This window comes from Gorilla gorilla, chromosome X (genome assembly GCF_029281585.2).
Source record: "Gorilla gorilla gorilla isolate KB3781 chromosome X, NHGRI_mGorGor1-v2.1_pri, whole genome shotgun sequence".
Taxonomy (NCBI): domain Eukaryota; kingdom Metazoa; phylum Chordata; class Mammalia; order Primates; family Hominidae; genus Gorilla; species Gorilla gorilla.
In genome coordinates this window covers 90,601,754-90,745,932 of record NC_073247.2, presented here as the reverse complement: position 1 = coordinate 90,745,932, position 144,179 = coordinate 90,601,754, and the positions used below count along the sequence as shown (strand labels likewise).

Here is a 144,179-nt window from a genome sequence, read left to right as displayed (position 1 = left end):
AGGAATGAGAGCAAACCTTATTAGATCATTAAAATGGAATAATTTGGAGTTACCAAAAAGACTGTGCTTAACAATGTGTGCCATAGAAAAGCTAAAATTATTTTCAGACACTTTTGGGTTAAGAATTACTTCTTCATATACTTGTATTAGCAAATGCTAATTTCCTCACATTAATTCTTTAATACCATATTGGAAATGTGTTTTGGGGATAACTTGGGCATGGGTAGAAGTAAAATGCCAAAAATGGAAAAAATTGCTCAGAAAGAGTGGTAAAGATTTCAAAGACAAATTTTGGAAGGATCCACTAACAGTCATTTAACAGAATTTTGGCTGAAAACATCATTAAATGCAGCAAAATAAAAGCTTTGAAACCAAAAGGTGAGTGAGATATTTTCAATAGATCTCATTAATTTCTTTCCAAAATGTTAGTTTTACTATTGATGTAGTTATATTTTATTGATCAACAATTTCACATGGCTCTCTGAAATTTTCTTTTGCATTTGTATCTTTTCTTTTTGGATGTAAAAGTTATTTTATGTCTGTATATATAGAAGAAAAAGCAAGTTGATCATAACATTGTTATAAGCCACAATAAAGGCACCAATAAAGGTTTAACTTAGAGGAGTAATGTGAACAAAACCAGTGCTGATGCATTTGTCTGTGCAGTACAAAAGAATGACAATCTGAAATCACATGGAAGCTGAAATCTAAGCTTGTGTAATTTTTAGAACAAACTCATATGAGCATTATTTTTATCCGTGTATTAGGGTTCTCTATGATATATATATATATATAATATATATATATATATATAAAGGGGAGTTTATTAAGTATTAATTCACATGATCACGATGTCCCACAATAGGTCTTCTACAGGCTGAGGAGCAAGGAGAGCCAGTCTGAGTTTCAAAACTGAAGAACTTGAAGTCCAATGTTCAAGAGCAGGAAGCATCCAGCACAGGAGAAAGATGCAGGCTGGAAGGCTAGGCCAGTCTCTCTTTTCACACTTTTCTGCCTGCTTATATTCTAGCCATGCTGGGAGCTGATTAGATTGTGCCCACCCAGATTAAGGGTGCATCTACCTTTCCCATCCCACTGACTCAAATGTTATTCTCCTTTGGCAACACCCTCACAGATGTAGCCATGATCAATACTTTGTATCCTTCAACCCAATCAAGTTGACACTCAGTATTAACCATCACAAGTTTACCCCTTGTCAACTTGAACCCATACATATATCCTGAGATCATACATAATTTTTAAATAAAGACAATAATAAAGTCATAATTGCACCTAACATAATACAACTATACTTGGTGCAACCGGAAACACACAAATCCCCAACCCAAATACTATTACATAAAGTTAATATTTAAATGCTGATATGAAGTCAATAAATCTTATGTCACATGATAAAGGGGAAAAGAAAAAATGAAGATATTTTCTTAGTATAAGTGTATACATGAACAAACATGTTGTTAACAAAAGAAGGAGGAAATACTCATGACAATTACAGTCCTAGTTTCTGCAGCAGGTCAAGTAGTCGTTGCTGGTATTGATGACTACTTTCTTCTACTACCTATTCTGTATTCTCTTTGCCTTCAGGAAGCATCTCAACAGGTCATGGTTTTTACCTTGGGGAGTGACCCAAACCTTCATTCTTGAAGGGTCTGTGTCATTTGTAGTCCTGCCTGGATTGGGCTGTTGTAGTTTCCCATTGACCTTAATTACAGGGCATGGTAATACTAAGAGAAGCCTCAATGGATCTCCTGTATTCCCTACGTACTCTTACTTAGCTCCATTGTGGAGTAGTAGATTTATTTCATCTTGATAGTCTGGGTCAATCACCCCAGCCAGCATTGTGACTCCCTTCTTAGCCTGTTGACTTAAAGGTAGCAAGTGCCCAAAAAGTCCAGGTGGCAATCTTAACTTCTAGTTTAACGGAATCGTTGTTGTGTTTCCTGGTGGCAGTGTTCCTCCCTCTAGAAATAAGATCTCTAGGCCAGCAGAACGTAATGTTGTGGGAACAGGAAGCAAAAGTTTTGCTAGTGGATCACTGGGGGTGATGGTGAGAAGTTCCACTTCCACTTCCACCCCTGGATTCCTGGACCTGTGAATCCTGGCTATGGGAGAAACAGTTCCATATATTGAATGCTGATTCAGAGCATACATGGCCTTCTGGAGAACTTTGCCCCAGGCTTGCAAAGTGTTGTCAAATAATTGGCGTTGTAATTGTGATTTCAAAAGGCCATTGCACCATTCTATCAATCCAGCTGCTTCAGGATGATGGAGAATATGGTAATCAGTGAATTCCATGAGCATGAGCCCACTGCCACACTTCTTCAGCTGTAAGGGGAGGGCCTTGGTCAGAGGCAATGCTGCATGGAATACCATGATGGTAGATAAGGCATTCCGTGAGTCCACAGATGGTAGTCTTGGCAGAAGCATTGTGTGCAGCACAGGCAAACCCATATCCAGAGTTAAGTGTCTATTCCAGTGAGGACAAAACTCTGCCCTTTCCATGATGGAAGAGGTCCAATATAATCAACCTGCCACCAGGTAGCTGGCTGATCACCCTGAGGAATGATGCCATATCGAGGGGTCAGTGTTGGTCTCTGCTGCTGGAAAATTGGGCACTCAGCAGTAGGTATAGCCATGCCAGCCTTGTTGAGTGAAAGTCCATGTTGCTGAGCCAATGCGTAACCTCCTTCCCTGCCACCATGGCCACTTTGTTCATGGGCCCATTGGGTGGTGATGGGGTGGCTGGGGAAAGAGGCTGAGTGGTGTCCACAAAACGGGTCATCCTATCCACTTGAATATTAAAATCCTGCTCTGCTGAGGTCACCTATTGGTGAGCACTCACATGGGACACAAATATTTTCAGTTTTTGACCACTCAGGGAGGTTCATCCACATACCTCTTCCCCAAATTTCTTTGTCACTGATTTTCCAATCATGCTTTTTCTAAGTCCCTAATCATCCAGCCAAATCATTGGTTACAGCCCACGAATCAGTATATAATTGCACATCTGGCCACTTCTCCTTCCATGGGAAGTACACAACCAGGTTTACTGTTCGAAGTTCTGCCCACTGGGAAGGTTTCCCTTCACAGCTCTCCTTCAGGGATGTCCTAGAATGGGGCTGTAGTGCTACAGCTGTCCACTTTTGGGTGGTTTCCGCATATCGTCCAGAACCATCTGTGAGCCAGGCCCCAGTCTTTTGTTCCTCTGTCAACCGATCATAGGGAACTCCCCATGAGGCCATGGGTGCAGGCTGGGGGAGAGAAGGCAGGGTGGCAGGAGTGGAGACCATGCGCATTTGAGCCACTTCCTCATGTAAAGTACTTGTGCCTTCAGGACCTCTTAGAGCCTGATCACATATAAACCACTTCCATTTGATGATGGAATGCTGCTGTGCATGACCCACTTTATGGCTAGATGGGTTGGAAAGCTCTCAGTTCATGATAGACAGTTCAGGTCACATGGTGACTTGATGACCCATGGTCAAACGTTCATTTTCCACCAAAGCCCAGTAACAGGCCAAGAGCTGTCTCTCAAAAGGAGACTAGTTATCTGCATAGATGGCAGGGACTTGCTCTAAAATCCTAGAGGCCTCCGCTGTGATTCACTTATGGGCACCTGCCAAAGGCTCCAAACAGCATTCCTATCTGCCACTGACACCTCAAGCATCATTGGATCTGCTGGGTCATATGGCCCAAATGGCAGAGCAGCTTGCACAGCAGCCTAGACCTGTTGCAGAGCCTTCTCCTGTTCTGGACGACACTCAAAACTGGCAGCCTTTCAGGTCGCTCGATAAATGGGCCAGAGTAACACACCTAAATGAGGAATGTGTTGCCTACAAAATCCAAATCGCCCCACTAGGTGTTATGCCTCTTTCTTGGTTGTAGGAGCGGCCAAATGCAGCAACTTATCCTTCACCTTAGAAGGAATATTTTGACAGGCCCCACACCACTGGACCCCTAGAAATTTTCCTAAGATAGAAGGTCCCTGAATTTTAGTTGGATTTATTTCTCATCCTCTGTCATGCAAATGTCTCTCCAATAAGTCCAGTGTGTTTGCTACTTCTTGCTCACTGGATCCAATCAGCATAATTTCATCTATGTCATGGACTAGTGTGATATCTTGTGGAAGTGAAAAGTGATCAAAGTGTCTCCGAATAAGATTGTGACACAAAGCCAGAGAGTTTATATACCCCTGAGGTAGGACAGTAAAGGTCTATTACTGGCCTTGCCAGCCGAAGGTCAATTGCGTCTAGTGGGCCTTATAAACAGAAATGGAGAAAAAGGCATTTGCCAAGTCAATGGCCACATACCAGGTACCAGGAGATGTGTTAATTTGCTCAAGCAATGCAACCACATCTGGTACAGCAGCTGCAGTTGGTGTCACCACTTGGTTAAGCTTAAAATAATTCATAATTCATTGTCATTCTCCAAGATCCATCTGTCTTTTCAACAAGCCAAATGGGAGAGTTGACTGGGGGTGTGGTAGGAATCACCACCCCTGCGTCTTTCAAGTCCTTGATGATGGCACTAATCTCTGCAATCCCTCCAGGGATGCCATATGGTTTTTTATTTACTATTTTTTTCTATACAGAGGCAGCTCCATTGGCTTTCATTTGGCCTTTCCCACCATAATAATCCTCACCCTACCAGTCAGGCAGCCGATGTGAGGGTTCTGCCAGCTGCTATATATGTCTATGCCAATTATGCATTCTGGCACTGGGGAAATGAGCACAGGTTGAGTCTGGAGACCCACTAGACCCACTGTAAGTCAGACCTGAGTTAAAACTCCATTAATTATCTGATCTCCATATGCCCCTACTTTAACTGGAGGACCACAGTGATGTTTTGGATCCCCTGGAATCAATGTCAGCTAAGAGCCAGTGTCCAGTAGTCCCCGAAATATCTGATTATTTCCCTTTCCCCAGTCCACAATTACCCTGGTAAAAGGCCAGAGGTCTCCTTGGGGAAGGATAGAAGAAATATTCACTGGATAAATTGTCAGTAATGTAGTGGGGTTCTTCCTTAAGGTGACCCTGCCTCCTGTTCATTCAAAGGTTTCTGGGTCTGCAAACTGGCTCAAGTCTGGAAATTGACAAAGGGGCTGTGATTCATCTTTTTTTAATAATTGAAACCAGTCTTTTATTCATTTGACCTATAAGTTTTCTGCTTGTATAAATTAAGTAGAAATGCAGTAGGCTTCCTATCAATATCACTTCTAGGAACACCGTGATTAATTAGCTGATGCCAGAGCTCTACACGAGTCAGACTATTCTGATTGCCACTTTACCTCTGCTGTCCATTATGATAGCTATGCCCACATTGCCTTTGATTGAGTGCTGCCACTTGGCCTCTGCCATTTTGGGATTATTCCTATTTTATTTAAATTTTGTAATTGAGTAACTGCAGTTACCACTGTTAGATCTGACATACAGAGAAGAGCAATTACAGGGCTCTGCAAAATGCAAGTTCTGCTCTCACAAATCTATTTTGCAAAACATTGGACAAAGGTATATCTTCTGTACCCTTCCAGCTGTGATGAGTTTGTCTAAAGTGACTAATCCACTCCACCATCCCAATCTTCCTAAGCCTTTGGATCTTTTCCTTTACATTAAACCAAGAGAGGTAAGGCATTTTCAGCCCACTCACAGTGGGCCACCTTTTAATCCATATTTCAGCTAACCAAGCGAATAAACTATTAGAACCTTTTTTAACTCCCCGTGCTGGAACATTAAATGCAGAGTCCTTACTAAGTGAGCCTAAATCCACAAATTCAGCCTGATCCAACTCTAAGTTTTTTCCACCTTTATCCCACACACTGAATATCCATTCCCATGCCCGATCTCAACATTTCAGTTCCCCTGGCAACTGCCTCAGGGGAAGCCATCACTGCTGCCTGAGGCAGCGCAGGGTTTATCTCCTCAGACAATGGTGGCAAAGCTGATGGCAGCATGGGTTGGGGAGGAGATGTTGCCACTACTGGGGATGGGGAAGCTGTTTCTTCTGACAAAAAAGGTTCATCAGAGTTTACAAGCTCAGTGTCCCCAGCTTCATCAGGGTCCTTCCACACATTCTCAATCCAACTTGCCAGGTCCCATTCCTCTCCAATCAATGTCTTCTCTTTAAAGTTAGACACCTGGAGAGGTTGTGCATGCACCTTTTGTTGCAGGTGAGTCACTCACATGATAAAAGCTTGTTTCTGCCTTTCCACAATTTCAGCTCTTTCTCTACAGGAGATAAGACTCACTCAGGGCAATCTTAGCAGATTTGAGGCTCAGTATCTGCTTCTGAAGCCGGGAGTTAGAATCCCTGAGTTCATCATTTTCTTTCATCACTTTGTCCACTGAACTCAGGAGCAATCAACCTGCTTCATTATGTTCCTTGGTTCTCCACATATGGTGAAAACTACTATGTATAGGGTCACTAAACTCCTTGCCTCTCACAAGTGATGAATCAGGGGGGTGAAATACATTTATTTTGCGTAATTCTCTGAACAGTCTATACCAAGGACTATCAGTATTCTCCATTGTATTAGAAGTAGAGTCCCTAGCATTTTGGGTCTAATCATATTAAAAAGCCAACTCCAGAAACCCAAAAATGAAAGAAAGAACTCCTTCATTAATATTCTCTTCTGCTGGAACCACCCTGGTACCAAAATCTGTATTAGTCAGGGCTCTCTAGAGGGTCAGAATTAATGAAATTTTATATACATATAACATTAATGTATATATTATCTAAATAAAATTAAAGTATATAATATGTATATAAAATTTATATCTATACTATATATAAAATTTATGTATATAATATATATAAAAATTTTATATATATTATATATAAATTATATATATAATATATATAATTTATATATATTATATATAAATTATATATATAATATATATAATTTATATATATTATATATATAATTTCTATATATGATATATATAAAATTAATATATATTATATATAAATTATATATATGATATATATAAAATTTATATGTATAATATATATAAATTTTGTATATATATTATATATTATATACATAATTTATATATGAATTATATAAAAATTTATATATATTATATATAATTTATATATATTATATATAATTTATATATATTATATATAATTTATATATATTATATACAATTTATATATTATATATAAATTATATAGAATATATGAAAATATGTATATAATATATATAAAATTTATATATTATACATATAAATTTTATATATAATATATATAAAATGTATATATATTATATATACATTTTATATATTATATAAAAATTTTATACGTATTACATATAAATTATATATATATTATACATAATTTATATATATTATATATATAAAATTTATATACAATATATATATGAAATTTATGTATATAATATATTTATAATTTATATATAATATATATAGAATTTACATATATATCAATATTTTATATATACTATATATATTCTCTATATTATATATAACATGTAGATAATATATGTAATATATAATATGTAGATAATATATGTAATATACATAAAATATAGATATTATATATGATATATATAAAATATAGATATAATATAAAATATATATAAAATATAGATACTATCTAAAATATATATAAAATATAGATATTATCTATAATATGTATAAAATATAGATATATGTAATATATAAAATACAGATATATATAATATATAAAATACAGATATTATATATAATATATAAAATACAGATATATATAACATCTATAAAATATAGATGTTATATATAATATGTAATATCTATAAAATACAGATATTACACATAAAATATCATATATATAAAATATAGATATTATACATAATATATTATATATAAAATATAGATATTATATACAATATGTAATATATAAAATATAGATATTAAGTATACTATGTAATATCTACAAAATATAGATATTATATATACTATATAATATCTATAAACTATAGATATTATATATACTATATAATATCTACAAAATATAGATATTATATATACTATATAATATCTACAAAATATAGATATTATATATACTATATAATATCTACAAAATATAGATATTATATATACTATATAATATCTATAAAATATAGATATTATATGTAATATATAATATCCATAAAATGTAGATATTATATTATATATAATATCTATATAAAACATAGATATTACATATTATATATGATATCTATATAAAATATAGATATTACATACTATATATAATATCTATATAAAATATAGATAATAGATATTATATATAATATAAAAAATATAATATATAATATATATAAAATATAGATATAATATATAATATCTAATAGCTATATAAAATATAGATATAGTATATAATATACAATGTCTATACAAAATATAGATATTACATATAATACATAATGTCTATATAAAATATAGATATAATATATAATATATAATATAATATATATAAAATATAGATGTACATATTATATATAATATATACAAATATACATATTATATATAATATATACAAATATAGATATTATATGTATAATATATAATATATATAACATATAGATATTATATATAACATATATAATATGTAAAATATAGATATTATATATAACATACACAATAAATAAATTATAGATCTTATATATATTATATATTATATATAGTATACATATTGTATAAAATATATATAAAATATATATAATATATATAATATATAAATATATATTATATATAATAGATAAAATATATATAATATATAATATATATAATACGTAGAATACAGATATTATATATAATATACATAATATATCAATTATATATATTATATATATTATGTATGTAATATATATAAATTACATATATTATATATAATATATATAAATTACATATATTATACATTATATATATAAATTGTAGGTATTATATATTACATATATAAATTATAGATATTATATATTATGTATATCAATTATACATATTCTATAAGTAATGTATATAATATATATAAAATATAGATATTATATACGTAATATATATGATATCTATATAAAATATATAATATATATATAAAATACAGATATTATATATATAAGATACATAAAATATAAATGTATTATATATAATATATCATATACATAAATATATATAAAATATCTATATATAAATATTGTATATATAAAATAAGTATAATTTATACATAAAATAGATACTATATATAAAATATATATAATACATAAAATATATATTATATATATAAAATATATATTATATATATAAAAGGTATATTATATATAAAATACATATAATGTATATATAAATATATCTTAAATATAAAATATATATAATATATATATATTATATATAATATATATAAAATATATATATTATATATAATATATATAAATATATATTTTATATATAATATGTATAATATATAAATATATATTATATATAAAATGTATATAATATATGTAAATATATATTATATATAAAATGTATATAATATATATACTGCATATTATATATAAAATATGTATTATATATACTATATATTATAAATATAAAATATATATTATATATACTATATATAATATATATAAAATATATAGTATATATAATATATATTATATATGTAAAATATATATTATATATACTATATATTATATATATAAAATATAAATTATATATATACTACATATTATATATATAAAATATAAATTATATATATACTACATATTTTATATATAAAATATATATTATATATACTGTATATTATATATATAATATACAGTATGTATTATATATAAAATATATATTATACATAATATATAATATATATTGTACATATAAAACATATATAATATATATAATATATAATGTATATTGTACATATAAAATATATATAATATATATAAAATATATAAAATATATATAAATTATATAATATATAATATATAAAATATATATAAAATATATATAATATATATAATATATATAAAATTTACATAATATATATAATATATATTATAAATATAAAATATATGTAATGTATAATATATATTATAAATACAAAATATATATAATATATGTTATATATATAAAATATATATAAAATATATATAATATATATTGTATATATAAAATATATATAATATATAATATATATTACATATATAAAATATATAATATATAATATATATTACATATATAAAATATATAATATATATATAACATATATTATATATAAAATACATATTAAATATATAATATCTATTATATACATAAAATACATATTACATATATAATATCTATTATATATACAAAATACATATAATATATATAATAGATATTATTTATATAAAATATCTATAATATATATAATAGATATTATATATATAAAATATCTATAATATATATAATAGATATTATATATATAAAATATCTATAATATATATAATAGATGTTATATATATAAAATATATAATATATAATAGATGTTATATATATAAAATATATATAATAGATGTTATATATATAAAATATATATAATAGATGTTATATATATAAAATATATATAATATATATAATAGATATATATATAAAATATAGATAATATATATAATAGATATTATATATATAAAATATAGATAATATATATAACAGATATTATATATATAAAATATATATAATATATATAATAGATATTATATATATAATATATATAATTTATGTAATAGATATTATATATATAAAATATATGTAATAGATATTATATATATAAAATATGTATAATATATATAATAGATATTATATATATAAAATATATATAATATCTATAATAGATACTATATATATAAAAAATATATATCTATAATACATATATATAATATATAATAGATATTATATATAATATATATAATATATAATAGATATTATATATATAAAATGTATATAATATATATAAAATATATATTAAATGTATAAAATATATATTATATAGAAAATATATATTACATATAAAATATATATAATATATAAAATATATATACTATATGTATATAATGTATTTATTATCTATATAAAATATATATAATATGTGTATAATATATTTATTATGTATATCAAATATATATTATTATATATAATATGTAATATATATTATATATTATATATAATAATATATATATTATATATAATAATATATATATTATATATAATAATATATATATTATATATACCTAATATGTATTATATAACTATAATACATATTATATATAATAGATATATAATATATATAATGTATATATAATATATAAAATATATATGTAATAGATACATTATATGTATAATATATATGTAATAGATGTATTATATATAATAGATATATTATATATTTAATATACTTTTTATATATAATAGATATATTATATATTATATATAATATATATGTAATAGATATATTATATATATTTTATGTATTTAATATATATTATATATATGTCATAGATATTTATAATATATATTTTATATATCTTATATATAAACTATATATATATTATATATATAAAACTTGTAATAAATATTATATATAAAATATGTATATTATATATTATATATATCAAAAATATATAATATATAGAATATATATTATATATATCAAAAATATATAATATACATAATGTATATTATATATCAAAAATATATAATATATATTATATATTATATATATCAAAAATATATAATATATATTAAATATATATATAATATGTATATAAAATATACATTGTATATAATATACATTCTACATATAAAATATATAATATATATAATATATATCATATATAAAATATAAAATATATATTATATATAATATATATGATATATATTATAGATTATATATGATAAATATGATATATATTATATAATATATATAGTATATATCATATATATCATATATAATCTATAATATTTATCATATATATTATATATATTATACATGATATATATTATATATAATATATTTTATGTATAATATATTTTATATATTATATATAATATATTATATATAATATATCTAATATGTATTATATATAAAATATATGATATATATTATATATGAAATTAATATATTATATATAAAATATATATATAATATATATGATATATATTATATATAATATATATATAAAATATATGGATAAAAATATAATACATATTATATATAATATATATCATATACATTATATATAATACATATTTAATATATATAATATACATTATATATAATATATGTTTTATATATAATGTATATTATATATAATATCTATTTAATATATATAATGTAGATCATGTATAATGTATATTTAATATATATAATGTATATTATATACAATATATTTTTAATATGTAATGTATATCATATATAATATATACATAAATATATATAATATATATATGATATATACAGTATATATGTATATCATGGGGAGTTTATTAAGTATTAACTCACACAATTACAATATCCCATGTCCCACAATAGGTCGTCTGAAAACTGAGGAGCAAGGAGGGCCAGTCTGAGTTCCTAAACTGAAGAACTTGTTGTCCGATGTTGGAGGGCAGGAAGCATTCAGTAAAGGAGAAAGGTGTAGGCTGGGAGGCTAAACCAGTCTCTCTTTTCACAATTTTCCACCTACTTATATTCTAGCCAAGCTAGCGGTTGAATAGATTGTGCCTACCCAGATTAAAGGTGGTACTGCCTTTTCCTGCCCAGGGACTCAAATATTAATCTCATTTGCAGCACACTCACAGGCACACCTAGGTTGAATACTTTGTATCCTTTGAGCCAATCAAGTTGACACTCAGTATTCCATCACATCTGTATTTTAAAAATGAGGCATCTAGGATTTCAGAACTTTCGTAAATAACATATCCAAGGTACCACAGGTTTAAGTAGCTAGGCCAGGATTGCAAACCATGTTTATCCAAGGCCTCTGTTCATTTCACTAAATTGCACTACCTCTCTCCTTGTAAGGAAACTTTGTTTCCATTTATTCTATGTAATAATCAACATGGAACTCTGCATAGAAAAATAATTTTATGTTGACTAATTTATTAATATCCATCAGCTACATGGAAATATTCACTTTTGCATGTCAAGCCATTTTTGGTTACACAGCTGCACAGCCTCTTTTAGCTTCTTAATGAAAGACTAGGTATTTGCAGGTGGGGAGAAGGTATAAGGAGAAATTTAAGATCTCAGAAACAAAAAACAAAACAGAGGGTAGACTGTCTCAGAGGGCAGTCTCCAGGTTCACTGTAAGCATTCTCAAGCACATTTTTGTAAGAGGCAGCTGAAACATGATCTAATCTATAGATTTATTTTATCCTCTCCTATTTACTCACTTCTAGAACAAATGTTTTCTAAGCCTAAGCACTCAGGTAGGTGCTTGGTATTGGTAGATGAATAAAACATAGGCCCCAACTTCAATGCTTTTGCAATTTAATTAGATTATTAAATGTCTGCTTCACTAAAGTTCTTCTGTGATCTCCCTGATCTGGAGACCTCATTGACAAAACACGAACCTATTTTGAGGAATGACTGAGTTTTGGGAGGGTAATATTAGGGTGTTCCAAACACCTGTCCACAATGCCTAAAATGCCAAAGGTTGACAGTCTAGCTCAACTGGAAACTTTAATTCCAATAAAAATGCCAACCACCTTGCCTGTTATAGCATTTTAAATATTGATCTGTGAGCATCTTGAGAGTAGAAATTATATCTAATTAATATCCGTGTCTCTTGTTAAAACAAACTAAATATAGCCTGAGAAGGACTCCATACTTCTATATGTGTGTTCTTGTGGACAAACTGCAACCTAACTTAATAAGTAGACAAGATTAAAAACCTAACTTAGGAGTATGCGCCTGCAACAAGAGCTGAGTCTTGGCCAATCCTAGCAGCCATATTTCAACCACTCATACACTGCTGAGTGTTTGTACTGTGTCCAAATAAGGCAAACGCCGAGCTGTAACCAATCCAATTGTTTCTGTGCCTCACTTGTGGTTTGTTTACCTCACTTCCATTTTGTTGTTGTTGTTGTTGTTTTTTTTGTCTATAAGTTTGTTCTGACCACGAGGCATCCCTAGAGTCTCTCTGAATCTGCTGTCATTCTGGGGGCTGTCAAATTCATTAATCATTCATTGCTCAATTAAACTCCTTTAAATTTAATTCTGCTGAAGTTTTTTTTTGTTTTTAACACCTTAAAGCCTAGTCCAGTGGATTATACAAAGCTAACAGTAAATAATAAACGAATGAACAAATCACTCATATCACAGCAGAAATAAAAGACAAGTTTTGAATGTGGGAAAAAATAGCATGTGAACACCTTTAGAGAAGAAAGTGGGGAACAATTGAGAAGAGAAAGTCTGATCCTCCATTCCAAGATGGCCAAATAGGAACAGCTCTATTCTACAGCTCCCAGCGTGAGCAACACAGAAGATGGGTGATTTCTGCATTTGCAACTGATTTCTGCATTTCCAACTGAGGTACCGGGTTCATCTCACTGGGACTCGTCAGACAGTGGGTACAGCCCACTGAGAGTGACCCAAAGCAGGGTGAAGCATCACCTCACCTGGGAAGTGCAAGTGGTCAGAGAATTCCCTTTCCTAGCCAAGGGAAGTGGTGACAGATGGCACCTGGAAAATTGGGTCACTCCCACCCTAATACTGTGCTTTTCCAATGGTATTAGCAAATGGCACACAAGGAGATTATATGCTGCACCTGACTCGGAGGGTCCCACGTCCACAGAGCCTCACTCATTGCTAGCACAGCACTCTGAGATAGAACTGAAAGGTGGCAGCGAGGCTGGGGAAGGGGTGCCCACCATTGCTGAGGCTTGAGTAGGTAAAAAAAAGCAGCCAGGAAACTCGAAGTGGGCAGAGCCCACTGCAGCTCAAGGAGGCCTGTGTGCCTCTGTAGGCTCCACCTCTGGGGGCAGGGCATGGCCAAAAGGGCAGCAAAAACCTCTGCAGACTTAAATGTCCCTGTCTGACAGCTTTGAGGAGAGTAGTAGTTCTCCCAGCATGGAGTCTGAGATCTGAGAATGGACAGACTGCCTCCTCAAGTGGGTCCCTGACCCCCGAGTAGCCTATCTGAGAGGCATCCCCTAGTAGGGGCAGACTGACACTTCACATGGCTGGGTACCCCTCTGAGACATAGCTTCCAGAGGAATGATCAGGCAGCAAAACTTGCTGTTCAGCAATATTCATGTTCTGCAGCCTCCGCTGCTAATACCCAGGCAAACAGGGTCTGGAGTGCACCTCCAGCAAACTCCAACAGACCTGCAGCTGAGGGTCCTGACTGTTAGAAGGAAAACTAACAAACAAAAAGGACATCCACACCAAAACTCCATCTGTACGTCACCATAATCAAAGACCAAAGGTAGATAAAACCACAACGATGGGAAAAAAACAGAGCAGAAAGGCTGAAAATTCTAAAAATCAGAGCAGCTCTCTCCCTTGAAAGGAACACAGCTCCTTGCCAGCAACAGAACAAAGCTGGACAGAGAATGACTTTGATGAGTTGAGAGAAGAAGGCTTCAGATGATCAAACTACTCTGAGCTAAAGGAGGAAGTTCAAACCCAACACAAAGAAGCTAAAAACCTTGAAAAAAGATTAGACGAATGGCCAACTAGAATAACCAATGTAGAGAAGTCCTTAAATGACCTGATGGAGCTGAAAACCGTGGCATGAGAACTACATGACGAATGCACAAGCTTCAGTAGCCGATTCGATCAACTAGAAGAAAGGGTATCAGTGATTGAAGATAAAATGAATGAAATGAAGCAAGAAGAGAAGTTTAGAGAAAAAAGAGTAAAAATAAATGAACAAAGCCTCCAAGAAATATTGGACTATTTGAAAAGACCAAATCTACATCTGATTGGTGTACCTGAAATTGACGGGGAGAATGGAACCAAGTTAGAAAACACTCTTCAGGATATTCAGGAGAACTTCCCCAATCTAGCAAGGCAGGCCAACATTCAAATTCGGGAAATACAGAGAATGCCACAAAGATACTCCTTGAGAAGAGCAACTCCAAGACACATAATTGTCAGAATCACCAAAGCTGAAATGAAGGAAAAAATTTAAAGGGCAGCCAGAGAGAAAGGTCAGGTTACCCACAAAGGGAAGCCCATCAGACTAACAGCGGATCTCTTGGCAGAAACTCTACAAGCCAAAAGAGAGTGGAGGCCAATATTCAACATTCTTAAAGAAAAGAAGTTTCAACCCAAAATTTCATATCCAGCCAAACTAAGCTTCATAAGTGAAGGAGAAATAAAATACTTTACAGACAAGCAAATGCTGAGAGATTTTGTCACCACCAGGCCTGCCTTAAAAGAGCTCCTGAAGGAAGCACTAAACATGGAAAGGAACAACCGATACCAGCCACTGCAAAAAGATGACAAATTGTAAAGACCTTCGACGCTAGGAGGAAACAGCATCAACTAATGAGCAAAATAACGAGCTAACATCATAATGACAGGATCAAATTCACACATAACATCAACCTTAAATGTAAATGGGCTAAATGCTCCAATTAAAAGACACAGACTGGCAAATTGGATAAAGAGTAAAGACCTATCAGTGTGCTGTATTCAGGAGACCCATCTCACATCACAGACACACACAGGCTCAAAACAAAGGGATGGAGGAAGATCTACCAAGCAAATGGAAAACAAAAAAAGGCAGGGGTTGCAATCCTAGTTTTTGATAAAGCAGATTTTAACCAACAAAGATCAAAAGAGACAAAGAAGGCCATTACATAATGGTAAAGGGATCAATTCAACAAGAAGAGCTAACTATCTTAAATATATATGCACCCAATACAGGAGTACCCAGATACATAAAGCAAGTCCTTAGAGATCTACAAAGAGACTTAGACTCCCACACAATAATAATGGGAGACTTTAACACCCCACTGTCAATGTTAGACAGATCCACAAGACAGAAAGTTAACAAGGATATCCAGGATTGAACTCAGCTCTGCACCAAGTGGACCTAATAGACATCTATAGAACTCTCCACCCCAAATCAACAGAATATACATTCTTCTCAATGCCATATCACACTTATTCCAAAATTGACTACATAGTTGGAAGTAAAGCACTCCTCAGCAAATGTAAAAGAACAGAAATTGTAACAAACTGTCTCTCAGACCACAGTGTTATCAAACTAGAACTCAGGATTAAGAAATTCACTCAAAACCGCTCAACTACATGGAAACTGAACAATCTGCTCCTGAAAGACTACTGAGTACATAACTAAATGAAGACAGAAATAAAGATGTTCTTTGAAACCAATGAGAACAAAGACACAACATACCAGAATCTCTGGGACACATTCAAAGCAGTGTGTAAAGTGAAATTTATAGCAGTAAATGGCCACAAGAGAAAGCAGGAAAGATCTAAAATTGACAGCCTAACATCACAATTAAAAGAACTAGAGAAGCAAAAGCAAACACATTCAAAAGCTAGCAGAAGGCAAGAAATAACAAAGATCAGAGCAGAACTGAAGGAGATAGAGACAAAAAAAACCCTTCAAAAAATCAATGAATCCAGGAGCTGGTTTTTTGAAAAGATCAACAAAATTTATTGACCACTAGCAAGACTAATAAAGAAGAAAAGAGAGAAGAATCAAATAGGTGCAATAAAAAATGATAAAGGGGATATCACCACTGATCCCACAGAAATACAAACTACCATCAGAGAATACTATAAACACCTCTACACAAATAAACTAGAAAATCTAGAAGAAATGGATAAATTATTTGACACATACACCCTCCCAAGACTAAACCAGGAAGAAGTTGAATCCCTGAATAGACCAATAACAGGCTCTGAAATTGAGGCAATAACTAATAGCCTACCAACCAAAAAAAGCCCAGGACCAGACAGATTCACAGCCGAATTCTACCAGAGGTACAAGGAGGATCTGGTACCATTACTTCAGAAACTATTCCAATCAAAAGAAAAAGAGGGAATCCCCCCTAACTCATTTTATGAGGCCAGCGTCATCCTGATACCAAAGCCTGGAAGAGACACACACAAAAAAGAGAATTTTAGACCAATATCCCTCACGAACATCGATGCAAAAATGCTCAATAAGATACTGGCAAACCGAATCCAGCAGCACATCAAACAGCTTATCCACCATGATCAAGTGGGCTTCATCCCTGGGATGCACGGCTGGTTCAACATACACAAATCAATCAACGTAATCTAGCATATAAACAGACCAAAGACAAAAACCACATGATTATCTCAATAGATACAGAAAAGTCCTTTGACAAAATTCAACAGTCCTTCATGCTAAAAACTCTCAATAAATTAGGTATTGATGAGACGTATCTCAAAATAATAAGAGCTATTTATGACAAACTCACAGCCAATATCATACCGAATGGGCAAAAACTGGAAGCATTCCCTTTGAAAACTGGCACAAGACAGCGATGCCCTCTCTCACCACTCCTATTCAACATAGTGTTAGAAGTTCTGGCCAGGGCAATCAGGCAGGAGAAAGAAATAAAGGGTATTCAATTAGGAAAAGAGGAAGTCAAATTGTCCCTGTTTGCAGATGACATGATTGTATATTTAGAAAACCCCATTATCTCAGCCCAAAATCTCCTTAAGCTGATAAGCAACTTCAGCAAAGTCTCAGGATACAAAATCAATGTGCAAAAATCACAAGCATTCTTATACATCAATAACAGACAAACAGAGAGCCAAATCATGAGTGCACTCCCATTCACAGTTGCTTCAAAGAGAGTAAAATACCTAGGAATCCAACTTACAAAGGATGTGAAGGGCCTCTTCAAGGAGAACTACAAACCACTGGTCAATGAAATAAGAGAGGACAAAAACAAATGGAAGAGCATTCCATGCTCATGGATAGGAAGAATCAGTATTGTGAAAATGGCCATACTTCCCAAGGTAATTTATAGATTCAATGCCATCCCGATCAAGCTACCAATGACTTTCTTCACAGAATTGGAAAAAAACTACTTTAAAGTTTATATGGAACCAAAAAAAAAAGCCCACATTGCCAAGACAACCCTAAGTCAAAAGAACAAAGCTGGAGGCATCATGCTACCTGACTTCAAACTCTACTACAAAGCTACAGTAACCAAAACAGCATGGTACTGGTACCAAAACAGAGATATGGACCAATGGAACAGAACAGAGCCCTCAGAAATAATACCACACATCTACAACCATCTGATCTTTGACAAACCTGACAAAAACAAGAAATGGGGAAAGGATTGCCTATTTAATAAATGGTGCTGAGAAAACTGGCTAGCCAGCTGTAGAAAGCTGAAACTGGATCCCTTCCGTACACCTTATACAAAAATTAATTCAAGATGGATTAAAGACTTACATGTCAAGCCTAAAACCATAAAAACCCTAGAAGAAAACCTAGGCATTACCATTCAAGACATAGGCATGGGCAAGGACTTCATGTCTAAAACACCAAAAGCAATGGCAACAAAAGCCAAAATTGACAAATGGGATCTAATTCAACTAAAGAGCTTCTGCACAGCAAAAGAAACTACCATCAGAGTGAACAGGCAACCTACAGAATGGGAGAAAATTTTTGCAATCTACTCATCTGACAAAGGGCTAATATCCAGAATCTACAAAGAACTCAGACAAATTTACAAGAAAAAAACAAACAACCCCATCAAAAAGTGGGCGAAGGATAAGAACAGACACTTCTCAAAAGAAGACATTTATGCAGCCAAAAAACACATGAAAAAATGCTCATCATCACTGGCCATCAGAGAAATGCAAATCAAAACCACAATGAGATACCATCTCACACCAGTTAGAATGGCAATCATTAAAAAGTCAGGAAACAACAGGTGCTGGAGAGGTTGTGGAGAAATAGGAACACTTTTACACTGTTGGTGGGACTGTAAACTAGTTCAACCATTGTGGAAGACGGTGTGGGGATTCCTCAAGGATCTAGAACTAGAAGTACCATTTGACCCAGCAATCCTATTACTGGGAATATACCCAAAGGATTATAAATCATGCTGCAATTAAGGCACATGCACACATATGTTTATTGTGGCACTATTCACAATAGCAAAGACTTGGAACCAACCCACATGTCCAACAATGATAGATTGGATTAAGAAAATGTGGCACATATACACCATGGAATACTATGCAGCCATAAAAAATGATGAGTTCATGTCCTTTGTAGGGACATGGATGAAGCTGGAAACCATCCTTCTCAGCAAACTATCACAAGAACAAAAAACCAAACACTGCATGTTCTCACTCATTGGTGGGAATGGAACAATGGGAACACTTGGACGTAGGAAGGGGAACATTACACACTGGGGCCTATTGTGGGGTGGTAGGAGTGGGGAGGGAAAGCATTAGGAGATATACCTAATGTAAATGATGAATTGATGGGTGCAGCACAGCTACATGGCACATGTATACATATGAAACGAACCTGCACGTTGTGCACATGTACCCTAGAACTTAAAGTATAATTAAAAAAAAGAGGAAGTTGAGGCAATATTAGCCTCCTTTGCATTTGACAACACTTCAATTCTGATTTGCTAAAATATCTCAAAACTTCTTTATAAAAATGCTTTTTATCTCTTATGTTCAAGGGCACATGAGCAGGTGTGTTATATAGGTAAATTCCATGTCGTAGGGGTTGGGTGTACAGATTAGTCACCCAGGTAATAAGCCTAGTACCCCATAGTCTTTCAATTTTCACCCTCCTCTGACACTCCACCCTCAAGTAAATCCCTGCCTCTGCTGTTCCATTCTTTGTGTCCACATGTACTTGATGTTTAGCGCCCACTTATAAGTGAGAACCTGTGGTATTTGATTTTCTGTTCCTATGTTAGTTTGCTTAGGATAATGGCCTACAGCAGCATCCATGTTACCTTCTTTGAGAAATCACCAAACTGCTTTCCACAGTGGCTGAACTAACTTACATTCCCACCAGAAATATATAAGCATTCCCTTTTCTCTGCATCCTCACCAACATCTATTATTTTTTCACTTTTTAATAATACACTTTTTGGTTGGGGTCAGGTGATGTCTCATTCTGGTTTTGATTTTCATTTCTCTAAGAATTAGTGGTGTTGAGCATTGTTTCATATACTTATTGGCTGTATGTAAGTCTTCTCTTGAAAAGTATCTGCTCATGTTATTTGCCCACTTTTTAACTCAGTTGTTTGTTTTCTGCTTGTAAATTTAAGTTCCTTACGTATTCTGGGTATTAGACCTTTGTTGGATGCATAGTTTGTGAATGTCTTCCCCCATTGTGTAGGTTTTCTATTTATTCCCTTGATAGCTTCTTTTACTGTGCAGAAGATCTTTAATTTAATTAGGTCCGGTTTGTCAATTTTTGTTTTTGTTGCAATGGCTTTTGGCATCTTTTTTGTAAAATCTTTGCCTGTTTATACATCCAGAATGAAACTTTTTAGGTTATTTTCCATGGTTTTTATAGTTTTAGGTTTTATATTTAAGTCTTATATTGATCTTGAGGGTTTTTTAAATAGTGTAAAGGACACGACAAGTTTCAATCTTCTGCATTTGATTAGCCAGTTATTCCAGCACCGTTTATTGAATAGGAAGTCCTTTCCCTATTTCCCGTTTTTGATGATTTTTTTAAAGATCAGATAGGTGTAGGTGTGCAGCATTATTTCTGGACTCTCTCTCATGTTCAGTTGGTCTATGTGTCTGCTTTTGTATCTGTACCATGCTGTTTTGGTTACTGTACACTTTTATTATAGATGGAAATTGAGCAGTGTGATGACTCCAGCTCTGTTTTTCTACTTTTTGCTTCTTTTTGAATGTTTTGATTTTTAATATTTTGGGGTAGGTAGTAGGTATATATGTATTTATGGGGTACATGTTATATTTTGATACAGACATGCAATGTTAAATAATCACATTATGGAGAATAAGGTGTCAGTCATATCAAGCATTTATTCCTTGTGTTGCAAACAATCCAATTACACTTTTTCAGTTATTGAAAAATATACAATTAATTTATTATTATCATTATTATTTTGAAACTGACTCTTTGTTGTCCAGGCTGGAGTGCAGTAGCATGATCTTGGCTCGGTGCTATCTCTGCCTCCTTGGTTCAACCAATTCTCCTGCCTTAGACTATCTAGAAGCTGTGATTACAGGCGCCGCCACCATGCCCAGTTAATTTTTGTATTTTTATTAAAGATGGGGTTTCACTATGTTAGTCAGGCTGGTCTGGAACTCCTGACCTTAGGTGATCCACCAGCCTCAGCCTCTCAAAGTGCTGGGATTACAGATGTGGGACATTGCGCCTGGCCCAATTAATTTATTATTGAGTATAGTCACCCTGTTGTGTGATCAAATAATAGGTCTTATTCATTCTTTCTAAGGACTTTTTGTACCCATTAAAAATCCCCACCTACCTCTCATCCTCCCACTACTTTTCCAAGCCATGGGTAACCATCCTTCTACTCTCTATGTCCATGAGTTTGTTTTGATTTTTAGATCCCACAAATAAGTGATAGCATGCAATGTTTGTCTTTCTGTGCCTGGCCTGTTTTACTTAACGTATTGATCTCCAGTTTTATCCCTGTTGTTGCAAATGACAGGATCTCATTTATTTTTGTGGCTGAATAGTACCCAATTTTGTATATGTACTGCATTTTTTTATCCATTCATTGTTGATAGACATTTAGGTTGCATCCGAATCTTGGCTACTGTGAACAGTGCTAGAAAAAACATGGAAGTGAAGACACGTCTTTGGTATACTGATTTTCTTTCTTATGGGTATGTACCTAGCAGATGCTTTGCTGCATCATATGGTAGTTCAATTTTTGTTTTTGTGAAAAAGCTCCAAACTATTTTTTATACGGGTTGTGCTAATTTACATTCTCAGCAACAGTGTACAAGTGTTCTGTTTTCTCCACATTCTCACCCGCATTTATCATCGTGTCTCATTTTGATATAAGCCATTTTAACTGGGGTGAAATGATATCACACTGTAGATTTGATTTGCATTTCTCTAATATTCAATAGTCTTGAAGACATTTTTATATGACTGTTTGTCATTTGCATGCCTTCTTTTGAGAAATGTCTGTTCAAGTCTTTTGCCCAAGTTTGGATCAGATTATTAGATTTATTTCTACATAGTTGTTTGAGCTTATATATTCTCATTCTTAGTCCCTTCTCAGATAGGTACTTTGCCAATATCTTCTCTCATTCTTTGAGTTGTCTTTTCACTTTGTTGATTGCTTCCTTTGCTTTGCAGTAGGTTTTTAACTTGATTTGATCCCATTTGTCCATTTTTGCTTTGGTTGCCTGTGCTCTTGCGGTAATGCTCCAGAAAATTGTATCCTGCTCCAGAAAGTTGTACTGAGACCAATGACCTGTAAAATTTATCCAAACCTTTTTTAGTAGTTTCATAGTTTGGTTTCTTAGATTTAAATCTTTCATTCAATTTGATTTAATTTTTATATACAGCATAAGATAGAGGTCTAATTTCACTATTCTGCATATGGATATCCAATTTTCCCAGCAATATTCATTGAAGAGCCTGTATTTCCGTAGCGTATGTTTTTGGAAATGTTTTGTCAAAAATAAATTCACTGAAAGTGTGTGGAATTGTTTCTGAGTTCTTTGTTGTGTTCTATTGGTCTATGTGTCTTTTTTTATGCCAGTACTATGATGTTCTGGTTACTATAACTCTGTAATATAATGAAGTAAAATAAGGTAATTTCTCCAGTCTTGTTCATTTTACTTAGAATAGCTTTGACTCTTCTGTTTCTGTTGTGGTTCCATATACATTTTAAAATTATTTTTTTCTATTTCTGTGAAGAATGTCATTTGTATATTTACAGGGATTGATTTTAGTCTGTAGATTGCTTTGTGTAGTATGGGCATTTTAATAATATTGTTTCTTCCAAGACATAAACATAAAATGGTTTTTCCATTTTTTATTCTCTCAATGTCTTTCATTAGTGTTTTATGTATTTTATTATAGAGATATTTCACTTTTTCAGTTAAGTTAATTCCTAGGTATTTAATTTTATTTGTGGCTATTATAAATGGAATTACTTTTTTGTTTTATTTTTTCAGATTGCTCACTGTGGGTGGGCATATAGAGATGCTAGTGATTTTTGTATGTTCATTTTGTATCCTGCTTCTTTATTAAATTTGTTTATCTGTTCTAATAGTTTCTCTGTGGAGTCTTCAGGTTTGATATGCTTTAGATCTGTGTCCCTCCCCAGATTATAATCCCCAATGTTGGAAATGGAACCTAGTGGGAGGTGATTTGATCATAGAGGCAGTTCCTCATGTATGGTTTAGCATCTTTCCTCTTGGTACTGTTGTTAGGATAGTGAGTAAGTTCTCATGAGATTTGATTGTTTAAAAGTTTGTAGCTCCTCCTCCTGCTTTCTTTCGTGCTTCCTCTCTGGCTATGTAAAGTGCTGATTCGTCTTTGATTTCTGCCATAATTGAAAGTTTCCTGAGGCCTCCCCAAAAACTGAGCATGTGTCAACATCATGCTTCCTGTACAGCCTGCAGAACTGTGAGCCCATTAAAATTCTTTTCTTTATGAATTACCCAGTCTTAGGTGTTTCTTTATAGCAGTGCACCAAGGGAGTATTACAATATTTTTCAAAATATAAGGTCATATTATCTGAAAACAAAGCAAATTTTACATCTTCATTCAAATTCAGATGCCCTTTATTTCCTTCTCTTTTCTAATTGCCCCAGCTGGGACTTCCAGTACCATGTTGAATAGCAGTAGAGAAAGTCGAAATTCTTTTTTTTTTTTTTATTATACTTTAAGTTTTAGGGTACATGTGCACATTGTGCAGGTTAGTTACATATGTATACATGTGCCATGCTGGTGCGCTGCACCCACTAACTCGTCATCTAGCATTAGGTATATCTCCCAATGCTATCCCTCCCCCCTGCCCCCACCCCACCACAGTCCCCAGAGTGTGATATTCCCCTTCCTGTGTCCATGTGATCTCATTGTTCAATTCCCACCTATGAGTGAGAATATGTGGTGTTTGGTTTTTTGTTCTTGCAATAGTTTACTGAGAATGATGATTTCCAATTTCATCCATGTCCCTACAAAGGACATGAACTCATCATTTTTTATGGCTGCATAGTATTCCATGGTGTATATGTGCCACATTTTCTTAATCCAGTCTATCATTGTTGGACATCTGGGTTGGTTCCAAGTCTTTGCTATTGTGAATAATGCCGCAATAAACATACGTGTGCATGTGTCTTTATAGCAGCATGATTTATAGTCATTTGGGTATATACCCAGTAATAGGATGGCTGGGTCAAATGGTATTTCTAGTTCTAGATCCCTGAGGAATCGCCACACTGACTTCCACAATGGTTGAACTAGTTTACAGTCCCACCAACAGTGTAAAAGTGTTCCTATTTCTCCACATCCTCTCCAGCACCTGTTGTTTCCTGACTTTTTAATGATTGCCATTCTGACTGGTGTGAGATGGTATCTTATTGTGGTTTTGATTTGCATTTCTCTGATGGCCAGTGACGATGAGCATTTTTGCATGTGTTTTTTGGCTGCATAAATGTCTTCTTTTGAGAAGTGTCTGGAAATTCTTATCATGTCCCAGATCTTGGGAGAAAGGATTTCAGTTATTTCCCATTCAGTATGATGCTGTGGGTCCGTCGGATATGGCATTTATTATTTTGAGATATGTTTCTTCTATACTCAGTTTTTTGAGCATTCTTTTTATTATTTATTTATTTATTTATTTATTTATTTACTATTATACTTTAAGTTTTAGGGTACATGTGCACAATGCGCTGGTTTGTTACATATGTATACATGTGCCATGTTGGTGTGCTGCACCCATTAACTCATCATTTAGCATTAGGTATATCTCCTAATGCTATCCCTCCCCCTTCACCCCAGACCACAACAGGCCCCAGTGTGTGATGTTCCCCTTCCTGTGTCCATGTGTTCTCATTGTTCAGTTCCCACCTATGAGTGAGAATATGCACTGTTTGGTTTTTTGTCCTTGCGATAGTTTGCTGAGAATGATAGTTTCCAGCTTCATCCATGTCCCTACAAAGGACATGAACTCATCATTTTCTATGGCTGCATACTATTCTATGGTGTATATGTGCCACATTTTCTTAATCCAGTCTATCATTGCTGGACATTTGGGTTGGTTCCAAGTCTTTGCTATTGTGAATAGTGCTGCAGTAAACATACTTGTGCATGTGTCTTTATAGCAGCATGATTTATAGTCCTTTGGGTATATACCCAGTAATGGGATGGCTGGGTCAAATGGTATTTCTAGTTCTAGATCCTTGAGGAATCGCCACACTGATTCCCACAATGGTTGAAGTAGCTTTCACTCCCACCAACAGTGTAAAAGTGTTCCTATTTCTCCACATCCTCTCCAGCACCTGTTGTTTCCTGACTTTTTAATGATCGCCATTCTAACTGGTGCGAGATGGTATCTCATTGTGGTTTTGATTTGCATTTCTCTGATGGCCAGTGACGATGAGCATTTTTTCATGTGTTTTTTGGCTGCATAAATGTCTTCTTTTGAGAAGTGTCTGTTGATATCCTTCACCCACTTTTTGATGTGGTTGTTTTTTTTTTCTTGTAAATTTGTTTGAGTTCCTTGTAGATTCTGGATATTAGCCCTTTGTCAGATGAGTAGGTTGCGAAAATTTTCTCCCATTCTGTAGGTTGCCTGTTCACTCTGATGGTAGTTTCTTTTGCTGTGCAGAAGCTCTTTAGTTGAATTAGATCCCATTTGTCAATTTTGGCTTTTGTTGCCATTGCTTTTGGAGTTTTAGACATGAAGTCTTTGCCCATGCCTATGTCCTGAATGGTATTGCCTAGGTTTTCTTCTAGGGTTTTTATGGTTTTAAGAATGACGTGTAAGTCTTTAATCCATCTTGAATTGATTTTTGTATAAGGTGTAAGGAAGGGATCCAGTTTCAGCCTTCCACATGTGGCTAGCCAGTTTTCCCAGCACCACTGATCATTCTTTTATTAAAGGGTGTTGAATTTTGTCATTATTAGTGTAGCCACTAATAATCTTTAAATTTTTTGCAGTGTAAGTTGTAATGCCTTCTTTTTCTATTTCTGATTTTATGTATTTGAATATTCTTTTTTTCTTAGTTAGTCTGGGCAAATGTTTGTCAATTTTGTTTAACTTTAAAAAACATATTTTTGTTTTATTAATCTTTTTTATTGTTCTCTTTATTTCAAATTTATTTATTTATGTTCTAATTTTTATTATTTATTTCCTTCTACTACTTTTGGGTTTTTGTAGTTCTTTAAGATGCATCATTACATTTTTAATTTAAAATTTTTCTGATTTTTAATGCAGGTGATGTAGCTGTAAACTTTCATTGTAGTACTCCTTTTGTTGTATCTCATAGGTTTGGTATGTTGCGTTTTCAGTTAGTATTTGCAGAATAATTTCTTAGAACTAGAATATCGATCCAGATTCATACAATACCCATACCTTTTGTCCTTTCTGAGCTGGTTGGTTCACAGGAACAAGCAGGGTTAATCTAAAAATGTAGGCAAAAACTTAAATAAAACTTGTGAGTTTAGAATTTAATGACAAATATGTTTTAAAACATGATTTCTCTCTTAACAGTCCTCATTTTTGTTAAATAAAACAAATCATGATAGGACTGAATTGTTTGCAAAATAGACTTTATAATCTTATACTTGGCCTTATTATTTGCATAAAGCGCAGCAAGAATAATTACTTCTACATAGGCCTTTTGGATTGGCTTTGATGGAAGTCTGTTTCACAAGGAATCTCAGATAAGACCTTTTAAAGCTGAGCCCAGCCATGGGTTTGTAACCTTAAATACTTCCGAGTTGGGTGATCCTTTTTTCTTAAGGTCTCAAGATAAACTTGGAGCTCCTGGTACTGTAAGAAAGTGACATTCCTTACTGACCACAGGTCAGAAACCCTGTGCAAGGACCACATAAACAAGGGTATGAGGCCAGATTCCCCACAGCGCTTTTATTGGCTTTGCAAGTTGAGATTGACTCTTTAAAGGGAAGCATAAACTCCAGTTAAAGCCTTGGTAAAATAACCAGTTTCTTCCAGTTGTGTACTGTTGCAAAAGAAAAATGTCTTCTTATTACACTGATGCAAACAACTATATTGCCATGAGTTAATAATATTCACAGATAGTTTCCAAATCCTGGAGGAACCAGGCAGAGAGAAACAAACATGCTCCAAATCTTGATCACAGGAGTATATGTTACTCAATCATTTAAAACTGTAAATAGTTTAAAATAAGTTTCCTTTACTCTGAAAAACAAAACAAGGATCAGCAATATTCCAAGCAAAAGTCAAAAACACTGCTTCAGTTTCCTGAATTCAGTCCATTTAGTTAGTTCTTGTTTTGCTTGATATTTGTGAACACTTTAGCTCATTATGAGTCCTGTACATTTTTTCTTTATTTCGATGTTGCAATTCCCAAAGTTATCAGAAACCTGTATTTGAGAGCACCTGTTAAAGTTTTGTAGCTTATTATAAAACATCTTTTGAAAAGAAATAAAACAAAACAACCATTGTATGTGAACAGCAAAATGTCCAGGGTAGATACAGTTAGAAATACGATTGACAAAGAAGGTTGGTTATGTCTGTGGTTTACAATAACTTAGCATAACAACCTTAATTATAACTTGTAGCTTATACTTAGACATTAGAATTTTGGAAATCCCATACAATTTTGGAACGTATATTAGCATTCACCAAAATATAACCTAAAGAAGTTTTAACGTTATTTTGGCAATTTCATGTACCTAAGTATGTCAAATAATCCTGTCTACCTCTCTTTTCTGAATGTTTCAGGGGCCCTCTGAAGTATCCAAAAAGCCAGAGGTTAGAAAAGACGATTTTGCAACTGAAGTTTGATTTTGGAAAGCTTGTTAAATATATTTAAAGCACTTGATATTATGAAATAGAATTCCATATTACCATAAGTTATTTATTTTGCCAAAATGATGACTCAGAAACTTAAAGAAGCAGAAATATTTTATAACCTTTTACAAATTTTGTCAAAAAGCAGATTAGCACCTTAAGAAAGCCTTGTTGTTCTTTTATTTCAATGCTTAATTTGCAGAAAAACCATATGTTACCCTTTTGAATTTAGTCAATATGTTCTCAAAGAGAACCTATTTTGCAAGATTAATTTCCACAATCTTTCCATCACTTGTTTGAATACTCAGCTTTATTTTATCTAGTTTAAAACAATCCTTCAACTATAGGCAAAAATTCACACTTTTGTGCCTTCTTATAACATTTTAATAAAAAACACATTTTACTGTTCTTACACACCTTACATGTAAATCTATTTTCAGTAGTATCAATCACATGTTATAATGGTAACTCCCAGCAATTTTTAACTGTTTTTTTCTTTTATTTTTATTTTTAATTTTTTCTTGTAATTGATTGTATTTTCATTTTTTAAAATTTTTCCATAGGTTATTTGGGTACAGGTGGTGTTTGATTACATAAGTTCTTTAGTGGTGATTTGTGAGATTTTGGTGCATCCATCAGCCGAGCAGTACATACTGTACTTTATTTGTAGTCTTTTATCTCTCACCTCTCTCCTACCTTTCCCCCCAAGTCCCTACAGTCCATTGCATCATTCTTATGCCTTGGCATCCATATAGCTTAGCTCCCACAAAGCAGTGAGAACATACAATGTTTGGTTTTCCATTCCTGAGTTACCTCACTTAGAATAATAGTCTCCAGTCTCATCCAGGTCGCTGCAAATGTTATTAGTTCATTCCTTTGTATGACTGAGTAGTATTCCATCATATATATATGTAACCAACACAAATGCCCATCAATCAATGAGCTTTTTAATCCACTCATGGATTAAAAAAACTGTTATTTTATCTACTCGTTGATTGATAGGCATTTGTGTTGATTACACGATTTTGCAATTGAAAATTTTGCTGCTATAAACATGCATGTGCAAGTATCTTTTTTGTATAATGACTTCTTTCCCTCTGGGTAGATGTTCAGTAGTGGGATTGCTGGATCAAATGGTAGTCCTACTTTTAGTTCTTTATGAAATCTCCACACTGTTTTTCATAGTGGTTGTACTAGTTTACCTTCCCACCAGCAATATAGCAGCGTTCCCTGACAACCACATCCATGCCAACATCTACTGTTTTTTGATTTTTTGATTATGGCCATTCTTGCAGGAGTAACGTGGTATCATGTTGTGGTTTTGATTTACATTTCCCTGATCATTAGTGATGCTGGGCATTTTTTCATGTTTGTTGGACATTTGCATGTCTTCTTTTGAGAATTGTCTATTCATGTCTTTAGCCCACTTTCGGATAGAATTTTTTGTTTTTTTCTTGCTGATTTGTTTGAGTTCATTGTAGATTGTGGATATTAGTCTTCTGTCATATGTATAGATTGTGAAGATTATCTCCTGCTCTGTAGGTTGTCTGTTGACTCTGCCAACTGTTCCTTTTGCCATGCAAAAGCTCTTTAATTTAATTAAGTCCTAGTTATTTATATTTGCTTTTTATTGCATTTGCTTTTGGGTTCTTGGTCATGAAATCCTTGCCAAAGCCAATGTCTAAAAGGAGTTTTACAATGTTAACTTCTAGAATTTTTATAGTTTCAAGTCTTAGATTTAAGTCCTTAATTCATCTTGAGTTGCTTTTTGTATAAGGTAAAAGATGAGGATCCAGTTTCATTCTTCTGCATGTGGCTGCATATTTTTGTTTGCTTTGTCAAAGATCAGTTGGCTGTAAGTATTTGGGTTTATTTTTTGGTTCTCTATGTAGTTCAATTTGTCTATGTGCCTATTTTTATACCAGTATGATGCTGTTTTGGTGACTATGGCCTTATAGTAAAGTTTGAAATCAGGTTGTGTGATGCCTGCAGATTTGTTCTTTTTGCTTCGTCTTGCTTTGGCTATGCAGATTCTTTCTTGGTTCCATATGGATTTTAGAATTGTTTTTTTCTAACTCTGAAAGAATGATGGTTGTATGTTGATGGAGATCACACTGAATTTGTAGATTTCTTTTGGCAGTATGGTCATTTTTACAATATTGATTCCACCCATTCATGAGCACGGGATGTGTTTACATTTTTTTGTGTTGTTTATGATTTCTTTCAGCAGAGTTTTATAGGTTTCCTTGTAGGGGTATTTTGCCTCCTTGGTTAGTTATATTCCTAAGAATTTTTTTTTCTGCAGCTATTGTAAAAGGGGTTGAGTTCTTGATCTGATTTTCTGCTTGTTCGCTGTTGGTGTATAGAAGAGCCACTGATTTCTGTACATTAATCTTGTATCCAGAAACTTTGCTGAATTCTTTTATCAGTTCTAGTAGCTTTCTGGAGGTGTCTTTAGGGGTTTCAAGGTAAACAATTATGTCATCAGAAAAGAGTTACAGTTTGATTTACTCTATATTGACTTTGGTGCCCTTTATTTCTTTCTCCTGTCTGATTGCTTTGGCTAGGACATTCAGTATTATGTTGAAGAGGAATGGTGAGGGTAGGCATCCTTGTCTTGTTCAAGTTCTCAGAGGAAATGCTTCCAACTTTTTTCCACTCAGTATTATGTTGGCTGTGGGTTTGTCATAGTTGGCTTTTATTACATTAAGGTGTGTCAATTCTTTGCTAATTTTACTGAGAGTTTTATTCATAAAGCATTGCTGGATTATCTCAATAGATGCAGAAAAGACTTTCGATAAAACTCAACATACATTCCTGTTAAAAACTCTCAATAAACTAGGTACTGAAGGAACATACCTCAAAATAATAACAGCTGTCTATGACACACCCACAACCAACATCATACTGAATGGACAAAATCTGGAAGCATTCCCCTTGAAAAGAACCACAAGACAAAGATGCCATCTGTCAACACTCCTATACGACATATTTTTGGAAGTTCTGGCCAGGACAATCAGGCAAGACAAGGAGAATAAGGACATTCAAATAGGAAGAGAGAAAGTCAAGCTATCCCTGTCTGCAGATAACATAATCCTCTATATAGAAAACTCCACAGTCTCAGCCAAAAAGCTTCATAAGCTGAAAAACAACTTTAGCAAAGTCTCAGGATACAAAATCAATGTGCGAAAATTACTAGCATTCCTATACACCAACAGAGTCAAGCTGACAGCCAAATCAGGAACAAACTCCCATTCACAACTGCCACAAAAAGAATAAAATATCTAGAAATACAAGTAACTGTGGAGGTAAAAGATCTCTATAAGGAGAATTACAAACCACTGTTCAAAAAAAAAATCAAAGATGACACAAACAAATGGGTAAACATTCCAAATTCATGAACAGAAAAAATCAATACTGTTAAAATGGCCATACTTCCCAAAGAAATTTACAAATTCAATGCTATGCCCATTAAACTACAATTAACATTCTTTATAGAGCTAGGAAAAAAATATTTTAAAATTCATATGAAAACAAAAAAGAACCTGAGTAGCCAAGGCAATCCTAAGCAAAAAGAGTAAAGTTGGAGGCATCATACTACCAAACTTCAAACTATACTACAGGGCTATGGTAACCCAAACAGCATGGTACTGTAACAAAAACAGACACATGGACCAAAGGATAAGAATAGAAAACTCAGAAATAAGACTGTACACCTACAACCATCCAATCTTCAACAAAGCTGAGAAAATCAAGCAATGGGGAAAGGATTCTCTATTCAACAAATGGTGCTGAGATAACTGGCTAGCCATATGCAGAAGATAGAAACTGGACCCCTTCCTTACACCTTATAAGAAAATTAACTCAAGATTGATTAAATACTTAAATGTAAAGCCCAAAACTATAAAAACCCTGGAAGACAATGTAGGCAAAGTATTCAGGACATAGGCACGGGCAAATATTTTATGACAAAGACACAAAGGGCAATTGCAACAAAAGCAAAAATTAACAAACAGGATCTAATTAAACTAAAGAACTTATGCACAGTTTAGTAAACTATCATCAGAGTGAAGTGACAACCTACAGAATGGGAGAAAAATGTTTGCAGACTGCATCTGACAAAGGTCTAATATTCACCATCTATAAGGAACTTAAACAAATTTACAAGAAAAAAACAAACAATCCTATAAAAAGTGAAGGAAGGACATGAACAGACACTTTTCAAAAGAAGTAATATATGTGGCCAACAATCATAAGAAAAAAAACCTCAACATCACTGATTATTAGAGAAATACAAATCAGAATGACAATGAGATATTATCTAATACCAGTCAGAATGGCTACTATTGAAAGGTCAAAAAATAACAGATGCTGCTGAGGTTGTGAATAAAAAGGAATGCTTATACACTGTTGATGGGAGTGTAAATTAATTCAACCATTGTGGAAAAGAGTGTGGTGGTTCCTCAAAGACCTAAAGACAGAAATTCCGTTTGACTCAGCAGTTCAATTACTGGGTATATGAACAAAGGAATATAAATAATTCTATTATAAAGAGACATGCTTATGTATGTTCATTGCAGCACTATTCACAATAGCAAAGACATAAAGTCAACCTAAATGTCCATCAATGATACAGTGAATAAAGAAAATGTGGTAAATATACTCCATGGAATTCTATGCAGCCATAAAAGAGAATGAGATTATGTCCTCTGCAAAGACATAAATGAAGCTGTGGCCCATCATTCTTAGCAAACTAATACAGCAACAGAAAACCAAATACCACATGTTCTCATTTATAAGTGAGAGTTAATGATAACACATAGACACATGGGGAGAAGAAAACACACAAGGGACTTTTGTAGGTTGGAGCATGGGAAGAGGGAGAGTATCAAGGAAAGCTACTAAGCAGAGTATCAAGGAAAACTACTAATGGCTTAACACCTGGATGATGAAATAATCTATATAACAAATCTCCATGACATGAGTTTACCTACGTAACTAACCTGCACTTGTACCCCTGAACTAAAAATAAAAGTTAAAAAACATTTTTTTTAAAAAAAAGCAATACAGGAGTAAAATGAAAAGCACAAGAAAGATAAAAAACATATGAAAGAGTCAAGCAGGCAGCTGGCAAATGGCCAAATGGGAACAGCTCCAGTCTGCAGTTCCAGTGAGATCAATGCAGAAGGCAGGTGATTTCTGCATTTCCAACTGAGGCACATGGCTTATCTCATTGGGACTGGTTAGACAGTGGGTGCAGCCCATGGAGGGCAAGCAGAAGCAGGATGGGGCGTCACCTCACCTGGGAAGCACAAAGGTTCAGAGAACTCCCTCCCTTAGCCAAGGGATGCTGTGAGAGACTGTGCTGTGAGGAAAGGTGCATTCCAGCCCAGATACTATGCTTTTTCCATGGTCTTTGGAACCCACAGACCAGGAGATTCCCTCTGGTGATTATGCTACCAGGCCCTGGATTTCCAGCACAAAACTGAGGAGACACCGAGCTAGCTGCAGGAGTTTCTTTTCAAACCCCAGTGGCACCTGGAATGCAAGCAAGACAGGACCGTTCACTCCCCTGGAAAGGGGGCTGAAGCCAGGGAGCCAAGTGGTCCAGCTCAGTGGATCCCACCCCCACAGAGCCAAGCAAGCAAAGATCCACTTGCTTGAAATTCTCGCTGCCAGTGCAGCAGTCTGAAGTTGACCTGGGACATTCCAACTTCGTGGGTGGAGGGGCGCCCATCATTACTGAGGCTTGAGTTGGCAGTTTCCCCCTCACAGCATAAACAAAGACACAAACAAACAAAGAAACAAAGACACACAAAAAGAAACAAAGGGAAGTTCAAACTCAGCAGAGCCCACCACAGCTTGGCAAAGCTGCTGCAGCCAAACTGCCTCTCTAGATTTCTCCTCTCTGGACAGGGCATCTCTGAAAGAAAGGCAGCAGCCCCAGTCAGGGGCTTATAGATAAAACTCCCATCTCCCTGGGACAGAGCACCTTTGGAAAGTGGTGGCTGTGGGCGCAGCTTCAGCAACTTAAACATTCCTGCCTGCCAGCTCTGAAGAGAGCAGCAGATCTCCCAGCACAGCACTTGAGCTCTGCTAAGGGACAGAGTACCCCCTCAAGTGGGTCCCTGACCCCCTTGCCTCCTGATTGGGAGACACTTCCCAGCAGGGGTCGACAGTCATCTCAGGAGAGCTCTGGATGGAATCTGGTGAGTTCCCCTCTGAGACGAAGCTTCCAGAAGAAGGAACAGGCAGAAATCTTTGCTGTTCTGCAGCCTCTGCTGGTGATACACAGGCAGACAGGGTCTGGAGTGGACCTCCAACAAACTGCAGCAAACCTGCAGCAGAAGGGCCTGACAGTTAGAAAAAAAACTATCAAACAGAAATGAATAGTATCAACATCAACAAAAGGATGTCTACACAAAACCCCAACAGAAGGTCACCAACATCAAAGACCAAAGGTAGATAAATCCATTAAGATAGGGAGAAACCAGTGCAAAAAGGCTAAAAAATGCAAAATCCAGAATGCCTCCTCTTCCAAAGTATCACAACTCCTCGCCAGCAAGGGAATAAAACTGGCCTAAGAATGATCTTGACGAATTGACAGAAGTAGACTTCAGAAGGTGAGTAATAACAAACTCCTGGAGCTAAAGGAGCGTGTTCTAACCCAGTTCAAGGTAGCTAAGAACCTTGAAAAAAGGTTAGACAAATTGCTAACTAGAATAACCAGTTTAGAGAACATAAATGACCTGATGGAGCTGAAAAACACACCATGAGAACATCGTGAAGCATAAACAAGTATCAATAGCTGAATCCACATAGCAGAAGAAAAGATATCAGATATTGAAAATCAACTTAATGAAATAAAGCATGAAGACAAGATTAGAGAAAAAGGAATGAAAAGGAATGAACAAAGCCTCGAAGAAATATGAGACTGTGAAAAAACCAAACATATGTTCGATTGGTGTACCTGAAACTGACACGGAGAATGGAACCAAGTTGGAAAACCCTCTTCGGGATATTATCCAAGAGAATTTTCCCAACCTAGCAAGACACGCCAACATTCAAATTCAGGAAATACAGAGAACACCACAGATACTCCTCCAGAAGAGCAATCCCAAGACACACAATCACCAGATTCACCAAAGTTGAAATGAAGGAAAAAATTTAAGGGCAGCCAGAGAGAAAGGTCGAGTTACTCACAAAGGGAAGCCCATCAGACTAACAGTGTATCTCTCAGCAGAAACCCTACAAGCCAGAAGAGGGTGAAGGCCAATATTCAACATTCTTAAAGGAAGAATTTTCAACCCAGAATTTCATATCCAGCCAAACTAAGCTTCATAAGCAAAGGGGTAATAAAATCGTTTACAGACAAGCAAATGCTGAGATATTTTGTCACCACCAGGTCTCCCTTACAAGAGCTCCTGAAGGAAGCACTAAACATGGAAAGGAACAACTGGTACTAGCAACCACAAAAACATAGCAAATTGTAAAGACCATAGACACTATGAAGAAGCTACATTAACTAAAGGGCAAAATATCCAGCTAGTATGATAATGACAGAATCAAATACACACATAACAATATTAACCTTAAATATAAATGGGCTAAATGCCCCAATTAAAAGACACAGACTGGCAAATTGGATAAAGAGTCAAGACCCATCACTGTGTTGTATTCAGGAGACTCATTTCACATGCAAAGACACACATATGCTCAAAATAAAGGAATGGAAGAATATTTAGCAAGCAAATGGTAAGCAAAAAAAGCAGGGGTTGCAATCCTAGTCTCTGATAAAACAGACTTTAAACCAATGGAGATAAAATGAGACAAAGAAGGGCATTGCATAATGGTAAAGGGATCAATGCAACAAGAATAGCTAACTATCCTAAATAAATATGCACCCAATACAGGAACACCCAGATTCATAAAGCCAGTTCTTAGAGACATACAAAGAGACTTAGAATCCCACACAATAATAGTGGGAGACTTTAACACACCACATTCAATATTAGATCAAGGAGACAGAAAATTAATAAGGATATTAACGACTTGAAATCAGCTCTGGATCAAGCATACCTAACAGACTTCTACAGAACTCTCCACCCCAAATCAACAAAATATACATTTTTATCATCATAACATCACACTTATTCTAAAATTAACCACATAATTGGAAGTAAAACACTCCTCAGCAAATGCAAAAGAATGGAAATTATAACAAAAAGTCTCTCAGACCACAGTGGAATCAAATTAGAACTTAGGATAAAGATGCTCACTCAAAACCACAGAACTACATGGAAACTGTACAACCTCCTCCTGAATGACTACTGGGTAAATAACGAAATGACGGGAGAAATAAATAAGTTCTTTGAAACTAATGAGAACAAAGAGGCAACATACCAGAATCTCTGGGACACAGCTAAAGAAGTGTTTAGAGGGAAATTTATAGTACTAAATGCCCACAAGAGAAAGCAGGAAAGATCTAAAGTCGACACCCTAACATCACAATTAAAAGAACTAGAGAAGCAAGAGCAAACAAATTCAAAAGCTAGCATTAAGACAAGACATAACTAAGATCAGAGCAGAATGGATGGAGATAAAGACACAAAAAACCCTTCAAAAAATCAATGAATGGCTGGTTTTTTGAAAACATTAACTAAATAGAGCACTAGCCAGAATAATAAACAAGAAAAGAGAGAAGAATCAAATAGATGCAATAAAAAATGATAAAGCGGACATTACCACAGATCCCACAGAAATACAAACTAACATCAGAGAATGCTATAAACACCTCAAAGCAAATAAACTAGAAAATCTAGAAGAAATGGAAGAATTCCTGGACACATACACCCTCCCAAGTCTAAACCAGGAAGTCCAATCCCTGAATAGACCAATAAGAAGCCCTGAAATTGAGGTGGTAATTAAGAACCTACAAACAAACAAACAAAAAAAGGCCAGGACCAGATGGATTCACAGCCGAAATATACCAGAGGTACAAAGATGAGCTGGTACCATTTCTTCTGAAACTATTCCAAAAAAATAGAAAAAGAGGGAATCCTCCCTAACTCATTTTATGAGGCCAGTACCAACCTGATAACAAAACCTGGTGAGACACACACACACAAAAGAAAATTTCAGGCTAATATCCTCAATGAACATCGATGCAAAAATTCTCAACAAAATACCGGCAAACCAAATCCAGTAGCACATCAAAAAGCTTATCCACCATGATCAAGTAAGCTTCATCCCTGGGATGCAAGCCTGGTTCAACATATGCAAATCAATAAACACAATCCATCACATAAACAGAACCAATGACAAAAACCATATGATTATCTCAATAGATGCAGAAAAAGCCTTTGATGAAATTCAACAGCCCTTCTCAATAAACTAGGTATTGATGTAATATATCTCAAATTCATAAGAGCTATTTATGACAAACCCACAGCCAATATCATACTGAATGGGCAAAAACTGGAAGCATTTCCTTTGAAAACTGGCACAAGATAAGGATTCCCTCTCCCACTACTCCTATTCAACATAGTATTGAAAGTTCTGGCCAGGACAATCAGGCAACAGAGAAATAAAGGGTATTCAAATAGGAAGAGAGAAAGTCAAATTGTCTCTGTTTGCAGATGACGTGACTGTGTATTTAGAAAACCCCATTGTCTCAGCCCTAAATCTCCTTTAGCTGATAAGCAACTTAAGCAAAGTCTCAGGATAAAAAAAAATCAATGTGCAAAAATCACAAGCATTCCCATACACCAATAATAGACAAACAGAGTGCCAAATCATGAGTGAACTCCCATTCACAATTGCAACTAAGAAAATAAAATACCTAGGAATACAACTCACAAGAGATATGAAGAACCTCTTTAAGCAGTACTACAAACCACTGCTCAAGGAAATAAGAGAAGACACAAACAAATGGAAAAACATTCCATGCTCATGGATAGGAAGAATCAATATCGTGAAAATGGCCATAGTGCCCAAAGTAAGTTATAGATTCAATGCTATCCCCATCAAGCTAACATTGACTTACTTCACAGAATTAGAAAAATCTACTTTAAATTTCATATGAAACCAAGAAAGAGCCCACATAGCAAAGACAATCCTAAGCAAAAAGAACAAAGCTGGAGGCATCACATTAGCTGATTTCAAACTACACTACAAGGCTACAGTAACCAAAACAGCAGGGTACTTGTACCAAAACAAATATATAAACCAATGGAACAGAACAGGAGCCTCAGAAATAACATCACTCATCTACAACGATCTGATCTTTGACAAATCTGGCAAAAACAAGCAATGGGAAAGGATTCCTTATTTAATAAATGGTGTTGGGAAAACTGGCTAGCCATATGCAGAAAACGGAAACTGAACCCCTTCCTTACACCTTATACAAAAATTAACTCACGATGGATTAAAGCCTTAAATGTAAGACCAAAAACCATAAAAACCCTAGAAGAAAACCTAGGCAATACCATTCAGGACATAGGCATGGGCAAAGACTTCATGACTAAAACATCAAAAGCAATGGCAACAAAAGCCAAAATTGACAAATGGGATCTAATTAAATTAAAGAGCTTCTGCAGCGAAAAAAAGAAACCATTATCAGAGTGAACAGGCAAACTAGAGAATGGGAGAAAATTTTTGCAATCTATCCATCTGACAAACAGCTAATATCCAGAATCTACAAAGAACTTAAACAAATTTACAACAACAACAACAACAACAAAAACCCATCAAAAACTGGGAGAAAAATATGAACAGATACTTCTCAAAAAAAGACAGTTTTGCAGCCAACAAGGATATGAAATAAAGCTCATCATGACCGGTCATTAGAGAAATGCAAATCAAAACCACAATGAGATACCATCTCACATCAGTTAGAATGGCGATTATTAAAAACTCAGGAAACAGCAGATGCTGGAGAGAATGTGAAGAAATAGGAATGCTTTTACACTGCTAGTGGGAATGTAAATTTGTTCAACCATTGTGGAAAACAGTGTGGTGATTCCTCAAGGATCTAGAACCAGAAGTACCATTTGACCCAGCAATTCCATTACTGGCTATATATCCAAAGATTAGAAATCATTCTACTATAAAGACACATGCACAGGTATGTTTATTGTGGCACTGTTCACAATAGCAAAGACTTGGCACCAACCCAAATGCCCATCAATGATAGACTGGATAAAGAAAATGTGGCACATATACACCATGGAATACTATGCAGACATAAAAAAGGATGAGTTAATGTCCTTTTCAGGGACATGGATGAAGCTGGAAACCATCATTCTCAGGAAACTAATACAAGAGCAGAAAACCAAACGCCACATGTTCTCACTCATAAGTGGGAGTTGAACAATAAGAACGCATAGACACATAGAGGGGAACATCACACACTGGGGCCTGTCAGGGGGTGGAGGGCTAGGGAAGGGATAGCATTAGGAGAAATAGCTAATATAGATGACAGGGTGATGGGTGCAGCAAACCACCATGGCACTTGTATACATATGTAACCAACCTGCACGTTCTGTACATGTATCCCAGAACTTAAAGTATAAAAAAAACCCTAATTTTAACACTAAAAAGAAAAAAAATAGAATCAAGCAAAAATCTTGAAGCTGAGCAATACAATAACTGATTTTTTTTATAATTTCAACTTTTATCTTTGATTCAGTAGTACATGGCAGATTTATTACATGGGTATATTGCATGATGCTGAGGTTTGGGGTATGATTGATCCCATCACCCAGGTAGTAAGCATAAAACCCAAGAGGTAGTTTTTCAACCCTTCCCCCCTCCCTCCTACCTCCCTTTACAAGTCCCCAGTTTCTATTGTTGTCATCTTTGTGTCAATTACCCAATGTTTAACTTCCAATTAGAGAGGACATGTAGTGTTTGGTGTTCTGTTTCTGCATGAACTCACTTAGGATTATGGCTTCCAGGTGCCTCCATGTTGCCGCAAAAGACATGATTTCATCTTTTTATGGCTGCATAGTATTCTGTGGTAAATATGTATCTTTTTCACTCAATATTCCGTGTCTTTGCTGTTTTGAATAGTGCTATTAATATCATGAACGTACAAGTGCATGTGTCTTTCTGGTAGAATAATTTATTTTTTGGATATATACCCAGCAATAAGAATACTGGCCTAAATGGAAGTTCTATTTTAAATACTTTGAGAAATATCCAAACTGTTTTCTACAGTGGCTTAACTGATTTTCATTCACTACAAGAGTGTACAAGTGTTCCCTTTTCTTCACAGCCTTGCAAGCATCTGTTATTTTTTGTTTTTGGTGATAGTCATTCTGACCGGTTGGAGATGGTATCTCATTGCTGTTTTAGTTTACATTTCTCTAATGATTCGTGATGCTGAGCATTTTTTCATATGTTTATTGGCTACTTATATGTCTTCTTTTGAAAAGTGTCTGTTCATGTCTTTTGTCCACTTTTTAATGGGGTTGTTTTTTGCTTGTAAATTTAAGTTCCTTATATAGTCTCTGTATTAGACCTTTGTCAGATGCATAATTTCCAAATATGCTCTCCCATTACATGAGATTTCATTTTACTCTGTTGATAGTTTCTCTTGCTGTGCAGAAGCTCTTTAGTTTAATTAGCTTCCACTTGTAAATTTTTGTTTTTGTCACAATTACTTTGGAGTCTTCATTATGAAATCTTTTCTAGGGCCCATGTCCAGAATAGTATTTTCTAGGTTTTCTGCTAGAATTCTTACAGTTTCCAGTCTTATATTTAAGTCTTGTATCCATCTTGAGTTAATTTTTGTATATGGTAAAAGGTAGGCGGTTCAGTTTCATTCTTCTAGATATGACTATCCAGCTATCTCAGCACTGTTAATTGATTAGGTAATCCATTCGCCCTTTCTTTTCTTTGTCAACTTGGTCAAAGATTAAATGGCTATAGGTGTGAGACTTTATTTTGGGGTTCTCTATTCTGTTCCATTGGTGTATGTATCTCTTTTTGTATCAGTACCATGTTGTTTTGGTTACTGTAGCCTTATAGTGTATTTTAAAGATGGGTGAAGTTATTTCATTTATTTCTCTTTCCTGATTGGTCTGGCTAGGACTTCCAGTACTCTGTTGAACAGGAGTTCTTTGACCACAATGGAATCAACCTAGAAATCAACAGGAAGATATCAGGAAAATCTTCATGTATTTAAAAACTAAATAACATTCTTCAAAATGATCTATGAGTAAAAAATGAAGTCTCAAGAAAAAAATCAAAATATACATTCAGTTGATTTAAACTTAAACATATCAAAATCGGTGGTACACAGCTAAGGCAGTGCTGAAAAGAAAATGTGTACCATTACATTCTTACATCAGCCAAAAGGTAAAGTCTCAAATCAAAAATCCACTCTCTCACATTAAGAAGTTATTAAAAGAAGACCAAAATAAATTCTAAGCAAGCAGAAAAATGAAACAATAGAGAAAATAACAGAAACTAAATTGAAACAATGTAATCAACAGAGCAAATTAATGAAACAAAAAGTGATTTCTCGCCAAATTTAATACAATTTACAAATGTCAAGAGAGGCCAAAGGGGAAAAGAAAAAGACTAACAAACAAGAACACAGAAATCACCAATATCTGGAATGAAACACTAACTGTAGTTTGAGTACAATTGACATTCAATGACAATAAACTACATGTTTTACTTTTTAAATTTTTATTTTATCCTAGATTCAGTAGATATATGTGCATGTTTGTTATACCGGTATATTATGTATTGGTGGGGATTGGGATTCTAGTGTACCCATTACCCAAATAGTGAACATTTTACCTGATAAGTTGTTTTTCAACACTTAGCCCCTCCCATTATTCTTTCATTTTGGAGTCTCTAGTGACTATTATTTTCATCTTAATGTCCATGTGTATCCATTGTTTAGCTCCCATTTATAAGTGAGAACATGCAGTATTTAATTTTCAGTGTCCGGATTAGTCCAGTCAATATTGATGAACAGTTAAATTGATTCCATGTATTTGCTATTGAGAATAGTGCTGTGATTAACATATGAGTGTGGGTGTCTTTTTGGTAGAACAATTTCTTTTCCTGTGGGTATAAACCCAGTAATTAGATTGTTGGGTTAAATGGCAATTCTATCTTTAGGTCTTTGAGCAATCGACATACTGTTTTCTATGGACTTTGAACTAATTTACAATCCCACCAACAATGTGTAAGTATTCTTTTTTTCTCCGCAGCCTTGCCAGTCTCTGTTGTTTTTTGCTTTTTAACAGTAGTCATTCTAACTAGTGTAAGATATCTCACTGTGATTTTAATTTCGATTTATCTGATTAGCAATGTTAAGCATTTTTTTCATGTGTTTCTCAGATGCTTGTATGTCTTCTTTTGAAAAAAAAAGTCGGTTCATGTCCTTTTCCTAGTTTTGAATGGGCTTTCTTTTTTTGTTGTTGTTGAGGTGTTTGAGTTTCTTGTAGATCTTGGATATTAGTCTTTAGCCATGGGCATAATTTGCATACATTTTCTGCTATTCTGTATGTTGTCTTTTTACTCTGTTGACTATTTATTTTGGTATGCAGCTTTTTAGTTTAATTACGTTCAATTTGTCTATTTTTCTTTGTTGTTGCATTTGCTTTTAGGGTCTTTATCACCAATTATTTACCTAGGTCAATGCCCAGAAGTGTTTTTCCTAGATATTCTCATAAAATTTTATATTTTCAGGTCATACATTTAAGCATTCAGTTGATCTTGAGTTACTTTTTGAATATGGTGAGAGATAGGGGTCTGGTTTAATTCTGCTGCATATGGTTAATTTTCTCAGCACCATTTACTGAATAGGCTGTCTTTTCCCTATTGCTTATTTGTGTGAAATTTGTCAAGGATCACTTGGTTGTAGGCGTGTGGCTTTATTTAGGGATTCTTCATTCTGTACCATTCATCTATGTGTCTGTTTTTTTTTCCAGTACTATGCTGTTTTAGTTACTATAGTATTGTAGTATAATTTCAGGTCAGGCAGTGTCCTGTCTCCATATTTGTTCTTTTTGCTTGGGATTGTTTTGGCTATTAAAGTTTTTTTTTGTTTTATATGAACTTAAGAACTTTTCCAATCCTGTGAAAAATAAAAATAGTAATTGGTAATTTGATTGAGAATGTGTTGAATATATAGATTGTTTTGGGCAGTGAGGTCATTTCTATTATATTTATTTTTTTCAATCCATGAGGATGAAATGTTTCTTCCCTTAGTTTCTGTCATCTATAATTTCTTTCAGCATTGTTTTGTAGTTGTCCTTGTAGAGATCTTTCACCTCATTGGTTACATGTATTCCTAGCAATTTGATTTTTTGTGTGTGCCAGTTGTAAATAGTATTGAGTTCTTAATTTGGTTTTCAGCTTGAAGATTATCGGTGTACAGAAAAGCACATTGATTTTGTATCCTGAAACTTTACTATTTTATATGTTCCAGGAGTCTTCTGGAGGAGTCTTCAGAGTTGTCTAGGTATATTATTATGTCATCAATGGACAGAGATAATTTGACTTTCTCTTTTCTAATTTGAATGCCTTTTATTTTCCTTGCCTGACTGCTCTATCTAGGACTTCCAGTATTACGTTGAATAAAATGCATTTTTTTTTTCAAAATAACTAGCTAGTTGTATTCCAGAAAACAATATTCTAGAAAACAGTTCCATTTTTATATTTATGGCATTATACCTTGATTTACTTAAGACTAATTTTCTTTCATTTGTTTCAAAGAATAAAAAAGTAATTATTGCTGTTTTTAGTTTTTTAAAGTGCTTTATTTAGGAAAGATTGACATACAAAAAGTTGTATAGATTTAATGCATACCAGTTAATGAGATGGGAGATAAATATAAACCCATGCAAACATCAATATAATCTATAATATAAACCTATCCATCAACTCCAAAAGTTTTCTCCCATCCCCTTTATTACATTATTATTATTACTCTTTTGTGATAAGAATAAATAAGATATATCCTCTTAGCAATTTTTTAAAATACAAAATATATTATTGTAAACTATAGGTACTATGCTGCAGTAGGTCTCTAGGTCTTATTTATCTTGTATAACCAATACTGTGGTACCTTTAGCTTATACCTTTACATTTTCTCATGCCCCCGGCACTTTGTTCTTAAGAGTTTGACTATTTTTGATTTATCATATAAGTGGTATTATTTAGAAGGACATTAGGCTAACTTCCTGCAATTTTATCCATGTTGTAACAAATGGCAGGAGTTTCTTATTTTCCAAAACTGAATAATATTCTATTATAGGTATAGGCAGTACCCTATTTTCTTTATATATCACCTCATGAATGGACATTTAGCTTGCTCCTCTGTCTTGGCTATTGTGAATTATGCTGCAATGAACGTGGGAATGAAGTTTTCTTTGAGATTTTTATTTAAATTCCTTTGGCTATGTACTCAGACTTGGGATTACTGAATCATATTATAGTTCCATTTTAAACTTTTAAAAGGCTCTATTCTGTTTTTTATAGTAGCAGCACAAATTTACTTTTTTTTACCAACAATGTACAAGGGTTCATTTTCTTCACGTCATTGCCTACACTTTTTACCTTTTGTATGATTTTTTAATACAGCCATCCTAACAGGTGTGAAGTAATATCTTATTGTGATTTTGATTTGCATTTCCCTGATAATAAGTGATGCTGAGCACCATTTTATATACCCATTGACCATTGATATGTCTTCCTTCTATAAATATGTTTTCAAGTCCTTGGCCTATTTTTTAATCAGGTTTTTTTCTGTTTCTTCTTACTGTTAAGATTTAAGAGTCTCTTACACTTTTTTGATATTAATCTCTTGGCAGATAAATGGTTCAAAGTATTTTCTCCCATTCTATGGTTTGTTTTTATATTTTGTTTGTCATCTCATTTGCTGTACAGAAGCTTCTTAGTTTGATGTAATCCTATTTGTATATTTTTTGCTTGTATTGTCTGTGGTTTTAGTTGTACATGCACAAAATCATTGCCAAAGCCAATGTTGAGAAATGTCCCCTATGTTTTTTTCAAGAGTTTTATAATTTCAGGTCATATGTTTGAGTCTTTAATGTATTTTGAGTTGATTTGTATGCCTGGTGTAATCTAAGAGTACAATTTTATTTCTATTTATTTATTTATTTATTTTACCTCAAGTTCTGGGATACATGTGCAGAATGTGCAGGTTTGTTACATAGGTATATATGTGCCATCATAGTTTGCTGTACCTATCAACCTGTCATCTCGGTTTTAAGCCCCACATGCATTAGCTATTTTTCCTGATGCTCTCCCTCCCATTGAGCCTGCTCCCAACAGGTCCCAGTGTGTGTTGTTTCCCTCCCTGTGTCCATGTGTTCTCATTGTTCAACTCCCTCTTATGAGAGAGAACACGTGGTGTTTGGTTTTCTGTTCTTGTGTTAGTTTGCTGAGGATGATGGTTTCCAGCTTCATCTATGTCCTGGTAGAAGACATAATCCTATTTTTTATGGCTGCATAGTATTCCATGGTGTATATGTACCATGTTTTCTTTATCCAGTCTATCATTGATGGGAATTTGGGTTTATATCATGTCTTTGCTATTGTGAATGATGCTGCAATGAACATACTTGTGCATGTCTGTTCATAATATAATTTATATAACTTTGGGTATATACTCGGTAATGGGATTGCTGGGTCAAATGCTGTTTCTGGTCCTAGATCCTTGAAGAATCTCCACACTGTCTTCAGCAAAGGTTGAACTAATGTACATCCTTTCCAACAGTGTAAAAGTGTTCCTCTTTCTCCACAGTCTAGCCAGAATCTGTTGTTTCTTGACTTTTTAATAGTTACCATTCTGCCTGGCATAAGATGGTATCTCATTGTGGTTTTGATTTGCATTTATCTAATGATCAGTGATGCTGAGATTTATTTCATATATTTGTTGGCTGCATAAATGTCTTTTTTTAGAGAAGTGTCTGTTCATATACCTTGCCCTCTTTTCGATGGAGTTTTTTTGTTGTTGTAAATTTTTTTAAGTTTCTTGTAAATTCTGGATATTAGACCTTTGTCAGATGGGTAGATTGCAAAAATTGTCTCTGATTCTGGAGGTTGCCTGTTTGCTTTGATGACAGTTTCTTTTGTTTTGCAGAAGCTCTTTAGTTTAGTTAGATCCCAATTGTCAATTTTAGCTTTTGTTGTAATTGCTTTTGGCAATTTTATCAAAAAATCTTTGTCCATATCAATGTCCTTAATGGTATTGCTTAGGTGATTTTTAGAGTTTTTATAGTTTTGAGTTTTACATTTAAGTATTTAATCCATCTTGAGTTAATTTTTGTATAATGGATGAGGAAGAGGTCCTTTTTCAGTTTTCTGCATATGCCTAGCCAGTTTTCCCAGCATCATTTATTAAATAGGGAATCCTTTCCCCATTGCTTGTTTTTGTCAGGTTTGTCAAAGATCAGGTAGTTGTAAATGTGTGGTCTTATTTTTGAGGTCTCTATTCTGTCTCTTTTGGTACCAGTACCATGCTGTTTTGGTTACTGTAGCTTTGTAGTAGAGTTTGAAGTCAGGAAGCATGATGCCTCCAGCTTTGTTCTTTTTGCTTAGGATTGTCTTGGCTATGCAAGCTTTTTTTTGGTTCCATATAAATTTTAAAGTAGTTTTTTCTAATTTTGTGAAAAATGTCAATGTTGGCTTCATGGGAATAGCATTGAATCTATATATTACTTTGGGCAGTGTAACCATTTTCATAGTATTGATTCTTCCTATCCATGAGGATGGAATGTTTTTCCATTTGTTTGTGTCCTTTCTGATTTCCTTGAGCAGTGGTTTGCAGTTCTTGTCAAAGAAGTCCTTCACATCCTTTGTTAGCTGTATTCCTAGGTATTTTATTCTCTTTGTAGCAATTGTGAATGGGAGTTCATCCATGATTTTGCTGTCTGTCTATTGTTGGTGTATAAGAATGCTTGTAATTTTTGCACATTGATTTTGTATCCTGAGATTTTGCTGAAGTTGCTTACCAGCTTAAGAAATTTTAGGGATGAGATAATTGGGTTTTCTATATATAGTATCATGTCATCTGCAAACAGTGACAGTTTGACTTCCTCTCTTCCTATTTGAATATAGTTTATTTATTTCTCTTGCCTGATCACCCTGGCCAGAACTTCCAATACTGTGTTGAATAAAAATGGTGAGAGAGGGCATCCTTGTCTTGTGCCAGTTTTCAGAGAAATGCATCCAGCTTTTGCCCATTCGGTATGATATTGGCTGTGGATTTGTCATAAATAGCTTTTATTATTTTGAGATGTGTTTCATCAATACCTACTTTATTGAGAGTTTTTAACATAAAGGCATATTGAAATTTATCAAAGGCCTTTTCTGCATCTATTGAGATAATCATGTGTTTTTTCTCACTACTTATGTTTATGTGATGGATTACATTTATTTATTTGTGTATGTTGAGCCAGGCTTGCATCCCAGGGATAAAGCCGACTTGATCATGGTGGATAAGCTTTTTGATGTGCTGCTGGATACAGTTTGTCAGTATTTTATTGAGAATATTTACATCAATATTCCTCATGGATATTGGCTTGAATTTTTTGTTGTTGTGTCTCTGTGAGGTTTTGGTATCAAGATGATGCTGGCCTCCAACATCGCACCATTGCACTCCAGCCTGGGTGACAAGAGCAAAACTCCATCTCAAAAAAAGAAAAAAAAAAGATGACGTTGGCCTCATAAAATGAGTTACCTTCTTTGCATTGGGTAATATGCTCCTTTACCTCAGCGAAATTTGTTACTACCCACCTTCCGAAGCCTACTTCTGTCAATTTGTAGATCTCATTCTCCATCCTGTTCTCACCCTTGCTGAAGAGCTGTTGCGATTATTGGAGAAGAGACATTCTGGTTTTTGGGGGTTTTCTGCATTTTTTCATTGATTCTTTCTCATCTTGATGAATTTGTCTAGTTTTGATCTTTGAGGTTACTGACCCTTGGATGAGGTTTTTGGGGGGACTGTTTTTGGTCGATGCTGTTGTTGTTTTCTGTTTGTTTGTTTTTCTTTTAATAGTCAGGTCCCTCTTCTGTAGGGCTGCTGCAGCATGATGGGCGTTCACTTTAGACCCTATTCTTCTGGTTCACTCCTGCACCTGGAAATGTCACTCCAGGATGATGGAGAACAGCAAAGATGGGTGCCTGAGTCTTCCTGGGATGTCTGACGTTGAGGGGCACCAACATGATGCCAGTAGAGACATTCCTGTATAGGATGTCTGACTACCCCTATTCAGGGGTTCTCATTCAGTTGGGGGCATGGGAAGCAGGACCTGTTTAACAAAGCCCTTTGGCTGCCCCTGGGTGGAGGAGGTATGCGGCGCTGGCGGGAAACCCACTCATCTGGGCTGCCCAGATTCCTCAGAGTTAGCAGGTGGAAAGACTAAGTCTGCTGATTCATGGAGACTATGCCACCGCCCCCCCCCCCATTAGTGGTTTAGGCCAAGGGAGATTACAGTTCTGTCCCTGAGCTACTGGCTGCAGTTAAATTTTCTGCAGGAAGGCCCTGCACCTGCAGTGTTGGCTGCCACCCCTCCCCCAAGGAGCTCAGATGGCTTAGATATCAGGCAGCCACAGCAGTGGTGATGGCTGCCCCTCCCCCTGGGAACTCGGCCTGCTTAGGCCAAGTCTAGCTGAGTAAGAATCTGCATGGCTCAGTGTTTGGGACCCAAAGCCCTGGTGACATGGTCATACCTCACAAAAGTAGGATCTTTTGATCCATGGGATACACAGTTCCATGGAAAAAGCGTGGCTTCCCAGGCTGGGGAGCATGCTCACTTCCACCTCTTTTGGCTGGGGGTGGGGGCTCTCCTGCCCCATGTGACTCTCAGGTGAGCCGCTGCACCACACTGCTCTTCCTTCCTCTCTGTGGGTAACGCCAGCCACCTAGTCAGTCCTAATGACAGAACCTTGATACCTCGGTTGCCAGTGCATGATTCACATGCTGTTTTGGATCTTTTCCATGGGAGCCTCTGATCGCTGTTGTTTGTGGTTGGCCATCTTGGCCCTGACTCTTCTTATTCTTTTTTTTGGCATGTGTATATTCAGTTTTCCCAACTGATGTGTATATATCAGTTTTCTGCATCTGATACCATTTTTTAAAGATGCAATCCTTTCCCCCATTATATATTTTCAGCATCCTTGTCAAAGCTCAGTTGGCTGTATGCTGTAAATTTATTATTGCCTTTGACAGTTTTTAAATGGGTTATTTATTTCTGTTACTGAGTTGTAAGAATCCTTTATGTGTTCTAGATATAATCCATCATCAGATATTCTTTGCAAATATTTTATCTTATTCTATGTTATTTTTTGCTTACTCTCTTAATACTGTCCTTTGATGCACAAAATTTTGAAGTTTAATAAAGCCTTATATATATAACTTTAATATATATATTTTCGTATGTTAATTAATACACGTGTGTGTGTGTATATATATATATCTTATTTTGTCACTCAGGCTTTTGTAATCATATCTAAGAATTGACTGTCAAATCCAAAATCATGGATATTTCTCCTTATGTTTTCTTCTAAGTGTTTTATAGTTTAAGCTCTTTTATTTAGATATTTATTTTGAGTTAATTTTTGTGAATAATAAAATTTGTCCCAGCACCCCTTGTTGAAACATCTATTATTTCTATCATTGAATAATCTTGACAGTCTTAAGAAAAGTCAGTAGACCATAGACACATGGTTTTATTTTTGCACTCTCAATTCCATTCAGTTGAACTACACATCTATCCTTATGTGGTTACTGCATTGTGGTAATCACTGCAGCTTTGTAATGAGTTTAGAAGTTGGAATGTGTAACTCCTCTAAGTTTGTTCTTCTTTGCCCATCTTTATTTTGGATATTCAGCATCCCTTACAATTACATATGAATTTTAGAATCTGCTTTTTCATTCCTACAAAAGAGGCCATTGAGATTTTGATAGGATGTCCATTGAATCCGCAGATTGCTTTGGGCACATTGCCATATTAACAATATTAGATCTTCGAATCTGTGAACATGAGATGCTTTTTATTTGCTTATGTCTTATTACTGTCATCACTGTTTTACAGCTTTCAATGTACAACTTCCGCACCTCCTTGGTTATGATTATTCCTAAGGATTTTATTCTTTTGTTGCTTTTGTAAATGAAAATTTTAAAATTTCTTTTTTGAATTATTACTAGTATATAGAAATAAAAATTACTTTTTGGTTTGATCTTGTATCCTGCAACATTTCTTAATTCATTTATTAACTCTAATAGTCGTTTGTAGAATCATCAGAATTTTATATACACAAGATCATGTCATCTGCAAACGGTTATGGTTTCACTTCTTCTTTTCCAATTAATAAGTATTTTATTTACTTTTTTTGCCTAATTGTTCTGGATAGAACTTTTCGTACAATGTTGAATAGAAGTCGGGAGAATAGGCATGTTTGTCTTGCTCCTGATCTTGCAGGGGAAACTTTTAGTCTTTCACCATTAAGTATTTGTTAGCTTTGGGTTTATCATAAATGTCCTTTTTCATGTTTTGGAAGTTTCATCTATTCCTAGTTTCTTGAGTGTTTTTATTATAAAATGATGCTGAATTTTGTGAAATTTGCTTCAACTACTAAGAAATTTATAGTTCTCAAAAATAATATCCAAAATTTTTAAAAAGATTAAAAATATTATTTATATAAGCAAAATAATTATTTCACCCATAGTTTTTCACTTGGACCAGTACTATAGAAAGCGTACTTGTCTTTATACATGTGACTGTATGTATGTGGAATTAGGACATGATTACTGTGATAGTTAATTTTATGTTTCAACTCCACTAATTTGAATTTTCCAGATAGCTGAGAAAATATTTCTGGGTGTGTCTGTGAGGCTGTTTCTAGAGGAGATTAACATTTGAATCAGTATCCTGAGTGAAGAAGATCCCCCCTCACCAATGTGGATGAGCATAATGCAATTCATTGAGAGCCAAATAGAGCAAAAAAAGGTGAAGGGGGCAAATTTCTTGCTCTGTTTTAATGAGCGGAGACATCCATCTTCTGCCCTGGGGCATCACAGGTCCTGTTTCTTAGGCCTTCTGACTCCGAGACTTATGCCAGCACTCCTCCCATAACTCTTTTTTATGTTTCTCAGGGCTTCAGACTCAAATGAAATTACACCACTGATTTTCCTGGTCCTCCAGCTTATATAGGGTATATTGTAGGGCTTGATGGCCTCCATAAATGTGTAAACCAATTCCCATAACAAATCTTCTCTTACATATCAATATATATACTGTTGGTTATGTTTCTCTGAGGAACTTCGATTAATACAGATATTGATACTGAGAAAGATTCTATCGGAACAGAATTTTAAGGATCAGTTTTTGAAATTTGGTTTTGGGGTTTCTGGAATTGACTGTCTTATCTGATTAGGTTTATGATGCAAATGACTATTTCCAGTGGTAAAGAGAGCATAGCTTCAAATGTTTATAAAAATATGCAAAATGTCTGCATCTGATACTCCTAGTCAACCGCTTATAAGAAGCAAGGAGCTAAGTAATTCTGTATATGATAGTTTTGAACATTTTTTGCAAACTAAGAAATGTAATTACATTGGTTGCTTGGTTCCAATTGTTCTAGGACAAAAAGTGAGGAAAAAATAATGAACTCAGGGGTTCAAATTCCAAACTTAAAAGCCACATAAATGTCCTAACATCTTCCAGGTGTGCCCTGAGGATGAGCCTTATCTCCTATAGCCACAGGGCTGAAATTGCTGAAAATTAAAGTGCAAGACTCCATCCTATAATTGGCTAATTTACAAGGCATGTTGAATTCCCAGACTCATGAAATGTCTACAGTTAAACAGAAGGCATAGAATGGGAATAATAAAATACTGTAAATTGGGATGGGGATGTCTTGAAAGACTCTGATTAAATTAGGCACCTTGAGCCCCTAAATTTTGATGAGTCTTTTTCACCAGTGGAAGAGTTCTCTTCGTCAAGGAAATAAAAGCTCCACCGCCAGTTGTAGCAGTCTCTACACCTACAGTGTTATTAGCTTTTCCACATTTATCTGAGCATATTTACCCTGCATTGCCTGATAAAATGGTAATGGCTTTTCACTGAGGCAGTTGTCATGAAATACCAAGCTGAATCTCCTTAGAATTCATTCTCATTACCTCTTCTTGCTCCTAGACTTATACACTGGCTTATGTCCAAGCAGATCCTTAAAAATCAGATACAAAGTGTGAGCCCTCCAAAAGTGCACTACAATTCAAAATAAGTACTTCAGTTTTCTAATATATATAAGCCAAAGGTAACGGAACAAGTGTGGGAATTGATATTAAGGGTGTTCATAATGGTAGAAGGACATAAATTTGAATTTGATTGAATTTAGTGATAAGAGCCCACCAAATAAAGATTCTGCATTTAATATTGTAGCTTTTGAAGTTAGATTGGGCTCTATCAGTTTGTTTGGTTGGTTGGCTAAAATATGAATCAAAAGAGGGTCCACAATGAGCAAATTTAAAATACCCAAACTTCCTTGGTTAAATATAAAGAAAGGAATTCAAAGTCTTAGAGAGATTAAAATGTTTGAGTGGATTTATCATTTAAGACCTATTTAACCACTCCAGGGGGCAAGAGTCAGAAGATGTGTCTTTCATCAATGCTTTTAGATATAAATTTATGAGGAAAGCCTTAGCATCTTTGACAAGCTCCATAATCATTGTTTTCTGTAGTCCAAACCTTATAGTGGAAACCACAAACACTCCCAACAAAAACAACAAAAAACCTACATTCAATAGCAGTAATTGGATCTTTGGGTGGCAGAGGCGAAGTGGTAGCAATCAACTGCCAAAGGCAAGGTCACTGTAGACATTGTAATGAAAAGCAGAGGTAAAGTAACAATCAAAATAGTCTGACTCACACAGACTTGTGGCATTGGCTGATTTATCATGGTGTTCTAGAAGCAAAATAGACACAATGGGAGAAAATTTTCACAACCTACTCATCTGACAAAGGGCTAATATCCAGAATCTACAATGAACTCAAACAAATTTACAAGAAAGAAACAAACAACCCCATCGAAAAGTGGGCGAAGGACATGAACAGACACTTCTCAAAAGAAGACATTTATGCAGCCAAAAAACACATGAAAAAATGCTCACCATCACGGGCCATCAGAGAAATGCAAATGAAAACCACAATGACATACCATCTCACACCAGTTAGAATGGCAATCATTAAAAAGTCAGGAAACAACAGGTGCTGGAGAGGATGTGGAGAAATAGGAACACTTTTACACTGTTGGGACTGTAAACTAGTTCAACCATTGTGGAAGTCAGTGTGGCGATTCCTCAGGTATTCCTAGAAATACCATTTGACCCAGCCATCCCATTACTGGGTATATACCCAAAGGACTATAAATCATGCTGCTATAAAGACATATGCACACGTATGTTTATTGTGGCACTATTCACAATAGCAAAGACTTGGAACCAACACAAATGTCCAACAATGATAGACTGGATTAAGAAAATGTGGCACATATACACCATGGAATACTATGCAGCCATAAAAAATGATGAGTTCATGTCCTTTGTAGGGACATGGATGAAATTGGAAATCATCATTGTCAGTAAACTATCGCAAGGACAAAAAACCAAACACCGCATGTTCTCACTCATAGGTGGGAATTGAACAGTGAGAACACATGGACACAGGAAGGGGAACATCACACTCTGGGGACTGTTGTGGGGTTGGGGGAGGAGGGAGGGAGAGCATTGGGAGATATACCTAATGCTAAATGACGAGTTAATGGGTGCAGCACACCAGCATGGCACATGTATACATATGTAACTAACCTGCATATTGTGCACATGTACCCTAAAACTTAAAGTATAATAATAATAAAATAAAATAAAAAAGAAGCAAAATAGAAAGCTTACTAAATTCATACTTAATTTGCATAAACAAAAAAAGTTCCAGACCAAATGAATAAGTATATCATAAATCATGTAAACAGAGTCATGGCCCCTCAATCAATTTCCAGAGTTGAGTCTATTTGCAAACCCACTACCCCTTAAGTGAAAGGGACGCTAGATTTTCTTGAGGAAGGACCTTGGTGCACCACTGAAAATTTATATTATTCATATCTTTCTCAGCGTTCCCCAAAGGGTAACTGTGCATTAGAAAAAAAGAAAAATAATCAGGTTTTATTGAGACTACCAGATCCTCGCTCTGAACTTACATTGATTCTAGGAGACCCTTAAAGGTAACTGTGACCCCCCCAGTTAGAGTAACAGCTTACAGAGGCCAGAAAATCAATGGAACCTTTAGTTCAGGTCTATCTCACTGTGGACCCGTTGGGTCCCTTAACCCATTCTGCAGTTATTTCCTAATTCCAGAATGCATAATTGGAATAGACATATTTAGCAAATAGCATAATTTCCACATTGGTTTCTTGACCTATAAAGTAAGGGATAGTATAGTAGAAAAGGTCAAATGCAAGCCATTATCTAGGAAACTGCCTTTATCCAGGAAAATAGTAAATTAAAAGCAATACTGCATTTCTTGAGGCATTGCAGATACTAGGGCTACCATCAAGGACTTGAAAGACGTAGGGGTGGTGATTCCCACCACATCCCAATTCAACTCTTCTATTTGGACTGTGAAGAAGAGAGATGGATCTTGGAGGATGACCATAGATTACTGTAAACTTAGCCAAGTGATGACTCCAATTGCAGGGGCTGCACCTGATGTGGTTTTGTTGCTTGAGCAAGTAGACCCATCCCTGGTACCTGATATGCAGCTATTTAGCTGGCGAATACCTTTTTCTCCATCCTATTTACAAGGCCCACCAGAAGCAATTTGCTTTTATCTAGCAAGTCCAAGAGTATACCTTCACTGTTCTACCTCAGAGGTATATCAACTCTCCAACTCTATATCATAATGTAGTCAAGAGAAATCTAGACTGTCTCTTTCCACAAAATATCATGCTAGTTATTTAGATTAATGTCATTATGCTGATTCAGACTTGTCAACAAGAATTAGTTTTTAGGCACAATATATTTTGAAGGCATCACTCAAAACTGTAACTACAGAACTTCTATGAGACATCGCTGAAAGACACTGGTAAAGGTAAATTTTCCCAATGGGCAAAACGTTGAGTGCTGCACCTGGTTGTGCTTCTTGCTTAGAAGGCAAAATGGCTAGAAATGCAATTATATAACAATTTATCATCTGTAGCCAATGGTTTGAGTGGATGGACAGGAAGCAGAAAGAAACATAATTGGAAAATTGGTGACCAAAAAAAATTTGAGGAGAAGACGTAGGGATAAATATCTCTGAATGATCAAAAATTATGAAGATATTTGTGTCCTGTGTGAGTGTTTCCAAAGGATGAACCCAGCAGAGAAGGATTTAACTAATCAAGTGGATAGAATGATGCATTCTATGGATACCAGTAAGCTTGTTTTGCCAGACAACTCTGTCATTGCTGAGTGGACTCATGAAAACGGCAGCCAGAAATGAAGGTTTGGGTTATCCTACCAGGTAAAGAACCACAAATAGCATAAGTGCTTGCCAAAGGGAAAGGTAATAAAGGATGGACAGCAGAACAAAGTAGTTATAAATACTAGCTACTACCATGTAACCAGTTACAGAAATAAGGACTGTAATTGTCATGAGCATGTTTTTCTCATTTTGTAATGAATGACATTCGTGTGTGGATGTGAATGATTACACACACACACACACATTTAACATATGAAAATACATATTTTGAGCAATTTTTTTCTTTCCCTTATCAAATAACTTTAAATGTGTTGACTATATCAATATTTAAGTATTGTTAACTTTACATTGTAATATTTAAGTTACAGAAAATCAGGAAAAAATACACATCACTGAAAGACTTTACCTCGACTCTGAAGGTAGGAATTAATGTATTTTTGTTTGTACACAGAACAGTTGTATTACGTTAAGCAGAGTTATTTCTTTACTATTGTCTTTATTTGGAGATTAAGTATAGTTGAAGGAGCTTTGTATGCATGTCAAGTTGACAAGTGGTGGAATTTTGATGGTTAATTTTCTTTGTCAACATCACTGGGTTAAGAGAATGCCCAGAGTGCTGGTAATAGATTATTTCTGGGTGTGTATGTGAGGGTGTGTATTAGTCCATTTTCATGCTGTTGATAAAGGCATACCCAAGACTGGACAATATATAAAATAAAGAGGTTTAATGGGCTTACAGTTCCACATAGCTGGGGAGGCCTCACAATCATGTCAGAAGGTGAAAGGCATATCACAGATGGTGGCAGATGAGAAGAGAGTATCTGCAGAGAAACTCCCCTTTTAAAACCATCAGAATTCATGAGACTTATTCACTATTACAAGAACAGCACAGGAAAGACCTGCTGCCATAATTCAATTACCTCCCACTGGGTCTCTCCCACAACATGTGGAAATTCAAGATGACATTTGATTGAGGACACAGCCAAACCATGTCATTCTATCCCTGGCCCTTCCCAAATCTCATGTCCTCACATTTTGAAACCAATCATGCCTTCCCAAGAGTCCCCCAAAGTCTTAACTCATTTTAACTTTAACTCAAAAGTCTACAGTCCAAAGTCTTATCTGAGACAAAGACAGTCATTTCAGTCTATGAGCCTGTAAAATCAAAAGCAAGTTAGTTGCTTTCTAGATACAATGGGGGTACAGGCACTGGGTAAATACAGCCATTCCCAATGGGAGAAATCGGCCAGAAAAAAAGGGGCCACAGGCCCCATGCAAGTGCAAAATCCTGTGGGGCAGTCAAATCTTAAAGCTGCAAAATTATCTCTTTTGACTCCATGTCTCACATCCAGGTCATGGTGATGCAAGAGGTGGGTTCCTGTGACCTTGGACAGGACAGCCTCTGTGGCTTTGGAAGGTTCAGCCTCCCTCCTGGCTGATTTTACAAACTGGCATTGAATATCTGCAGCTTTTCCATGTTCACAGTACAAGCTGTCAGTAGATCTACCATTCTTGGGAGTGGAGGATGGTGATCTTTTTACAGCTCCACTAGGTGGTGCCCCAGTAGGAACTCTGTGTGGGAGCTCTGATCCCATGTTTTCCTTCCACACTGTCCAACCAGACGTTATCCATGAGGGCCCTGCCCTTGATGCTAACTTCTGCCTGGACATCCATGTGTTTCCATACATCCTCTGAAATTCAGGTGGAGGTTCCCAAAACCCAATTCTCGACTTCTCTGCACTCACAGGCTCATTGTCACATTGAAGGTGCTAAGGCTTGGGGCTTGCACCCTCTGAAGCCATGGCCCAAGTTCTACTTTGGCCCCTCTTAGGCATGACTGGAGCTGGGATGCAGGGCACTAAGTCCCTAGGCTACACACAGCACATGGACCCTGGGCCTGGACCTCAAAACCATTTTTTCCTTCTAGGCCTCTGGGCCTGTGATGGGAGGGACTGCAGTTAAGACCTCTGAAATGCCCTGGAGATATTTTCCCCATTGTCTTGGTGATTAACATTTGGCTCCTTGTTAGTTATGCAAATTTCTGCAGTGGGTTTGCATTTGTCCTCAGAAAATGAGATTTCCTTTTTTGTCACATTGTCAGGCTGTAAATTTTCCAAAGTTTTATGCTGTTTCCCTTTTAAAACTGAATGCCTTTAACAGCACCCAAGCCACTTCTTGAATGCTTTGCTGCTTAGAAATTTCTTCCAAGAGATACACTAAATCATCTCTCTCAAGTTCAAAGTTCCACAAATCTCTAGGGCAGGGGCAAAATGCCACCAGTCTCTTTGCTAAAACATAACAAGAGTCACCTTTGCTCCAGTTCCCAACAAGTTCCTCATCTCCATCTGAGACCACCTCAGCCTGGATTTCACTGTACATGTAATTATCAGCATTTTTGTCAAAGCCATTCAACAAGTCTTTAGGGAGTTCCAAATTTTTCTACATTTTGCTGACTTTTTCTGAGCCCTCCAAACTGTTCCAACCTGTTACCCAGTTCCAAAGTCACTTCCACATTTTCAGGTATCTTTTCAGCAGCACCCCACTCTACTGGTACCAACTTACTGTATTAGTCCTTTTTCACACTGCTGATAAAGACATACCTGAGACTGGGCAATTTACCAAAGAAAAAGGTTTAATCGACTTACATTTCCACATGACTGGGGAGGACTCACAATTATGGCAGAAGGTAAAAGGCATGTCTCACATGGCAGCAGGCAAGAGAAGAGAGTTGTGCAGGGAAACTCCCCTTTTTAAAACCAACAGATCTCATGAGATGTATTCAATATCACAAGAATCACAACACGTGGGAATTCGAGTTGAGATTTTGATGGAAACACAGCCGAACTATATTAGGGTCTTTCTGTAAGAGATTAACATTTGAATAAGTAGGTTGAATGAAGAAGATCTGCTCTCATCAATGTGGGTGGGCATCATCCAATCTGTTGAGGAACTGAGTAAAGCAAAAAGGAGAAAGGGTGAATTCTTTCCTTTCTTTAGCTGAGACATCGTCTACTCCAGCCCTCAGACATGACATCTGATTTTTGCGCCTTGGGCTCTGGAACTTACACCAACACTCTGTCCTCCCATCTCCCTATCCCCACCCTGTTTTCAGGCCTGCAGCCTTTGAACTGAATTATACCACTGGCTTTTCTGGTTCTCCAACTTGCAGACAGTATTTGGTGGAGCTTTCTCAACTTTGATAATTATGTGAATTGTGAATCATGAATCTCCTCAGGTCTATCTATCTATCTATCTATCTATCTATCTATCTATCTATCTGTCTTACTGTTTCTGTTTCTCGGGAGAACTAACACAGTTGCATTACTTATGATGCATGTTTCTCTGATTATTAACATATTTCACCTCTGTAGACAAGGCATCATCCTTCTAAAATGTTCCACCAAAAATACTTCGCTGCTCTTAGCCAGGACAGTTTAAAGCAGTAGAACCATCAAATGCCTTTAGCCTTCACAAAATCCTTCACTAAATATAACCCTGTTTTTTATTTCTCTAATTACTTCCTAACAACTGAAAGTTTATTACATGTTATAGGAACATAGGGTAATAGAAGGATTATATATACTGGGTTTCTATGCCAGTGTTTGGGAATATTGTCTCTTGTGTATTTAGTATGGAGACCCTTACAGAGTGTTGAGAGCTTCCACTGAGCCTTGTTAAAAAAAAAAACTGTGTATTTGGTGTTTTTAGATTGAGGCAGAATTGGTAGTACAGAAGCCATAAGGGGAGTTGAGCATGTGAAAATGCGGCATCATTCAAGATTCACCTCATACCTGAAAGTGAATGCAAGTTTTCATTTTGATGGAGATGGAAGGAGGAGAGACTTCATACAAAATGTTTTCATGCCGAAACCTTCACTGATGCCTAGTTCCTAGTTGTCTTCACAGCTTTCAGATGAGCTATTAATTAAAGTGCTCATGTGTGGAGTTTACAAAGGATTATATTGAAATATTTTTTGACCAGTGTCTCTGATTTAGTGAGCAAAACACTCTTAATGAACAATTTTTAAGCTTTGGAGATAGAGAAGTGATTATAAATTTTTCAAGTATCTTCTTCAATATAATCTTTTATTATAATTTCTTCTTGTTTTTCTTTAATGTACTTTCTCTAATAAAGTGATTTTCTTTTCTTTTTTCTTAAAAAAGAATTTTTAATAACAAAGGTTATTCCTTTACTGAAAAAACATTTTCCACACAAAAATGAGTAGAAAAAAAACACAGAAAAAAGACAGAAGAAAAGCAATAATGAAGGAAGAAAGGAAGGAAGGAAAGAAGAAAGGAAGGAAGGAGAGAGGGAGGGAAGGAAGGAAGGAAGGAAGGAAAAGAAAAGGAAAGGAAGAAAGGGGAAAAGGAAGGAGAAAGAGAAGCAGGAAAGAAAGAAAGAAAGAAAAAGAAAGAAAGAAAGAAAAAGAAAGGAAGGAAGAAAAGAAAGAAAGAATAAAAGAAAGAAAAGTATAAATCAACCATAATTTCATTATCCTTACTGATATGTTTCAGCTCTGTGTCCCCACCCAAATCTCAGACTGAATTGTAATTCTCCAATGTAGGAGGTGGGTACTGGTGATAGGCAATTGAATCATGAGGGTGGTTTCTAATGGTTTAACACTTTCCCTCTAGTGCTATCTCATATAGGGTTCTCACGAGTTTTGGTTGTTTAAAAGTGTGTAGCACCTCCTTCTTCACTCTTCCTTCTGCTCAAGCCATCCATGACATGTCTGCTTCCCTTTTGCCTTCCACAATTATTGTAAGTTTCCTGAGGCCTCCCCAGCCATGCTTTCTCTACAGCCTGTGAAATTGTGAGCCCATTAAACCCTTTTTCTTTTTCAATTACCCATTTCTCAGGTAGTTCTTTATAGCAATGCAAGAATAGAATAATACAGAAAATCAGTATGAGGGAAGTGGGACATTGCTATAAAGATACCTAAAAATATAGAAGCAGCTTTAGAACTGGGTAATGGGCAGAGGTTGGAACAGTCTGGAGGGCTCAGAAGAAGATAGGATGACGAGAGAAAGTTTGAGACTTCCTAGAGATTTATTAAATTGTTGTGACCAAAATGATGATAGTGATACAGACAATGAAGTACAGGCTGAGGTGGTCTCAGATGAAGATGAGAACTGGAGTAAAGGTCACTCTTGCTATGCTTTAGCGAAGATGTTGGTAGCATTGTGCCCTGTCTTAGAGATCTGTGGAAATTTGAGCTTTAGAGAGATGATTCAGGATATCTGGCAAAAGAAATATTTAAGCAGCAAAGTATTCAAGATATGGCCTAGCTGCTTGTAACAGCATAAAATCATATGTGTGAGCAAACAGATGATTTGAAACTGGAACTTATATTTAAAAAGGAAGTGGAGCATGAAAGTTTAGAAAATTTGCAGCCTGACCATGTGGTAGAAAATTCCAACCTATTTGCTGAGGAGGAATTCAAGCTGGCTGCAGAAATTTGCATAAGTAAAGAAGAGCCAAATGTTAATAGGTAAGACACTGGGGAATATGCCTCGAAAGCATTTCAGAGACCTTTGTGGCAACCCTCCCATCTCAGGCCTGGAGTCTAAGAGGAAATAATGGTTTTGCAGGCTTGGCCCAGGGCTCTGCTTCCCTGTGCAACCTCAGGACACTGCTCCCTGTGTGCTGGCCACTTCAGCTCTAGCCATGGCTAAAAGGACTTCAGAAATGACTCAAGCCACTGCTCCACTGTTCCAGAAGGTGGCAGCCATAAGTCTTGGCAACTTCCATATGGTGTTAAGCCTGCGGGTGTGAAGAGGACAAGAGTTGAGGCTTGGAAGCCTCTTCCTAGATTTAGGAGGATGTATGGAAACACATGAATGTCCAGGCAGAAAAATGCTGTAGGGATGAAGTGCTCATGGAAAACCTCTACTAAGACAGTGAGGAGGGAAAATGTGAGGTTGGAGGAGGCCCTACACATAGTTGTTACCGAGGCACTGCCTAGAGGAGCTCTCAGGGGAGGGCCACTATCCTCTAGACTCCAGGATAGTCAATCCACTGACAGCTTGCACCATGACCCTGGAAAAGCCACAGGCACTCAAGACCAGCCCATGAAAGCAGCCGTGGGGGCTGTACCCCACATAGCCACAGGGGTGGGGCTTCCCAAGGCCATAGGAGCCCACCTTTTGCATCATTGTGGCCTGGATGTGAGTCATGGAGTCAAAGGAGATTATTCTGGAGCTTTGAGATTTAATGACTGCCCTGTTGGTTTTTGGACATGCATGGGGTCTGTAGCCCCTTTGTTTTGGCCAATTTCTCCCTTTTGGAATGGGAGCATTTACCCAGTGCCTGTACCCCTATTGTATCTTGGAAGAAACTAACTTATTTTTGACTTTACATGCTCATAGGTGGAAGGGACTTGCCTTGTCTCAGATGAAACTTTGGACTTGGACTTTTGAGGTAATGCTGGAATGAGTTAAGACTACGAAGCACTGTTGAGAAGGCATGATTGTTTTTGTAATGTGAAAAGGACATAAGATTTGGGAAGGCCCAGGGGCAAAATGATGTGGTTTAACTTTGTGTCCGCACCCAAAACTCATGTTGAATTGTAATCCCCAGTGTTGGAGGTGGGGCCTGGTGGAAGGTGATTGGATCATGAGGATGGTTTATAATGGTTTAGCACCATCACCCTAATGCTGTCTTGGAATTCTTATAAGATCTGGTAGTTTACATGTTTGTAGCACCTCCCACTTCGCTGTCTTCCTCCTCCATGTAGGACTTACCTGCTTCCCTTTCATCTTCCATCATGATTGTAAATTTCCTCCACAGGAAGCTTCCCTAGCCTTGCTTCTTGTGCAGCCTGTGAAAAATGCAAGCCACTAAAACCTCTCTTCTTTATAAATTACCCAGTTTCAGATAATTCTTTACAGCAATGTGAGAATGGACTAATACACATGATTTAATGGAAACCATTAACATTTGAAATATAATGCTAATAAGGTTTTGCAATCTACTTCTCTTACTAACAGTATACCGTGAACATCTCTCCTTTGTGAATAATCATTTATATCCCCATTTTATTTGGCTGCAAAGTATTCATTTTTTTGATTGTGTAGGTCACAAGTTATGTTACAATTTAAGTTGTCACCAATATTTTGTTATTATAAACTCTACTGTGATGAGCATCCTTGTAGATAATATGTTTGTATCCTTGATTATTTCTTTAGGATAAATTCCTAAAAGTTGAAATGTAGGGTCAAAGTCAAAATAATGCTCCTTTTCTCAGAGATTTGAAATGCAAAATTACTCTCCAAAGACTAGTATTTTTATAGTTCTTTACCTTTTATAAAATTCTGTCGCATGAACTCATGTAATCTTTACTAATATTATTAGAGATGGGTATTGTTACTATCCCCATTTTGCTGACTAAGAAATAGATTCAGGGAAGCTAAGTCAAATAAAACCAAGGTTAGAGAGCCACTAATGACTCAGACTCAGTTTATCTGACTCCAAATAGTATGTTCTTTCCATGACACCACAGTCGGTTGTTACTAGTTTTCACATTTTGGGTTGCTTCAAAATGAAGCACATGATACCTAATCATGTACATATCTTACTGATAGAGTCTAGCAGATACTTTCTTGCTCTCAAATTGACATTAATCTTTGTTTGGTCATTAAAGCCTTTAAAAGAACAACTTTAATGTGGTTATGGCATTTATGATAGTATATTAATTTAGACTATCAGCAGTTTCATCACTGTTTCATATTTTCCTTTTTAAAAATCTTGGCCAATTCTAGATGTCCCCCTATAAGTATCTCATTGTTTTTATGTACTTTTTTTATTTCTAGAAGTTTACTTTTATACTCTATTTTCTTCCTAGTCTTTTTTCATGGCGCTTTTGTGTGTATATCTGTTTTATTCTCTTTCTCTGATTTGCTTTCTGACTCTTTCTATCTCACTATGTATATCTGTCTCTGTCTCTCTTTTACTCTCTCTTTCACACACCTATGCATGCACACACAAACACATTCCCACACAACTCTCTCCCCACAAAAGAGATGTTCCTTTTAAAGCTTTAATAACCAAAGTTTAATAAGTTGAAAGCAAGAAAGCATCGGATGGACTGTATTAGTAAGACATGGACATGATTAAGTATTATGTGCTGCATTTTGAGACAACCCAAAATGTGAAAGCCTATAACCACTGACTGTTGTGTCATGGAAAAATAGTATTTAGAGTCAGATAACCTAAGTATGTTCCCTTAGTGGCTCTCTAACCTTGGGTTTACTTCACTTAGTTTCTCTGAGCTTATTCTCTAATTAGTGAAATGGACATAGTAACAATACCTATCTCTAAAAATTTTAGTAGGGATTATATGAGTTTGTGTGACATCTCTTTATATACGGTAAACTGCTATAAAATAACAGTTTTTATGTTCATCATTCCTTAGTACAAATAAGGTGTTCAGATTCTCTGAAATGAAACCTGACTCTATCATCTGCCAGCTGTATGACCTTAGACAAATTATTTAAACGCTCTGAATCTCAGTTTTATCATGTAAAAAATGGAGATAATATCATCTATTTCATATGATTTTTTTTCAAAGTTAAATGCATACTTCTTTGCTAAATGTCTGGCATATAATCAGTGTTCAGTAAATATTTGCTTTTTTGCTATTGTCATCCAGGATTGTGCCAGGTTATCATTTTACATTTGTCAGAACACTTGTTGGAACCTGATTGCACTTTGCTCTTGTAATTTTCCAGCACACAGGTAACTTCTGGTGGAATAGTATCAGTAACTCACAGAAACTCAGAATAACACATAATTACATAAATTTATTCTCCTTTAAGATCTAGGGCTTGTCTCTTTTTATTTCATTAAATTTTCTCTGTTTTTATCTTCCATCTTTCTTACTGCATCCTCAGTGTCTACTAAATAATACCACTCAGTTAATGTTTGCTGTTGACAGTTGTATGATTTGAGGGATAACAGAAAGGGCACACATTGCTCAAGTGTTTTAAATTACATATTTTAGACTTTTAATAAAGTATTGACATCTCCCTCATCATCTTTTAAACTATAAATATTCAATGCATTCATGTCAAGATGTCAGAGACTTCATCATAGACTCATGTGTCTGAAAAGAATATCAGACTTGTTTCCTTGAGGATAAGCTTTGCAAAACTCCAAGAAGAATAATTAATAATTAATAAGCATATATTTCTAGACATGTCATTGCTAAAAAAGTGCCTTTCTTAAAGGGACCAATGTACAGTTCAACAATGCCTGTTTCCCTGAACAGTCACTGCAATCACATATTACCATTTCCTTTATATTTTGCTATTTTTATAGAAGAAATATATCTAATATTTCCATTAATTTGTAATTGATATTGAGATTGGATCTTTTCGTGTTTATGAATACCTTTATTGTTTTTTAGTGAAATATGAGGTTATGTATTTTGTCCATTTTTTTATGGGGATATTCATTTTTTGTCTTATTCATTTATAATAACTCTTTGTTTTCTAAAGGTAACTTTTTTTCTGTTGTATAGATTGCAAACACCTTCCCACAGTTTGGTACTTGCCTTTTGATTTTATTTATTGTGCATTTTGACATAGATTTTAACTATTTTTATGGAATGAAAATTTTAGCCATTCAATGGCTCTTAAAACAAAACCCAAACTTTTTAATCATAGCTACAAGACAATCCATAATCTAGCTCATACTTACCTCTCCAAATTTATCACATACCACTTTTCCATACCTCACTATTATCTGTGATAGTGGTCTTTTCATGTTACATGGACATGCTAGCTCAATTATCTCCTCAGAGTCTTTGCACATGCCATCTCTTCTGCCAAACAGCTCTTGCCCAAGTCTTTGTGACTGACATCTTCACATTATTCAAGTCTCAACATAAATGTCACTTCATCAACTCTTTCATTGACCACCTACTCTTGTTAGTTTCCTGTATTTTGTTTCACATAATTCAATTTATTTCCTTTATCACACTCTATATAGTTAATAACTAGCTTTTTCTCTGCTATTTTCATTCTATGAGGGCAGAAACTGTTTTGTCTTGTTCACCTGTATATACCTAGTATCGGGAAAGCACCCAGCAAATAGTAAATGTTCAATAGAGATCCATTAAATGGATAAGTAAATATCTCACTTTATATTTTATATTATGAATCAATTTTATATAGTTGGCTTATATTATATATATATAACTTTGTATACTCATACCAAATCCAACTTGCATTTTATATTAATCAACCTTGTAACGTAAGTGTTTTCTTACTGCATTAAAATATTCATAAAGTAATTTTAATGGGTCTACAACATTATATCAGATAGATATAGTATAGTTTATGTAATCATTCTTTTGACATTTGTCATTTACACTGCTTGCAATTGTTTGCACTATAATAAACCTTTATGTGAAAACCAGTTTTTTTCAAATGTAACTTACTAAGATATTCCTCGAAGTGCAATTACTAAGTTAATGCGAGTGAACGTCTTTAAAGTTCTTGACATATTTTGCCAAATTGCTTTCCTGAAAAGGAGTTATCTTTTTTCCTTACACTAAAATATTAGCAAGACTAGTCTCCTATGCATTGTGAGTACACAAAACCACTTCTAAACATTATTTACAGAAAGATGAACTTTGGGAAGGGGACATTCAAAATTCCCACTGCTAGATATTCCTTCGTCCCATAGTCTCCAAAAACTCTATTTTAAAATGTCTATATATCCTGAAGGGTAATCTATGATGCCCTAAGGAGGCATGAACACATTATCATAAATTATGTTATTAAATTGAAGACTTTGGATCAAAACCCTGAGGTAATGAGGCATAAACCAGTGAAGTTTTGATAAGCACATGTATAGGGTATAATGTAGGATAGAAAATATATAGATCTTAACGAATTGCTTCAAAGGCAGAGATTGTCTTATTTCACTTTATGCTCTCAGTGATCTAGAAAAGTGCCTTTCATTCATTGCAAGTGTAGAGTGAATAATAAAACAAATTAGAGCCCTTTCATACTCATTATTTAACCTTCACAACAGTCTTGAAAGAAAAATACTGGTAGCTTCTCTTAATATATGAGAAAACTGAGGCTCAGAAAGTCCCAGGGAAATAACATAAAATAACTTGCTTGAGGTCAAACCACAAGTAAGTAGAAAAACCGGGACTTGAAGTCTGTCCGTTTGACTTGAAAGCCAAGCTTCTACTTCACTATGCAGATTATCTGAGTGAGTGAAGAAAAGAATGACAGGACAGAGACTGTCATGACAGCAGGGGAAAGAAACAAAGCCTCTGTCCACCCACACTGGGGAAGTGAAACAATCTCTAAAGCTGGTAGAAGTCAAGAAAAAGTGAGGGAAAACTAAGACTGACTTCTTCCCATAGTATCCCGTTCCCTCTCTCTTTTTTTCACATCATTTACAAGCATATTATTATTCTGATGTGCTTTCCTTATGGTTTGTGTGTGTTTTCCATCATAGGGAGAACTTGGCTACCCTCATTTGGTCTGTGGCTGGAAGGAATGTGTGTCCAAAACATCTTTAGATATATGTCAAAAATCCAAGTATAGCCACACCGTGTTTCAGGAACTAGTGACTCATTGCTGTGGCTTGTAGATGACATAGAAAGCAACTCAGTATTACTTGTTTAAGTAAGTTTGATTTTCCAAAGAAAAACATAGGCTAAATTCCTCTCCCTAAAACACTTAATGTGTTTTGAACAGCAAGAAGAAATATTTTTTTTCATGCAGTGAAATGAGGACTTATATTTCTTGGTGGTCCACTAATTATATGAGGAAAGTCTTTAAAGTTACCCCTCTAAAGACACAGTTCTTAGTTTTAAAAATATGCTAGACTTCCCCCAAATACAGCATTCGCCCATGTTTTAAACTTTGTTTTAATTTTGTCTGTCTGTCGGTCTGTCTGTCTCTCTCTCTCTCTTTATATATACATATATATATATATATATATATATACACACACATACATACATATATGTATAAAACTCATACATATGCACATACACACCACACACATGCATATATATGTATAAAACACACACATATATATGCACATAGGCACTATATATCTATATAGATACAGTTATGGATATATATACAGTCTTTTGACCCAGACAGAGACTGTCTATAGAGACTGTTAGCAAATATTTATTCTTTCTCAAATTTGGATGAGACCGATCATGTACATTGAAAACTAAAAATTACCTTCTATGGGTCAAGTATATATACGTTGCCAAGTGTCTGAAGGAATTCTAAAGGTCATTTGTTCTGGAAAGTAATGGTAGAATCCATCATTGGATTCCATTCCTGATAAAATGATGAAAATGTATGATGCATATGTGCTTTCTGTCCTCTTTGACTGCTTAATAATAACTAGGAAGGGACAGCCAGATAATTCTTGTTGCTTTATTAATTCATCCCTCACAGATTGACACATGTTTGAATTTTCCCCTTAAAGTTAGTTTTATTTTCAGTTTGGGAAGAAGGGAAAAGAAGGATTGATATGGCAGGTTAATTTATAAATGAGAAAACGTTATGTAGAGCAGTTCTTATATTCCTGAATTTACACTAAAATTATGTTTAGATTATGCGATAAATTTACTACTTACATATGGTAATGTTAAGAACTTAATGCATTGCTGAATTTTATTTGCCAGTATTTTATTTTGCATTTTTGGCTCTATATTTATACATTCAAAAATTTCCTTATGCATCTTAAAGAAAAGAAATACCAGCCATGAATTTTATATTCTGTCAAACTACTCTTCTTAAACACAGTGGATGATTTCATTATGTGAAAAGACCAAATCCAAGTTTGACTGGCGTACCTGAAAGTGACAGGGAGAATGGAACCAAGTTGGAAAACACTCTTCAGGATATTATCCGGGAGAACTTCCTCAACCTGCCAAGGCAGGCCAACATTCAAATTCAGGAAATACAGAGAACACCACAAAGATACTCCTCAAGGAGAGCAACCCAAAGACACATAACTGTCAGATTCACCAAGGTTGAAACGAAGGAAAAAATGTTAAGGGCAGCCAGAGAGAAAGGTCAGGTTACCCACAAAGGGAAGTGCATCAGACTAAAAGTGGATCTTTAGGTAGAAACACTACAAGCCAGAAGAGAGTGGGGGCTGATATTCAACATTCTTAAAGAAAAAAATTTTCAACCCAGAATTTCATATCCAGCCAAACTAAACTTCATAAGTGAAAGAGAGATAAAATCCTCTACAGACAAGCAAATGCTGAGAGATTTTGTCACCACCAGGCCTGCCTTACAAGAGCTACTGAAGGAAGCACTAAACATGGAAAGGAACAATCGGTACCAGTCACTGCAAAATCATCCCAAATTGTAAAGACCATCAATGCTAGGAAGAGACTGCATCAACTAATGGGAAAAATAACCAGCAAACATCATAATGACAGGATCAAATTCACACATAACAATATTAACCTTAAATGTAAATGGGCTAAATGCACCAATTAAAAGACACACACAGGAAAATTGCATAAAGAGTCAAGACCCATCAGTGTGCTGTATTCAGGAAACCCATCTCACATGCAGAGACACACATAGGCTCAAAATAAAGGGATGGAGGCAGATCTACCAAGCAAATGGAAAGCAAAAAGAAGCAGGGGTTGCTATCCTAGTCTCTGATAAGACAGACCTTAAACCAACAAAGATCAAAAGAGACAAAGAAGGCCATTACATAATGGTAAAGGGATCAACTCAACAAGAAGAGCTAACTATCCTAATATATGTGCACCCAATACAGGAGCACCCAGATTCATTAAGCAAGTCTTAAGAGACCTACAAAGAGACTTAGACTCCCACACAATAATAATGGGAGACTTTAACACCCCACTGTCAATATTAGACACATCAACGAGACAGAAGGTTAACAACGATGTCCAGGACTTGAACTCAGCTCTGCACCAAGCAGACCTAGTAGACATCTACAGAACTCTCCACCCCAAATGAGCAGAGTATACATTCTTCTCAGCACCACATCACACTTATTCCAAAATTGACCACATAGTTGGAAGTAAAGCACTCCTCAGAAAATGTGAAATAACAGAAATCACAACAAACTATCTCTCAGACCACAGTGCAATCAAATTAGAACGCAGGATTAAGAAACTCAAAACCGCAAAAATACATGGAAACTGAACAACCTGCTCCTGAATGACTACTGGGCAAATAGCAAAATGAAGGCAGTATAAAGATGTTCTTTGAAACCAATGAGAACAAAGATGCAATGTACGAGAATCTATGGAACACATTTAAAGCAGTGTGTGAGGGAAATTTACAGCACTAAATGCCCACAAGAGAAAGCAGGAAAGATCTAAAATTGACACCCTAACATCACAATTAAAAGAACTAGAGAAGCAAGAGCAAATTCAAAAGCTAGCAGAACACAAGAAATAACTAAGATCAGATCAGAACTGAAGGAGATGGAGACACAGAAAGCCCTTCAAAAAATCAATGAATCCAGGAGCTGGTTTTTCGAAAAGATCAACAAAATTGATAGACCACTAGCAAGACTAATAAAGAAGAAAAGAGAGAAGAATCAAATAGACACAATACAAAATGATAAAGGGAATATCACCACCAATCCCACAGAAACACAAACTACCATCAGAGAATACTATAAACACCTCTACACAAATAAACTAGAAAATCTAGAAGAAATGGATAAATTCCTGGACACATACACGCTTCCAAGATTAAACCAGGAAGAAGTTGAATCTCTGAATAGACCGATAACAGGCTATGAAATTGAGGCAATAATTAATAGCCTACCAACCAAAAAAAGTCCAGGACCAGATGGATTCATGGCCAAATTCTACCAGAGGTTCAAAGAGGAGGTGCTACCATTCCTTCTGAAACGATTGCAGTCAATAGAAAAAGAGGGAATCCTCCCTATCTAATTTTATGAGGCCAGCATCACCTCATATTAGGTATTAGGGTGCTAATACCAAGCCTGAGAGAGACACAACAACAACAAAAAAAGAATTTTAGACCAATATCCCTGATGAACATCAATGAGAAAATACTCAATAAAATACTGGCAAACCGAACCCAGCAGCACATCAAAAAGCTTATCCACCACAATCAAGTCGGCTTCATCCCTGGGATTCAAGGCTGGTTTAAAATACGCAAATCAATAAACATAATCCATCACATAAACAGAACCAATGACCAAAAACTCATGATGATCTGAACAGATGCAGAAAAGGCCTTCAACAAAATTTGACAGCCCTTCATGCTAAAAACTCTCAATAAACTAGGTATTGATGGAACGTATCTCAAATTAATAAGAGCTATTTATGACAAACCCACAGCCAATATTGTACTGAATGGGCAAAAACTGAAAGCATTGCCTTTGAAACTGGCACAAGACAGAGATGTCCTCTCTCACCACTCCTATTCAACATAGTATTGGGAGTTCTGGCCATGGCAATCAGGAAAGAGAAAGAAAAAAAGGGTATTCAATTAGGAAAAGAGGAAGTCAAATTGTCCCTGTTTGCAAATGACATGATTGTATATTTAGAAAACCCCATCGTCTCAACCCAAAATATTCTTAAGCTGATAAGCAACTTCAGCAAAGTCTCAGGATACAAAATCAATCTGCAAAAATCACAAGCATTCTTATATACCCATAAAAGACAAACAGAGAGCCAAATCATGAGTGAACTCCCATTCACAATTGCTACAAAGAGAATAAAATATCTAGGAATCCAACTTACAAGGGATGTGAAGGGCCTCTTCAAGGAGAACTACAAACCACTGCTCAATGAAATAAAAGAGGACACAGACAAATGGAAGAACATTCCATGCTCATGGATAGGAAGAATAAATATTATGAAAATGGCCATATTGCCCAAGGTAATTTATAGATTCAATGCCATCCCCATCAAGCTACCAATAACTTTCTTCACAGAATTGGAAAAAACTACTTTAAAGTTCATATGGAACCAAAAAAGAGCCTGCATGGCCAAGACAATCCTAAGCAAAAAAAAAAAAAAGTTGGAGGCATCACACTACCTGGCTTCAAGCTCTACTACAAGGCTACAGTAATCAAAACAGCATGGTACTGGTACCAAAAGAGATATATAGACCAATGGAACAGAACAGAGGCCTCAGAAATAACACCACACATCTACTACCATCTGATCTTTGGCAAAACTGACAAAAACAAGAAATGGCGAAAGGATTCCCTATTTAATAAATGAAATTGGGAAAACTGGCTAGCCATATGTAGAAAGCTGAAACTGGATCCCTTCCTTACACCTTATACAAAAGTTAATTCAAGATAGATTAAAGACTTAAATGTTAGACCTAAAACCATAAAAAACCCTAGAAGAAAATCTAGGCAATACCATTCAGGACATAGACATGCGCAAGTATTTCATAGCTAAAACACCAAAAACAATGACAGCAAAAGTTAAAATTGACAAATGAGATCTAATTAAACTAAAGATCTCCTGCACAGCAAAAGAAACTACCATCAGAGTGAACAGGCAACTTACAGAATGGGAGAAAATTTTTGCAATCTCCCCATCTGACAAAGGGCTAATATCCAGAATCTACAAAGAACTTAAACAAATTTACAAGAAAAAAACAAACAACCACATCAAAAAGTGGGCAAAGGATGTGAACAGACACTTCTTAATAGAAGACATTTATGCAGCCAACAGACACATGAAAAGATGCTCATCATCACTGGCCGTCAGAGAAATGCAAATCAAAACCACAATGAGATACCATCTCACACCAGTTAGAATGGTGATCATTTAAAAAGTCAGGAAACAACAAATGCTGGAGAGAATGTGGAGAAATAGGAATGCTTTTACACTGTTGGTGGGAGTGAAAACTAGTTCAACCATTGTGGAATACAGTGTGGCAATTCCTCAAGGATCTAGAACTAGATATACTGTTTGACCCAGTGATCCCATTATTGGGTATATACCCTAAGGATTATAAATCATGCTGCTATAAAGGCACATGCACACGTAGGTTTATTGTGGCACTATTTACAATAGCAAAGACTTAGAACCAACCCAAATGTTCATCAATGATAGACTGGATTAAGAAAATGTGGCACATATACACCATGGAATACTATGCAGCCATAAAAAGGATGAGTTCATGTCCTTTGCTGGGACATGGATGCAGCTGAAAACCATCATTCTGAGCAAGCTATCCCAAAGACAGAAAACCAAACACCACATGTTCTCACTCATAGGTGGGAATTGAACAATGAGAATACTTGGACACAGTGTGGGGAGCATCACACCCAGGGGCCTGTCATGGGGTTGGAGAAAGGGGGAGGGATAGCATTAGGAGAAATACCTAATGTAAATGACGAGTTAATAGGTGCAGCAAACCAACATGGCACATGTATACCTATGTAACAAACCTGCATGTTGTGTGCACGTACCCTAGAACTTAATGTATAACAATAAAAAAAAAGAAAAGAGATAACCAAAATCAGAGCAGAACTAAATAAAATTGAGACCAGAAAAAACACACAAAGAATCAATAAAGTGAAAAGTTTGCTCTTTGAAAAAATAAACAAAATCGACCACTACGTATATTAACAAAGAACAAATGTGAAGATCCAAATAAGCACAATTAAAAATGATAAATGTAATATTACAGGTGATCCCACAGAGATGAAAGAGATCCCTAGAGACTACGATGAACACCTCTGCACAAACTAGAAAATGTAGAGAACATAAAAAATATTCTGTAAACACCCAATTTCCTGTTATTGAACCAGGAAGAAATTAAAACCCTAAAGAGACCAATAAAAACTTGCAAAATGGAATCAATCATAATAATAATAAAAAAAACCTGACAACCAAAATAAGCCCTGGACCAGACATATTCAAGCTGAAATCTACCTGATGTACAGTGAAGACCTGGTACCAATCTTACTGGAACTATTCCAAAAATAAAGGAGGAGGAATTCTTCTCCGACTCATTCTGTGAAACCAGTATCATCCTGGTACCAAAACCAGCAAGAACACACACATAAAAATAAAACTACAAACCAATATTTCTGATAAACACAGACACAAAAATCCTCAAAAAATATTAGCAAGCCAAATCCAGTAGTGCAATAAATAGCTAATTGATATGGTTTGAATCTGTATCCCCATCCAAATCTCACATTGAATTGTAATCTACAAAGTTGAAAGTGGGGCTTGGTGGGAGCAGCTTAGATCATGGGGGCAGATTTTCATAAATGGTTTCTCATCATCACTTTGTTGCTGTCCTCACATTAGTGAGTAAATTCTCACTATATCTGATTGTTAAAAAGTATGTGGCACTCTCTCTGTCTCTTACTCCTATTTTTGCCATGTGATGTGCCTGCTCCCACTTCACTTTCCAACATAAGTAAAAGCTCCCTGAGGCATCCCCAGAAACCAAGTGATGTTGTTGCCATGCTTGTACATCATGAAGAACCATCAGCCAATTAAACTTCTTTTAATTATAAATTACCCAGTCTCAGGTATTTCTTTATAACAATGAAAGAATGGCCTATTACAGAAAATTGGTACCAGAAATGAAATATTGCTGTATTGCTGTAAATATATCTGAAAATGTGGCAGCAGCTTTGGAATTTGATAATAGGCAGAGGTTGGAAGAGTGGACAGCTCCGAAGAAGACAGGAGGATGAGGGAAAGCTTAGAACATCTGCAAGACTGGGTAAGTGGTTGTGACCAAAATGCTAAGGGTGATATGGACAATGAAGTCCAGGCTGCAGAAGTCTCAAATGAAAGTGAAAAACTTAATGGAAACTGCAGCAAAGATCACTTTTGTTATTCCTTAGTAAAGAATTTGGCTGCATTGTGCCTCTACCCTAGGGATCTATGAAACTTTGAACTTGAGAGTGATGATTTATTGTATCTGGTGAGAGAAATTTCTAAGTAGCAAAGCATTCAAGTGTTAGCCTGGCTGCTTCTAACAGTCTATGCTCATATGCAGGAACAAATAAATGACATAAATTTGGTCTTATATTAAAAAGGGAAAAAGAGCATAAGAGTTTGAATAATTTGTACTGTGGCCATGTGGTAGAAAAATAAAATGCTTCCTTGGGAGACAAATTCAAGCAGGCTGTGGAGCTAGCACTCCACAGTTATTTTAGTTATTAAATAGAGAAATTTGCATAACAAAATGAAGCCAAGTGTTAATATCCAAAACAGTGAGGAAAAGGACTTGAAGGCATTTCAGATACCTTTGCAGCAGCCCTTCCCATCACAGGCCCTGAGGCCCAAGAGGAAAGATTGTCTTCATAGGCAACATTCAGGGCCTGGCTGCCCTACACAGTATCAGGACACTGTTCCCCACATCCCAGCCATTCCAGCTCCAGCGTCAGCTCGATCAGGCCCAGATACAGTTTGGGCTGTAGCTCCGGGGGTCAAAGGCTGCCATAATCCTTGGAGGCTATCATGTGGTGTTAAGCCTATCATCAATGAACAGTGTGCAAGTGTGGGTGAGTCTTGGGAATCTAAGTCTTGGCAATCTACTGGAGCTTGCACCCTCAGCATGGAAAAGTTGCAGTGATTCAACAACTGTGTGAGCAGCCTCCAGGTCTGAACTCTGTAAAGCCACAGGTGCAGAGATGCCCAAGGCCTTATAAGCCCACTGCTTGTACCAGCGTGCCCTGAAGGTGGGACATGAAGTCAAAGGAGATTATTTTGGAGCTTTAATATTTAATGAGTGCTCTGCTGGATTTAGGACTTGCATTGGGCCTTTAGCCCCTTTCTTTTGACTTTTTCCCTTTTGGAATGGGAGTATTTACTCAATGCCTGTACCTAATCTTGCCTTGGAAGTAACTGACTTGTTTTGGTATTACAGGTTCATAGGTGGAAGAGACTACTGTCATCTCAGATGAGACATTGGATTTTGGGCTTTTGAGTTAATGCTAGAATGACTTAAGACTTTGGGAGACTATTGAAAATGCATGATTATATTTTACAACATGAGAAGAACTTGAGATTTAGAGGGGCAGTGATGGAATTATATGGTTTGGATTTGTGTCTCCACTCAATTTTATTTTGAATTGCAGTCCTCAGTGTTGGAAGTGAGGCCTGATGGGAGGTGATTGGATCATGAGGGTGATTTCTCATGGTTTGACACCATTGCCTTTGGTGTTGTTCTCACAATAGTGAGTGTGTTGTAGTGAGACACAGTCATTTAAAAGTGTGTGGCACCTGCCCCCTCCCTCTCTCTTGTCCCTGCTCTGGCCATGTGACATGCCTGCTACCTATTTGCCTTCTTCCATGATTATAAGTTTTCTGAGGCCTTCCCAGATGTTAAGCAGATACCAGCATCATGATTCCTCAATGGCCTGCAGATCTGCGGAGCCAATTAAACCTCTTTTCTTTATAAATTACCTGGTCTTGGGTATTCCTTTATATTAATAGCAATGCAAGAATGTTCTAATAGAGTAATTTACCATGAACAAGTAGGCTTTATTCCTGGATGCAAGGATGGTTTCACATAGGCAGGTCAATAACTGTGAATCATCACATAAACAGAATTAAAAACAAAAGCCATAAGATCTCCTCAATAGATTCAGAAAAATATTTAATAAAATCCATTATCCTTTGTGTTAAAAGCACTAAAAAAAACTAAATGTCGAATGAAGATACCTCAAAAGAATAAGAGCCATCTATGACAAACCCACAACCAACATCATACTGAATGGGCAAAGTTGGAAGCATTCTACCAAGGAAATGAAATAAGACAAGGCTGTCCACTCTCATCACTCCTATTTATAGTACTGGAATTCCTACTGAAAAAAATCAGCCAAGAGGAAAAAATAAAAGACATCCAAATTGGAAAAGAGGAAGTCAAATTACTTCTTTTCACTAATGATATGATTCTATGCCTAGAAAATCCTAGTAATTTTGCCAAAAGTCTCTTAGACCTGATAAATGAATTCAGTAAAGTTTTGAGGTTGAAAAATCAATGTAGAAATATCATTAGCATTTCTATTCACCAATACCTTTGAAGCTTAGAAGCAAACCAAGAATGCAATCTCGTTTGCAATAGCCAATAATGCTCATTAATTGGAAGAATTGATATATTAAAATATCCTAAAGGAATTAATACATTCAATAGTATTCCTAGAAAATTATAGGCATCACTTTTACATAGTTAGAAAAAAGTTCTAAAATTAATATGGAATCAATAAAGAACTCACATAGTCAAAGAGTCCTAGGCAAAAGGAACAAAACCAGAGGCATCACATTACCCAATTTTAAACTACTGTAAGAGGTGACAGAAATCAAAACAGCATGGTGCTGGTATAAAAATGACATGTACACCAATGGAACAGAATAGAGAATCCAGGAGTTAATACACACAGCCACACCAACTGATCTTTGACAAAGTTGACAAAAATAAACACTGGGGAAAGGACATCCTATTTAATAAATAGCACAGAAGAATGAAACTCGACCTCTACCTCTTACCATATATAAAGAATAACTCAAGATAGATTAAAGAATTGAATTTAAGGCCTCAAGCTGTAAAAATGCTAGAAGAAAAAGTAGCAAATACTCTTTTGAACATTGTCCCAGGCAAAGAATTTATGACTAATCCTCAAAAATCAAATGTAGGAAAAACAAAAAATTGACAGTTGAGACCTAATCAAACTAAAAAGCTCTACACAGCAAAACAAACAAACAAAAACTATAAGCAGAGTAAACATATAATCTACAGAGTGGGAGAAGATATTTGCAAAGTATGCATTCAACAAAGGACTAATGTTGTGGGAAGTCAGGGACCCCAAACAGAAGGACCGGCTGGAGCTGCGGCAGAGGAACATAAATTGTGAAGATTTCATGGATATTTATCACTTCCCTAATAATACTCTTATAATTCCTTGCACCTGTCTTACTTTAATCTCTTAATCCTGTTATCTTCATAAGCTGAGGATGTACGTCACCTCAGGATCACTGTGATGATTGTGTTAACTGTACAAATTGATTGTAAAACATGTGTGTTTGAACAATATGAAATCAGTGCACCTTGAAAAAGAACAGAATAACAGTGATTTTTAGGGAACAAGGAAAGACAACCATAAGGTCTGACTGCCTGCGGGTTCAGGCAAAAAGAGCCATATTTTTCTTCTTGCAGAGAGCCTATAAACAGACGTGCAAGTAGGAGAGATATCGCTAAATTCTTTTCCTAGCAAGGAATATTAAGACCCCAGGAAAAGAATTGCATTCCTTGGGGGAGGGGGGTCTATAAAAGGCTGCTCTGGGAGTGTCTGTCTTATGCAGTTGAGATAAGGACTGAAATACGCCCTGGTCTCCTGCAGTACCCTCAGGCTTACTAGGATTGGGAAACCCCGCCCTGATAAATTTGAAGTCAGACCCGTCCTCTGCTCTTGAACCCTGTTTTCTGTTGTTTAAGATGTTTATCAAGACCATACGTGCACAGCTGAACATAGACCCTTATCAGGAGTTTTCGATTTTGCCCTTTGCCTTGTGATCTTTGCTTTGCCCTTTGCCTTGTGATCTTTATTGGCCTCAGAAGCATGTGATCTTTGTTCTCCTTTTTGCCCTTTGAAGCATGTGATCTTTGTGACCTACGCCCTGTTCATACACCCTCTCCCCTTTTGAAGTCCTTAATAAAAACCTACTGGTTTTGCAGATCAGGTGGACATCACAGACCTACAGATATGTGATGTCACCCCTGGTGGCCCAGCTGTAAAATTCCTCTATTTGTAGTCTTTCTCTTTATTTCTCAGATCGGCTGACATTTAGGGAAAATAGAAAGAACCTATGTTGAAATATTGGGGGTGGTTCCCCTGATAGACTAATATCCAGGATCTACAAGGAACTTAAACAAATCAACAAGAAAACTATAAATAACCCCATTAAAAAGTAGGCAGAAGATTTAAACAGACACTTCTCAAAAGAAGACATAAGAGCAACCAATACACATATGAAAAAATGCTCAATAGCACTAATCATCAGAGAATTGTAAGTCAAAATTACAATAAGGTTTCATCTCACACCAGTCAGAATGGCTATAATTAAAAGTTCAAAAACAGTATATGCTAGCATGGATGTTGTGAATAAGGAACACATACACTGTGGGTGGAAATGTAAATTATTACAACCACTATGGAAAACAATATCTAGATTTCTCAAATTGCTAAACATAGAATTACCATTCCACCCAGTAATCCCACTACTGGGTATATACCTACAGGAAAATAAATTATTCTAATGAAAACACACCTGCACTCACATGTTTATTGCAGCACTATTAACAATAGCAAAGACATAGAATTAAGCTAAGTGCTCATCAATAGTGGATTGGATAAAGAAACTGTATATGGAATACTACACAGCCACAAAAAAGAGCAAAAGCATATCATCTGCAGCAACATGGATGCAGCTGGAGGCCATTAATTTAAGTGAATTTAATCAGAAACAGAAAACCAAATACTGCATATTCTCACTTATAAATGGGAGCTAATCATTGATTCACATGGACATAAAGATTAGGTCAGTTGACACTGGAGAATTGAAAAGGGAAGAGAGAGAGATAAAGTAGGGCAATGGTTGAAAAATTACCTCCCGAATACTATGTTCACTGTTTGGGTGATAAGATAAACAGAAGCCCAAACTTAAGCATCATGCAATACACCAATGTAACAAACCAGCACATGTACTTCCTGAATCCCCTGAATCTAAAATTTAAAATGAAAATAAAATTAAAAAAATAAATTCTAGACTAGACTGTAACTCAAAAGAAAAATTCTTATGTAGCCAATTATTCAAGTTTTCTATTCTTGCTTTATTTTTATAATTCTTTGAAAGAGAAAACCATCCATTTCAATTAGATTTTCAAATTCATTGGCATTAGATCTATCACAGCATTTTACAAGTTTTATCTCATGTTGGTTATTCTGTGTCCTTTTTTATTTTCTAATATTTACATTTTTGGCCTAATTCTAATTTTGATTATGTAATGTCATATGCATAATTCCTGCTTTTTGCATCTGAGCCTTTATTACCTAGTATATAATCAACTTTTACAAACATTTCATGGATGTTGCAAAACATACACTCCCATTTTGTGTAATTTAATGTATATGAACAATCTCTTCTGCCTTGTTGGATTTTTAAATGTATCCAAAAACCTTTATTTGTTCTGAAGCAATTGTAGTTTTTCTCTATTTACCTTATTGACTACTCATGCTTTATAATATTTACCATTTTCTGATTAAAAATAGTATGCTTATGTTTTGAAAAAAAAATTTAAAGTAGAAAATAATAATTGGCTATAATCAGGTCTCTCAAAAGTTACAAATTTTAACATTTCAATGTATTTTTCTAGTTTTTATAAATACAAATGTGTGTACTTATGGCTGAGGCCATCCATACTATAATATATTTATTCACATTTATCCTCAACTTTGCAATGATGCAAGAGATTAAAATAAGCATTTATAAAGAGGAGTGTAATAAAATGAGAGTTCAGAATTTTTAGTTTATTTAAAAAAATTATTGTAAATTGACAAGTTATAGTTGTGTATATTTTTAAAAGATTCAGAATGTTGGAAAATATAAAAAAATACAAGTATCACAACATTTTAATTGTATAGTTATTTTCGATACAAGGGAAGAGCATCTTAAAAGTATGAACATTTCCCATGAAATTCATTGTATTATAGTAATACATAGGCCAGTAATACAATGTTAAACATATGAGTTCTGAGTTCCAATTTTTAGAGTTGAAAATCCTGACCTTGGCCAGGCACGGGGGCTCACACCTGTAATCCGAGCACTTTGGGAGGCCAAGGCAGGTGGATCACCTGAGGTCAGGAGTTCGAGACCAGCTTGGCCAACATAGTGAAACCCTGTCTTTATTTAAAATACAAAAATTAGTCAGGAGTGGTGGCAGGTGCCTATAATCCCAGCTGCTTGGGAGGCTGAGGCACAAGAATAGCTTGACCCCGGGAGGTGGAGGTTGCAGTGAGCCAAATGATGCCGCTGCACTTCAGCCTGGGCAACAGAGTGCGATTGCAAAAAAAAAAAATAAAATCCTGACCTTGTCATTTATTAGCTGTATATTCTCGAACAAGTTACTTAAACTATCTGTACTTGTTTTTCATCTGGAAAGTGGGGTTAATTATAGTATCCACCTCATGGGGTTGTTTTTAAAAAAATCAGTATGATGATCTGGCCGGGTGTGGTGGCCCTTGCCTGTAATTTTAGTACTTTGGGAGGCCGAGGTGGGCAGATCACCTGAGTTCAGGAGTTCGAGACCAGCCTGGTCAACATAGTGAAACCCGGTCTCTACTGAAAATTTTAAAATGTAGCCAGGTGTGGTAGCACTTGCCTGTATTTCCAGCTGCTTGGGAGTCTGAGGCAGGAGAATTGCTTGAGCCTGGGTGGCAGAAGTTGTAGTGAGACGAGATCGTGCCACTGCACTCCAGCCTCCAGCATGGGCGACAGAGCAAGACTCTGACAAAGAAAGAAAGAAAAGAGAGAAAGAAAGAAAGAAAGAAAGAAAGAAAGAAAGAAAGAAAGAAAGAAAGAAAGAAAGAAAGAAAGAAAGAAGGAAAGAAAGAAAGAAGGAAAGAAAGAAGGAAAGAAAAAAGAAAGAAAGAAAGAAAGAAAGAAAGAAAGAAAGGAAGGAAGGAAGGAAGGAAGGAAGAAAGGAAAGAAAGAAAGAAAAGAAGGAAAGAAGGAAAGAAGGAAAGAAGGAAGGAAGGAAGGAGAAAAGAAAAGAGAAAGAGAGAGAGAGAGGGAGGAAGGGAAGGAAGGAAGGGAGAAAGAAAGAATGACAGACAAAGAAAGAAAGAAAGAGAAAGAAAGAAAAGCGAAAGAGAGAGAGAGGGAGGGAGGGAGGAAGGGAAGGAAGGAAGGGAGAAAGAAAGAAAGAAGGAAAGAAAGAAAGAAAGGAAAGAAAGAAAGAAAGAGAAAGAAAGAAAATAAAATTAAATTAAATATGACGATCCATATAAAGTTCCCCTCACATGGTTGGATTGAATAAATGATAGCTATTCCTGTTGTATGTTCCTTATTACTCATGTGTCTGTCTGTGAAATTATCTAGATAGTCCAAATCTCAGAATGAATGAGTAAACAATAGTGTTTACTTGCCAACGGGCTTTAGCCCCTGTTATTATGTCATATCATTGTTTCTCAAGATCTGTATAAGCTTTTTTATCTCCACAAATTTTATGATCCATCTTGGCTCACTTCACCACAGCAAAGTACAAATTATATACCTGACATTCAAGGTCCTCTATATTCTTAATTTCTAACTTTTACAGCCTTGTTAATTACTGCTCCTTTCTGTATTTCTAGCCAAGCTATCATATTCAGTACTAGGCACTCCTTAGCTTTTTTTCTCTTTCCACCCTTAACACAGAAGGGTTTCCAATAAGAAGGCTTACTCTTCCTCTATATTTATTGCTGATATGGTTTAAATGTTTTATCCTCCTTAAAACTCATGCTGAAATGTGACCCCTAATGGTGTAGGTGGGCCTACAGGTAGGTGTTTTGTTCATGGGAGCAGATCCCTCATGAATGAGTTGGTTCTGTCTTCAAGGTAATGAGTGAGTTCTCACTCATTTCATGCAAGATGTTTGTTTAAAAGAGTGTGGCACTTTTTCTTCACTCTCTCTTGCTCCCTCTCTCACCGTGTGACATGCCTGCTCTCCATTCACCTTCCATTATAGTTATAAGCTTCCTGAGGGCCTCGCAGGAAGCAGAAGCTGGTACTACTTGTACAGTCTTCAGAACACATATTTTATAAGGTTAATTCATTTGATCAGTGGCAAATGTTATACCTATACTCTGTGGTAGTATTTAAAGCTTTTGTATTTTTATTTTTGTGGGTACATAGTAGGTGTATATATTTATGGGGTTTATGAGATGTTTTGATACAGACATGCAATGTGAAATAAGCACAGCATAGAGAATAGGGAATCCATACCCTCAGGCATTTATCCTTTGAGTTACAAACAATCCAATAACACTCCTTTTTTTTTTCTGCTCTGTCACCCAGGCTGAAGTGCAGTCAGTGGCACAATCTCAGCTCACTGCAACCTCCATCTCCCGAGTTCAAGTGATTCTCCCGCCTCGACCTCCCAAGTAGCTGGGATTACAGGTGCGCACCACCACGTCCAGCTAACCAATAACACTCTTTAAGTTATTTTAAAATGTAAGGAGAAACAGTATATCCAGTCTTGCATAAATGGCATTTAAGGTCATATAAATTGTTGCAAAGGTTATATTTCTCCCATTTTTGCTAAATTCTTTCCCATTTTTGCCAAAACTCTCAGAAGTTTAAACAGTCTTTCATCAGTGTTATGAGATACTGAATGGGTTCTATGTGGATTTTGATAAGTGCTTTGCAGAGATTCGGGGGGAATGTTTAGCTTTAGTGTTGACTTTTTGAAAAACTAATTCAAGGATGTATGTTTTGATGTCTTGTTTGTCTCAAATTGTGTGCCTGTGACAAGCATAGGAATAACTGTTAAAATTGTTGTTTATTGTAATACCTTAAAGCAATTTCACGATTTCTTGCACTGCTATGCCATCAGCTGAAGCACTGTCATCTTTTCCTTTGACATTATGTAAGATATCCCCTTTAAAATGAAAGAACCAATAGTCGATTGCTTGAATGTTTTTATATTTTTATGTTTTTCTCTCTCACCACATTAGAGATTCACATGTCAAAAAAAAGTTCAAAGATTCCACTTAAATGGTAGTCAAAATAAAAAGCATGTTGTTTAATTTGCCAACTATTCCATAAATCCTGTGCTTGAAGCACTACCTTTTATCAACCACTTGAAAGGAAGGAATATGAAGTGTGACTCTTGAGGATTGCGGTTCCATTTCTCTACAGACATAGCAGGGTGTGTAGTTCCAAATGGGTTTCTTCCAAAGTCATCTCCTCAGAGTAGGACTGTCTGTGTAGTCATTCTGATAATGTTGCCATTAACTACAAGCACATCTGAAAACCCTCGTAAGGAAGTGCCATTAGATCCATATTAATAAAGTACAAGGAAAACCAGTTTAATTACTTTATAAATGCATAACTCTTTCTTTTCCCAGTGAGAGATCTTTTTAAAAAAATTCTCCTTTTTTTGCAATTCATTCTTCCATAGTCACTCTGTTCAAATGAATATTCTCAGAACTACTTCCTTTCTCCTCCCTTCAATGCTATGCTATTTATATTACAAATGTCTATGCTATTTATATTGCAGACATAAAAGATAAGAGTGATGAGGTCAGCTTCATAAATATCAACCTGATAAGCTGAGGGATTGTTCGTATTCAAATTCTTTAAAATGGTGCTGAAACAACAACCACAACATTTGAAAAAAATAAGATAAAAAGATTGTCAGAAAGAGGACACACACTTTTCTCATATTTATGATGGATAATACTTTCTGTTTCTAATGCAGATATTGTCAATTACACTCACAGAAATCTTCTTAAAAGTTTCTAAAAAACAAATTTGTTTACAATATTATATAGCTATATTTAGGAAAAGTGAGCTTAGGTGAACTCCACACAAATTTCCAGGTTTTATAGAATGTTTATCACTCCATAGGGTTTTTTTTTTTCACCTACTTATGAGGTTTGTAGGACTTCTATCATGCCTTAAAATGTACATTTTTTAGAAATAATGAACTATTTGAGTTTTCTATACTCCTTATCATCAGGATTCTCTACCTTGGAACAGTATTAGGACAACGCATCTATTTACCACTTAAGACCTTGTGGTCTGAAGCTTGACATGGCAAACCCACAACCCACAGATTTTTTGGAGAATTCCAGGCAAACCATGTTGAAATGGCCTTGATCTCATGTGGCTTAGCTTTAGTCTGTCTTCATCATTGAAAGCTAATTTAGTGTAGACTTAATAAATGTAACAACAATAACATGAGCATATATGGTGTATTATACTGGACCAATTTTGGCTAACCACTGTTGATCCTGAGGCAAATTGCTTAACCTCTCTGAAGTTCCATTTATTCATTTGTATCGGCAACTTCCACAGGTTTATTAGGAGGGCAAGATGAGATGTTATGTGTGGAAGAGTGGGAAGGGGGTGAGGGATAGAAGACTACAAATGTGGTGCAGTGTATACTGCTCGGGTGATGGCTGCACCAAAATCTCACAAATCACCACTAAAGAACTTACTCATGTAACCAAATACCACCTGTACCCCAATAACTTATGAAAAAAAAAGAAAGTGCCTAACAAAGTGACAGCCGAGAACACAACAGGCACTCAACACATTTTCAAGGAATGAATGAATTTCCATGCCTTTTCTTTAATAACAGGCTTGTGGTCCTGAAATTTATGCACATATTGCTTCAATTCTTCACACTGTCTTGCCTGTTAGAAAAATTTACCTGTTAGAAAGATTAGACATTTTACTCTCACTCAGAATTTAAGGTCTTTATATGAAAGATTTTTTTTTTTACATCTAGGAAAAATTCACATATTTACTGTGCATTATTAACAATAACTTACTTATTGAAAAAAATTTAAGGTAAACTATTCAACTTTTATTTACATCTGTAAAAACTTGATCTAGGTTTCTTAAATAAGAAAGTGGCTTGAATTTTAAAGAGGAATCAGGTAAATCTATTTTCTCTTCCTCTCTCACGTTTTTCACACTCTGCCTTCACCATCACACCCCTGTTGACTGTGAATATTACACAAAAGTACTTATTTCTGTTCTTTACAAGGTTCAATTAAAGAAATTGGTTGACAATTCTGGCCTTTGGAAAAAGACAAGGAACGTAGGTAAACAAAGGCGTAATTAAAGAGATATCTTAATTTTAGCCAATCATTGATGAACCACTCTCCTTGCTCATGAGGCGGGAGCGGGTCACAGAACTGCCATGGCGGGATAGTTGGTCACGAAACTCTGAAGCCATAAAGTAATAAAGAATTGGATCCAAAAGGCAGCAGAGACTTGCAAGGCACAGGCAAAAAGGGTGGAAATACAGTGCGATTCGGACAACGGGACAACTGCTAATGATGGTTTCCTTTACCATGGCGTAAAAAATAAAGTTAATATGATAGGGAGTGAAGCAGATGAAGAAGACTGCAGCACACATGAACACCATCCGCAGTGCTTTCTGCCTCTCACTGATCCCTTGGAAAGCCATTGGTGGCTGTCTCAAGGATATAGTAGTTTTCCAGGTACACCATGCGATGATGATCACTGGGATCACAAATCCTGCAAGCTCAGCAACTGTAATCATCCCGACCAACGCAACTGCATTCATTTGCTTGTATCCAAGATCAGCAAAGCAGGACTTGTTGTTGTTTAAGTCTGTGCTTCTCAGGATGGGAAATGGCAAACAGGCAGTCCCCACAATGATCCAGATGGCAGCACTGATGCCCACATCGTACCTACGCTTCCAGTCTCTGGCCCTGAAGGGCTTGAGGAGAAAAAAGCACCTTTGAAGACTGATGCACGTCAGGAAACAAATGCTGGCATACATGTTGAGATACTTCAGGTAGAAGCAGAGCAGGCAAAGGGCTCTCTGGAAAGGCCAGTGGTGGCTGATGTAATAGTAAATCCGGAGGGGTAAAGATAATACGTGAGCAAGGTCAGCCACAGAGAGGTTGATCATGAAAATGATGGCTTTATTTTTCTTGCTGATGAAGCGGCACAGAACCCACAAGGCTGCACTGTTAGCCAGAAGACCAGGAATGAATATGAGGATATAGGTGGTTGCATAGAGGGAGTATTGAAATTTCACATTAGTGACATTACAGTAAATCTCAGCAGTGCTGGTACTGTTGCTACCCATCTTGAATGTTTCAGTGTATTTGTCAAGGTTAGCCATGGATTTATGGTTCCTGCCCAAAGTAAAACAAAATAAAGAGTATAATGGTTAATTAGTTCTTTAGTTAACACCTAGATCTCTCTTTTATACTTACAGAGGCACAGACTATTAGAATTAGAAGAGACATGTTTACATATAAAGAATGAGAGTCTCAAGGAAAATATAGTAATGATCCAAAGTCACCCAATGTAACAGTTAAGGAACCATAAAATTGTCCCACAACTTCCCCCCCAGATTCTCTAAGTTGTATTTTGCAGGCTAAGATGTCTTGAAATGTTAAATCTTTTATTCTGACCACAGCAAAAACAGCATAGAATTCGATTATATTTATTTTGACTCCAAATTTGTCTTGTCCAAAGCCCTGGTTAGAATAAATACTGCTCACTCCTAATTGCAGTAGTAGAAATTTAGCCTCACTTTTTAGGTTCCCATCCCTGTCCTTTGTCTGCCATTTTGCTCTTTGGGTCCTGTCTTCTTATCTTGGAACCCCATCACTTGAAAAATTGTCCTGCCTCCTTAAGCCTGCATTGTCAGTGTCCCGGCTGATCTTCAAGACCTGAGAATGTGGCCTCATTATTCTATCATAATAACTTGTGACTCTAGGTTATACTGCAGTTTGTCTCTCTCCCTAGGCTTGGGTATCCAAATTTACATAAAAAGCTTTAATAATACGTGAATTTAGAAGCTAAAATAGAGTATTTTCCTTCATATAATCTTGGAGGGGAAAAGACCAACTCTACCTCTAAGTAGAATCCTGTATTGGTGTGGCAACATTCACATGGCATATTATCCAACAGTCACAATACTTTGGGCACTAGCAATGCTTGTGGGCACTAGCAATGCTTTGGGCACTAGCAAAACAGGGCCATTGAAACCATTTTTGAAGACAGTTTAAAATGTAATGCTTTCTTTATTCATTAAAGTAATCATTATGAAGAGATTCCTTCTTTTTTGGACTTCCTTAATCGTATTTTATGATTTAGTATGGTTTTTATTATGTGTTATATTAAGGTATAGAGAGAGTAGAGTAATCTTTAGAGATTATCAGAGGCTAGGCATGGAATTATGCTGATTGCCTGCAGGTAAGAATGGTAGGAGAGCAACAGATTCCTCATTTTGCTTTAACTATCTTGTAGAATTTCAGACTGGGAAGGACCTTTGGAAATCATCAAATTCACTCTCCACATAATATAGATAGAAGCAAGGCCCAGAGACAGGAGTTTATTATGGCCACACAGCTATTAATGGAAGATCTGAGACTTGAAATGGGAGGACAAGGGACCTTGCTTCCATGCACACCCTTCTCCTCATCTTTGTTTTTCTCCCCATGACAAAGTTCACAAACATACCTTCTGTGCATATTGCAGGAATGTTTACTGTATTTCGAGCTAGAAGTGGAAAAAAAACAATGTACTGAGGTTGTTTCTCAGATGGGGAAGGGTTTCTGTTGTTTATTGTTTTTGTTTTGTTTTGTTTAAAGTAAGTTTACAAAAAGCGAAGAAGTAACCTGGTTTTAGATTCTCCTCATGAGTAGCAGAATGGCTTCCTGTCATATTAAGTCCTGCTCCAGGAAATAGAGCTGTGCTAACAAAAACAGAGCCTCAAGTGATGAATTCACAGATAAAAGAGTGTGGCTGTTATGAGCTGCTGTTACTGTAAATAAAACTTTTGCTTTCCCCCATTCTATTCCATCTCCCTATTTGCCCTCTTATTTGTGATACGTCTTAAACAGTCATGCAGTCATCTTGCTTATGTATGTGTTACTTAGAATGGAGGGTGGAAGGGACTCTCACAAATGGAAAGGCAGGAAATAATTATCATGTGGTGACGATCAAGGATGTATCCCAAAATCTGTAATGGAAGTTTTCAAGTGTATTTATTTAATTTAATTTTCACAACTGTCCTAAGATGTAGGAACTATTATCACCCTACGATCTAGATGAAAAAACTGAGCTTCAGAGACATTCAGTAAATTGCCTTAAGTAGCAAAGCTAGAAAATGGTAAAGATAGGATTTACTATCATTCCTGGCTTGCTCTGAAGCGTGTGGTATTTCCACTATGCCACTTTCCTCTCCCTGACTAGGAGAGACTACTTAGTAGAATTTGGCTGTCTTAACTATCACTCCACATGCCTTTGCATGCTCATAGCTTAGCTCCCACTTATAAGTGAGAATACCTGGTTTTTGGTTTTCTGCTCCTGTGTTACTTCACTTAGAATAATGGCCTCCAGCTCCATCCACGTTGCTACAAAAGACATTATTTCGATTTCACTGTGACATGTGAAGAGCACATTGTGGCAGAACCATTCTAATCCCATAGTAGGAACTTATATAACACTAGAATTCGTCTAGTTGGACAGTCAGAATAGAAGTAAACACCTGTCCCTACTTATGCCACACTGTTCCCACCCTACCACCTACTTTGATTTTAGTGTTGGCACTGTTTCTACTATCAACTATTGTCCACACACAGGCAGTGAGAGAGCAAAGAAAGATCCATCAGTGCATTACAATTTCAAGAACTAAGAATTGTTCATACCCTTACTCTCCTGCAGTCACACTTCCACTTTTGCACTTAAAAGAAATGGCTATTTGTTTTAGCTTCACTCGTGCAGAAAGTTTCACTTACAAAATGGGCATGTTCTGTTCACACCTCCCTGTTAAATAACAGAGCCCAATTATGCCAGAACAGCAAGCTAGAGGTCAAGTTTACACCTTTTTTATTTTTAAAATGTGGGTTCTTATGCTTCTGCAATTCACAGTTCATTGTGAGCGTAGAGATTTGCATGGCTTGTTTCCAAAAACCTCTTTTTTGCTTCAGACTGAAGGGAAGGTAAGAAGGGCTTTTTTTCCCCCAAATCTTCTTAGTGACCATTAGATGTAAAATCCCCGTGATGAGGAGAGGCAGAAGGTATTTATTTGGGGTTGAGCAGAAACATAGACTCTCTTAGAAGGAACACTTAGCTTGCTATGGACAATTGTGTCATTTCTGAAATATAAGAAAGGAGAAGCTAAGAAGCCACTAACAAGAAAATCCTGGATGGAAGGACTAAAATCAGAGTATATTCCTTCTCTCTGTTCCCTCACTCCATCCCTCTCTCTCTCTCTCTCTCTGTGTGTGTGTGTGTGTGTGTGTGTGTGTGTCTCTTTCTCTTCCTCTGTCTATCTATGAGTCTGGCTCTATTGTTGCCTACTTGTGGGCAGTTTGCTCCCTTTGTGTTGCCAATTTCTCTCCCCTCCAATCTGGACATATTCTTGGTTCCTGTCTCATAGGGATGTGGGATTGGTGATTCATTCCTGAGTCTGTGCTTCCCTTTTCAGTCAGTGACCTGACTCCCCTCCCAGACACTCAAGCTAGAAATTAGGGAGTAATTCTGACCTTTGCCACTATATTTCCTCCCATAGACAATAAAAACCCAGAAAACCCAGGTAATTCTTCCTTCCATGTAAAATCCTCTCTAACCTATCTCCACCTCTACTGTCACCATCCTAATCCAGGCTGCTGTCATCAACCCTATTGGCTATTACAACAGCTCCCTTACTAAACTGTTTACATTCCAGTCCTTCCCCTAAAGTTCATTCTCCATACCATGTCTAACATTAACATTAAGTATGACTACCACTTATTTAGGGCTGCCTTTTATTTACAGGCTAAACACTTTATTCATTATCTCATCCATCCTCACAGGAGTCCTATGATTATTTCCACATTGCAGATGAGAAAATTGAGGCTCAAAGAGGTTAAATAAGTGGTGCTGACGTCACAAAATTCACATCTCTGGTTCCTTTTAATCTCAATCTGTGGGTCTAAGAGACCTTAACCACTCACTCGATCTAGGTAATCCTATACATCATTACACACTCTCACACTCTCTGTTCTTTCTCTTTTTAGCATCAACATTTGTAATTTAGGGTTTTTTTAAAATTTGTTTGTTGGTTATTACCCTCACTGTGCTCTTAAGTCCATCAGTGCCACAAAAAGATCTCCTTTGTTCATCACCATATAGCCAGGACCTAGCCTAGTAAGCATTCAAAGAACATATAAAAAGTATAATTGAACTGAACTGCTTAAACAATAGTTCAAAGTTTCTGTTTAGAAGTATTAAGCATAAATTAAAGACCTTGATATATCAACTAGTACATTTCTGATGCCAACTATTTCCCTAAAATGTTGTCTTCTGACTTGGGCTTCTCCTATCAATATTCCCTGCACCTATCCTTTTCACCTCAGAAAAGCAATACCTGTAGAGACCTGAGAAAAGAGAAAAGAAATCAATTTAGAAATCACAGGTGGTCAGACATATCCTATGGGTAGAAACTAGCACAGTCCAAGGTCTCAGGGTACCATCAATACTATTATCTGGACCTCAAGAAAAGGACAGTTTCATGATTTGCTTTCAAAGTTATCTCAACCTTTTATTTTTCTTGGTTGTCACTCTGTGAAGGAAATCAGAAAATGACTTGTTATCCACCTACACATGGGAGTGAGGAGGCTGCCTCTGTAATCACTAAAGCTCTCTGCATTTGAAAAGAAAACATAAAGGGAAATAACTCTATTTACTTTTCCATGGCTTTTTGAGGACTTTGGCTGCTTTAAAGCCCACACTCAATCAGCATATATTCAATAAGCCCCATCCTATGAGCTATTTGCTAGGTTCTACGGAGAATATAGAATCATCCACAACGATCTGTGTCCCTGAGAAACTTCCTATCTTTTAAAGGTGAAGGAAATAAAAATATTTTACCCTAAAATATATTTCTTTAAAATATTTTGAAATGATTGCCTCAGGGCTCACAGACTGAGGTGGGGAAAATTTGCATTTGCAAAGAATCTCCATTAATGTAGCCATGCCTCCCCGTTCTATGCTTTTCTCAGATCCAGGAGAGATTGAGCCTGACATCTTTAAAAGTTGGAAAAGAAACATTTACCATCTGTTCTCTCTGACAGAGGTCTCATCTACAACAAGGCCAACTCTGTTACCAAGCCTCTTCCTTCCTTCCTCCAATAACTTGTCTTGCCACCAAAAACTGTTTTTGAACATACTCTGAGTTCACATTTATTCTGTAATTTCAAGATGGTATATAAGCTTTTCTTACCTATTGGGAAATTGAGTCTTCATTCTGAAGGCTCATGTGTATATACTTTAAATAAATTTGTATTCCTTATCTCATATTAATCAATCTGCCTCATGCCAGTGATTTTGTAGCAAACCCTGAGAGGGCCAAGAGCCTATGGTCCCCATAGGGGTAACATTTAAAAATCTCTAACATCACAATCAGTGAATAGCAACAATTGAAGTGAATGGCACAGGTGATGAGAATCCCTCATGTTGGCACAGCATCATTCCTGTGAATTAATTAGGAGAGATACCAGTACTATTTTAGCTGCTAAAGATAACATATAGGATTTAAATAGAACAATGGATACTTCAGGAAATGTGAGGTAAACTTTAACTTTATCTCTTACCTCACCACCATCTTTATTTTTCTCTCCACCCCATCCCTGTTTTCTGCCGCTGATGGAGAGAAAAATAAAGAGGGTGGCTGGGGAAGAGATAAACTTAAAGTTAACCTCACTTTGTCTGAATTATCGATTGTTCCCTTTAAATCCTAGCGACCTTTCAAAGGTGAGGTCAAGTTGATCTCTTCAAAAATTCTCCATAAGCATGACCGTTTTTACTGGTTATTATTAGTATAATTCATCTGAATCTTAACAGTTTGTGATTTCATCCAAGTAGACATTCTGCTATGTGGGTGTCCTATATGCTAATTGCAAAGATGATGGAGTGGAATGGGAAATTCCAGAGAAAAATAATCCATGGTTGTTGCCTTCAATAAGTTTACAGTCACATGGGATAGCCATAAGTAACTAACCATAACGGATTTCAGAAACATTTCATGAAAGAGGTAACGAAGACATTTCTGTGGAAGCAGAAATAAAGCCTGCATAGAACGGAAAGATTGGAAGTCAATTTTTTAATAAGCAGTTTTGGGAATGGGCAGGATTTTGGAGAAGAAAAGATCGGAAAGGTTTCCAGGGATGGATAAATAACATCCAAGGTTTCCAAAGTATAAAAATGAATGATATATCGAAAGGAAAAATAATAATTCTATCCCACCTGGTGAATAGGATAATATGGTGGGGAGGGTGAAATGGGAGGTATGATTGAAGGAAGGTAGTGAAAGGGAAAAGAGACTCTAAAGGTAGATGGGACCGGGTCATGAAAGATTTTTAATGCACTTCATGATGAATCATCAAAGGATTCTGTGAAGAGATGCGATATCACCATACTTGTGTTTTAGAAAGATCAGGCTGCTGGCCAGGTGTGGTGGCTCACACCTGTAAACCCAGCACATTGGGATGCCCAGGTGGGTGGATCGCTTGAGCTCAAGAGTTTAAGACCAGCCTCGGTAACATGGTGAAACCTCATCTCTACAAAAAAATATAAAAATTAGCTGGGTGCGGTGGTGCTCCTATGTGGTCCCAGCCACTCAGGAGGCTGAGGTGGGAGGATCGCTTGAGCCAGGGAGACAGATGTTGCAGTGAGTTGAGATTGCACCACTACACTCCAGCCTGGGTGACAGAGCAAGACCCCGTCTCAAAAATAAATAATACTTTAAAAATGAATACATAAAAAATAGAAAGGTCACGCTGGCAACCATGTGGAAGATGAATTGAAGAAATGGGACACAGGGAATCCAAATCACTTTGGGAGTATGTAGGAAGACCAACAGTTGAGGTTTGCCTGTGACTGAGGGTTTTTTGGGACATAGTATTTTCAGTGCTAAACCTGTGACAGTCCAAAGCAAAGGGAATAGTTGGTCACCCTATTAGATTAGAATTTAAAGTAAAAGTCAGATATGGAATTGAGCAATTTTGGACTGCTTGAGGAGTCAAAGATGATTTCATTTATAAAACATGAAATGTTATAAAAAACGTATCGCAGTTTTGCACTTTTCCAAAGCAACTTCATATGCAGCAACTAACAGCATTCACTTCTGCTGATAATCTGAATCCATTAACCTATTTCTTATTCCAGTATTTTTCAATTTTGTACTATCTGCCAACCCTCATCAATTCCTAACTCTTCAAATGGTTTTCTTTCTCTAACATAATGACTGAGCTTCACTACAAATTGCACTATACTAACTTGCACCATACATTTCCAGAAACCTTCAATATCTAAATGCTTCCATTTCTCCTAGTCTCACATAGCATCCTCCCTCATCTTATTTCCTCCTGTGTCTAACCCAGATTAAATAGTTGGCCAAATTATCCACTCTTACACAAGAATACACAACTTCTTTGTTCTCCATTCTCCTGCTGCACCAGCCTGGCAAGGCCCTAATCGCAGGTTAAGTCCACAACAGGTTTTCTTTCTTACTATCCAAATGGCTCAATTATCCTGTTGAAATACTAATGTGTATTTGAAATGGCACAAATGGAAATTAATGATCTCCAGTCTAAAATTATTTTCCTCTACCCTCTTTTTGCATGAACCTGATTAGTATCTTCTCCTATTCCCATGGTGGCTAATCAGCCCCTTTTCTATTCTGCTAAAGCTTCTTCCTCTCTCTCCTGCTCCCCATCCACCACTTTTCTCAGAAGACTATTTGTTTTAGCCCTCAGCTCAAAGAGTAAATTGAGATTATTAGGTGAGAAGAAATCAACTTCATCTATTGTCCTTTTCTAACATGCATAATTTTATTTATAGCAGCACTCTTCTTACTTCCCAACACAGCTGTCCTTCCTGCTGCTCAAGATGAATTATCACACTCTTCTAACCTCCCTCAGGATTCTCTTTCATTGATTGTGCCCTTTCACTCCTAGAAAATCATGGTTTTCTACACTCTCAGCTAGAGCTTTTTCATCAAGTCTCTCCAACTCCCAAAGTAATTTTCTTGTCTACGCACCTTATTCTAGCTCTTTGTTGCCTTCCTGCCCTTCTCTCCGTAGTTGTTTACACCAGTTTTTTTCTTTTCCTCACTTTATATACATTCTTTAATGCACTTCAAGGTGGCATACATGTCCCCACAACCTCACTTCAGTCAGTACTTCTGTGGCTTTGAATTACCCAGAAAGAGGTGAGAATAGAATTCCCAGTGCCTCCAATGCCAGCCTTACAGAAGTAATTACTCTTGGTACCTCTAGTTTGAAGTGCTCTGTTCAGGGTACATGCTTCCTATTCCAAAGGTCAGGACCATTAAAAGAGTTGCCTTTTCACTTGAAAGAAGGGTATGTTGGTGAGTGCCAAATCCTGAAGGAAATGACCAGCATAGAGTTTTAACCTAATAAGAAAAGCAGAAAAATCAGCCACCATCTCTGAAATAACAGGATTCACTTACAAAGTGTGTCTCTAAATACTATACAGCCATAAAAAGAATGAGATCATTTCCTTTGCAGGGACATGGATGGAGTTGGAAGCCATTATCCTTAGCAATCTAATGCAGGAATGGAAAACCAAACACCACATGTTCTCACTTATAAGTGGGAGCTGAATGATGAGAACACATGGACACATGGTGAGAAACAACAAACATTGGAGTCTGTTGGGAGCTGTTGGGTGAGAGAGAGCATCAGGAAGAATAGCTAATGGATGTTGGGCTTAATAACTAGGTGATGCGATGATCTTTGCAGCAAACGACCATGACACACATTTACCTATGTCACAACCCTGCACATCCTGCACATGTACCCCTAAACTTAAAATAAAAGTTGAAGAAAAAATAGAAAAAAAAACAAAAATCAAAGTATGGCTCTAAAGATGTTCCTGATAATAAAAATGGCACGCACAAAGTTATGACTAAAACTCCATCATATTCCTTTTTTACCTGGAGCCCAACTCAGAGGTCAATATTTTACTTCTGTCTCAATATCACATCTCAACTCCCATTTTTTCCTTACATCGGGCAACCCTACTCTCACTCCCCTCTTCTTCGAACTCCTACTGAATTTATAGGCTGCACTGTGAGAAGGTGAGACTACAGAACATAGGCACATATTAGCAGAGCCTTAGGCATTTTTACTTGTAAAGTCTCTCCCATGAAACACTCTCCTAAACAACAGCCATAATCTTTCTCCTTTCTGCTACTGAAGAAAATGTGGTCAAAGCAAGAATAATAAGGTTTTAGTCTAAGAAATCTGAACACCTAAGAGCTTTAAAGAAGGCAATCCAGCTTTCTTTTTGAAATCCAACAGGAATCCCTTAAGCTTAATTAGGAATTTGATCACTGAAAACTTTATTTTGTGGAAACAACTAAATGTTTTCTCTGAATACAAAGGTATGGAAGGTCTTTAAATATGATTCATTGGAGCTGAGCCCAAAATCTTACTAGATACTAATAACATCTACCCAAAAGCAGCTGCTCTTCCCAACCAACTAGCTCAACGTTGTGGTTTTCACAAAGTTACAGCCAAACTGAGCTTATATTATTATGGCATCAGAATTTATATTAGTTTCCTAAGTCCCAGTGAGGAAATTTCCACATCCTGTCAGTAACTAGCTAAGTGTTATTCACGTTACCTCTAATCTTTGTAAGAATTCTGAGTTAATTACTATTATACTCCTTTACAGATTAGAAAATGGAGTCTCAGCAGGAGTAAGTGACTTTCTGCAGTCAGAGTTATGATCTCAGCTGTAATAAGGCTTTTCATAAGCCCAGAAAGCTAAAGTTATTTTTAGCTGAATAACTTATTATATGGACAGAAACATATTTTAAAGTGGTATTTCTGTGGATAAGACTGTTCCTCAGAGATAAAAAAGCTATTGTTTTCGGTTCTAGTTCTAGCAGTTTTATGCATATGCACTATGCATATATGGCAAATTGCTGCCCACCAGGTGTCAGGATAGGATTATATCAAAACCAACGTTCTTTATGGAGTTGTGCTTATGAATTCAAATTATAACAAATCTGTAGATAGAAGTAATGGAACAATTTCTTTACAACAGGAGTGATCTGAATAGGACAAGACTTGCTGTAGGATACAGAAGACTCAAAAGCAGTATAATATATAGAAAAGTGTACTGGATTTGTAGCTAAGATACTTGGATTTCAGTAATATTTAAATACTCTTTGTGCTGCTCTGATACGCTCTTTCCCTTCTGTGAGTTTCATTTCCTCATTATTAAAATAATATGATTTGAACTAGATGACCTTTAACTCCCTTCTAGCTCTCATTTGGCATGATTTCATGAGAATTCCCCCTCTGAACCCTGCTCCTAACTAACATCATCACCATTGACACTGCCACCATTTATGCAGCTGGTACCAACTCCATAAATCTTCACTCTCAATCTTCCCTGTCTTTTCACCACTCATCAGTAAGTCACTGGCACCACTAAGTAAACATGTTTATCAAATTTACTTCTCCATTTTATTTGATGCTGAAGCCTGTCTGTGGGCTTGTCATCCTAGGAGGGGAAGAAAAAATTAAACAGAGAAAAAAAGTTGCTGATGGGGGCCCCTCCCACTCTCTAGAGGATAACTTTTACATGTCATCTGGAAACTTAACTTGCTTTGCCTCATCTTACCTTTTTCTTTTATTTTATAACCACTAAATTTCACATGAATTATCCAAGACAATCTGATCTCCATGACCCCAGTGTTCTTCATTCATCCAATTACAACCAGAACCAAAGAGTAGCAGCTAGAATTGGAAACTCTGCTGTTTCCTGAATAAATCTACATCAACTCCAAATAAGCCTGGTTGACATCAGATACACACAAATTTGGACACATTCTGCAAGTATAGACATTTTCTTCTGTTAGAGGAAGTGAAAATTATTTTTATCCTTAAAATGAATTAAAGCAATTAGACCATTAACAAAACAACAACTTAAAGTTTGAGTTTGAACTTTCATGCAGGAATATGTATTGGACTTTCAATCATTTAGGAAGGCGGCCTAATTAGATATCATTTTTGCAGCTGTGGCAGCATTTTAAGGGTGGAAATAATCATGTTCTTTGGAAGACCTGGTATCATATCATGTCTCAATTGTCGGCTCTCTGGCCTGAAACAATTCACTTCATATCCCCGGGCTTCAGTTTCCTCTTTTGTAAAATTAGAATGGTTCCTGCCACATAATTTGTTTTGAACATTAAAGAAAAATGTGTCTGAAAATAATAATCCGAGTAAACAGACAACCCACAGAATGAGAGAAAATATTTGCAGACTATGCATCTGACAAAGGACTAGAAACTAGAATCTACAAGGAACTCAAACAAGTCAGCAATAGAAAGAGAAATAATCCCATTATAGAGTGGGCAAAGGACATAAATAGAGATTCCTCAAAAGAAGATATACAAATGGCCAACAAACACGAAAAAATGCTCGACATCACTAATCGTCAGAGAAATGCAAATTAAAACCAGAATAAAATAGCACGTTACTGCAAGAATGGCTATTATTAAAAAGTGAAAAAAAAATAGATGCTGGTATATATGTGGATAAAAGAGAAAGCTTCTACACTGCTGGTAGAAATGTAAATTAGTACAACTTCTATAGAAAACAGTATGGAGATTCCTTAAAGAGCTACAAGTAAATCTACCATTTGATACAGCAATCCTACTAATCACAATTGCAAAGATGTGGAATGAATCTATGTGCCAATTGACTAACGAGTAGATAAAGTAAATGTGGTGTATATACACTATGTAATACTCCTCAGCCATAAAAAGGATCGCAATAATGTATTTTTGCAGTAACTTGGATGGAGGTGGATTCCACTATTCTAAGTAAAGTAACACAGGAGTGAAAAATAAAAAAACAGATGTTCTCACTTATAAGTGACAGATAAGCTATGATTATGCAAAGGTATACAGAGTGATATAATGGAATCTAGAGACTCAGAAGGGGGTGGGTGAGACAGGCTAGGCATAAAAATATTACACATTAGGTACAATGTGCACTACTCAGGTGGTGGGTGCACTAAAATCTCAGAATTTACTGCTATATAATTTACCCATGCAACAGAAAAAAACACTTGTAGTTCAAAAAATATTGAAATAGAAATGAAAAAAAGAAAATGTGTGTAAAAGTACCTATTTTCATGTCTGATACCCAATAAGTATTAAATAAATGTGAGTTCATTTCCTCTTTATTTGTACACAGAGTCATCTCCAAGGGCCTTTGGTTGGATCCTGTACATTTCTGGATTTAGAAAATCCCCTAAGAAGTGTAGTTGTAGCAGAGGACTAGAATATCTAGAGCAGTAATTTTTAAAGTTAAAGGGTAGAAAATAAGTGTTACTTGATAAAACATATTCCTTATTATAACAAATATATTTGGAAAACAAAATAAAAAATGTCATTATTGTTTCTACAATACAAACTGTGAAAGTACAGATCTACAAAATCCTCTTAACTGTTGGGCACTTAGTACTTGAAAAATGTCAATGCGATGGAGCAGATTTTTCTACAAGTCCAGGGTCTGGTCCCTAGGAAGGCAAGTTCACAGTAACCTTGTAGTGAAATGTTTATGTTTTTAAAAGGGAACCTTGGGTTTAAAAGATTGAGAAATGCCCACTGAGTGTCATTGTCACTGTGGAAATAAGATTTCAGAAAGTTTTATCTTTTTTCTTGCATTTTCTCATTTTTAAAAAAGGGAAATTACTTACAAAGCATTTGCCTGTAGTCTAAAAGTTGAAGCTGTCATGACAACATTACCTGAAAGAAATATAATGGCAATTGGGAAAGGATACTCAGTTCTCTTGGAGATCTGAACTACATTTCCAGAACGTCCTCTCTAGATAGATTTCCCTATTATGGCCCCATTATTCACCACTCCATAACATTTAACTATTCTTAGGTATCTAACAGCCTAACTCAAATCATTGGATTGCTAGGAAGGAAATTAGGAACCATCTATTCCAAGCCCTCTCCCATTATAATAGATGAGATTATTGAGATGCACAGAAATGAAATAACTCACCGAAAGCCACACCAGTCATTGGCAGAACTTGAACTATAACACAGACTTCTGACTCCTTATGTATTGATCTATCTATTTGATCACTCTACCTGTGATGTATATGAACTGATACTAGGAGAAAACTTCCCCACAAAATATACTGATCTGAAGAATAAATAAACCTTTTTGCCAAGAGCTTTTAAAATAAATCATAGACCCCCGGGAAACCATTGCCCTGATTGTTAGCACTTTTAGAAAGTCTCATTTTACTATAAACAGCTCTGTTCTCTTTGCTTGAGCCATGACAGAGAGCTATAGTATAGATAGGCGGCCTATCTTTTTTTTTTTTTTTTTTTTTTTTTTTTTTTTTTTTTTGAGCCAGAGTCTTGGTCTCTCTCCCAAGCTGGAGTGCAATGGCACAGTCTCAGCTCACTGCAACCTCCATCTCCCGGGTTCAAGCGATTCTCCAGCCTCAGCTTGCCCAGTAGCTGGGATTACAGGCACCTGCCACTGCACCCAGCTAATTTCTGTATTTTTTAGTAGAGACGGGGTTTCGCCATGTTGACCAGGCTGGTCTCGAACTCCTGACCTCAGGTGATCCACCTGTCTCGGCCTCCCAAAGTGCTGGAATTACAGCGTGAGCCACCAAGCCCAGCAGGCTGGCCTGTCTTTTAAAACCCCAACTCACTTATTTCAAACCAAAACAACCCATAAATGTGTTTATTCATTTGATGTCTTCAGATTTGAGTAGTCTGTACAACTTGAACTCTACAACTTTCCCAGTTGAGCCCCAAAATAAACTACATTTGGCCAAAGAATCTGTGTTCAACAGGAACCATCGTAAAAACAATTGCCCCAAATGTGTGATCTGATTCTGACTGTAGTTTACTCCATTTTCCACCTCAGTATATCTGCATATCACCTACTTTCATAAGTGATTAATTTTACTGTGCTGCAATTGCTAAGAGATAGATTCTCCAATTAATATACATCATAATGACTCCACACATCCATTTGAACAACTGAAATAAAAATATTCTTACTTGCAGGATTCTTGGAACTGAGCCTACTCCCCTGGAAAGCACAGCCAAATCTGGTATCATTCTATCCAGCCTTATCCTGGTTCCAAATGATTTGGCACAGTCTCCCTTCAGGGACTCCTTAGCTGAAAGTCTCCTTTTGATTTAGTCATCTTAGCTCAGAAGGAGAGAGGTGCTAGTATTCAGAGTAATAGCAATAATAACTGAAAAAATGAGTGCCTCACTCATGGGCTTTGCTATCCAGCAAGGCTGAACTTCGGTCAAAATTAGCTTTCAAAGGATCAAGGAACCACTCTGACCAGACTATGAAGTCATCTGGGATACTTTCTCCTTTCCTAACCTAAAAAATGGCAGGGTCACAAATAAATTTACAGTATTCTCTGGGAGATGCAAACTGCTGTAGGAAAAGGCAAACATGAGTTTAAAGACACAGGTCCTAGATCCACCTATACCACTAACAAGCTGAGTGAACCTAAGTGTCTTCACTTCACTGGCTCTCAGTTTCCCTGACTGTATTGTGAGGGATTTGGATCTCTATGGGCCCTTTCAGCCCCCAGAATCTATTATCCTGCTTTCTACTATTTGTCTCAGTATCTCTGAAAGCTAAATTTTCCAAAGCAAGGATTTTATACCCAAAAATCTTCCTTCACGATGCAGCTAGATAAATTATACACCATAAAAAATTAAATTGACTTTTATTGGCCGAATATGTCAAGTTGTCCCAATGAGTCTCACTGAATATACTCTTCTTACCACTTTGTGCCATCTTCTCTGGTCCCACTCTATAAAGAGCCCTCATCAAAGAGTGAGCTGCATCACAGACTCCATGCTCCTGGCATAATGAAGAGGACTGATGGCATTAACGTTAACTTTGGACTCTGGTCAAACTCAACAGTAATTATCTTTGCTCCTGTTGTAAGATGTCTGAGATGAGAAACCAGTGACAATTTTAATACAGACACTGGCCCCACATCCACCTCTGTTCTGATTTTTATGATCACACCAATCTTCCCACATGAAACCACCAATCCCCAGGTGCTAGGCATTAACTTACCCTGGAGCTTAGCTGGGATAAGCACTCTTGTTTCTTTGCAGGGAGCAAAGGGTAGAAAGCTTTACTCTGGCGGCATGGATCCTGCTCCTAACTGACACATTTGTTGTTGAAAGAGGAAGTTGAGTTTATCTGGTGTCTCACCACAGAAACCTTATTTGCACAAATGAAAGGTAAGTCCCTTGAGCAAATGACGTTACTCAAATTTTATTTTTTTTATTTCATTGGTGCAGAGAAATTCAAATAGCAGGGAGTCAGAGGCTATGCATACTCACACAATGGCTATATAACAGCCTTCCTCACCCTATCTCCTTCCTTGACAACCGACATATCTAGATTTTCACTGATTCCAGTAGGTTCCATGGTAAGATGAAATTTTCAGGAAAATCTAAAGAGTGTTTACCTAGTAACAAGAAAGCTACAGCTTGTGCAAGCCTGAGGGGCAAAGGCTGAGGAAACCTAAAAAATACAAGTCAAAATTAGAAACAGTAGAAGTACCTTTGCTTAAGCTGTTCCCTCCATCTGGAGTGCCCCTCTCCCAACCCCTTCATCTCGAGGCTCACAATTTAACACATAATTTCATTATTTTTGTATATTTATTATCCCTTTACTAGACTGCACACTGCTCGAGGGCAAAGATCATGTCTGATTCATATCTGTATTCCCAATTTGTCCAGCACAAGGCATTTTCATGAATTGTTATTGAATGAATACATATGGGAATTAATAAATAAATAAGTGCTCAAAGAATGCATGAATAAGTAAATGAACATTATTGATTACAGGGTCTCCCTCCAGTGTACTAAAATTCTGGTTTTTATGTACAGTGTATATGGGGCCTTCAAAACTATGTGAATACAGGAAGATCATACACTTGAGGACTACAGTGTCAACTAAGTCTGAGAGTAGTTTTGAGAAACGAGGTTTAAAATGCAGCACAAACCCCTGTTGGCGTGTAAGGGAAAGAGAAGCTGACAGTATTGGAAACTAAGAGCTTGGGATGATTGACGGAAATGTCATAACTTGTGAAGACTGGCATCATCCTGGCTGATGTATGTCAAATGAAACAAGTTTAGCCTTTCAATCCCCTTCTTAATTTTGATTTCAAATGTTTATTCAGCTCCTATCTTTTGTTAATTTAGGTTTCTGAATTGGCATCCCTACTGAAAAGAGAATACACTGACAGACCAACACACATCTCAGTCCATTTGGCAGTTGTCTTCCTCACTATGGTTAGTGTGAGCCAGTTTTCCTAGGGTAAGATTCTTCTCTGAATAAACAAAAAATTCCAGACCTGTTGAGCTTTGAAGGCAAACCCTGGGATCCAGAAATACAAGAAATCCTTTTCATACAACTTGCTATCATCACCACATCCCAACTTTATTTCACAGACAAAACCTTCACATTGCGAGAAGGAAGCCTACCAGCTTACTTCATTTCTGTCTTGCACGCAAGCAGCCTCTTCTGTCACTGACCCTAAAAAGGGAAGAAAAATAAAACCAGAAGTCAGTGTCCCAATTCAAATGAAAAATTTTAACTCAGGTAAATTTTGAGTGTTAATTATTGATATGGTTTGGCTCTGTATCCCTTCCCAAATCTCGTCTTGAATTGTACTCCCATAATTCCCACGTGTTGTGGGAGGGACTTGATGGCAGATCATTAGAATCATGGGGGCAGTTTCCTCCACGCTATTCTCCGGGTAGTTAATAAGTCTCATGAAATCTGATGGTTTTATAAGGGGTTTCTGCTTTTGCATCTTTCTCATTTTCTCTTGCCACTGCCATGTAACAAGTGCCTTTTTCCTCCCACCATGATTCTGAGGCCTCCCCAGCCATATGGGACTGTTAAGTCCAATTAAACCTCTTTTTCTTCCCAGTCTCAGGTATGTCTTTATCAGCAGCACGAAAACAAACTAATACAATTATAATGAACAAATCTGTGGAGAAACAAAGCAAGCTGATAACCTAACGGTCATCTCCAATTAACTTTTAGAAGAAAGTCTTTTTGTTACTAGGTACGACTTATGGTTTACAAATCATTATAAACTAAAACCAAGTAATAAGTACCCTAATTATAAGATTCTTAAAAGTAGTGCAGTTGTACTATTTTACCAATAGTTCTAAATTCTTTCCTTATTCTTATGTATGTCATCAAAGTTTACTTTAAATGATGAATTATGTCTTCCATAGGCTGGGGAAAGTTTATGATTTGGTGCTTCAAAGGCTTTAAATTCTCTCTAACAGTATCAATAAATGAGGAGTGATAGCTATTGTTGAGAATGTTATTCATTACCATATATTGTGTTTCCTAGGTAACCCTAGAGCTCTATATGATTTAGTATGAGGAGAAGCTAGGTTTTTCCTAAGCAAATGTTTAAATTTTATTTTTATGAATACTGACTTTGTAATTGGTCATGTGTCTCTTTTTACAAAGTCTGATTAAAAATCATGAACCAACATAGAATCTACTGGTAGCAAGTGTGGAGATTTTTTATGGTGTGCTTTGTGGGATTCATTTTTATCATATCTCAATTTTTATGTCTTTGCCAATTTTGTCATTATTATTTTTTATCCACTTTAACTTATATTATCTTCTTATAACATTCTTCCTTTGAAACAACTTTCAGTCCTTTCTGGAACATTAGTGGAATCCAAAAATGAAAAATAAAGGACAGAGTGAACTGTGAACCTCAATTCTTTTTAAATTAGAACTAGTGAAGCTAAATTGCTTTAGGTAAAATACCTTCAAGAGTTTTCCATATCTGATTATATATCTGCAGAGTATTCCTACGCATTTTTGAAAACTAATCATTTAACAAATACTTAATGAACTACAACAATGAGAAATCTCTCCAAAGCTGTGGAGGAAGGCTGGGTTTGGGAAACAAAAAATATGTTTCCTATCCTCCAAGAGTCTACAGTTTATGTGACAAGTTAATTATTCATAAAATAGTTAGAAAATGAAGCACAGTACATACTTGACTGTTAAATTGTGTGGAAATTAAGAAGATAAATTAACCATGGGCTGAACCTGTTGGAGAAGGTTTTCTGGTCCTTTCTTGATGGGCAAGTTTTGCTTTAAGCAGTGTTTCCCAGAGAATAAAATGTCCTAGTGGAGACATACCAAGGTTTTTGTATTTTAGGTGGTACAAAGAAAAGCTTAAAAATTTAAAGCTATATATTTATTTTAAACCTTTAAAATATAATAAAATTATCTATACAAATATATGATTTCTTAGATAATATTTCTTAAGAGGAGGCTAAAGTAGGTAACTAAATTTTAAATACTGTGATTATTCACAAAAAACGACACAAAAACCCCACAAAACTATAGAGGGTATGCAAATAACAAAATCTGTGGGAAACATTTGAGTGTCTGCAGTTTAGAAAATTTAAAGAGAGTAGAGAAGGCAAGAGATTCCAAGAGAGAGAAAGAATATTGCTGAGGACATGAATGGAGAATAAACATGTAGAATAAACATGTACTGTTTGTGTGAGAATAAGGGCAAGATTTTGTCTGACCCATAAGGCATGCTGGAAACAGAGGGAAAGAAGCTTGGAGGATGGAGTTCTACAAAAATATCTTAGAGTATAGAAGCCATGGAATACAGGAAGTAATTGAAAGGATATAAACAGAGTCGGAGGAGGAAAAATAAAATTATTAGTTACTGAGTACTTTCCATGTCCTATCACCATTCTAGGCAATTCGCCCACATCATCTAATTTAATTCATCAAACAATCCTATGGAGTAGGGACTAATATTATCTCCCATTTTCTGCATTAATGAATTCAAGCACAGAGAAATTAATTAACTTCCCAAAGATTGTAAACAAGGAAGTGGGAGAGGCAAGATTCAAATTCATATGTGCCTTGCTCAACAGCCTGCTTCCTTTCTACAATTCTTTGAATGATCATGGAGATAATAGTATACAGAATGGATTGCAGGAGGGGGCAAAACAGGAGGTGAAGATCTCTTTTAGAGAATAGACCATTATATTTGAGGTAATTAGAGCCTAGATTGGGACAATGACTGTAAGAATGAAGATAGAGAGTAGTTTCCAAAAAATATTTTTCTCAAAGAGCTCTTAAAACTGTAATCAGTAAAATGAAAGAGGAAATGAATTTTCACGAATAGGAATAAATAAATCTTTCAAGGGGTTCATTTTTTGCATATTTTCCATTAAGACTTTTTTTGAGTCATATGATGAAGTATATCTTCTTTCAGTGAGAAAAACATACTTTGTAGCTGGGAGAGAGGTTCTTTTTTTTTTTTTTTTTTTTGAGACGGAGTCTAGCTCTGTCGCCCAGGCTGGAGTGCAGTGGTGCAATCTCGGCTCACTGCAAGCTCCGCCTCCCGGGTTCACGCCATTCTCCTGCCTCAGCCTCCAGAGTAGCTGGGACTACAGGCGCCCGCCACTGCGCCCGGCTAATTTTTTGTATTTTTAGTAGAGATGGGGTTTCACCGTGGTCTCGATCTCCTGACCTCGTGATCCGCCCACCTCGGCCTCCCAAAGTGCTGGGATTACAGGCGTGAGCCACCGCGCCCGGCTGAGAGGTTCTTCTTTCTGAACCCAGAGGCTGTTTTGGAGACAAGTTTACCACTTGGCCAGTTCTTGAGGGCCCCTGTGAAGAATCTATAGTCTTGACAAGGAAAATGATTCACATAATATAAATTTTTAATGAATTCTGTTTCAGAAAATTTTCATAAGAAAAGATTTTATTCAGTCAAATAACTGGCCATTTGGGTCAATGTGCTGTGTATTAACCAGAAAAATGAGATTTCAATAAATTCTAGGTGATCTCTTTAATGCCCATTTAGTCAAAGCCATAAACAATGAGCAAGAGGCCAAGGAATGAGGCAAAGAATGGGATCTCTTGTCTCAGTTTCACACTTCAGGCATTGTGCTATGAGACTTACTAACTTTCATATGTGTCACCAGGATTGATCATTGGGAAAACAGTGGAATAGGTGAAGACTATATTTGCACCCTATCTTCCCTGACTAGCCTTTTTGTTCAGCATTCTTCTCAAGGATATGGTATGCTTCCAGACCCTCTGGGTTCCTGTTGTTACAAAATAAAGTGATCAGAGTAGGCTCTTCATACTAAAACAGAAAAAAGTATTTAGGAAGAGGACACTACAAACACAGAAGATTAGATTCTAACTGTCTGCAATTTTAGGCACTGACAAGCAATGAAAGATTGTCCAAATCAGCATTCCTCAAATAAGTAAACTTTTTGGTCTCAGAGCAATTTACACTCTTAAAAATTATTTAGGATCTCAGAGAGCTTTTGTTTATGTGGGTTATATATATTGATATTTACTATATTAGGCATTGATGTCAATTTTTAAAAAAACTTCATGTATTTATTAAAATAATAAATTTGTTACATGTTAATAAAAATAACTTATTTTATAAAATATAACAAATTTACCAAAATAAAAGAACAGTGACATTGTTTTACATTTTTGCTAACTTCTTTAATCTCTGGCTGAACAGAAAATAGTTGGATTCTCATATCTTGTTTTGCATTCATTCTGTTGTAATACGTTGTTTTAGTTGTGATGTTGGGAATAATCTGGCCTCACATGGGTATGTAGCTAAAAAAGGGAGGAGTGTTTGAATAGCCTATTCAGAAAAACGTACAAATTTTTCTTTCATACCAAACCAAAATTAGATAAGTAGTAGCTTTTTACGGGATAATAACAATGTGGATTCTGAAAACATACTGATGAACATTTTCTACTCTATTTCAATATAATTCATTTGTCTATATTGTACTTTGAATGATCCCTTAAGTGTGTATTATTGATAACAACATGCTTTGGTCTTTTGGAGAATATTGGTTCACTGAGTTATGCAAATGTCAACAAAGTTTACCATACAGTATCACAAATACATCATATTTGTTACTATCACTACTAATCTCAACAGAAAACTGTTCATTTTATGAGATGAGCATCATTCTGATACCAAAATCTGGCAGAGACACTGTATTTTTTTGTTGTTGTTACAACAAAAAAAATTTCAGGCCAATATCCCTGTTGAACATTGATGCAAAAAACCTCAATAAAATACTGGCAAAACAATTCCAGCAGCACATCAAAAAGCTTATCCACCATGATCAAGTAGGCTTCATCACTGGGATGCAAGGCTGTTTCAACATACCCAAATCAATAAACGTAATCCATCACATAAACAGAACCAATGACAAAAACCACATGATTATCTCAATAGATGCAGAAAAGGCCTTCGATAAAATTCAACTCCCCTTCATGCTAAAAATTCTCAAATTAGGTATTGATGGAACATATCTAAAAATAATAAGAGCTATTTATGACAAACCCACAGCAAATATCGTATTAAATGGGCAAAAACTGGAAGCATTTTTCTTGAAAACTGGCACAAGACAAGGATGCCCTCTCTTGTCACTCCTATTCAACATAGTATTGGAAGTTCTGGCCAGGGTAGTCATGCAAGACAAAGAAATCAAGGTTATCCAAATAGGAAGAGAGGATGTCAAATTGTCTGTTTGCAGATGACATGATTGTGTATTTAGAAAACCCCATCATCTCAGCCAAAATCTCCTTAAGCTGCTAAGCAACTTCAGCAAACTTTCAGGATACAAAATTAATGTGCAAACACAACAAGCATTCCTATACACCGATAATAGACAAATAGCCCAATCATGAGTAAACTCCCATTCACAATTGCTGCAAAAAGAATAAAATACCTAGGAATACAACTTACAAGGGATGTGAATGACCTCTTCAAGGAGAACTACAAACCACTGCTCAAAGAAATGAGAGGACACAAACAAATGGAAAAACATTACATATTCATGGATAGGAAGAATCAATATCGTGAAAATGGCCATACCGCTCAAACTAATTTATAGATTCAATGACATTCCCATCAAGCTACCATTGACTTTCATCTCAGAATTAGAAAAAACGACTTTAAATTTCATAAGGAACCAAAAAAGAGCCCATTTAGCCAAGACAATTCTAAGCAAAAAGAACAAAGCTAAAGGCATCATGCTACCTGACTTCAAACTATACTACAAGGCTACAGTAACCAAAACAGTATGGTACTGATGCCAAAACAGATATATAGACCAATGGAATAGAACAGAGGCCTCAGAAGTAATGCCACACATCTACAATCATCTGATCTTCAACAAACCTGACAAAAACAAACCATTGGGACAGGATTCCCTATTTAATAAATGATGTTGGGAAAACTGGCTAGTCATATGCAGAAAACTGAAAATGGACCCTTCCTTATACCTTATACAAAAAATTAACTCAAGATGGATTAAAGACTTCAATGTAAAACCTAAAACCATAACGCCCCTATAAGAAAACCTAGGCAATACCTTTCAGGACATAGGCATGGGCAAAAACATCATGACTAAAACACCAAAAGCAATGACAACAAAAGCCAAAATTGACAAATCGGATCTAATTAAATTAAAGAGCTTCTGCACAGCAAAAGAAACTCTCTTCAGAGTGAACAAGCAACCTACAGAATGGGAGAAAATTTTTGCAATCTATCCATCTGACAAAGTGGTAATAACCATAATCTACAGGGAACGTAAACAAATTTACAAGAAAAAAACAACCCCACCAAAAACTGGGTGAAAGATATGAACAGACACTTCTCAAAAGAAGACATTTATTTGGCCAACAAACATATGAAAAAAAGCTCATCATCACTGGTCATTAGAGAAATGCAAATGAAAACCACAATGAGATACCTTCTCACGCCAGTTAGAATGGTGATCATTAAAAAGTCAGGAAACAATAGATGCTGGAGAGGATGTGGAGAAATAGGAATGCTTTTACACTGTTGGTGGGAGTGTAAATTACTTCAACCATTGTGGAACTAATTTGTGTGGAGATTCCTCAAGGATCTAGAACCAGAAATACCATTTGAATCAGTAATCCCATTTCTGAGTATATACCCAAAGGATTATAAATCATTCTACAATAAAGATACATGCACACGTATGTTTATTGCAGCACTATTCACAATAGCAAAAACTTGGAACCAACCCAAATGCCCATCAATGATAGATGAGATAAAGAAAATGTGGCACATATACACCATGGAATACTATGCAACTATAAAAAAGGATGAGTTCATGTCCTTTGCAGGGACATAGATGAAGCAGGAAACCATCATTTTCAGCAAACTAAAACAGGAACAGAAAACCAAACACCACATATTCTCACTCATAATTAGGGGTTGAACAATGAGAACACAGGGACACAGGGAGGGGAGCATCACACACTGGGGCCTGTCACGGGGTGGGGGGCTAAGAGAAGGATAGCATTAGGAGAAATACCTAACCTAAATGATGGGTTAATGGGTGCAGCAAACCACCATGGCACATGTATACCTATGGAACAAACCTGCACATTCTACACATGTATCCCAGAACTTAAAGTATAATTAAAAAAAAGAAAAAAGCAAGAGTTACACAAAGAAAAAAACAGACATATTGCATACTATCCAAAGCAATCTAAAGATTCAGTGCAAACCCTATGAAAACACCAATGACATTCTTCACAGAAATAGAAAAAAAATCCTAAAATTCATATGAAACCCCCAAAGACCCCAAATAGTTAAAATAAAAAATTCTAGGCCCAAAGAACAAAGCTAATGGCATTACACTATTTGTTTTCACAATGTATTACAAAGCTATAATAATCAAAATAGCATGGCAGTGGTATAATAAAGAAACACAGACTAATAAAACAAAATAGAGAACCCAGAAATAAATCCATGCATTTACAGTTAACCCAATTTTGACAAAGGTGCCAATAATATACACTGGGGAAAGAATAGTCTCTTCAATGAATGTTACTAGGAAAACTGGATATCCATATGCAGAAGAATGACACTAGACCCCTATCTCTTGCCATATACAAAAATAAAATCAAAATAGACTACAAACTTAAATCTAAGACCTGAAACTATAAGACTACTAGAAGAAAACAGTGGGAAAACTCTCAAGGAAACTATCCAGGACAATGGTCAGAGCAAAGATTTCTTGAGTAAAACCTAAAAAGCACAGGCAACCAAAGCAAACATGCACAAATGGGATAATATCAAGGTAAAAAGCTTCTGCTCAGCAATGGAAACAATCAACCAAGTGAAGAGACAACACAGAGAATCAGAGAAAATATTTGCCAACTACCCATCTAACAATAAAAATATATAAGAAGCTCAAACAACTCAATAGGAGAAAAAAACACAAATAATCAGATTTTTAAAATGGCCAAAAGACCTGAGTAGACATTTCTTGAAAGAAAACATACACATGGCAAGCAGGTGTACGAAAAAATGTTCGACATCACTAATTGTCAGAGAAATGCAAATCAAAACTACAGTATCATCTCATTACACTTAAAATTACTTTTATCCAAAAGACAGGCAAATAATAAATGCTGGCCAGGACGTGGAGAAAGAGGATTGTTCATACCCTGTTGGTGGGAATGTAAATTAGTACAGCCACAGTGGAAAACAGCACGGAGGTTCTTCAAAAACTAAAAATAGAATTATCACATTATCCAACAATCCCACTGCTGGGTATATATCCAAAAGAAAGGAAACGAGTATATCAAAGAGATATGTGCACTCCCATGTTCAGTGCAGCACTATTCACAATAGCAATATATAGAATCAACCTAAATGTCTATCAACAGATGAATGGGAGGGGAGGGCAAGGTGGCCAACCAGATACAACCATGTGGAACAGCTCCTATGGAGGGACCCAGACGACTGGCATGTTGCTAACAGATCTTCAGAGAGAAGGCACTGAGAGTGGACAGAGGGAAGATACAGAAGCTGGGTTGAAGGGGGAGAAAGTTGGGAACTCTACGCAGGACATTACATCTAGACTCATGGCTGCCCCCGCAGGGCTCCAAGAGAACCAGTGAGTTGAACTGGAAAGGAGCAACCTGCTCTCGCCACAAGCTTTTGGAACCCCTCACCATGGACAATGTAGTTGGCAGAGAGAGCTGCTTAGAGAATGGGTGGAGCAGCAAGCCAGCTGAATGTGCAGCAGCACAGAAGATTTGGTGTGGGAGCGTCTGTAGCTGAGCACAGCCAAGGATGACTATCCCCCTAAGCTCAAGTTGCTCCCATAGGAGAGTTTAGCCCTATGAGAACTGTCATCCTGAACTCTGAAGGGCAGTCTTGCCAGTCAGGTGGGGCCAGTCCGACCTGAGCACCCATTGGTCATCTGGCCTTTCTCTGGCCCCCAGCCTACCCACACTTGCTTGCAGGGCAGCCTAGGGTGCCCTGGAAGCCACACCATAGCTTCTGCGATGGCAGACTGTGACTGAAAGGCGGAGAGTCCCTAAGGCCAAGCACCAGCCCAAGTGCTCCCTCTCCTTACTGCAGCCTTCCCCAGAACCACTGGCAACTCCCCACGTCGCTTTGCTGGTGTGTGTCTGTTGGGGCCTGTTTTGCTTTCCTTGCCCCGCCAGCTCATAGGAGTGCAGTCCTTCCCCACTCACCCCTCTGACTGCCAATGCTAGAAGAGCCTTGGTGGGCACAGAGCCCGCCAGCCCTGCCCCGACCAGTGCCCCACTCTTGCACTAACAGTGGGCAGAGAACAGCAGATCCTCCCCCACCTCCCCCGAGTGACTACTCCTGCTTGAGGGTCACAAAGAAGGCACCCAGACTTGTGCCTGCCAGTACCCCACCTCAGAGAAAACACCACCTCCAGCACCCAGTCACCTGCACACAGTCGCCCGGCAGGGCAATCCCCCAACCCCCTCCCGCAGCCCCTTCCTCCAACCACTCTCCCCCTCCAGCTGCATTGCCTCTGCCACTGTGTTGAACACCAGAAGGGAGGAAGGCACCCTGGCACTCACTGGCACTAGCTAGCACTCTGCCACAGTTGCCACTACTGCTGCTGCTGGCATTTGAGAATGAGGAGGGATCCTGCCGTCACTGTACTAGAAATGTTTTGTCAATACACCCATTAGAGTGAAATGGTGTCACTACACCCATTAGAGTGTAGTGATCAGCATTCCAGCAGCACCACAGCTCTGGCAGCTTGCTGGATTCCTAACTTTAAGGAGCCAGAGAACAAAGTCAGGGCCCAACACAAGTCCCCCAAAGTTAGAGTATGCAGTCCAGGAATCAGGAGCTCAGTGTTGGCTGTTGGCCCCCTAACATCTTCTAGAAATGAAGCCAGTTGGCTGAATCCACCTTATCCTACTACCAAACACTCAATGTCACCAGATAAGATAGAAGAAGAAAAAAAATCTGAATGTCAGCATCCTCCAAGATCAAAGGAAGATAAGACCACAAAGATGAGCTCAACATCACTGATGATTAGAGAAATAAAATCAAAACCACAATGAGATATCATCTCAGGCCAGTCAAGTTGGTTGTTATTAAAAATTCAAAAATAACAGATGCAGATGAAGTTGTGGAGGAAAGGAATGCTTATATACTGTTGGTGGGAGTCTAAAGTAGTTCAACTATTGTAGAAGACAGTGTGATTCCTCAAAGACCTAAAAGCAGAAATACCATTCAACCAAGCAATCTCATCACTGAGTATATACCCAAAGGAATATAAAACTTTCTGTTATAAAGACACATGCCCACGTGTGTTCATTGCAGCACTATTCACAATAGCAAAGATATCGGCTCAACCTTAATACCCATCAATGATAGACTGGATAAAGAAAATGTGGTACATATGCAGCATGGAATACTATGCAGCCATAAAAAAGAACAAGATCATATCCTTTGCAGGAACATGGATGGAGCTGAAGGCTGTTATCCTTAGCAAATTAATGCAGAAACAGAAAACTAAATACTACATTTTCTCACATATAAGTGGAGCTAAATGATGAGAATACATAGACACATAGAAAGAAACAACACACACTGAGGCCTACTGGAGGGCGAAGGATGGGAGGAGGGAGAGGATCAGGAAAAATAACTAATGGTTACTGGGCTTAATACCTGAGTGACAAAATAATCTGTAAAAAAAAATGACACAAGTTTAACTGTATAACAAACCTGTGCATGTATCCTGTACTCGAAAGTTAAATATAAAAAAGATAGAAAGAGAAGAAATAACCCCAAAATAAATAAATTAGGCACTTCGAAAAGGGCCAGATAGCAAATATTTTCAGCTTTCTAGATCACACAGTCTGTCACAACTCCTCAGCTCTGTCACTGTAGCACCAACATAGCCATAGACAGTATCTAAACATATGCATGTGGCTATGTTCCAATAAAACTTTATTTATGGGCACTGAAATTCGCTTTTCATGTAATTTTCATTCTTTAGCTAGGCTACTGAAATAGTCTCCCAATTGTTCACATTGCCATATATATGCCCTACCCAGAGCTATGAGCTTCCTTTACTTCAAGTTCAGCTTAATCATGTCCTTTTCCCTGCTCAGAAACCTTCAATAATTCACCACTGTGCACCAGTTCTTTGTTAAACTCTTTTACTTGGATTTCAAAGCCCTATGGTTTCATACTTTTCTATCCTCCCTTATGTACATATTACTAGTGGTACATTGTATCTCAAGCAAACTGGATTATCACTATTTCATAAACACATTAGACTTTATCTCCAAGCTTTGGTATGAGTTATCTTCCTGAAGCCCTCTTGTCCTCTCTTCTGTCAGTTGAAATTCTGCCCATCGTTTCATCAAGATTCTGTCCAAACTCCCCCTCTTACACAATATTCTTTCTATTCCCTTTTTTTTACCTTATTGGATAGGACCTTTCCATTTTCTGAACCTCCAGAACATTTAGGCATTTATATTCTGTTTGGCATTTTAGTTCTATATGTACTTGTCTTATCTATTGTGCCCCTTCCCCCAACTAGATGGCAAGTTCTTGTCATATATATGACAGGTGCTCAGTAATTTTATTGAATGTATTTAATCTAGTAGCTATCAAGTTAGGATCATTATATGTATGGCACAGGGAATCTTCTGTTTTTATTTCATGATTAGGGATGAAGATGCAAATATAAAATGTCTGGGAATCTTTGCTTGTAGTAAGGGTATTTTACTTGTAAAGGTAAAGTAAAATACTGACGTATATTTTTGCAATGACTCCAAATTTAGAGAACACTTTTGGTATGAATTCAAATCAAAAGGTAAATGTTTTGAGCCCCTAAAGTATTTTTAAATTCTATTATATTTTCCTTTTGCAGTCAAATCATCTTGTTTGTTTTTTACATTTATAAAGCAATTGCAATGCCTCTATTCACCAGAACTTCCCTCTATCTGTCTAGGGAAAAGCACAATAGATAAATAAGCTGGCTTCCAGTTCCAGCTCTGCTATAAAATGCAGATAATAACCCTTGCCTCAGAAGACTTCTGCAAGAATCAAGTGCAAAAACACATGTGAAACAAATGGCTTTGAAAGAGAGCAAAACATGATACTGAAGTCAGTATCGCTAGATGCTTCATTGATCTCCAATAAAAATATTAGATAATTATCAGCCATTAAAAACCATACTTACATTAAGTCACATAAAATTGTTCTTTTTATTTCTTGGTTAAAGAAGAGTGTATAGATTCCAAAAGTTGATATCATAAAGTCATCTTAGCAACCAAAAGATAAACAAGAATAAACAATTCAATTACTAAGTGATTAACCTGCCAAAAAATCATCTGGCTTGTAAACCTGGATCCAGCTTTATTCCAAGTGTTTTCCCTTGCTCTTTGCATTTCAGCCTAATTATATTTTAGAGTATACAGAAACAGGAAGCCAGTAATGCGTTTGCTGAGGTCATCCTTGGTCCTTTTCCTTGATCAGATCTCTTGCAGCTGTGGAGTAACTTATACTAGATTCTCATGGGGGGAAACTGCTTACTAATTCAAGAAGTTACCCTGGAGTCTGGCAGCTTCACTATTTTTCAAAAATTAAATAGTTTATCTAACCACCCTAATTTGAAATAAGTTTGATGCACAAAATGTGGAGAATTTCAAATTTATTCAGAATCCTTAAAAGTCTCTGAGAGCACAAGTATGCTACCACTTCAAATTGGTTGTATGTATGAGTTTTGTCACGGTACCAAGATGTTATTCAAGAGCAAGGCAAGTTTTCTAATGCTTAAATACTCAATATATCCCAAAGCAAACATTTCAAATATATGTGGTCTAGATTCCAGAATGAATGTTTATCTAGTCATGTTTTTAATAAAGGATCAACCCGGCTTGCTGTCTTCCAAAGTCTTCTACAAAATTTTATTTTCACTCCAAGAAAAATTGGTGAATTTAATGAAAAATTTTAAAATAGGCAAAATATCAGATCACATAAGATTATATTTTGAACATCCAATGTCGATAAGAATATGAGGAATCCGCTATTCTCAGACAATGTTTTGAAGGACAATTTGGCAAGTTCTAGAAACATTTTATTTTATTTTATTTTATTTTATTTTATTTTATTTATTTATTTTTTTGAGACGGAGTCTCTCTCTGTCACCCAGGCTGGAGTGCAGGGGCATGATCTCGGCTTACTGCAAGCTCCACCTCCCGGGTTCACACCATTCTCCTGTCTCAGCCTCCCCAGTAGCTGGGACTACAGGCACCCGCCACCATGCCGAGCTAATTTTTTTTATTATTTTTAGTAGAGACGGGGTTTCACCGTGTTAGCCAAGATGGTCTCGATCTCCTGACCTCATGATCCTCCCACCTCAGCCTCCCAAAGTGCTGGGATTACAGGCATGAGCCACCGTGCCCTGCCTAGAAACATTTTAAATTCATATACCCATTGATCCAACAATTTCACTTTTATAAAATTTTCACTCAAGTCTTATGAATACAGGAATGAGCAGATATTCAACAAGATAGATTTTCATTGCTGTAAAACTATTCTCATACACCTACTGCCACCTTAAATTATAGCAGTATGTAAATTGATGGAACTCTAATTCAATAAAACTATTGATAAATCACTAGCAACTATTTGAAGCCCTTTACACTTATTAATGTATTTGAACCTAGGATCTATCTGATTATATGTAATTAGAAATGGCCTCATTTTTCTTTTATTTATTTTATTTTACTGATGAAGAAACATACCCAGGAAGTTGCAACCTGTCCAAGATCACATAGTGAACTTCATGAAAGACATACGTACTACTAGAGGAGAGAGAAAATGAGGAGGGCAAAGGTTGAACGACTATTGGGGACTATGATACTACCTGGGAAATAGGATCATTTGTGCTCCAAACCTCAGCATTATACAATTTACCCATGTAACAAACCTATGCATGCACTCCTACAATCTAAAATAAAAGTTGAAATTATTTAAAAAAGAAGCCTAGGTTGATCTGCTTTTAAAAATAATAGGAAAAAAAAACCCTTTCACATACACGTGCACACCCAAAATGTGTATAAAGTAATTGCTATGCACAATAACTATTGTTATTTAACTGGGTGAGAAAAGAGAAGTATTTGTACAGAAGACTCATAGTGAAAGAAGTCACAAGATTTTAGGGTTATATAAGCCTTAGAGAAGGAAAACAGGCCATGAAAAATGCTCCATGGAGTTTGGCTTAGGATGTCCTATTTCCCGTAGCAGATGTTATACCCTCATGTAATGATATGGTTTGGCTGTGTCCCCAACCCAAATCTCATCTTTTCAGTAACTCCCATAATTTCCACATGTCATGGGAGGGACCTAGTGGGAGGTGATTGAATCATGGAGGCGAGCCTTTTTCATGCTTTTCTCGTGATAGTGAATAAGTCTCATGAGCTCTGATGGTTTTATAAAGAGGAGTTCCCCTGCACATGCTCTCTCTGTGTCTGCTGCCATCCATGTAAGACATGACTTGCTGCTCCTTGCCTTCCACCATGATTATGAAGCCTCCCTAGCCACGTGGAACTGTAAGTCTAATACACGTCTTTCTTTTGTAAATTGCCCAGTCTCAGGTGTGTCTTTATCAGCAGCATGAAAACAGACTAATGCAGTAAATTGGTACCAGTAGAGTGGGGTGCTGCTGTAGGTGCCGGAAAATGTGGAAACAACTTTGGAACTGGGTAACAGGCACATGTTGTAACAATTTGGAGGGCTCAGAAGAAGACAGGGAAATGTGGAAACGATTGGAACTTCCTAGAGACTTGTTGAATGGCTTTGCTTAAAATGCTGATAGTGATATGGATGATACAGATGATACAGAGTCTTCTGTATCTGGCAGAATAAATTACTAAGCAGCAAAGCATTCAAAAGATGAATTGGCTGCTGTGAAAGGTATTCAGTTTTATAAGGAAAGTAGAGAATAAAAGTTTGGAAAATTTGCAGCCTGGCAATACTATAGAAAACAAAATTCATTTTCTGAGGGGAAATTCAAACCAGCTGCAGAAATTTGCATAAGTAATGAGGAGCTGAATATTAATCCCCAAGACAATGGGGAAAATATCTCCAGGGTATGTCAGAGGTCTTCACAGCAGACCCTCCCATCACAGGCCTGGAGGCCTAGGAGGAAAAAGTGGTTTCGTGGGCCGGGCCCAGGGTCTTCATGCTGTGTGCAGACTAGGGACTTGGTGCCCTGCATCCCAGTCACTCCAGTCATGGCTGAAAGGGGCAAACATGGAGCTCAGGCTGTGGATTCAGAGGGTGTAAGCTCCAAGCTTTGGCAGCTTCCACATGGTGTTGAGCCTGCAGATGCACAGAAGTCAAGAATTGAAGTTTGGAAACCTCTGCCTAGATTTCAGAAGATGTATGGAAACACCTGGATGCCCAGGCAAAAGTTTGCTGCAGGGGTGGGTGGAGAACCTGTACTATGGCAGTGCTAAAGGGAAATGTGGGGTCAGAGCCCCCGCACAGAGTCCCTACTGGGTCACCACCTAGTGGAGCTGTGAGAAGAGGGCAATCATCCTCCAGACCGCAGAATCATAGATCCACTGACAGCTTGCACTGTGCATCTGCAAAAGCTGCAGACACTCAATACCAGCCAATAAAGGCATCCAGGAGGAAGGCTGTACTCTGCAAAGTCATAGGGGTGGAGCTCCCCAAGGGCGTGGGTGCCCACCTCTTGCATCAGTGTGACCTGGATGTGAGACATGGAGTCAAAGGAGATCATTTTGGAGCTTTAAGATTTGACTGCCCCACTGGACTTCGAACTTGCATGGGGCCTGTAGCCCATTTGTTTTGGCCAGTTTTTCACATCTGGAATGACTGTATTAACTCAATGCCTATACCCCATTTTTTTCTAGGAGGGAACTAACTTGCTTTTGATTTTACAGGCTCATAGGCAGAAGGGATTTTCCTTTTTGTGGATGAGACTTGGACTTTGGACATTTGAGTGAATGCTGAAATGAGTTAAGACTTTGGGGGACTGTTGGGAAGGCATGATTGGTTTCAAAATGTGAGGACATGAGATTTTGGAGGGGCCAGGGGTGGAATGATATGGTTTGGCTGTGTCCCTATCCAAATCTCATCTCGATAGTAACTCCCACAATTCCCATGTGCTGTGGAAGGGACCAAATGGGAGGTGATTTTATCATGGGGGTGAGTCTTTCTCATGCTATTCTCATGATAGTGAATAAGTCTCAGATGTGATGGTTTTATAAAGAGGAGGTTCCCTGCACAGGCTCTCTCTCTTTTTGCCTGCTGCCATCTATGTAAGATATGAGTTGCTGCTCCATACCTTCAACCATAATTGTGAAGCCTCCCCAGTCATGTGGAGTTGTAAGTTCAATAAACCTCTTTCTTTTGTAAATTGCCCAGTCTTGGTTACGTCTGTATCAGCAGCATGAAAACGAACTAATACACATGATTTCTGCTAGGCTTTGGGGATGATGCATGTGGTAGCCTCAAGTAGGTAGCTCATGGGGTTTAAAGTCTGGATTGAATGAGACAATAATTTCTCCTACATTCTCTAGATCTTCCCATCACAAATAAAATCCCTATTATTTCTATGGAGACCCAGCTCAACTCTACCAGGCCATGGAGACTGGCCTTCAGAACAAAATAGTGCTCTTGAGTCATTGCATCTATTTTTAAAAAATTTTCCAGCTTATTAAAGTATAATTTGCAATTAAAAATTATATATGTTTAAGTTGTATTACTTGGATAATTTGATATACCTATGTATTGTGAAATAATCACCAGTTTTTGAACTTAACATATATCGATTAATGTAGCTACCACCACAATCAGGGCACAGAACAGTTCTACCACTCCCCAAAACTTCCACATGGTATGCGTTTATAGTCACATTCCTATAGCAACCACTGATCTGTTCTCCAACACTATATATAGTTTTGTCTTTTCAAGAATATAATAAGATAAAATCATACAGAAGGAAACTTTGGATAGTGGCTTCTTTCACATAGCATAAGTCTTTGAGATTCGTACAAGTTGTTGCATGAAGTTCAAGTAGATTTTTCCTTTTTTTATTTTTTCTTCCAATTTTTTTTTTTTATTTCCATAGGTTATGGGGCACAGGTTGTGTTTGGTTAGATGAGTAAGTACTTTAGTGGTAATTTGTGAGATTTTGGTGCACCCATCTCCTGAGCAGTATACACTGCACTCTATTTGTAGTCTTATCCATCATCCTCTTCCCACCCTTTCCCCCAGAGTCCCTGAAGAACATTATGGTCATGTTCATGCCTTTGCATTCTCATAGCTTAGCTCCCACTTATGAGAGAAAACAATGTTTGATTTTCTATTCTTGAGTTACTTCACTTAGAATAATAGTCTCCAGTCTCATCCAGGTCGCTGTGAATGCCATTGATTCATTCCTTTTTGTGGCTGAGTAGTATTCTATCATATATATATATGATAGAATATATATATTCTAGATATATATATCTCACATATATATCACATATATCACATATATATCATATATATCACATACATATCATATATATCACATATATATCATATATATCACATATATATATATATATCCACTCGTTGATTGATAGGCATTTGGTTCGGTTCCACGTTTTTGCAGTTGCAGATTGTGCTGCTATAAACATGCGTGTGCAAGTGTCTTTTTTGTATAATAATTTATTTTCCTCTGGGTAGATGCCCAATAGTGGGATTACTGGATCAAATTGTACTTCTATTTTTCATTCTTTGAAGAATCTTCACACTGTCTTGCATAGTAGTTGTACTAGTTCACACTCCCAACAGCAGTGTAGAAGTGTTACCTGTTCACCACATCCATGCCAACATCTATTATTTTTTGATTTTTTGATCATGGCTATTCTTTCAGGAGTAATTCGATATCATGTTGTGGTGTTGATTTGCATTTCCCTGATCATTAGTGATGTTCAGCATTTTTTCGTTTGTTGGGCATTAGTATACTTTCTTTTGAGGATTGTCTGTTCATGTCCTTATCCCACTTTTTGATGGGATTGTTTGCAATTTTCTGGCTGATTTGTTTGAGTTAATTGCAGATTCTGGATATTAGCCCTTTATCATACGTACAGATTGTGAAGATTTTCTCTTACTCTATGTGTTGTCTGTTTACTCTGCTGACTGCTCCTTTTGCCATGCAAAAGGTCTTTAGTTTAATTAAGTCCAAGTAATTTATCTTTGTTTTTATTGCATTTGCTTTTGGGTCCTTGGCCATGAATTCCTTGCCTGAGCCAATGTCTACAAGGGTTTTCCCAATGTTATCTTCTAGAATTTTTACAGTTTAAAGTCTTAGATTTAAGTCCTTAATCCATCGTGAGTTGATTTTTGTATAAGATGAGATATGAGGATTTAGTTTCACTCTCCTACGTGTGGCAAGCCAATTATCGCAGCACCATTTGATAAAAGGTTGTCCTTTCTTCACTTTATGTTTTTGTTTGTTTTGTCAAAGATCAGTTGGCTATAAGTTTGTGGGTTTATTTCTGGATTCTCTATTTTGATCCATTGATCTATGTTCCTTTTTTTATACCAGTATCACACTGTTTTGGTGAAATATGGCCTTAGAGTATAGTTTGAAATAGATAATGTGATGCCTTCAAATTTGGTCTTTTTGCTTAGTCTTGCTTTGGGTATGCAGGATATTTTTGGGTTCCATATGCATTTTAGAATCTTTTTTTTCTAATTCTATGAAGAATGATGGAATGGTGGTAGTTTGACCTAAATCAGTCTATGAAGCCAATGTCACCCTAATATCAAACCAAGAAAGGACCTAACCAAACAAGAAAACTACAGACCAATATTCCTGATGAACGTAGATGCTGAAATCCTTAACAAAATACTAACTAACCAAATCCAACAACTTATCAAAATGATAATTCTGCATGATCATGTGGGATACCAGGGTTGCAGAGACAGTTTAACATACACAAGTCAATAAATGTGATACAGCAAATAAACAGAATTAAAAACAAAAATTACATGATCATCTCAATAGATGCAGAGAAAGCATTCAACAAAATCCAGTATTCCTTTTTGATTAAAACTCTCAGAAAAATTGGCATACAAGGGACATACCTCAATGTAATAAAAGCCATCTATGACAAACTTACAGCCAACATAATACTGAATGGGGAAAAGTTGAAAGTATTCCTTCTGAGAACTGGAACAAGACAAGTATGCCTACCCTCACCACTCCTCTTCAACATAGTACTGGAAGTCCTAGCCAGAGCAATCAGACAAGAGAAAGAAGTAAAGGGCATCCAAATCGGTAAAGAGGAAGTCAAACTGTTGCTGTTTGCTGATGACATGATCACTTACCTAGAAAACCCTAAAGACTCCTCCAAAAAGCTCCTACAACTGATTAAAAAGAAAAATTCAGCAGAGGCCGGGCACGGTCGCTCACGCCTGTAATCCCAGCACTTTGGGAGGCTGAGACGCGTGGATCACGAGGTCAGGAGATCGAGACCATCCTGGCTAACACGGTGAAACCCCGTCTGTACTAAAAATACAAAAAATTAGCCAGGCGTAGTGGCGGGCACCTGTAGTCCCAGCTACTCAGGAGGCTGAGGCAGGACAATGGGGTGAACCTGGGAGGCGGAGCTTGCAGTGGACCGAGATCGCGCCACTGCACTCCAGCCTGAGCGACAGAGTGAGTCTCCGTCTCAAAAAAAAAAAAAAAAAATTCAGCAGAGTTTCCGGATACAAAATTTATGTACACAAATCAATAGCTCTTCTATAAACCAACAACAAGCTAGCTGAGAATCAAATAAAGAACTCAATCCCTTTTAAAATAGCTGCAAAAAAAATAATAAAATACTTAGGACTATACCTAATAAAGGAGCTGAAAGACCTCTAGAAAAAAAAAAAACACACTGCTGAAAGAAATTATAGACGGCACAAACAAATGGAAACACATCTCATGTTCATGGATGGGTACAATCAATATTGTGAAAATTGACCATACTGCCAAAAACATCTTTTTATTTTGGTTTAGTAAAATTCCATTCCCTTCTTTCTTTGCGGCACTGGTTATGAGCTGGGCTACTAGCCTCTGGGGCCATGCTGAGAGAAAATACAAGCTGAAGAGCAAACAATGCTGTGTCACTATGAATCAGCAGCTGGGAAATGGAAAGACATTTCACTAAAAAATGAAAGAGCACTTTACAGGTTTTCTTTCAGTATTGAACTTTAAGATCTTCTCCCAGAGCTAAGTCTTTAGGTGCTTTCCAAAGTGTAAATAAACCTTAGACCAGTGCGGGGAAGTTCCTCAGCATGGTCTCAAGACAGAAATGACTGCCTAATGAAGGTCAGGTGCTGGACTGGACAGTGAGTTGAATCAGCTTTCCAGGAGAATCAAAGCTACTTGGCCAGTCCAAAGCTAACATGAAGTGGGGGGAGTCAGAAGGAGGTCAGTGGTAACAAAACTCTCATGAAGGAGCAAAGTAGGCAAGGAAAAGAGATCTCAGAGAAGAGTGTTACTGAGTCAGCACTGTTCAAAATCAGCTTATGAGCTGGACTTTGCTTTCATGCTGGGCGCTTATTTAACTTTCTTCAGAAAACTATGAGAAATGAGGTTTTTTGTTGTTGTTTGTTTTTTTAGGATACCCTCTTAAACTGTACAACTTTGCTCCCTAATCTCATTCACCAATGTATACTGGGCTTTGGTAAGCTATAAATAGAAGGAGGTATCAGTTGCTTCAAAACAACTTTGGTGTTTCAGAAACCAATTTCTCACTTCTCCCATTCGAAATATTAGAGTTTTATGTTTTCTAGTCCATGCTGAGAGAAAATTTTCTCCGTGTTTGAATATTTGTTTTACATATATTTATTTTCTCAAAAAACTAAAAAAATACTTCTGAAGCTCACATCAACCAAGTTGTTGAGTAATCCACTCCCTTTTCATGTTTTCTCCTTTGCTGAACTAAAAGTGGTATTTATAATGACATTAAGATCCTATGAAATTATTTTCTTCCCACTGGAATTTATTTATGTGTAAGAGGAAAGGGGTGAGTAGAGAGTCACTGAACTCACCCATCTCCTAAATGAGGCCTGGGCTTTAGCATTTTGGCACAAAATGAAGTTGAGCTGACACATCTCTGAGGTTAGGGCTTCCTGGCTGTTGTGTTCAAGAGGGTATAAATTATCAGTGACACTAGTGACGCTTTCTTGAAGAATATGTTAGGGGATTCTGTGCTGATAGAGAAGAGTGCATAAACTTTGAAAAAATACATACTTGACAAACATAAAGGAAATGAGAAGAGTGGAAGAGAGAAATGGATTTACAAACAATACTAATAATAGTAATTATAATAATGACAAGAAGAGGGGGATAGTAAAGAAGTGAAAGGTGGAAAGATAAAGCAGGTAACTTTCTGCTTATCTGTGCCCTACTTGGCTTTCTGATATTGGGACCAGTTGATTTCTGGGTAATAAGGTTGGTGATTCAGGTCCCGTGAGTTCTATCAGGTGCAATACCTAAGGAAATGCTACTAGACCATAAAAGTTTTGTCCTCATGGGCAACTGATGAGGCTTATCCCTGTGGAAACTTTTCCATTGTCACTCACATTAGTCTCTAGATAAGAGCTAAATATCCTCCCACCTAATGCCCATAGAAAATATTCATGGGCTCTCTATTGCCAAATGCCATCCTGGAGATCAAGGCCCCATGAAATATGACAGAGGGCTCTCTGATCCCACCTCAACTACACAAGAATTTTTAAAATCCAAACCTCTGAGGTAAATGTGGTAGAGCACTGCAAAAAAAAAGGGGCTTTATTCTGTGTGGCCTAAAACTACTCCATGTGGAAAGCTTTCCGTCACCGTATCAGCTAACATGATTATATAGGAAAGGACATAAATTTCAGCCATAGAGATTGAGAGAGTATATTCTACTCCACTGTGTCCAGGAAACTCAGACCTTCTCTTCCATCAACAAAACCCAATCAAATGGTGATCTGCTAATGGAAATTTAAAATAGAGAAAAAAATAGAAAAATCGAAACAAGTATTGTATTCATCTCATTTCACTGACTCCATTGCTAGACATGTTGCTAAAATAGCTCCTTCATTGTAAGAGCTTGAGAGCTATTGACATTGCAGATAAGAAAAAAGGCACATGTACCCTAAAACTTAAAGTATAATAATAATAAAATTTAAAAAAAAGAAAAAAGAAAAAAGGCTCTAAAGTTAAACTCAGTCTCAAAGTTAATGTATTTATGCAGAAAGAGAAGGAGAACTAAAGAAAACAGTAGGATTTCAACTGAAGGCCTTCACATTGTTCCTAGGATCATGGTTGATTACACATTCTAGGTCTTAACTAAATGTCATTATTTCATTTGAAATTCAGTGGCAATATACTTTTTCTCACTTGTTCTCAGAACATTTGGTGAGATCAATTCATTTATCCAGCAACCTTTGTTCCTTGATTTACTTAATTAACATTAATGTGTAGGTCTTTATATTGACAGCATTCAGATCAGTGACAGGATTTTAACATATTAAAAGTAAATTAATATTTACCAAAGCAGCATGGGTGAAAGAAGAAATAAAACAACACAAATAATTTCAAGTTATTAAGAATATTAATGATGTTTGAGGGAAACAAAGATTCAAATATTCTCACTGTAGGAGTTCCATAAAAGATAACAATGAGTAACAGGTTTTGGTTTGGGGCCTGATTGTGAAGGAGGATCTAGAATGCCCGACCAAGTTTGGACTTTACCCAAAAGGTAATAAATACCTATTAGTCTATGGGTTTTCGAGCAGACGACAACTTGAAAGTAGCGGTGTTTTAGGGAAAAAATAATTATGGAAACAAGGATATACAGAATGATTGATAAGGAGACGATATGGAAGATAGATGAGAAAAACCACTAGAATAGTCGACGCAAGAGGAAACGGTACTAAATTATAGTGGAGAGATTGAGAATAAATCAGAGGAGACAAAGTTCTTGATAAAAGAAATAGCAGAACTTGTAGCTTGAGAGGCTTCCACTTTTCTGACTGTATTCATAAAGACTGGCAACTTGTCACATATGAGGACCATGGGATAATTCCTTAGGCTCAGCTAGAATTAACCTACTATCAGATATGAAGAGCCTTCAGTAAATATTAACTTTTCAAATTAACTGGGAAAAGGTGGAAAACCGCGATCTCTTTGGGTAACTTATGAGGTTGTGTGAGTAAGTACTCTGGTTATTAACAACAAGAAAATTAAACTAAATTCCCAGTTGTGAGCATTTGCTGCTCAAATTTGATGTATCTGACAAGGTCACTTTATTTGTGCTGGAGCACCTTATTTGTGCTAGAGCTTAAGTTTTTCCATCAACTCTTTTGCGGAGAGATAAAATTTTAAATATATCCATTAGAAGAGCTTATAACATGTACGTTCAAAAGGAAAGGTTGATCCAGGAAACAGATGAAGTAACACATTATAGATCTGTTATGATGTGTCTCAGTACACATGGCCATTTCGAAAGTATACCTAATACTGCCAGAAAGTACAATGTACTGAAGAAATAGTAATTGGAATACTTAGGCCCACAGGGCCACTTGTCTCTAGAGGAGAGGATGTAGGCCAACTCATGAATTTCTGCAGAAAAATAACTCCCAAATGGCCTCTGGAAATGACCTCTATTCACCCTCTTTGAGGTAACTTAGATTCTTGAACTAGCTGTGTCAATTTCCTTCCATTATTTGTCAATTACCTAAGTCTTTACTGAGAATCTGCCATGACCCAGCTCTATGCATCATAGGGAAACCAATCTCATAGGAAATGGGTGAAGTTGCAGCCTGCCCTGTTTCATGGTTACACTACTTTTAAGATAATTTCAGATAATCTGCTGAGTTTTTCCTCAATTTTTGACATGTGAATTATCTATCTCAGAGGTCTGCAGAGACTTACTTTCAGTTAGTTAGGTTAAAAGATAACAGCAGTAGGTTCGAACTCAGGGATAATTGCAGAAGAAGTCATCATTTGAGTGTGTGTATATACATACTATCAAATATTTGATTATGTTAATGGAAATAAAATGTCATTCCTCAAACACCAAATAAAAACAATTAAACCAGCACATATAAATTCCTTCCAAGTAGTCAAACCAGTTGTAGGCATAAATCTGTAAAACAAACAAACAAACAACACACACACACACACACACACACGCACACACACACACAAACCACACACACTCCAAAGCCAAATGTAACTGATTTAGCGGATTGTCCTTCATTTCGACTATTACTTTCTCTCTTTCCAACAATACAAACTGGTCCAATGTCAGAATATTTTTGGATACTCTCCTTTCTTTGAGACAAAATTTATTCTATGATCCTCTATGGAAATTAGCTAAGCTGGAAGTTTGAATAACCTTCTGATATGGTTTGGTTGTGTCCCCACCCACCCAAATCTCATCTTGAATTGTAGCTCCCTTGCTTCCCATGTGTCTTGGGAGGGACCTAGTCGGAGATAATTGAATCTTGGGGGCGAGTCTTTCCTGTGCTGTTCTCATGATAGTAAGTAAGTCTCATGAAATCAGGTGGTATTATAAAGGAGAGTTCCCTACACAAGCTCTCTCTTGCCTGCTGCCATATAAAAAGTGTCTTTGCTCTTACCTTGCCTTCTGCCATGATTGTGAGGCCTCCCCTCCCATGTGGAACTGTGAGTCAATTAAACCTATTTGCTTTATAAATTACCCAGCCTCAGGTATGTCTCTATTAGCACCATGAGAACCAACTAATACACCTTCTAACCCTTCCTCTGCTTATATGTATCTTTTAAGATTGACTGAAGGGTGATTCTACACACACATACACAGACACACACACACACACACGACTTAAATAGACAATTCTTCAAAGAAGATAAACAAAGATGGCCAATGAGCATATAAAACGATGCTCAACATCATTAACCATCAGGGAAATGCAAATAAAAATCACAGTGAGATACTACTTTACATCCACTAGGATTGTGATATATATTTTTTAAAAAAGAGAAAACCAGGTGTTGGGGACAATGCAGAAAAATTGGAACCCATATACACTGCTGATGGGTATGTAACATAGTGTGGTCATATTTGAAAACAGTCTGGCAGTTTCTCAAAATTACAAATTGACCCAGATGTTCTATGAGTAGTTATATACATAAGAAAATTGAAAACATATTCACACAGAAATATTCTGTGCAGAGAAGTTAATATCAGAATTATTCATAACAGCCAAAAATTAAAAAAATCTATTAACTGATGAACTGAAAAATAAAATATTATATATAATTAAAATGGAATATTACTCAGCCATGAAAAATAATGAAGTACTGATACATGATACAACATGGATGAACTTTGAAAATATTCTAAGTAGAAAAGGCCAGTCACAAAACACAGCACTTTTTTACTTACATTTTTCCAGAGAAACAGAGCCAACAAAATGTATGTGTGTGTGTCTTTGTGTGTGTGTATGCATGTATGTATGTGTGTGTGTAGAGAAAGAGAGAGATTGAAAGAGGAAAGAGAGAGATTTTGTGAAACTGGCTCACATGATTATGGAGACTTTGTAAAGCCAAAATCTGCAGCATAGACTAGCAGGCTGGAGGCCACAGAAAGAAATACAATTTGAGTCCAAAGGCAGTCTACTGGCAGAATTCCATTTTGCTCAGGAGAAATCAGTTTTTGTCCTACTAAAATCTTCAACTGATTTTAAAAGGCTCATCAAAATTATGGAGTGCAATATTTTTTACTCAAAGTCTACCAATTTAAATGTTAATCTTATCCAAAACACACCTTCATAAAATCTTACAGAATAATGTTCAACCAAATATCTGGGCACAATGGCCGAGCTAAGTTGACACATAAAATTAATAATCACAGCCATGTGTTAAATGATTCCATTCATATAAAAGGTACAGAAAAGGCAAATTCATAGACACAGAAAGTAAATTAGCGGTTACCTAAGGCTGTGAGGGGTTTGGGAACTGGGCACTGACTGCAAATGGGTACAGGGTTTCATTTGGGGGTGATGAAAGCATTTTCAAGTAATTCACATGTACAACTCTTTGACTATATTTAAAACTACTGAACTGTACACTTTAAATATGTTATTTCTATGGTATGTGACTTATATTTTAATAGAGATGTTATTTATAAAAGGATTCAAGGCACAAAGCATCATGCTATAATCCTGCTTTCTTCACACAGGATGTCCAGCCAATTTACTCACCCCTAAACACACCTTCTGAAGTCTCATTTGCTTCCATTTCTTGTAATTTAGAGAAAAATTATCATCTACAAACTACCTTTAAAAATAAGTCTTTTTTTACTTAATAATAATAGTAGTAGTACTATCAGTTTTAGCTAACATTTATTGCACACTTACTATGTGAAAGAGACAATGTTTAGTACATTCAATTCATTTCATTCAATTCTCACAACAATCTCACAATTCAATTTTCACAACTTAAATAGTTAAGTTGTCCATGGCCACTTAATTAACTTCAGCATTAGTCATGAAGCAGAGACAGAATCCAAAATGAAATCTATTCAATTTCAATAGCTGCATTCTTAAATATAGTCTCATGCTTTCAATCACTTGTCAACCTCTCAAACTTTTAACACTAAGTTTGCACAGGAAACAATTAAAACTCAGATTTTTTTTTATTCCCTCAATAAAGAATACTTTTTTTTCCAACTCTTGCCCTTTACTATCTTTGAAACTTAGATCAAAATTCAACTTCTCCAAGAAGACTTCCATGATCATCCTCTAGTGCACCTTCCTTTATTTCATCTTTCCCTAAAATTTAAGTATACTACCTTCCATTTTATTTCATATATTTTTTCAACATTTTAATAACTTTTTGTATATATGTGTATTATCTTTTAAAATACATATTGATGGCCTACTATGAATAAGGTACTGTCCTGGATTCCATGAAGGAAGTTTACAGAAAAAGTAAAATGACAATATATTTCGGTACTCTAGATGCATACAAACTATACAGATATGCATGTTTACATTTTTATATAAAAATGTTGATAACATTACCATGTCAGATATAATTAATTTACAAATAGTTATAGGCTATAATTGCTTTTGGAATCTAGAGAATTATAATAGCCAGAGAAACCTCCCTAGATGAGAAGTGGTATGAACTATTTCCTGAAAGATGGACATGACTTAGACAACTAAAAGGAAAGTGAAAGGCCCATAGGCCAGGAGACTAGGGTTAATGATATAGGGTTGGGAAATGTTCGAGGAATATTTGAGTGAAAGCATAGCTGAAGCAGAAACTACATCTTTTGAATTATTTGAAGATTCGTCTAAACGTATAATGGAGTGATGTCAGATAATGAAGAGCCTGAATATTAGGTTAAATAATTTAGACTTGATTCTGTAGATAAATTGTCTAAAATCATTATAGGCTTCACAACCATCTCATAAAAGATGCACTCCAAACTTATTTGTTTATTTATAAATCATATTTACATACCACTATACTAATGCATTGCATATATTATAAATGAACATAAAATAAAATTTTAGAAGGGTAATCTAAAATAAATAACACGAAGTTTCTAATATTTTCTTTCCTTTCCCTAGTATATTATCTTGCATATTCCCTGTGGTACACACACTCCACTTTGATACACTGCTATAGGATATAGAGAGAATATTTCTGGGAGATGGACAACATCACTGAGGATGCAAGATTGCTTGTAGAAGATGGGAGACAAGGAGGATGCATTCATAATAGCATCATTAATAATAACGTCTTAAACCAGGGTGATGGTAGTGAGAGTGGAAAAGAAGGGATAGATGTAAAAGGCATTATGAAAGTAGAATTGACAGAGTTGTTGAGTAATATGGAGACAGACAAAATGGGAAATATAGAAAAACATTGAAATTTCTATGCTGGAACAGAAGCCCTTGGGTAATTTCCAGATTTCAGGTGGAAACTCGTCCTGAAGGGAAAATGAGCTCCATTCTAGATATGTTATTTTGGGCACACCTGTAAAACAGACAGCTGGGAAATCTTTCAGAACAATCTTCTCTAAAATTATTTTGTCTACCTCCACATCCCATGAATGCACTCCAGGATCTAACACACCAGGTTGCCTCTGTGTTTGCCATGGACACCTTCAAGGTCTCAGCTCTCTCTAGCACCTAATTCACAATCTATACTCCTCTCTCCACCAGCTGGTACCATGTGCCCTAGCCCTGTGGACATTGTGCCTGAAAATGATACTGAGTATATTCTTCTCTTCCAGATTTTGACAAATGTGTTGCTTCACCCATTTTAAACAATCAATATTGCAGAAGACTCAAGTTACTAAAATCAGAAATAAAAGTTAGGATATCAGTTCTAAGTTTAGACAAATAAAAAAGATTACAAAAGTGCACTATGAAAACATTTACAATAAATAAGATAATCTAAATAAAATGGTCAAATCCCTGGAAACATATGACCTACCAAGACTGAAACATAAAGAAATAGAAAATCTAAATAGACATAACTAATAAGGAGATTGAAACAGTAATTAAAATCTCCTAACAAAGAAAAGCCCTGGAACAGATGATTTCACTGGTGAATTCTACTGAACATTTAAAAAGGAATTAGTCTCAATTTTTAAAAAACTTCCAAAAAATTGAAGAAGGACAAACATTTCTGAAGTCATTATGAGGCCAGCATTACCTCGTGATATGGTTTAGCTCTGTGTCCCCATCCAAATCTCGTGTTGAATTGTAATCCCCGATGTTGAGGGAGGGACATGATGGGAGGTGATTGGATCACGGGGGCAGATTTCCCATTGCTTTTCTCATGATAGTGAGTGAGTTCTCATGAGATCTAATTGTTTGAAAGTGTGTAGCACTTTCTGCTTCACTGTCTTCTGCTCCAGTCATGTAGGACGTGCCAGCTCCTCCTTCGCTTTCTGCCATGATTGTAAGTTTCCTGAAGCCTCCATCAGCCATGCTTCCTGTACACCCTGTGAAACTGTGAGCCAATTAAAACTCTTTTCTTTATAAATTACCCAGTCCCAGGTACTTCTTTATAGCAATGTGAAAATGGGCTAATTCACCTTGATATCAAAGCCAGAGAAAGACACTGCAAGAAAATTACATACCAAATATATCATTTAAATATTGATGGAAAAATCTCTCAATTAAACACTAGCAAACCAAATTCAGCAGACTGTTAAAATATTATACAACATGACAATTAGGATTTAATCCTGGAATGCAACGATTGTTGAAGATATGAAAATTAATATAATACATCACATTATCAGAATAAAAAGGAATAACACATGATCATTTCAATTGAAATGGAAAAAGCATTTGACAGAATACAATACGTTGTCTTTATAAAAACATTAAACAAACTAGAAATAGAAGCAAATTATGTCAACATGCTAAATGTTATATGTGAAAAAAATCACAACTGACATCATACTCAGTGATGCAAGACTAAAAGCTTTTTCTCTAATATGAACAAGACAAAGATCCAGAATTCATCACTTCAATTCAACATAATATTGGAAGTTCCCAGAGTACTTATGCAAGATAAAGAAATAAAGGACATCAAATTAGAAAGGAGGAAGTAAAATTAGCTCATCTGCAAATGACATGATCTTATATGTGGAAAACACGAATGATACTACACATTTAGAAAACACATTTAAAAATAATAAATCAATTAGACAATGTTGTCAGATCCAATATTAATATGCAAAATCACTTACATTCCTATATAATAAGAAAGAACAAACCTAAAATGATATTAGAATAGGCAAATTTAAAAAGACAAAAATATTAGTTGTTGTATAGGACTGGAGAGAGGGTGATATGAGGAGTTATTGTTTAATGGACACAGAATTTCAGTTTGGGAAGATAATATTCTGGATTTGGATGAAGTTGATGGTTGCACAGCAATGTGAATGTACTTAATACCATTGAACCATACACGTAAAAGTGGTTTAAAATGGTGGGTTTTGTGTTATGTATATTTTACCACAATATAATAAATGTAATTAAAAGAAAAAGAGAAAACAATCCTACTTAAAATAACATCAAAGAGAACATAAAATGTCTAAAATATTTAGATAATATAAAACAAGAAGAATAAAAACTTGTTCAAAAGAAGACTTTGTATTGAATCTTTGATACCAACTCAGCCATAGTAGGACAGGGCACTGGATCTAGATGTGAAGCCCCCATTCTTGGCTCTAACACTTGAACAACATTTCTAGACACACCCTGGGCTGGAAGAGAGCCCACTGCATTGACTGGAAGAACCTAGTAATTACGATACCAATCACCTGCTGACTAAGGAACCCTCAGGCACTGAATAACCAGCAGCAATACCCAAGTAGTATGCCACGGGCCTTGGGTGAGACTCTAAGACATTCTGACTTCAGGTGAGACACAGCACATTCCCAGGTATGGTGGCTACAGTTAGACGAAGTACTGTGTTTTGCACCTTAGGCACAGCTAGAGAACAGGGCATAGAGCACCAAGAACGTCTCGGGGTCCGCAATTCCAGGCCAAGGCTCTGGGATAGCATTTCTGGATCTGCCCTGGGTGAGAGGGTAGCCCATTGTCCTGAAGGGTGAGCCCCAGGCCTGACAACATCCACCAGAAGCTGACTAAAGAGCCCTTGGACTTTAAGTGAACATTCATGATAGTCTGGCCGTCTTCCCTATGGGCCTGTGTTGGCAGTGGCCACGTGGTGAAGCTCCTTTGTCTGTTGAAAGGGGAATGAAGAGCAGGAACAACTGCTCTTGTGGTTTGAGTGCCATCTCAGCAGCAGTACAACAAAACATCAGGTAGATTTCTAAGGTTTTTGACTGTAGTCCCTGGTGCCTAGAGAGCATGTCTGGACCCACCTCAGGCCTGGGGAAACTTGCTATCCTAAAGGAAAAGACAGCCTTAACGGCTTTACCTGATGATTGTACACCCTTAGGACCTTGAACAAACATAGGCAGTAGCCAGGGAGTGGTTACAGTGGGCCTGAGACCCGGTGCTGTGCTGACTTTAGGTCTGACCCAGTGCACTCCCAGTGGTAGTGGCCATGGGGTGCTTGTGTCACTTCACCCTTAGATACAAGTGGCTCAGCACAGAAAGAGATACTCTGTTTACCTGGAAGAAAATAAGGGAAGAGAACAAGAGTCTTTGCCCAGCAATCCAGAATATTTTTCTTGATTTATCCAAGACCACCAAGGTGATATCTCTGTGAGTCTGAAACAACCACAGCATTACTGGGCTTGGGGTGTGTATTAGTCTGTTCTCACACTGCTAATAAAGACATACCCAAAACAGGCTAATTAATAAAGGAAAGAGGTTTAAAGGACTCATAGTTCCACATGGCTGAGGAGGCCTCACAATCATGGCAGAAGGCAAAGGAGAAGCAAAGTCATGTCTTACATGGTGGCAAGCAGAAGAGCTTGTGCAGGAGAAACTTCCATTTATAAAACCATCAGATCTTGTGAAACTTATTCACTACCATGAGAACAGTATGGAGGAAAATGCCCCAATGATTCAGTTATCTCCACCTGGCCTCACCCTTGTCATGTGGGGATTATTATAATTCAAGGTGAGATTTGGGTGGGGACACAGCCAAATTATATCAGGATGCCTTCTATGGAAGGTACAGCTTAGATCACAGTACCCAAGTGGTTTCAAATACTTGGAAAGGCATCCCAAGAACATGCAAATATAAATCTAGAGTGTGAAGATTGCAGTAAATATGTAACTTTTCAATGTTCAGACACGGAAGAAATTTTACAAGCATAAACACCATCCAAGAAAACATGACCTCATAAAACAAACTAAATAATGCACCAGGGACCAATCCTGGAGAAACAGAGGTATGTGACCTTTCAGATAGAGAATTTGAAATAACTGTTTTGAGGAAATTCAAAAAAAATTCAATATAACACAGTGAAGGAATTCAGACTTCTATCAGATGAATTTAGCAAAGAGATTGACATAATTAAAAAGAACCAAGCAGAAATTCTGGAGTTAAAAATACAATTGACATACTGAGGAATGCATCAGAGACATTTAATGGGCATAATTGATCAAGTGGAAGGAAGAATTGGTGAACTTGAAGATAGGCTATTTGAAAATACACAGAGGAGACAAAAATAACAGTAATAAAAAAGAAGCACATAAACAAAATCTGGAAAATAGCCTCTGAAGGGCAAATCCAAGAGTCTTAAAGAGGTGGTGGAAAAAGAGATAAGTGTAGAAAATTTATTCAAAGAGATAATGACAGAGAACTTCCCAAACATAGAGAAATATATCAATATCCAAGTATAAAAAGGTGATAGAATACCAAGCAGATATAATCCAAAGACATCTACCTCAAGGCATTTAATAATCAAATTGTCAAAGGTCAAAGATAACAAAAGGATCATAAAAACAGCAAAAGAAAAGAGAGAAATAACATACAATGGAGCTCCAATATATGAGAGTGGCGTGACATATTAAAATTGCCAAAGAAAAAAACAAAAATTTTTATCCTAGAACAGTATAACCATTGAAAATATTCTTTAAACATGAAGAAGAAATATTTTTCCAGACAAACAAAACCTGGAGGACTTACTCAACATCAGACCTCTCCTACAAGAAATGCTAAAGGAAGGAATACTTCAATCATAAAAAAGAACATTAATGAACAATAAGAAATCATCTGAAGGTATAAAATTCACTGGCAACAGTAAGTAAACAAAAAACCCCACAGAATATTATAACACTGAATCTCTGGTATGCAAACTATTCTTAACTTAAAAAGAAAGACTAATAGATGAACTAATAAAAAATAATAACTACAATAAATTTTTAAGACATAGTACAATAAGATATAAACAGAACCAACAAAAAGTTAAAAAGTGGGGGACAAATTTTTGATTTAGGGTTTTTATTAGCTTTCTTTTTGTTTTGCAAATGCTTCTATGTTGTTATCAGCTTAGAATAATGGGTTGTAAGGAAATATTTATATTTCTCATCATAACTTCAAATCAAAAAACATACAAGAGATATACAAAAAATAAAGATAAAAAAGAAATTAAATCATATCACTAGAGAAAACCACCTTCACTAAAAGGAAGCCAGGAAGGAGGAAAAGAAGGGAGTTAGGAAAACAAGTAACAAAATGGCAATAGTGTGTCCTTACTTATCAATAACATTGAATATAAAGGGACTAAACTCGCTAACAAAATGACACAGAATGGCCAAATGGGTAAGACAACAAGACCCTATAATCTGTTGCCTGCATGATGCATACTTTACCTATAAAGGTACACAAAGACTGAAGATAAATAAATGAAATGTGTAGCAAGATAGCCACATAGAAGCCTACACCATTTGTTCTCCCTGCAAGAACACCAAATTTTAACAACTAACTTCACACAGAAAGCACTATTATAAAAACCATAAATAAGTGAGCAACCACAGTACCTGGTTCTACTGAAAAAGACATTGAAGATGGCAGGAAAAACAGCCTTGAAGAGCCAATTCAACCCCTCCCCCATCCCCTGGCAGTGGTTGTGCGGTGCAGAGCACAGTCATTGTGAGGCTTTGAATTAAAGTCAGTGCTGCCCTGTCACAATGGAAAGTAGAATTGGCCTTCACTCACCTGACATTTTTCCATGAAGGAAGCATTTGGACTGGCCCTAGCCAGAGGGTAATCACCCATTCCAGCAGTCAGAGTGTGAGTTCTGGGAAGCCTCACCACTGTAGACTGCAGTGCTCTGGGACCCCAAGTGAACTTGAGTAGCAGTCTGGGCCACAAGGACTGCAATTACTAGGCAAGTCCTACTGCTGAACTTGGCTCAGAGCCAGCGGACTGGGGAGGCAGGTGACCTAATGAGACACCAGGAGGAGTAGCTAAAAAGCATGCTTGTACCATCCCCCTCCCATCCCCCCTGAAGCAGCCACATAGCTTGGAGAAAACTGTGCACCTGGGAAAAGATAGCAAAGAAACTGGGAGGTTTCACATTGAATTCAATGCTGTCTTGCAAATATTGTTAAGTTGTTATGAGCTTAAAATAATGGGTTATAAGATATTACTTGCAAGAGTCATGGTAACGTCAAATTGGAAACATGCAACAAATACTCAAAAAATGAAAAGCAAGAAACTAAATCATACTAACAAAGAAAATTACCTTCACTAAAAGGAAGACAGAAAAAAAGGAAAGAAGGAAGAGAAGACTTCAAAACAACCTGAAAACAAATAACAAAATGACAAGAGTAAGTTCTTACATATCAATAATAACATTGAAGGTAGATAGATTAAACTTGCCAAACAAAATATATAAAGTGGTTGAACAGATTTGTTTTAAAAGACTCAGTGATCTGCTGCCTTCAAGAAATGCATTTTACCTATAAACCTAAACATAGACTGAAAATAAAGGGATGGAAAAAGATACTTCATGGCAATGGAAACCAAAAAAGAGCAGAAATAGCTCTACTTATACCAGACAAAATAGATTTCAAGACGAAAACTGTAAGAAGAGACAAAGAAGGTCACTATATATTGATAAAAGGTCAGTTCATTAAGAGGTTGTAACAATTTTACTTATATGTGCACCCAACACAAGAGCACCTAGATACATAAAGCAAATACTATTAGAGCAAAAGAGAGAAACAGATCTCAATACAATTATAGCTGGAGACTTCAATACCCCACTTTCAGCATTGGACAGATCATACCGGCAAAAAATAAACAAACATCAGACTTAATCTACACTATAGAATAAATAGGCCTGATAGATATTTACAGAACATTTCATCCAATGGCTGAAATACACATTATTCTCCTCAGCACATAGATCATTCTCAAGAATAAAGCACATATTAGGTCAAAACAAGTCTTAAAACATTTTAAAAAATTGAACTAATGTCAAGCATCTTCTCTGACTACATGGAATAAAACTAGATATCAATCAGAAGATGAATTTTGGAAAATATACAAACACATTAAAATTGAAGTATATGCTCCTGAATGACCAGGGGGTGGATAAAGAAATTAAGAAAATTGAATATTTCCTTGAAACAAATGATAATGGAAACACAATATATAAAAACCTATGGGACACAGCAAAACTGTACAAATAGAGAGATATATAACTATAAGTGCCTACATCAAAAAAAAGAAAACATTCAATTAAATAACATAATGATGTATCTCAAGAATTAAAAAGCAAGAGCAAACTAAACCCAAACATAGTGGAACAAAAGAAATACTATCACAGCAGAAATAAATTAATCTGAACTTAAGAAAACAATATGAAAGATTCACAAAACAATAAGTTGTTTTATTAAAGATAAATAAAATTGACAAACATTTAGCTACATTAAATAAGAAAAAAAGAGAAGACCCAAATAAATAAAATGATAAATAAAAAGGGAGACATTACAACTGATACCGCTATAATTCAAGGGATCATTAGCAGTTATGAGAATATGATCATCAAAAAATTAAAAAATCCAGAGGAAATGGATAAATTTCTAGAAATGTACAACCTACCAAGACTGAACCAGGAATAAATTTAAAACCTGAATAGACCAATAACAAGTAATGAGACTGAAGCCATAATAGAATTTCCCAGTTTTTAAAAAAAAGCCAAAGATCCAATGGCTTCCCTGCTAAATTATACCAAACATTTAAAGGAGAGCTAATACCAACCCAACTCAAAATATTCTGAAAAGCACAAAAGGAGGGAATACTTCCAAACTCATACTATGAAGCTAGTGTTACCCTGATAACAAAACCAGACAAAGGCACATCAAAAAAGAAAACTATAGGCCTGTATCTCAGAAAAATAATGATGCAAAAAAAATCCTCAACAACGTATTAGCAAACAATTCAATGCTACATTAGAAAGATCTTTCATCATACCCAAGTGGGATTTGTCACTGGGTTGCAAGAATGGTTCAACATACACAAATCAATCAGTGGGATATATCATATAAATAGAATGAAGGATAAAAAACATATGATCATTTTAATTGATGCTGAAAAAGTATTTGATAAAATTCAACATACTTTTGTGATAAATACACTCAAAAGACTAGGTATTGAAGGAACATTCGTCAACATAACATAAATCATAACAGACCCACAGCTAGTAACATACTGAATGGGGAAAAATGGAAATCCTTTACTTTAAGATCTGCAACATGACAAGAATGCCCAATTACACCACTATTATTCAACATAGTACTGGAAGTCTTAGATAGAGCAATGAGACAAGAGAAACATAAAAAGGGCATTAAAATTGGAAAGGAAGAAGTCAAATCATACTTCTTTGCAAAGGATATGATCTTATATTTGGAAAAAACCTGACGACTCCTCCAAAACACTATTAGAACTGATAAACAAATTTAGTGAAATCACAGAATACAAATCAACATACACAAATCAGTAGCATTTCTATATGTCAACAGTGAGCAATCTGAAAAAGCAACCAAAAATTAATCCCGTTTGTAATAGCCCCAAATAAAATAAAACCTAGGAATTAACTTAACCGAATAAGTGAAGGAAAACTACAATGTAAACTATAAAACACTGATGCAAGAAATTGAATAGAACACAAAAAAATGAATGATATTCTATGTTTATGGATTGGATGAATCAATATTGTTAAAATGTCCATACTGCTCAAAGCAATGTACAGATTCAACGCAATCTCTGTCAAATTGACAATGACATTCTTCACAGAAAAAAAAATCCTAAAATTTATATGAAACCACACACAAAAAAATACATAATAATCAAAGCTATTGTGAGGAAAAAGAAAAAAAATACTAGAGGAATCACATTACCTGACTTCAAATTATAATACAGACCCGTAGTACCAAAACAAAATGGTATTATTATAAAAATGGACACAGAGACCAGGGTAGCAGAATATAGAAACCAGAAACAAGTCCATACATCTACAGTGAACTCATTTTTTACAAAGGTGCCAAGAACCTATGCTGGGAAAAGAGTCTCTTCAGTAAGTGGTGCTGGGCAAACTGGATATCAATATGCAGAAGAATGACACTAGATTCTTATCTCTCACCATATACAAAAATCCAATCAAAATGGATTAAAGACTTAAATCTAACACCTCAAGCTCTAAAATTCCCATAGAAAACATTGAGGTAACTGTACAGGAAATTGGAGTAGGCCGAGATTTCTTGAGTAATACTCCACAAGCACAAGCAACCAAAGCAAAAAAAAAAAAAAAAAATGAAGAAATGGGGTCACATTAAGTTTAAAACCTTCTGCACAGCAAAGAAAACAATCAACAAAGTGAAGATACAACACAGAGAATGGGAGAAGATATTTGCAAACTACTAATCTGACAAGGGATTGATAACCAGAATATATAAGAAGCTCAAACAACTTTATAGGAAAAAATCTAATAATCTAATTAAGAAATGAACAAAATATCTGAATAGGCACTTCTCAAAAGAGGACATAAAAATGGCAAACAGGTATATGAATAGGTACTCAACATTATTAATCATCGGAGAAATGCAAATCAAAACTAAAACGAAATATCATCTCACCTCAGTTAAAATGGCTTCTATCCAAAAGACAGGTAATAACAAACGCTGGCAAAACATGTGGAGAAATAGGAACCCTGTACACCATTATTAGGAAAGTAAATTAATGCAACCATTATGGAAAACAGATTGAAGGTTTCTCAAAACTTAAAACAGAACTATCATATGAGCCAGAAATTCCACTGGTAGGCATATACCCAAAAGAAAGGAAATTAGTATATCAAGAAGAGTTTTGCACTGCCACGTTTATAGCAGCATAGTTCACAATAACCAAGATTTGGAGGCAACTCAAGTGTTTATCAATAGATAAATGGATAAAGAAAATGTTGTATTTATGCACGATGGAGTACTATTCATCTGTAAAAAAAGAATGAGATGGTGTCATTTGCAGTAATATGGATGGAACTGTAAGTCATTATGTTAAGTGAAATTAGACATGGAAAGGCAAACATTGCATGGTCTCACTTAACTATGGTAGCTAAAAATAAAAATAATTGAAGTCAATGAGATAGAGAGTAGAATGATGGATACCAGAAGCTGGAAAGAGTAGTGGGGATGGGGGGAGGTGTAGAAATTGGGGATAATTAATGGGCACAAAAAATAGTTTAAAAGAATGAATGAAACCTAGAATAGGCTAGAACAATAAGGTGACTATAGTGAAAACTAATTTAATTGTTCTTTTTTTTAAGACAGGGTCTGGCTCTGTCACCCAGGCTGGTGTGCAGTGGCACCTTCTTCATTTAAAAACAACTAAAAGAGAATAATTGGATCATTTGAAACACAAATAATAAATGCTTGAGGTGATGGATACCCCATTTATCCTGATGTGATTATTACACATTGCATGCCTGTATCAAAATATCTCATGTAATGCATAAACAGATACACTTACTATATGCCCCCCCAAAATTAAAAAGTCTTGTACAGAACTGCAAAACATTGCTAAAAGAAATTTTAAAAGACATAAGTAAATAGAAATGCATCCCATAATAATCCACTAGAAAACTAATATTGTTAAGATATCAATGCTAGAAAAACTAATCTACATATTCAGTGCAAGCCATATCAGAATTTCAATAATGCGTTTTGAAGAAACAGAAAAATCTATCTGAAAATTCATATGGGATTCTAAGAGACCGCAAATAAGAAAAAAACGTATAATGAAAGAGAAGTACAAAGTTTGAGGACTCAGTCTTCCTGATTTTAAAACTTACTACATAGCTACAGTAACTAAAACAGTGTAGTGTTGACCAAAATACATACATTCAGACTAGTGAAATAGAATAAAGAGAACGGAAACAAACTCTCACATATATAGTCAAATGATTTTTGATGAGGGTGCCAAGATCACACAATAAGGAAAGAACAGTCTTTTCGATAAATGGTTTTGGCAAAACTGTATATGCACTACAAAATAATGAAGTAGGACCCTTACCTTACAGAAAGATTACCTCAGAATAAGTAAGACACCTAAATGTCAGAGCTAAAACTATAAAACTGTTAGAGAAAGCATAGGAATATGTAGTCAGTTCTTGGATATGACACCAAATTACATATCAAAATAGGAAAAATGGATAGATTGGACTTCATCAAAATTAATAATGTTTATGCATGAAACGACATAATCAGGGGAGTAAAAATGAAACACAGAATGGGAGATGATATTTTTCAATTATATATATGATAAAGGATTAGTAATCACAATATATAAAGAACTACTATAACACAAAACAATAAAATTTGATTTAAGAGTGGGAAAAAGACTTCAACAAACTTTTATCCAAAGAAGACATACAAATAGGCAATAAGCACATAAAAAGACGTTTGCAATCACTAATCACATTTGATCAGAAATGCATATCAAAACACCAATGAGAAACCACTTCACACTCAGGAGGATGGCTATTATTTAAAAAACAATAATAAGCCAGAAAAATACAAGTGTTGGCAAGTCAGGAAATTGGAAACTTTGTACATTGCTGGTGGGAAAATGAAATGGTGCAATCACTGTGGAAAATAATATGGATGTTCTCCAAAAAACTAAACATTAAATTACCATATGATTCAGCAATTCTACTTTGGTGTATATAAGCAAAAAATTGAAAGCAGAGGCACAAATAGATATTGCTACACTAATGTTCATAGCAGCCGTATTCACAAAAGCTAAAAGGTGGAAGAAACCCATGTACACTGACAGATAAATGAACAAAATGTGGAATATACATGCAAAGGAATATTATGCAGCCTTCAAAAGGAAGGAAAATATGATACATGGTATAAATGGATAAATCTTAAATACATTGTAAGTGAAACAAGCCAGAGGCAGAAGGAAACAAAGAGTATTTTATGATTCCACTTATATGAGGTACATATGATAGTCAAATTCATGAAAACAGAAAATAGAATGAAGGTTACAGGGCCTGGGGGAGAGGGAATTGGGGATTTAGTGTTTATTAAGTTCAGAGTTTCAGTTCAGGATAATGAAAAAGTTCTTGAGATGGAGATTGGTGATGGTTACACAACAACACGAGTCTACTTAATGACACTTAACTGTACGTATTAAATGGCTAAGATGATATATTTTATGTATGCTCTAAAACAATAAAAATTATAAATTATAAAAAATTTTAAAAATTGTATAGAATGCATCTTTATTTATCTTTTGTTTGAATAATTATGCCCATCAGATTACTATGCTACTGTGATTGGACTTGTACTTTTTAAAACTCCTAACTAAAAAAATCCTAACTAAATATTCATAATATAGCATTTTTAATGATTGTTCTGCTTTATCAACTATAACAAATTCTATTACTC

The 144,179-nt window shown here is 36.1% G+C and overlaps 1 protein-coding gene and 1 long non-coding RNA gene across 4 annotated transcripts; one reads left to right on the top strand and one right to left on the bottom strand.

The window, feature by feature from the left end:
* Positions 1 to 43,061: 43,061 nt before the first annotated feature.
* On the top strand, positions 43,062 to 83,667 carry LOC129530153 (uncharacterized). The gene is made up of 3 exons (XR_008675700.1): positions 43,062 to 43,079; positions 43,170 to 43,236; positions 83,616 to 83,667. It is a non-coding gene; the product is annotated as an uncharacterized lncRNA (long non-coding RNA).
* A 554-nt stretch (positions 83,668 to 84,221) lies between these two features.
* Positions 84,222 to 102,581, bottom strand: P2RY10 (P2Y receptor family member 10). Of its 3 annotated transcripts, none has more exons than XM_004064441.5 (3): positions 102,434 to 102,581; positions 100,047 to 100,095; positions 84,222 to 87,442 (listed from the first exon to the last, which is right to left on the bottom strand). In XM_004064441.5, exons 2-3 carry the CDS (start codon positions 100,082 to 100,084, stop codon positions 86,410 to 86,412), a joined length of 1,071 nt encoding a protein of 356 aa, XP_004064489.1. In that variant the 5' UTR covers positions 100,085 to 100,095; positions 102,434 to 102,581; the 3' UTR covers positions 84,222 to 86,409. The 3 variants fall into 3 exon arrangements, with proteins under 3 accessions (XP_004064489.1, XP_004064488.1, XP_063559355.1); XM_004064440.5 differs by lacking the exon at positions 100,047 to 100,095 and adding an exon at positions 95,576 to 95,718 and having other exon boundaries at positions 84,230 to 87,442; positions 102,434 to 102,579; XM_063703285.1 differs by lacking the exon at positions 100,047 to 100,095 and having other exon boundaries at positions 84,230 to 87,442; positions 102,434 to 102,579.
* Between the last annotated feature and the right edge of the window lie 41,598 nt (positions 102,582 to 144,179).

Excerpts from the sequence above, each read along its gene's own strand:
- P2RY10 (XM_004064441.5), bottom strand. The coding sequence starts at position 100,084 with ATGACAGCTTCAACTTTTAGACTACAGGCAAATGCTTT. Across the intron at positions 87,443-100,046 it reads AGACTACAGGCAAATGCTTT|GAACCATAAATCCATGGCTA; the intron begins GTAAGTAATTTC and ends TACTTTGGGCAG.